The sequence below is a fragment of the Perna viridis genome, chromosome 9 (assembly GCF_037379345.1).
Source record: "Perna viridis isolate PV_CMFRI_1.1 ecotype Kerala chromosome 9, ASM3737934v1, whole genome shotgun sequence".
In the NCBI taxonomy this organism is placed as follows: Eukaryota; Metazoa; Mollusca; class Bivalvia; order Mytilida; family Mytilidae; genus Perna; species Perna viridis.
This window is the reverse complement of record NC_142453.1, coordinates 32,401,087-32,545,265: the sequence shown is the minus strand read 5'-3', so window position 1 is coordinate 32,545,265 and position 144,179 is coordinate 32,401,087. Positions and strand designations below refer to the sequence as shown.

Below are 144,179 nucleotides of genomic sequence, written 5' to 3'. Positions count from 1 at the left end.
TTGCCAGACTGACAGACAGGAGGTCGGATTGACAGACAATGGGCAAACCTAACTTTCCCATCATGAAAGTCACGGGAAGAGACTAATAAAGCCTTCAGGATATTCCTCATTAGCTTCTAAATTAATATTTAAGTTTCACAATATGAACTTTCATAATTAAAGTACTATTTTTACAGTAACATTAATGAGACATGCAATTGAAGCTTTAATTATCACAATATCAAGAAAAAAATGGGTCAAAGACAGAAATGGCTGAGTTGCCGTAAGCAGTAAGTAGAAGTGTGACAGACCTGAAATCGCATCGTAGGAAATGGGACCCAACACTGAAGTAACGTACCAAATATCTCACGGCTGTGACTTATAGTTGTTGTTTTTCTCTACCCGCCAACGCCTGACCGAAATTCAACATTCTATAAGCTGATTTGCACAATTGCAAATGGCCATAATTGATCACCATAATAATATGATCTACATCTTACAATTACAGGATTAAAAGCCAAACTATTATTTTCACAATAATAAAGAAAGAAAAAGAAATTCTAAAATTAAAACTTCATAACATACCTTCAACATTATACCATTTAGCTCCATTAGTGATACCATCCTTGAAGTATTCATTACTTGATGATGGACAGGGATGACCAGAATGCATGGTAGAATGAGCCTGAAAATTAAAAAAAAAAACAGTGTACCTGATGCTTCTGCACAAATGTCTGTCAAACCACATATTTTGGTTTGAACTGAAAATAAAATTTTTCTTTATAGATTTCATTCAACAACATCTTGAATTTATACTTAGAATAAAAGAATACAAGTTTTAAAGTGGCTATAGACAACTTCAAAACTAAATATGTCAAGGAAAAGGGGAGCTACATGTAGTAGGTAATACAGGGCTTTTTCTACCTTTTTCCAAATAAGGCACCTGCCAATTTTTATCAATTGGGAAAAAAACGAACACATAAAATTATGTTTAAACTCATTGAATTACGGAAGATAAAGGTGAAAGATGTTCTGAAATAAAATAGGCTGCCATAAAAAGTTGTAAATTGAAGAAAAGACACGTCTTTCCCCACTCTTAAAATTGATCTCCAAAAACTGTGACAATAACGATTTGCAGACTAATCAATAAAATATGACTTTCATTCTACCAACGGGCGATTTAAAAACTGACAACTTTCATATTGCTTGCTTCAGTTTGGAAATTCATGATTAATTTTGGGGAAAAAAAGACACTTTTTTGTCAATGGCAATAGGGTCGTTAATTGTTAAACCTGTAAATTGAGGGTAGAAAAAGCGCTGTAATATAACAAAAAAACATAAAAAAGGTAAAAGGCAATTTAGATATTCAAAAAATTTCTGACCAACAGGTTTACAACAGGGGAAAAGCAATAAAAAGTGTTTAAAGAGTTAATTTTAGGTTAATAAAGCTACTACACATGTGTCAATTCAACAGCTTACACCTAATCAAGAAAACACTGACACAACAACTTGTTTACATTAAACACACATGTAATTGGTAGAATCAATTTCATAATTTAAACATCTAGTAATTTTTTTTTTGAAATTCTGAAATTAGTTATGAGTTGTATGAATATGGAAGAAAGACATTTTAAGCTTTTATGTCATTTGTTATTTGAGCTCAGTTAAATGGAATTAACAATCAATGAACAAAATTTTTAAATATAAACAGCAAAAAAATGCACTGGACAGAACATTACAATATGGAAAGTATTTTAAAACATGCCCATCAAACATATTACAAAGATAACCTGTAAATTTCAGAAATTTCAATTTCATAATTTACCAGTGAGTAAGCCTCTGATACTTGGATAAATATAGCATCATCAGCTGATTTGCTGTAGGTAGTTGTGCCTGCTTTGGTGTCATCGAATGGATAGTTAGCTACCAGAGATCCACCATGTAAATTTGCAGACAAAACAAAAGGGATAGACTTGATCCACTCTATAACTGCATTTGTTTCTGGTTCTTGGTGGTCATTTATGTTTGTCACTTTGAACTGGTCTGGAAAGTTACGATTCAGATCTATATGGTGGGCATTGGTTCTACCACGATATCCCATTCTGTCTCCTGCAAGGATTGATAGAATAAATTACTAAACTGCTCGTTTAAAAGTCTCAAGACAATTGATTAAGGTTGATGAATAGACCTACAAAATACAAATGAGGATTTACAATGTAGACAATACACTAAACAATAGAGATTTCAATGTACATGAGAGTTACCCTGTAGATAACGACAGAGATTTCAATGTACATGAGAGTTACCCTGCAGATAACGACACAGATTTCAATGTACATGAGAGTTACCCTGTAGATAACGACACAGATTTCAATGTACATGAGAGTTACCCTGTAGATAACGACACAGATTTCAATGTACATGAGAGTTACCCTGTAGATAATGACACAGATTTCAATGTACATGAGAGTTACCCTGTAGAAAACAACACAAATTGAAGTATGATGGATAGAATACCATACAAACTAAGAATTCTATAGCTTACTTTTCTTATTAACTAGCAGTCTTTATAGAGGTCAGACAAAGCTATAAGGTGATTCATGAATGTCAAAAAAAAAAACATTAAATTCACTTTCATTTCTTATTTACAAGCACTGCAGACCACATAACAAGTCCTAGTTCTTCACCTAATTGTAGCATTTTTGACATTAAAATAATAGATATAGTTTGCATATGAAATAGGCACAATGCAAAAGTTATTGTTCTTGACTTGGTTGATACATACATATATAGATTGAAAAGCAACATTTGTTTGGGTTGTTTCTCATCAATGTCACCCTTACAATGGTAGCATCTGATTTTTATAAGAACTGATACTTAAGTACATGTAGCAGTCTTTCTAAAAATCAGACAGGAGGTGATTCATACATGTCAAAAACCCACCAAATTCAGTTTCATTTCTTATTCAGAAATCAGTTACAGATCATATGACCAGTCTTGGTTTGTAATTCAGTTTATGCACTTTTGAGATAAAAAATGATATAAATTGTACATGAAATTGGCACTTTGCAAGAGTTATTTTTCTTAATTTGGTTTTAGTATGAGATGAATGTACGATTTCTAAAAAGTGCAGATCTGAATGGAGAAATGATTATCATTATGTGAAAGTATAGCATAAGTAGACTGAAACAGCATCGTCTGTTTGGTGGGTTTTTCTTAACCATGAATTACTTTACCATTGGCAGTTTCTGAATTTTATGTGGAATGGTACTTAAAATCTGTATATTCTACTTTCAAATAAACACAAAAACAATCACATAAATTAAAATGTATGTAGGAAGTTAATGGGAATTTAAATGTGATATTTCAAATAATTAATTATTGTCTTATCTTTCCTCACAAAATGGCACTTACTAGTATCAAGTTGTTTAGGTACTTTGAAGCACCACTTCAAATGATAATACAAGTAAAGCATAAGCACAATATCCAAGTCCCCCTTTTATTTTGCAAAAATACCATTAACAAAAACTACATGTATAAATTCAAAATCAGACAGCATCTTTCCATTTAGATGTTAACAGTCTACAGTAAGTTGGTTGAAAATACAACAATATGTTTAGAACTACTATACAATGTGGGGAAGACTGATTAAAAGACAGTCAAACAATTGTTTACTATAATATGCCCATAAAAAGACCTACCCTCTTCAGCAATCTCATACCCATCTGGGTTCATGGTTGGCATGATATGAATTCTGGTGAAATCAACCATCAGTGATGTGAAGTGGTTGTGTCCATAATTCTCACACAGTAACTGGATCAGGTTAATCAATACTTCCCGACCAACTATTTCATTTCCGTGCATGTTTCCGATGTATTTGAATTCTGGCTCTCCTTCAAAGGAAAAAAATAATATGTTGTTATTTCACACAAGAAAATGGTGCAGAAGGAAATTAAAAAAAAATAAAGAAAATAAAAACACTTTTTTGTCTTCTCAAACAGATACTGTAAAAACAATAATTTTTGCTGTTGCTAATTTTTGCAGATTCTGTCAAATGAACATATTCGTGGGCATCAATTTCCAAGGTTTCAGAAAATGATTAGTATTATAAAGTATTAAAAAATCCATTTTGCAGGTATTATTTTTTGCGGTTTGCGAAAAATAACATGTTTACAATACTTCTACAAAAGAACTTTCGCCATTGTTTATATTAGATGCATTTATTATTTGTATACAATATACGATAAAAACATAAAAATAAAAATGGTTAAAATGTAGACTTTAAATTTAATTTGTTAAATTAATAGAATAAAGAAAATGTTGTGATATGTTTTTCATTTTAAGAACATGTACATGTATAACTGACTTTTTTATATTACCTGGTTCATGTTTGCCTGGATTATCAGATATTTCAATGGTCCAGAGTTCTCTCCCTTGGACAGATTTTCCAATAGAATATAATCTGGTGATTTTAGGAAATCTTTGAGAGATATTTTTCATGAAACTTTCCAGCTCATTGTAATTATGATGTTTGAAAACAGTAGGTTCTATAAATGTCTGTTTTTCTCTATGTGCAGGATCACGTAGTTTATTGATATGAGCTATGAGTACTTCCAATGTGTTTGGTTCTGTTGGCACTGCGTCTTTAGATTCTTCTTTATTTTTTTCAAGGTCACTACTTTTAAGGTCAAAGTTTACTTCAATTGCTGGTCCATCTGTAATTTCTACATCTTTGCTTTCAGCAGTATAGCTAATACAGATAAAATAGAACAAAATATCAATGTAAATTCATAAATCATTGTGTGCATTTGTTAACTGCAATTTTTCTAAATTTAAGTCGAAAACGAAACGTCAATTTTGGTAATTAGGAGGAAAAAATCCCAGCTTTTGCACGAAAAATCCATTATGTGAGTTTTGATGACTGCAAATTTGATTCAGATGTACTCTAAGCTATAATTAAAACAAGGCAATAATCTGAATTTACAGTACCAAATGGTCACATGATACTCTGAAAGTACTATTGTTCATGGGATACCAATTTTCATGGTTTTCGTGGGAAGGCAAATCCACAAATTATGGTTCCCATCGAATAGGAGATTTCTATTGATGTGTATGCTGAAAACCACACAACCATGAATTCAAGAATCCACAAACTTGTTTTTCTTCCATAATCCACGAAAGTAGTTTCACAGTATAGCTCTAAGCATATATAACAACTTTATGTGTTTTTATTATTTTACAACAAAATCTGCATATAAATGATGATTGGGGGTTTTTACGGTCTTGACTATCCTTATGGATCTCACACAACCATCCCTTATGGGATTCTGTTAGTAATGCCGGTTAATAGTAGAAGGTAGCCGAGCCCAGCCTTCAGGATACTCGACCGAAGAACTCAGGTTATGTCCTACTAGTGGCAGGGCTGCTGTGTTGACACTCTGGCCTACTCCCAGATCCCACATGGGTACGAAAGCATTTCCCCTCTCTAACTTTTTGGAAATATGTCAACTTGTAGAGTGAAATGCATATAAATGGCCTATAAATTGTATTTAAATACTGCTTCTATTTAGCAATCAATGAAATACTCTGATTTACTACACTGCATGTGACCCTTGTTTACTTTTTCATATATGTACATGTACAAGCTAAGTTACAAAATGGGTGTTATTTTTGTTACTAACCATCCAGAAAAAAGGTACATTTTTGCAGAGGATGCTCAAAATGTTGGTCACACAATAAGGATGCTCAATAAGTATATGTATGTCACACAGAAAATTGTGACATCATATCTTATATCCAAAATAATACTACATGTGATGGGAATTCTTGGAGGATTAACATGGAAGGAACAAGTTTCTCACTTGTTAAATCATGGTATTCTTTGGCATTCATGATCATTTTTTGGTTATTCTAATTAATTATCCTTTTATTCTTACCCTGGTGCTACTGCTGATAAAACATATTTTCCTGGTACCAAAAGTCGCCAGAAATCACCAAAGGATGCAGTAGTGACATTGTGACTTATGCCTTTCACCATAATTACAGCTTCAGGGATGCCTTTCTTCGTGGTGGCATCATGAACAAATCCTTTTACCCCTTTATGTACCTAAAACAGATCAAATAAAATACAATGTACAACAACAATAAAGATCTATTTCACTGTATGGGTTCCTTGAAATACAAATGTTTACTGGTACATGAACATGTATAACAAAAGAAATACAACTTACTATCTACAATTACATGTTTTAATAATGATAGACAAAAAAATTCTTAAAAGGATAAAACTGTAAAACTTTGGTGATTAAATTTATGATGTACTGGTAGAGTCTATTCAGGATAAAACCTAAGGGTTGGTACAAAAGGTATTGGGACAGTGAAGTTGCCCATGCAGTTACTACAAGTATTCCAGGTTATTATAGTGTTCTGGTTTGAAGTCTTATTTTGGTATATTTGGCACTTTAAGTGTCAGTCCCTGTAAGAATCAGGCAATGGGCGAAACATGATATGAATAAAAAAACATCATTTTGATAGTGTAATTTGACTACCGGTATTTGCACCATCAGAATCAAGGAAAGAAGACAATACTGTCCATATTATGTTGGTGCATGGATTTATAATTTAATTGAAATGCAATGAAAATGAACATTTCAAGGACAGATAACTGTCAAAACCCCATTTTTCTAACATTTATTGAAAATTTTCTGAGCAAAGCCAGTTATGCAGAAATAAAAGAATTGTCTTTCCAAATAGAGAAAGTATCCTTGAGTGATATTACATTGTCAGATAGGTGGGGTTTTGACATGCATGTTTCTGATTTTTCTCGTTCCACCTAATTCTTACAAACACTTACACTCAATTTAAGTTAGAATGTACTAAATGTCTTGTTAAGAATGTACAACAGAGAAAAACCTAAATAGCCTGTACCATGACGGTAACATGAGTAAGCATTATAATATTTTACATTCATAAGAAAAATATTGAGTTGTAAAAAAAAATCTGAAAAAAAGGTACTGGTTGCCTCTGAGCTTATAACCATAAGGACTGCTAAAATAAGTAAGTAGGCTGTATGACATGTCAGTTTGGTTTTGAGATATTTAAAGTGTAGTATCAACACATTATTTGTAATACATGAATGTTTTTATGCACAATCAAACAAAACTTACACATGTCATTATTATACAACAGTAAAAAGTCAATGAAAACAGTAACAAAAATTGAATGGAAATCTATTTATCAATTATTCTTTGAATACATTATGTACATAAACCTGGAAAACTTGCCAACTAATTGTTGTTACCTTACACAGGATAAAATGCAACATGCATGTACATGTAGATGTTTTGGTTTGTTTAAGACCAACATGGAAAGGTTTAAAAAAAAAAAAAATTAAGCAACACTACAGCTAAGAATCATGCAAAATGTAATTCATGGGTGAAAAGCCTACATATTTTTATTTTTGATATTTTGTTTGAATTGCCACAGTGAACAGAAATTAACAATCGGTTTTTCATATAACCCTTGTTCTTAGGAGATAAAATTATGTAGAATGCACAGTAGATTTCAAAATTAAGGGAGATAACTCTGTAAATGACACTCAAATACAATAGAATCTATTGGGTTTTTAATGTTGATAATTTCCTAAGAGCAGGCAGATTGTAATGAATAGTTACACATTTCATAATATAGACCTACATGTATGAAACAACTTATTTTCAAAAATAAAAATATTTTTAAAAGTCTTTTTGGGGTGTATCACATTTTTTTCAGATATTGCACGATTCTTACAAAGACAGCTTCTTAATTAGTTCAAGAAAAGCATGCAGGTACATGTAATAGTAAGTTTTCCAAAAGACTTTATACAAACTGTATACCGAAAGAAAATGGGTCTATTATGATTTTTGGAAATATATGTTTTCATGTACAAAAAAACGAAAAACACATAAAATTGAATATGTACAAAACCTATATGAATATTTCAATATTGATCCTATAAAACAATAGATAACAGAACAACACAAGAACAAATGTCCCCACCCTGTAAGTGGACAATAATTAGAAAGTTAAACCAGTTTCCATAAGAAATAAAACTAGAAAAACTGAGAACTGTTCACTTAATTGATACCCCCACTCCCCCATTTGATAAAACGCACATTTTTACATCCAAACAGATTCTGAGGAGAGATGCACAATTGGAATATTAAATGAAGATTCTGTAAAGGTTTCATTAATTTCCAGACCTGTGCAGGTCTGAGTCTCAAAAGAATAGGCCTGCAGCAGCGCTAAGCTTGTCGTAAAAGGCGACTAAATAGTGCTCAGAACCTTAGCCGGGAGGTAGGGCGCTCTGCCCAGGTCGTGGAATGGGGTACCCCTGGTATGTTACATGCTGAGGTTGTCAGGCTATAATACGGAAAACCTGACCGCAAACCATAGTGGTGCACCGTGTTGGGAAAAATGCCACATTCCTCACACGTTAAAAAAAACCCTACTGTGGTATTCTCCCGGAGTAAGAACCATAGGGCTCTGCCACAGGTGGCTAAATTGCTCGACCATACCCACCTCTCCCTGTTTCCAGTGGCAATCAAAATTAGTCGACCCCATTGTCCATGTGTCCCATCCCTTTTTTCATTTCATCATCATTTCATGTTCATTTTATCATTCACTTCATGTTCATCCCCTGAATATAGCTGAAATATTGCTGCTCGGGCGTTAAACCCCAACAAACAAACATTAATTTCCATCAGTGGTGTAGAAGGAGCAATGGGTTAGAGAAGTGTACCCTTCTTCATATCCATAAATATGATTAATATACAAATGTAAATATGGAGACGTGTTATGATTGCTAACGAGATAGTTATCCAGAAAGTTAAGCAATGAACATTAAACTTCTTAGAGTGCCTAAACAGTTGTCATATGACAGTAACCACTGCTTTATTTCATATTTATTGATATAACAGTGTGCTTTATAAAGAAAAAATCTGCAAAATATAGACTTCTAACATAAAAATAACAGGTATGCTGAATTTCATATTTTATTTTATTTATGGGTTAGAGATGTGTACCTTTATCTCCATATTCATGTAATATGACTAATATAAAAATAGTCCATCTCAAGATTTGCATAAATTGTAATTAAAATGGAGATTTATTAAATGTACAAAATCCTCTCTGTACTCTACTACTACATCAAACTTGTCATTGAGAGGTCACTTATTGACGACAAAGACTACTACAAACTTCATCAAGGATTTTAATTAGAAATTATTTTGAAGAGACTGTATAAAAATCCTTGCCCTCATATACATTTTTGTACATGTACAATTGTTTGTTTGTTGGGGTTTAACGTCCGAGCAGCAATATTTCAGCTATATTCAGACGATGAACATGAAATGAAAAAAAGGGATGGGACACAAGGATAATAGGGTCGACAAATTTTGATTGTCACTGGAAAAAGGGGGGATGGGTAAGGTCGGGCAATTTAGCCTCCTGTGGCGGAGCGCAAAGGTTCCTACTCCTATCGAATACCACAGAAGGGTTCTTTAACGTGCGTGGAACGTGGCATCTTTCCCAACACGGTGCACCACTATGGTTTGCGGTCAGGTTTTCCGTATTATAGCCTGACAACCCCCAGCATGTATCACGCCAGGGGTACCCCATTCCACCACCTGGGGCACACATCCCAGTTGCTCTGTGGGCAGAGCGCCTAGCCTCCGGCTAGGTTTCTGAGCACTATTTAGTCGCCTTATACGACAAGCTTAGCGCTGCTGCAGGCCTATTCTTTTAACACCCGGACCTGCACGGGGCTGTACATGTACAAAAAATAAATATAGATTATTTCCCAAAGTCACAATTTTCATGCTCTTTTTTCCCCAAATGCATGTGCCCAGGCCCTTTCCCCACAACAGTAAGAAAGTCACTGTTTTTAAGACTAGATTTTTACCTCTTCCATATACGACATCAAAGACTGTTTGTTGTTATCCCATTCTATACTCAGCCGACTGACATCAGGATATTTACAACATGACAGCTCTACTGTGATCTCAAAACAGTTACTATGCAGATAATTATAGTCTTCCATGCCACCTAAGATATAATAAATACAAAGTACATGTAAGCTACACATACATTCATTTACAATAGTTTTGTTACTAAAATTTATTTTAAAAAGTATACCTACACATGTACATATAGTAAACAAATTTGTAAACTGTATTACAAATGTAACCTTAAGGACAATTAAACTAATGTGTCAAATTAAAGGGTCAAAGGTCAAGGACTTTCTTATATGTATAACTTTGTTCCAAAATCCATTTTTTTCAAAACAGTCTGGAATCTGGTAAATGTTTGTATCTTGCAGATTATATAATTGTACAATGTATGTTGACACATGGCAGGTTTATATTGTAATAGGCATAGGGTATGCTTATTCATTCATTTTAATGGACTGGTTAATTTGTGAGACATTCAGGTAGGGGATACCTGCTAGTGTATCACAGGTCTACATTTTTACTTTCAATGACTTAAATCACTATATAATGAATAGTCGAAGACAAACAATTTTATCTTTCCTTATCTACCTCTTTAAAAATAACAATATTTTAGCAAAAAATGTTGGAAGTATCATAAATTCCATAACTTGTCTGTAAAGTTTACATGTGACGACATTTCGACTTTAAATAGGTATTTTCAAATAGGTCAAGAAATATTGATTTTTGAATTATTTGTAACGCTGAAAGTTCAAAGCCAATATTATTAATTGTAAAGGCTGATGAAATTAAAGCAGTTCCATTATTAACTTTGATCAAATGAAGAATCTTCCATATGTGAACTACTTTTGTGTAAGCATGTTTTGTGCAGCATTTCATGCTGTCAATTTAGGCCATCCTATAAAAATGTTGGTTTGCTGTTCACTGATTTACAATTTATGATTTGAGTAGGCACATTAGCAGGTACATGTAGGTAAATTTTTCTTCTTCTGAAAAATGCCAAAAGTGAAACCAATTTGCTAAATATAGAACCAAAACAATTGTCTTGGAAAGGATGAAAAAAAAATTGAGACCAGTAGGTGCATGTACATGTAGGTTTTAAATGAGTAGGTAGATAACCAGCAAACCAACAGTTTTAAGGTTGGCCTTACCAGAAACTACGACCATTATTACATGTACATGTATTTACTTACATGTAAAATGTACATTAAAGCAAATGAAGTGGAATAAACTCTTGATGATTACAGAAGTTAATGGGTAACAAGATGGTCAAATTTTATGGCCATATCTACAAAGTTTAATTGCCAGACCAGATGCCCCCCACAAATGGAAATATCACAACTTGACACAAGGTAATGGTACATGTACATGTATATACATGTAGTACCATGACTGACCACTGACATAATAGTACACCAGTCTAAGAGTGGTAGCCTTTAACATTATTTTTTTTCTTAAGATTCCTTACAAACTCTTTTTGAAATCTACCATTTAAAATTTCAGAAATTGGGAATATCAATTTGGATAAAAAATTTGTGGGTTACCACTAGCACAGTGGTGTACCACCTTGTCAATGATTAGTCATGGACCATGATGGTACACTGTAGGTCTCTTTCTGTACTGTAACTATAACATAACATTCATGTACATGTAAATGTATCTTTTATTACCAAACAGATGTAACTACAGTAAAATAAATTGGCAATACATTTGTAGCTGCTTCAACTAGAGTGTCTTCATTACTAAGAAAAAATACAGTCAATGTGTATCACCAAAACCTAAAAATTTTAATACTTCCCAGTCTTCTCTCCAGCTAGAGTGAAAAATTTGGTTCTGGTGATATCAAATTTCAGGCATATAAAAAGTACATGTACATATAAAAAATGTTTCACCTTCAACAAGTTTTGAAGAACAAATCTGACAAGACCTTTCTGATCTAGGTACATTTTTGCACATTAAACACAACACATTTGTATGCTAGAAAAGCAGTCAATTTCAAGTTGAAGTTATGAATCTACCAACTGATTTTCTTTGAACAAAGTTTTAACACAAGTTAAATAGCTGAAAGGACCCTTAATATTTAGATACATGTAAGTAAACAGTTTTCTGTCTACATGTACATGTATATTGGCTATAAGTATATATATATGTGTGTGTGTGTACAAATATGTGAGTATATGTACATGTACATGTACAATACTAGTAGATTAAAAAAATTTAAACAGTGAACATTATTGTGCAATACATGCAATGTACATTTTGTACATGTATACATGGCATACAACATATTGAACACGACTGATACATGTTATACACATTACTGAACATGTACGTGTCATATTGTGGTAACTAAAAATACTGTATAGGATGTTTAAAACAACAAACCTGGGACATCGTACCAATCAGCTCCATTCGTAATGCCCTCCTTAAAACTATCACCACACTGCCCGGGTTGATGCATGGTCAAATGATTTCTGGAGTACACCCTTGCAAGATGCTTAAACATTTCATCATCTGGAGCAGGACTGTAGATGTCTTTGTGTTTTGATGAATCATCAAAGGGGTAACTTGCCACAACACTGCCTCCATGAAGATTCGACGATAAAACAAATTTATTGCTCTCAATCCAGTCAATAATTGCCTTTGTTTCAGGCTCTATCTTAGGATTATGTGCTCGAAACTGATCTGGGAAGTTTCTGTTAAGATCCACGGAGTGATGGTTTGGGCGACCTACTACACCAGTACAATCCCCCATCCGAGCTGCTTCAAATCCATCAGGATTCATGGTTGGCATGATATAGATGTTTGTATCATTAATTAGCTTTGTAACTCTATTGTCTTTCCCATAATTTTCTAATAAATACTGAATGAGATAGATAAGTATTTCTCTTCCCACTGCTTCATTCCCGTGCATATTCCCAACATATTTAAACATGGGTTCTCCTGGTTCAACCTCATTGATGTTGTCAGTAATCTGTATGGCTAAGAGGTCTCTATCCTGAACACTTTTTCCAATCGAATGCACTTTGGCAAGATTAGGATATTTTGATTCCATATCTGAGAGAAATTTCTTAAGTTCGTCATAGTGGTGGTAATGCGAAGTGTCTGGTTTGAATGAGGACAAAGAATCGTCAGCAAAGACTATTATAAAATGCAACACACAAAGACACAAAAAGTACAGCAAATTTTTGCGGGACATTTTCCATCTGTAAGTTATACTATCGCCGTTGTTTACGTGCACGTCAACCAAGCCGGATGTTCGGAACCGGATGTTTCCGTGAATTCAAAGCGCAGGATCGACGAAGAAATAGACCGAAATGTAAACAATAACAAACAACACGTGCACGTACACAGCACATGATTCGCACGTCTTCTTCGAGAGACTAGGGAGATGGGGACAGAAATCTTGTTTTATGTTCCGAACTTAATAGGTTGTAATAAAGAATAATGCGACGGAGTTCGAAATTTAAAGAAAGAAATAAATGTTTTCTTGTTAGGAAGATGAATATTACGTAATCTATAATGGACTCACTGATAATTTTAGTTGATCCCGGATCATAATGTTGATGTATGGAATATTAACATTATCTTTTTTATTCTACTGAAAAGCTGTAGATAAAGACATAACTAAAACTTGTCAATTTATTTTTTTGCACAATTTGTTACAAATTATACAAAATAGAGATGTACAAAAATAACCTAAATATACATAAATACCTCCCCATGATAGATTGCACTGATGTCTAAAGAGCGCTGTTACAATGTAATATTATTCAACTGTAATTCTACATGTATAAATTCTATGCTCAATAACTATTAAAATACTTATAAATTTATTCAACTGTCTGCATTAAAGTTAAATTGCAGTTAAATTGCGTAGCCGCAGTGTCATACCTTTACAACAATTAACTATTTTTACTATATACATGTACATGTGTAGTACTGTATTCACTGAATACTAGAAAAAACAGAGGATGTTTACCCCACCGATGCACCTGGTTGATGTTCCCAGTTTTTACCAGTAACTTTTGTTTCTTCGAGTGTGTAACATTGGGAATTTCATGTTCTTTGTGTCTATTTTTCTTTTCCAGTCATTATCCTTTGATTTTCATCTTTTAATGTTCAAATCATTGTTCCCTTGAGTCAAAGAAAGTGACTAATCGGGAAGAAGATTTCTATTAAGGAATCCCCTGTTTTTGGATTTTTCAAAAATCTAAAACTAAAAAATGTGGGAAAAAATGAACAAGTGATAGCATGGACTCATTGGAAGAACTCCCCCTTTTAGACCAATAACCTACGTTTTGTAACTTTCTTGTATGAAGGAATATAATTCTAATATCTTGTAATTAAGATGTAACTACATTTGTATTACTCTTGTTAACTTGTGTTTAAATAATAGGCATTGCTTGACAGATCCAGGAGCACAACCCAGGGGTTCTGGGTTTGCAACCATGTTGGTACTGATTTGAATTTTGTCTATTGTAGCTTTTCTTCCTGTTACCCATACAATAGGTCTGCAACTAAGTTTGTGATAAGTATTTAACATGTAGCTGTTGTTTCCTCTCACAGACAGAATATTTAAAAATAGTGTGCTTCATTTGCAACACTAGTGGATTTAGCTCAGTTGATAGAGCATCAGCTGACCGTGTCAGAGATCTTAGGTTCAATTTCCAGCTGGTACTATTAAGAATTTTGTTAGGAGCATCATTCTCTGCTGTTACAACCATATAGCTTCTTCATATTGTCATTTGATGTTACTCCCTTTGTTCCTTTACAGAAGACAGACTTGAAAGTAATATTTAACATTATACATTCATATTTTTTAGGATACCTAAGAATATTTTTGTTGCTATGTGGTCTCGTTCAGTTTGACAACCCAGTCTGGTTTCTTTCATGCTATGGAATTTCAACATTATTAGATGGTAACTTTCGATTTGTATACATTTTTTTTTTATTACTGAACAGTTAGTGATTTTTTGTTTTGTTTTGAGATTAATCAGAACTTACACAGCCTTTCTTGTTTGCATATTTTCTTAAGTGTAATCTAAAAGGCCAAGCATTGTTAATGGAAGCCTGACTTACATTAAACAGTTACTGAGATGATTACAAATGAGTAAAAGAACAAAACCATATGATTACAAAAATCAAAAAAGCTTTGAAATAGCTAAGTTAAAGAGAAAATTAAAGATGGTAATCACTGCCACAATGAAACCCTGAATTAGGCCTGAAGTGGCTGTAAAAAAATTAAGTGTCGATCTCTGTAAGAATCAGGCAGTGTGTGAAACATAGTATGAAAAACCCGCCCATTTTGAAAGCTTAATTTGACTATTTGCACCATCAGAATCAAGGAAGGAAAAAAAAATGTCGATATCATTTTAGTAAAATGAATTATAATTTTATTGAAATGCACTGAAAATGAACATTTCAAGGGCAAATATCTCTTAAAAGTCTCATTTTCCTAACATTCTACCTAAATAATTCTGAGCAAATCCAGTGATGAAGAGATCAAATAATGGTCTTTTCAAATTGAGAAAGCATCCTTGAGTGAAATTATATTGTCAGATGAGTTGGGTTTTGGCATGCATGTTTCTGATTTTTCCCATTTTGCCTGATTCTTACAACAACTTACATTTAAATGTTATTTGTGGTTGGATTAGACAGGTTATCTGTTAAAAAGTGTTATGTTTTGTGTTATTAGTAATTTCAAATTAATTTATTGATTTGATATATTTTCCAGGTTTTGATGGGTATTTTGCCAGGAAGTTGAACCAGTGTTCAGTGTTTGGAGCATGGGTAATTATTTTTTTTACTGAAAAACAAATCAAGAGGTACCAGTCAGGCAAACTTAAAGACAAAAATAGACCAATTTTATTGAAGACTGCCCAAATGTTCTGCAAACAAATTTAGAATTTAGAAATTGTATCGTTATTTAGTACAGTAAATCTTAGTTCCATCCTGCAAATATCTGAATTTGCAGGACCAAGGTTTGAACTTTCAAGAAAACTTGGTTAGCAGGTGTATAAACATATCCAAATACCTAATGTGAAGGTCAAAGCAGAGTAAACAGCGAGTCTGACAGGAACAAAGGTCCACATATAATAAAAAAAAGAATACAGTGTAAGGCATCAACCATTTTGTTAGCAGGGGCTGAGATCTTTTTGAGAGAAAAAATAAATGTTCTAAATTTTAGGGAAAAAAACAAATGTTTTTCACTCATCTGATTATCCAGTTTAATCTACACTTTCCCCAATTACTTAAAAGCCAGACTTTCAAATGAAAATATTGATTTCAGTTGCTGCTGAAACAAAAAATTTGTACTTACACAAAAAAAAAATTCTTATGCGACATCAAACCCACCCCCTATTAGGATAAAAATGGCCAGTGCTTAAATAAGCAACTATTGACTTAAACAGATTCCCAAATGATGGACTGTGTGCACTGTCTTGGAATGTAATTTAAAAAAAGACAATGTTAGATTGTTCATATGTTTATGGTAATGATGCTTTGACAAACATGGATTAAAATTTATTCTCATGATGAAGAAACCTAAGACCGGATGGCATGAGGCATTGTAGTATCATCATAACTGCTAACTTTATTAGATTTTATCTAAATGTAAGTTAGAAAATTACATTTCAATAAAAAAGAACTTCCCACATGCAGCTTATTTACAACTTATACATGTACCTGAATCTTCCTAATTTTAAAACTAGTTTATTCAAATTCCTTTTCATCTGATATAAAAAATTCTTCTGTAATTTTCGCTTCAATTGTTATGCACCAAATTAATTTTCATGTTGAATGAATTTGGTTTTTTTTGCTTTTTTAGCTAGATGTAGTCATTGATAATATAAGCAGAGGATTCTTATGGTGTTTCCTCTATAAAGTAAGTATGTACTTTTGCACATGTCGAAAAAGTTATCTCATGAAAACTCATTTTTCAAGCAGTTATCCCCCTTATGTCCACATTCTTAAAAAAAATCATAATTCTAATCAAAGAGACAACAACCCTAAAACCAGTAAAAAAACCAGTTGGGATGAGAAACATCTGTCTTCAGCTTGTTTCTGAAACAACAAGTATACTGCTTCAGCATAACATCAATTCATACATCTCAAATTTTACTATAGTATTTTAAAGCATGATTTTGGCACACATATTTTAGTGTACAACTGTCTGTCCATCCATGCATCCTCCATAACTCAAAAACACTCAGTTGGTTTTTAATATTTTTATAGCAAATCATAATGATATCAATGTTATACCTTGAAATACTTATGGATAAAACTCCCCTGTTGCAGGTCCAGGGATGTAGGGGGTTGGCACACAACTTTTTCTGACCGCCCCCTTCTTTTTCAAAATGTCAGGATCCACCCCTGCTCCCTTTTGTTTCTTTTTGTTTTTTAATTCATTTTAGACTTTAAAAGCCATGAAAAGGGATATAATGTGCATATGCATCTGTTATTTTTTCAGTGGGGATATGCTGTTATAATGGTAGAGTGGTTGACATTTGTGTGTACACACAAAAGAGGGGCCAACTGGAAAATACCAGATGACAGTTTCCCACTGATTTGTAAACTTGTTATGCAAAAAGGTATGGTTGCCAAATTGTGGTAGTAGATACGGTTATTAATGAAAAATTTGAATGTTTGAATTGATAGTCAACATAAAAGAAAACACTTTAACACAACTAAAGAAAATGATCTGTCACTTTGGCATCAACTGCTTCTCCCAAAAACATAAAGCAACTGATTTTTATAGAAACTTTCCTCATTTGTCTACCTCGGACTTGACTTTTTATGAGCAACTCGGCGGGTGTTTCTAGAAAAACAGAGGACGCTTACCCTACCGGTGCACCTGGTCCATGCTCCCAGTTTTTAGTGGAGTCCGAGTTGCTCATTTGCTTTTGCTACTTTGTATGTTTGATTTTAGTTACTTTATGTTCTTTGTTGTGTATGTCTGTTTTCCATGTCTGTTCTTTGTCCCAGGATAACATTCTTTTGATTACTGCTATAACCTTGGTTCCCTTGATTACTCTTTTGCATTTCAGAGTATCCTATAAGTTATTATTTTTCATAACTACTGATGAGAAATAATTAAATGTGTGTTAATGGCAACCAGTACACTTACCCAATACATTTTCCTGTCCATTAGAAAACTTTGGCATTGTTGCTTCTTTTGGTATGGAGTTTTCATATCAGCGTGTATGCTATACCAGACCCTGTCAAAGCTACATGTATGCAGATTTTTTGTACTATGCCAAACTTTTTACAAATAACCCATTGGAATAAGGTCATGAAGTCATTAATTATGGTGTGGCCATCTCCACCATGTGAACAGATTTTTTGTACTATGCCAAAATTTTTACAAATAACCAATTGGAATAAGGTCACGAAGTCGAATGTTCCCTGTGTAAAAATTTTCATAATTCACACTGAAATAAATTCTGTAATTTCACTCTGAGACTTACCCCGCAAAAAACATCGTAACACGAAAACCAATCAGCTGTTCACAAAACTTAAAATTTATGTTGAAAATAGCAATGAATAATGGAGGAAATCTGTATGATACGTAAGATAATCAATTGGTTAACATAAATAACCAAAATATGATCACTCGTGTTAAGAATGCATTAAGATTTAACTCTTGTGTGGAACAAGATTGGCACATTTGTTAAATCTAGGCATTCATTGGCGCTCGTGATCATATTTTGGTTAATCACTTTTTCCAATTTTAAGATTATCCTATTAAGTACCATTCTGTCTAAGAATCAGGCCATGAGTGGCACATCATTTTTCTTAATTTGGTCTTTTTTTGCATCAAACATATTCAAACACATCTAGAAAACAACTGAACAGCAATTTGAATTTATCCTGAAGCATTGGTGATGTAGATTTTTTTTTACTGCTTGTATAAGGAAAAAGTTGGTGAAAATTTTCCCGCCATTTTTCCATAGTGCATTTCAACTAAATCTGACTATTTAACATCTTAAAAGGCAAACTTTACAAACTTTTTGATAGTAATTTCTTGAGGTTATGAGGTATAAATGCTTAGATAATGTAATTAAAATCTCTGTGTATTTTTCTTCAAGTGCATCACTTTATACACATTTAGCCTAATTCTTAGACGGAAAAGTACATAACATTTTTGTTGTGTTCACTGTATTTATGTGTACATTTTTTGCAGGTTTTAAGACACCACTAGGTATAATAGCTTTAAGTGGAGTACATGTTTTACCAATGTGGTTGTATGCTTGTGAAAGTCTATTTCTCACCAATATTGGCCTTGACCTTTGGTTACAGTACTCAGGGACATTACTGCTTGTAATTGGCAGGTCATTAGCATTCCGAGTAGAGGTAATTTAGTAATTAGGTTATAGTTTAGTGTTTAAATGGGCTAGCTTCTACCTTTCTTTCAATAATTGTTTACTGCATGTTCAACACTTTTTTCAATGTTTAACAGTTGGGTAGATATGTAAGTTCTGTTTTAGAAAATGAATTAGTAAATCATCAATCAATATCAATGATTTAAACTTTTTTTATTACTGAATCAGCTTATTGAACCAGTATGAATCCCTATTTCTTTGGAAAATTGTGTGAATTTTGTGTAAAACTTGGGAAAAATAAGTGTGAAGACTGGAAACCAACCTTTATAAAATGAATTTCAAGATAGAAACACTCCCCCCACTCCTGACCTTCTATTTCTTTCTATGACCTATATATTTCCTGGATTTTTGCTGCCAATTTTAAATTTCAAACTAAAGGTATAAGTGTTGATTAAAATAGAAAAGAAAATCAGTGTTTCTTTCTGAAGGAGGGGGGCTGGCAGTTTTGGTAAATTGAACTGCTATTTTGTATGTCATCATTGAATCTGTCTTATGTTGTAGATCATTATATAATCAATTTCAGGGACTTTGATTGAAAATTTGATTTATTTGATTTTTGTATCCTAATTTAAGTGTCAGTCTGTGTAAGAATCAGGCAGTGGATGAAACACAGTATGGAAAAAAAACACAATTTGACTATTTGCACAATCAAAATCAAGGAAAAAAGACATGATTTTCCACATCATTTTGGTAAATTAAGTTATAATTTTATTGAAATGCACTGAAAATGAACATTTCAAAGGCAGATAAATATGTCAAAAACCTCATTTTTCTAACATTCCATTGAAAAATTTCTGAGCAAATCCAGTGATGCAGAGATCAAATAGTGGTCTTTGTAAATGGAGAAAACATCTTTGATTGAAATTATATTGTCAGAACAGTCTATTTTGACATGTATGTTTCTGACTTACACTTAACATGACAACTTTATATGCAGTATATGATTTTTACAGAACTTTACTGTCTTTAAAAACTTTCTATTGTTTTTTTCAGTTATTTTTCATCATGACCCATATTAGGACCATGTTGGATGAGGCTACTTCAGACTGAAAGCTGCTAGATCCTGAAATTAAGAAGGGTTTTCCCCATTAAAATCTGTTGCTAGGCAACCAAAGATTTTCATAAACAAGAAAAAATTGTCACGTTGGAGGGCTACCTTGCCTTTTAATATGGAATATATGAAGATATTTGAAGAGGTGGCCAAAAACGGCCCTTATTGTACGTTGTCATTTGAACATAACACAAAACACAATCAACTACTAAGAATTTTTTTGGCATATTACACATGCTGTAAATGGGTTTTTACCTCTATAGTCCTGATGTGTAGAAACAAAGTTTACTCCTTTTTTATAAGAACATTGTATTTCATTAGAACAGGTATCAAGGGTATCTTTACCTTTTTTATTTTGAAAAATAAATCTTCCTGGTTATCCAAGGTTTACTTAAAAAGGCTGTGTAATTCATGTGGGACTTCCAAATGTGAAGTATATATACCAAACTTTTCCATTTTGAATTTTATTATATTTTTAAATAAAAATAAGTCTTTACTTTTGAAGATTATTGATATATATTACTAATAAAAATGTATTCTTCCAAATTGGAACGTAAATCTGCTAAGTATTAAGTAATTTACTATTAAATTTACAGGGTTGGGGCTGATTACTTTCAAATGTAATCAATTTCATCAGGACTGCATGGGATAAAAATGTAATTGATTACATCATGATTACTCATAATTTCAAATATAATCAATTACTCCAGGACTACAATATACATGGGATAAAAATGTAATTGATTACATGATGATTACTCATAATTTCAAGTGTAATCAAATACATATGATTACTTCAGATATTTCCAAGCATGAATAAAAAAAGTAAATTTACTTTCTTGGTACAGGTAATGTAATGACATGTTAAGCAAAATAATTCATATAATTTTAAACAGAAGAAATAATTCATATGCTATATATTCAATTTAATTAAATATTAATTTATAAATAAAGACAAAATGTTGTATATTCACCAATTGTTTCACATTTTTTTATGTCAACATTAAATGTCTCTATTTGCTGTGGTAAATAAGTAGCAGAAAACAAGACAAAAGGGAATAGATATTTAATTGGAGCAGAACACCACCATTATCTATTACATAAAATGTATAAAAGTCAGTCTAAAGTGTTAAGTTTGATAAATAATGTCAAAAAGGGGATAAACTACTTAATAGTCTATTTTTATAAAACAACTTTCTGGGTAATGTAATAAAAAATAATCATGATTACACCACTTTCACTCAGTACTTGATTAAACATGATTACATGTATTCATAAATCACAAGGATTACTGATTACATGTGATTACTCATGAAAGTGTAATCGATTTGGTTGATTGTGATAAGTGATTACAATTACCCTATCCCTGCTTAATATCTTCATTTTTTATGCTTTTTATTGAATTTTATGTTTGTACATAAACCAGTTGATGAAGCATAAACTACCATTAAGTTCATTATATCACAAAAATTTGAACAATCCTTCATGAAACCAGATTAAATGGAAGAGTGAAACAGTAAAAATTCTTTTTAATTTTAATTAGTTTTTTTTAAAAATCAAACAAACTTTGAAATAGATACCATATATAAAAGAACCATAACAGTGTTTACAAATGAATGTAGCTGATTTTAATCCAAGTATCTATTGGTTATATCCTGATTAAGTTTTATTTGTTGATGCATGTGTATAATGTTCTCTGTGATAAAAGTCAGTAGGTTTTTATTTATATAGCCACAATTATAGTGGTGATTTGTGATATTTTCTATATTAATTTACAAATCTTTTTATTTTTATTTTTCAAAGATTATTAGGAGTAAAATGTACCCCTGCCCCCTAACAAAAGAAGAAAGGTGTCTGTTTAAAATGATGTAACTTGAAATAAATCAAATTCAAGATCTGGACAATCAAGCTACAAATTGAAATGTGTGGAGATTTAAGTCTGTGGATTTCTCTCAGAAATTGGTGTGGAACATCAGAAAAAAACAAAAGATCAAGTTGCTTTGTCCTTTATAAATATTTTGTGCATGTTAAGTCCATTAATATGATACCCCATACATTATTTACATTGCACTGAATGAGAACTTAGTTTTCTTTGTTTACAGAAATTACATTTAGAATGCTCAAACTACTGCACAGTTATACATTACAGGGTAAAATGTCAGAAAATTAGCAAGGGTAGTGGCATAGACAGGACCAAGCAGTCTGGAAGCCTTTCATGGCAAATAAAAGGGGAGGGATTTATTTTAGTTGGTTTCTATTGCAAACATGTTGGATCCTTGGCTACTTGAAATAAATTGCAGCTATGCCACTGAAGGGTATACTTAAAAATCAATCTATATTGTTCAGTGAACATGTACTAGTATTATATTTAATTTATAGATTTTTTTCAGCTGTTTAAGTATTTTTAATTTCTTGTTTATGGTTTGTTGTTTTTGTTACTTAAAAATCAATCTATATTGTTCAGTGAACATGTACTAGTATTATATTTAATTTTAATCATTGCAATTACAGAGTTGTATTCTAGAACAGAATAGATTTTTTTCAGCTGTTTAAGTATTTTTAATTTCTTGTTTATGGTTTGTTGTTTTTGTTACTTGATCAATCATTGCAATTAGAGAGTTGTATTCTGGAATAGTCTTTGGTTTTATTGCTTCAAGTTTGTTCAACATGTATATAGTACCAATAGTATTAGAAATTTATAATGGGAATCATTTAAGAAATGAAATTATTTTAAGAAATCCATTTGATTTTTTGTGTTATAGAATGATGCTTGAAAAAAGGGGGATGTACAGAATGAGCTGCAGGGCAAGATAATAAGGCAGGATGCTAATTGGGGTTTATATTTTTATGTTGAGGGGGGTGATTCCATACTATCTCTCCCTATAAAAAATCAAATAGTTGTTCCCCAAGTAAAAAATACAATTCTTTATTAGGTGGATGGTACTCTTTCAAAACAGTGAACTTGTAGTAACCCAAGATCGATTTAAAAATCAGGGACCGCAAAGCAAATACTATAAGTAGCTTATATATATATATATACATATGTATGCAGAATTTATGAGATTAGTATTTGTTCTTAATAATTCCTAAACTTTTGATTTTTAGTGATATATGTGATTGTTGTATTTGTTTATACAATGTTTTTAAATATTTATATTACAATTAAATAAAGATATACTATTTTTTAAAAAAAAAACTTGCTTGTGACTTGTATATCAGTAGAAAACATAAATGCTAAGAACAGATATTTTTTATACAGGAGTTATTACTTATTTCCCTTTATGAGTCAGGTGAGCAAATCTAGCTTCAACCAATGAACTTTAAGAAGTAAAAAAGTGCACAATTTGTGTTATGTCACTGCACCTGTTTTAGCAGAGATTCACGCCTTCTTTATTTGTAAATAAAGAAGTTCACAGTAATTTACTATGTAAGAGTTCTGTCTGTGATGACCCCCTTTAATGAAGTGTAGGTGCCGCACTGCAAGGTAGTAAACTTCATATGATATTTTCATAGCTATAAGTGTGTCCGAGCGATAAAGTTAACTTTTTTGTTTTTCCGACACAGTCGGAATAGTTTCGCTTTTTATCCTTTGACCTTTAAGACGCTCTTCCATGGAACCGCAAGTCACCTGATCGCAATTCTGTTTTCCAATTGGCAAAATACTGATAACTTAGTTGAGTTTGAAAAAAGTGTATTGTAAATTAAAATTGAGTACCATTTGTAATTTCCTGAATGTAAAGTAGAAAATTATAAGAAAAACAAATTTTACTGCGTCGACTATCTGTATTTTTAAAGATAGTACTTGGTTTTTTTTTAAAGGGGTGGGCAAATTTTTAGAGTTGTGAAAACTACATATATTAAGGAATGAATTGTAAAATTAAGCTTTCATAGAATAAAACTGTGTAACTAAAATATTCATTATAATACTTGATACAATGTACCACATTGTTACATACCACAAGGGCCAGCCAGACTGGGTTAGACCTGAATCATACATACCACCAGGGCCAGCCAGACTGGGTTAGACCTGAATCATAAATAGGTATGGTAAGTCAAGTGGACAAAAATGCCTATTTATAAATATTCATAAATAATTATAAACATTTGTGATTCAATTATATTTATAATACATTTATTAATATCCATTCGTCTGAATATAGCTGAAATATTGCTGCTCAGACGTTAAACCCCAACAAACATTAATATCCATAAATCATTTATAAATATTTATAATTGAATTATAAATATTTATAAATCCAAGATGATTATAAATGTTTATAATTTATTTATAGATATTTATAATTCAATTATAAAATATTTATAAATAGACATTTTTGTCCACTTTGATTGATTGAGTTATAATTTATAATTCATTTATAAATATTTATGATTGCCATATTTATTAATATTTATAATTGAATTATAAATATTAATAAATGATTTATAAATATTTATAATTGAATTATAAATATCTATAATTATTTATAAATATTAATAAATAGGCATTTTTGTCCACTTTGGCTTGCCATAAAAGTGGGCATATACCGAAAAGTGTAACCTGTACCCAAACACTCTTTTGTGGATTTCTTCATTATACCGTGATACTTCCAGTTGATTATTTGTATACATTTACAAAATGATATGATGGCTAAGCTAGAATCAATGATTTTCAAATTGTTTTTCGAAAATTTTATTTTTATTCAATTTTCAGATTTCATAAGTACCGATCTGTGTAAGAATGCACTATACAGTTACATTAAGGCGCACTGTTTTGCACACCAAGTTACCCCTGCATTTATACATAGACAGATGTAATATATGTAGTGGTAAACAGGTGTAATTTAAAGGAAGAATGGTATCCGGAACGTTTCAGTCCCCTGCCGTATTAGGTTCTCTCCTCAGCATCAGATGGCCGATTTTCAAAATACCTTATCTCGCACGAACTTTTGGAACTAAAATTGTGAGAGAATGAATTTAAAAGGGTCTTATTATTTTTAACCTTTTTCCACCTAGTCCATGCATGCTTTCATCCTGTGGTAGTGTCTAAGTGCCTGATATTTTATAAAACATAGTAATTGGCTGTTAGTTTGGAAAGGCACCCCGATTTGAACTACAACTCAGTAATATTTTTTTCAGTATGTTACCATGGCTACTGGATTTTATAACAATAAACACTAAATTACTTAATAATGACTTAAACCTCCACACACCAAGGATTTCAAAAATATGCACTTTTTTATGACAAAACACTAGAATTTTATGTGCGGACTGCCTCAAAACAGCTTTATTGCTACAAAATGAGACAAAATTTTCAGAAATGACCTAACTGTATTGTACTACCTAAGCCATTTGGCAAAATTCCCGGACCCAAAATCAAGTACGGTATGGAATTCAAACTCCGATATTTAATTTTTAAATCAATATCAAATCTTTCAAAACTTATCCAAAGTCTTAAAGTGAAGTTTTAACCTCTGGATGTATTCAGAAGAACGCAAAATTCCAACTAGAAAAGGAGAAATATTCAATTATTAGTTTTGTACTGTAACTTCCGGATACACATTTCGGGACATTTAAAAACATATTAAGGCTAAAAACCACTAATTCCACTTTCCATAGGCTTCTATGCTAATTTCACAATATTCAATGGCTTCTCTGGACTTTACCTTAACTTTAACCTGCAGAGGACTATATATCAGCATGATTCTACATATGTCAGCTCACAATCCTCAGAATGGCATGTGGGGTTAGCAGACTTGCAGTGCAGTACTGGTCACCGGAAGTGAAGGGTCTATAAATAGCATGGGAAATCCCAGTGTTTTCACAAGATAGGGGTATATTTAAAAATCATTATGGAGATTAGGCTTCACATCACAAGAAGCAAAATGCACCTATAAAATGTACAGAAATGTTTTTCCTTTCAGAAACTGTTTAAATTTTTTAAATAAGATGAGAACTTTTTTCACAGCACTATGAGGAACAGGGGTAATTTCTGCGTAGGACTATTTTTGCGTACGTTCCAAATGCTCATTGGTTGAATTGGTGGTCTGTAACCTAAAGAGTCACTTTTTGTCTTAGAAAAAATAAATAACTATACAGGTATCTTCCTACACACATACTGAATGCATTTGCAAAGTTTCAGTGAAATGTGACAAGCACTTTTTTAAATATTTGATTTTTAAATATAGGGTAACCAAGTTGTGCGAGCAAAAAAGTGACAATATTCTACCATACTTAAATGTATTAAATATTTGCAAAGAACTTTTTCTGACTTTTCAAATAAAAAATATCAATCACAACTTGTTTTTTAACAATATTAATGAAGAAATAGTTTTAAAAGTAATCATTTTCTGAGAAATTGGTCTATTTTTAAAAAATTATTTCTGACATGCCTCCCCCTTTTTCTTGATCACATGTCAAAAATCCTAAATCTTTAAATTTTCACAAAAGGTGATATATTTGGCTTTAAATTTGTAAATACAGTGTTTTCACATTAAAACATGACCAGTAAAGGGCACCTAAAGCAAAAAAAGTACTCAATAATGGATTTTCCATGTTGCCATAGGGGAATGCTGATATGGCCTTAACCGCAGTAATGAAAGTGAGTTTTTCCTCATTTCTAACCTAATTTTTGCTCAAATCTACACAAAACTTGATTTCAAGTGCTTATTACCACCATATTTAGGTAAATATAGCCCTCAAAGTTTAATATTTGATATTTTTACTAAATTTTCTACACTTTTTACAAGATAGGACATAAAAATCAGCCAAAAAGACCAATTTTCAATAATTTGGACCTATAACTTAAAAAAATGCATATTTTGAAGGATTTTTGTAGTGTATTCCTCTCATGGCAAAGTTAACAAGATCTTCAAGTAGTTTAAAGCTATTTCAAAAAACTTTTCATTTTGCCATGGCTTCAACTTAAGGCTAAAAACCACTAATTCCACTTTCCATAGGCTTCTATGCTAATTTCACAATATTCAATGGCTTCTCTGGACTTTACCTTAACTTTAACCTGCAGAGGACTATATATCAGCATGATTCTACATATGTCAGCTCACAATCCTCAGAATGGCATGTGGGGTTAGCAGACTTGCAGTGCAGTACTGGTCACCGGAAGTGAAGGGTCTATAAATAGCATGGGAAATCCCAGTGTTTTCACAAGATAGGGGTATATTTAAAAATCATTATGGAGATTAGGCTTCACATCACAAGAAGCAAAATGCACCTATAAAATGTACAGAAATGTTTTTCCTTTCAGAAACTGTTTAAATTTTTTAAATAAGATGAGAACTTTTTTCACAGCACTATGAGGAACAGGGGTAATTTCTGCGTAGGACTATTTTTGCGTACGTTCCAAATGCTCATTGGTTGAATTGGTGGTCTGTAACCTAAAATCGACGGAAGGGTATAAAATGCATGTAACCTGTACCCATGCCAACTTTTCTCCGTACCCAAATAATGTTTTGCTAAGTAAACATGTTCATTCATACGGTATGTTAAGAACTGAAAAAAATGCATGAAATGTGAAAAGGTCCGTTTCAATTCATTCCTAATCAAGAAAATGATGTACTCCAGCAGTGCTAAAGGTTGTCTGGCAAGCTATTTTCTGACTCGGTGCCATCCTACTTGGGGTATGGAAGAACGGAATTCCAACCTCTTACGTTGTAGGAGTAGAAAATGATGCATATTTTTCTAATATTATTTGTTTGATTGTTTTTCTGAATTCAAAAGGTCAAAAATGTGTAACCGGAAGTTACCGTACCAAACTAATTATTGTGTACTTCTCACTTTCCTGTTCGAATTTTACGTTTCGTTAAGAGGTTAAAACTTCACCTTAAGACTTTGGATAAAATTATGAAAGATTTGATAATGTTTAAAAAAAGAAGTGATTGAGTTTAAATTCCGTACCGTACCTAGCGTCAATCTCTGTACCAGCAGAGAATAAGATATAATCCAGAATGAAAGTCTCATAAACAGAGACTTGCGCGATTTTATTTCTCGTCAAAGAAAATTTTGATATTATTATGATATTCTAATGTCAAATACGCATTAAAATTGTACAGATAACAAAAAATACTGATCTTTGATTTTGGGTACAGAAATTTCGGGTTACAAATTGTAGACCTTTTGAAAAAAGAAAATCATTTTTTTTTTTTTTTTGGAAAAACATTTAAAATCATTAATTTTACCCTAGCCATTATGTCATTTTGTAAATGAGTACCAACTTTCGACTGGAAATATCAAGTAATAATGAAGAAATTGGCAAAATAGTATTTGGGTACGGGGAAAAGTTGGTACGGGTACTGGGTTACACATTTTAGACCATACCAAAATCGACTGACTTTGAAAATATCATGTTTTCAAAAAGTTTCAACTTCAATTGATTTAAAACATCATTAAGAACTATAGGACCAAGTTTCAGTATAAATGTCCTAATGATAGAAAAATCGGTGATAGAATGATTTGGGTACATGGAAATTGGTACAGGTACGGGTACGGGTTACACGTTTCGGGGTGTACCCATGAAGAGGGTGGTAAAGGCACGCGCTCATTTGTTTTTTAGGTTTCAAAAGAGTAATCAAGGGAACCAAGGTTATAGCGGTAATCAAAAGAATGTAATCCAGGGACAAAGACCAGACATGGAAAACTGACATACACAACAAAGAAAATAAAGTAACTAAAATCATACATACAAAGTAACAAAAGCAAATGAGCAACTCGGACTCCACTAAAAACTGGAGTTCTATAGCGCGATTCAAAAAGTCTGCGTAGTTTCGACAAGCTCTGGCATAACGTCTGAGTTGTGATATGAACACTCCTTACACAGGTGCTGAAGGGATGTTGCCACAGATGAAAGGAAAGTTGACAATTCTGAATGAAAAGTCATCACGTTTGTCGTAAAGTTTGGTCAATAGTTTTCCTTTACCTTCGATTTCTAAGTGTAGGTCAAGATATGAGGCTGACTTAACAGTGTCTGCAGCATCCTTTATCTTAAGTTCTTTGGGGTAGATGTAATGCTATTATATTCAGATAATAGTCTTGAACTGATTGTCTACAGAAGATCTTTCGATCCACAGGATCCACATTGAATTAATACCACTATGGGAGTAACAAGTGTTGTGGTAGGACTGCAGACCCTCTTTGACACTTGTGAGTATAGAAGAAAGTTTTGAAAGAGGTTTGGTGTTACATTTTGCAGATCCAGCTATGAAACGTTGTTTGTATGGTTTCTTGTGGAGTTTAGGAATCCAGTACATAGACGATAAATTACAATCATCGTCCTTGGTAGAGAGACCAAAAGAGGATAGCACAGATTTATGGTTATCCACAATCTTCTCTTTCGGAGAGTGTGGTAGCAGTATAGGTCTTATCACTGCTATTATTTTCTGCGTCTACCTCTGATAATAAACATTGGATGTAAAATGTTTTGCAGACAATGTTGTTTTGGGCTTTGTCTGCTGGTACGACAGCATAGTTTTCATGGTAGAAAATGTTTTTGCTACATCGGGGTCTTTGAAACTGATGTAGCCTTTGCACTCATTGACCTACTTAAAACTTTCATTCGTTTCAAAATTGAAGACCTCACGGCCTTTAACCACTCTGACAGAGAATCAATGTCTTCTTGTTCTCGTTTTATCCATTTTCTTGCATAGTCCTTGACGGCATCCATAAGGACTTTAAAACAATAGAATCGGTAAAAGTTGGGATCTCTTTGAAATTGTACAAGGATCCAATTAGTCATAGAAAGGTTTTCGCGGAATTGTGAAAAGGGTCAGAAGCAAATACTGCTACCATTATCTCATTTTTGCCAAAATTTTACACATAATTGGCAAAATTTTGCAACCCCCAAAACCCGCCGCTGACAAGATCTAAGAAAAGCAGAGGAAGTTTACTCTACAAGTCCATCTATACCATGTTCAGTTTTTGTAAGTGACGATATACACTTTCTTTTTGAGTTATTTGTTTATGCTTATCGTGTTATGCAGTCTTTTGACCTTTGAAATACAATGCTTCCTTCTATTGAATGCCTTTAAACTACAAGGGAACATAAGTAGTCATAAGCATATAATGTTAATTTATTTCATCATTTTAGTTTCAAAATTAATTTATTGTTTTAACTTTGACAGCAATTTTTGTGGCAGACTTCGTTTGCCTTTTTTTTTCTGGTCGACATCTAATTGTTTCATGCACAGCAGTATGCTCCAGCTTTGAATTATTTATCTGGTATTATTATTAAATGACTTCAAATTGATATTGGGAACAAGTCCCTGTTATTCAAGGGAAGCTATGAGTTAACATATTTCAACAAAATGCGAATCATAGTAACATAAATTTAGATACAACTTATATTTAACAAATTAAAGAGAAATTTGTGAAAGTCTATGTTGTATAGTAACAAAGTCTTCCATTGTTCAGTTTTTATAGAAAATATTTTTTTTTCAATTCAACCCAAAAAAACAATAACGCTATAGCTGTCGACATTCTTTTGCTTCACATGGTCTTTTTTCTACAGATTTTCCTGTGCATTGGGTGGGCATTTGACAAAACCTCCATCTTGACTGTGTGCCTACACCACATTCCGCATTACAAGGACTCCATTGACCCCATTCCGAAAAACCTGCAAAGAAAAATTCACAGATACTTGTAGACAAGACCCAAATGGAGCCTCTTGATGCCACAGACACCCCTCCCCGTTGTGGCCTTGGCAATAGATTTTGTTTTAGGTCTTACATACCAGAAAACCCAGATGGATAGAAAACACAGTTTGACGGTAACTTGGAATGACTTAAATCACAGAGGCATGAGAATAAAACTGAAAAATACAAAATTTGTTGACCAGATAAAAAACCCGAGTGGCATCAAACGGCTCCATTATTGATTGGGTATGTCTGCAAACTGTATCTGTGTGAAATCTGAGTGTTTAAGAGAAGAAAGCAACCGCTTTGGCATTCAAAGGATGGGCAAGTTCAAATACGAAACTATAAAAACTGAGTAAAGCTCACCAAATGATATCCCGCTTCTACCTTTGTCAGATATGACCATAGGGTCAACATATATAAAGTCGTACGAAACCTGAAGTTGATGCTGCTGCAGGAAAGGCATACATCTTTTGTTAAAATATCAAGTAGTTACGAAATTAAGAAAATACAGAGAAAACTAACAAAGAAGACGAATGGACACCATGATCACTACATATAAAACGGGGTACAATAAAAGAGAGAAAGCTTTCATAGTGAAAGAAAACCCAAGACCAAGTAACCATTGGCCTTATAATAAAAAGGTTTAGATGTAAAATAAGGACAAATATGATAAAAATAATGGAAAAATTACCTGAGCTTACCTCTCTCATCAAATTCAAAACTCAGAACTCAGTAAGAATAAAGCACTGCAGACTGAATATTGTACTAACATTACAATCGGTTCCAGTCAGTGCCTATTAGGCTTAGTTGTTCCAATATGTACCTACATATACATACCCTTATTTTTATTGATCGAGCTGCCAGTGTGTTTACCAAATATTGCGTCAATCGACGAATCCCCGCCTTGGTGAATTTCTTCTGATAAATTTCGAAGCATGGCTTCCGCTTCGGAAAGTTTACTATCCAAAATGAGTTTAATGGTAAGATAGGTCTTCCACTTCAGTGAACCAGAAGGAACGTATTTGAGATTATAAGTTTCCATGGCTAATAGTTCAAGTGCTTTATTATAACTATTTATATCCCCGCTTCGTAGTAGCTTTATAATTTTGCCAAGTCTATCAGATACCGATTTCATAGGTAGAGAACCCTTATGAAGTGAGTTCCGTAAATTAGATAAGATAGGACCTTGGAATATTGATCCGCCACTCTGTGTGCCATGGTTCAGTGGCAGCTGGATTTCTGGCATATGAACTTCAGGTTGAAACCCATAGCTTTGTGATTGCATTTGTGGACTGTTTTGTAAAGAGTACAGCATTCCCTTTACCGGCATAGGCATGATTGCGGGATAGTTACCGCTTTGCGGACTCATTGGTAATGTGTATTGCATTCCGTTCATCGGGTACTGAGGTGGATAATAATTACCACCTTGTTGACCTAGTGGAAACTGGGACTGTCCACTTGGTGTCATCATCTGAGGTGGATAGTTTTCACTTTGTGAATTACTAGGTAAAGGATACTGCATACCGGTCATTGGAACTTGCTGTCCATTTATGCTATTTACGCTCTGCTCTGTGTTTTGTTTCTGGACAATTCTAGAAGAGGAAACATCTAATATTTTAGCTATGGCGCTCAATAGGTCTGAAATTGTTTTTGCTGTTACAGCCAAGTTTCCAGTTTTCGGTGCTGGTGTTGTATCATTTCCAACATGCTCACTAGCATTCGGGTGGATTTCTGGAAGTTTTTCATCCAACAATGGAGGTAGTTTATAATTATGCCTTAATTTCGACAAAATATTCTTTAAAGATTTGAGATCTTTAATAGCATGCTTCTCATCACGCCTTTCATTTTTGATGTCTTTTGTTATCTTGTGCACAACTTTTTTATATTTAGGATTTGGGTGTAGTTTAGCATATTTAATAACTTTGTGTAGTAAATCTTTGCTTTTGCCTTCTTTTGCCTTCATGTTGAGTAATCTATAAAGTTCTTCTATTGCCTTTTTGTAAACATTAAGTTTGTTAGCACCTTCGAAAGATGGATTATTTGCATGATGGTGTGTTTTGGATTCTTCGAAAGATGGGTTGTTTGCATGATGGTGTGTTTTGGATTCTTCGAAATATGGATTCTTTTCATGATGGTGTGTATTGGATTCTTCTAAAGGTGGGGTTTTTGCATGATGGTGTGTTTTGGATTCTTCGAAAGGTCGGGTTTTTGCATGATGGTGTGTTTTCACTTCTCTTTTGATCACATTTGCCTATTAAATGGAGAAAATACAATGACAAACTAAGTGTCGTTTTACAATTTTACAGTATGATGTGGAAGGACTTGCACAAAATGAGAAATATGAAAAACATGCACTCAGTAAAAACTACAAAATGTGAAAAAAAAACACACACAGGAAAATAATGTTTGTTGACAAAATTCAAGTAAACTTGAACTCTAGTAGTATAATGTTTGTTGACAAAACTCAAGTAAACTTGAACTCTAGTAGTATAATGTTTGTTGACAAAACTCAAGTAAACTTGAACTCTAGTAGTAAGAAATAAGTGTTAATGGTATCAGAACATTGTTTTTTTTTTCTTTAAATAAGATACCATCGATCATTTTAGTTCTATACTAGAAACGTTTGTTTGTTTGTTTGTTGGGGTTTAACGTCCGAGCAGTAATATTTCAGCTATATTCACACAATGGACATGAAATGGATGATAAAATGAACATGAAATGATAAAAAAAAAGGATGGGTCACAAGGATAATAGGGTCGACAAATTTTGATTGCCACTAGAAAAAGGGGGGATGGGTAAGGTCGGGCAATTTAGCCTCCTGTGGCGGAGCGCAAAGGTTCCTACTCCTATCGAATACCACAGCAGGGTTCTTTAACGTGTGAGGAACGTGGCACCTTTCCCAACACGGTGCACCACTATGGTTTGCGGTCAGGTTTTCCGTATTATAGCCTGACAACCCCAGCATGTAACATGTCAGGGGTACCCCATTCCACCACCTGGGGCACACATCCCAGTTGCTCTGTGGGCAGAGCGCCTAGCCCCCGGCTAGGTTTCTGAGCCTATTTAGTCGCCTTTTACGACAAGCTTAGCGCTACTGCAGGCCTATTCTTTTGACACCCGGACCTGCACGGGGCATATACTAGAACGAGAAAAGAACATGATTAAATCCCCACTTTAGTGGGAAGTCAAGTAAACGCGCCTCCTAGAACTGAAATTTCTGTACGAAATTCTATGAAACTTTGGCAGTAGGTATGACACAATATGTAGTTGTGCATGTTACCAGTAATTCATTATCCACTGAGTTTAATGGATAGCGTTTTCGATATGACCAACTGTGATGGTATCGGGTAAGACAGTAGGGAATCGAAGTACAGATACACTCACACCAAGTATAATATTAGGTATGTCATAAGTCTAATGGAATGTGGGCACTCCACCATCTTACTTGCTAGTGCATTATACTATATAGACATACAACATGCACATCTAGGATCAACATAGGATGCAGATGAAAGGATATATATACATATATATGTATACAAAATCCACGTGATCAAGCTTAAAAAAGCTAGGTCACTACAACTAATTTGAATATTTAAAGATGCCAACACAGGATTTGAAACATGTTTTTATGACACAACTTCAGATATTTAAATGAATTGATTCCACATTACTTAGTTATGTGCCTTAATTTTCAAGTTTGAACTGGCTGTACCAAATACTTCAGCAAAAAAACAAGAATAGAAATTGCATAAAGCATAATAGGAATCTTCAGGGACCCGGCGATCCAGCGATTTTAAAATAGAGGGGTTAAGAAAAAGGGGTACTCCAGGTTAATATTTGTTTATTTTTTGCCAAAATTTTGCACAACATCCAATTTAACCAAATTTACTAAAAAGGAGTACAACAGATTTTCTTTTGCCAAGTTTAAATTCTGAAAATATTTCTGAGAATTTGTTCTGTACAACAGAAAAAGATCTGCAGTAAGAAAGTTATGATATTCTGAAAAATAAGATTTTAAAGATTTTTCCGAAAATTTATACATTCTGAAATTCAAACCGATTATAAAAGGTAAGTAAGTATACAATGAGTTGCGAGTTAGCCCTACACTGAGTTCTGAGAAAGACCTAAGAGATTTAGTTTTTACCATCTGGACAACCATTTGAAACAATTTGTAAGGAGACACTTCAATTGTAAATATAGCTAAAACTACTAACGAAAACGGAAAAGACACATTATGAACTCAGCGACTAAACCCTTAAGGTTGCATTATACAGATGAGACTGAGGTGCACGGTTTCGTACACAAAACTGACTTGGTCTAATATTGTAAAACTTAAAAATAAAAGGTAAAACTTGGTGGATACATTGATTGTGGGTAGTAGAGCATTCATACATGAATAAATGCAATACTTGTGAAGGTAATGAGGTGTAAAATGCACCCTTTAAGCTATCCGGAAAGATTCATGTCCTCGCCGGATTGGGTTCTCTACCCAACACCAACTGACTGTTTTTCAAAATTGCGAAATTTCGCACTAACTTCATGAATTAAAATTATAAACAAATGAGCAGAAAAAGATACACTTTTTATTTGTTATTTTATTATGATAATACCATGCCCGCTTATTTTTCTGGCAGTTTTAAAGAAAAACCTGTTTTATTTTGACAATTAATTTTGGGAAGGCATCCAAAATTTGTCATGAAAACTAATATATATTGTTATTATGTTACCATGGCTACAGATTTTCATGACTAAATAGAAAAGAATATCTTACTTTTTTCATGGATCCCCATAATGTAAGATTTTGTAAAATATATAATTTTTACAGGAAAAAAATGTTGGATTTGTTTGTTTAATATAATATTATCATTATTATAGTATAATATAGCTTGTTGACAAATTGTCTATAAATATAAAGTTATCTGCAGTGACCTATATCTATATAGTAGAACCTAAACCCAACATATATACCTCACGTCTTTTTCTGCACTTTACACCGATTACGCACAATGGTTGAGTATTCTTTAATTCCTGGGATTCATGAACTACCGTGTCTAGTGGATCATCAATGTCATTTTCCAACCCAGTAATGGAGATTTTTTGCTTAGCTGTTGATAATTTAAACCATATAGAAGTATAAAAGTTAAAAAAAAATTGGAATTACAAAGATGTTATTCGAGGTAGATCATATCTAACAGGGGCGGCTCCAGGATTTTAGGTTAGGGGGCGTAAAGAGAATCAAATGCCGAGCGAAGCGATGCATACTTAGTTTTTTTTGCGGGGGAAGGGGGAGGGAGTAGATTATGCAAAACATAAAAAATAGATTTTAAAAACCTTTTAATTTCCCAATTTTTGTTTCCCAATTTTAGGGGGGTGAACGTCCCTCCCAACCCCTATGAATCCGTCACCATCTGAATATGTTTTTGTCTTGATATTATTCTATTTTTATTTCAAAGATGAGTCACTGACTATTGGATGGACATACTTTAGAATTTTAATTGAAAAAAAAAACATTGGTTATATACCTAACTTGACTTCGAGATACTGGTAACTGATTCTTAATGTTTGGCGATATTGTACCACAAGCTATTGAAAAAATTATCTTTCGAAATCTTGAAAAATGGGAAAAGATAATACTTATCTGATGTTCTTTCATATTTTAAAAGAAAAGAAAACTCGGGTCACCAAACATTTTTTCTTGTCATAAAAAAAAAACAACACAAATTTCCCAATACATTTTAAGGGGGCATTTTCTGGCAAATAAATTATTTGTAAACTAACCATATATATATCCGCAAAACATCTCTTAAAATAGATTGAAAAGTAAATTAGCAGTATTTGAGCATTGGAAATACAGATTTCTACATTAATCTATACGACCACTAAAAAGGATTTCCATGTTACATTTAAAGTATGATTTACCTAACAATCAGAAGATCAATGGATCGGATTTTACTTAAAGGGGATATTTCAGCCGGTAGTTGAAAAAAGAAGATTAACATTTTAAGAAGTAAATATTTTGCGGCTATTTAGAGGTAGTTTATAGAATTTCAAACCACCACATGAAAATTTCTACGTACCTTTATTTTATAGCTATATGTAGGTATGTGTTCACAAGATTAAAACAAGAATAATTCGGGCAAAAATAGTCTTGTTTCCTGCTACCAACAAGAAAAAAGCATGGGTAGGTAGGGAAATTATTTTATTTTTTTAAAACATATTACATTTACGTAATTGGGAAACATTATAGATTTTAAGGGTGCTTGAACAAAAATTGCCATAAATGTTTAGGGTAGGGAAAAATCGGGTTAGGTAGGGTAGCAGAATACAGACCTATTATTCTTTTGACCTCACATCAAACTTGAACGATAATATGTCGTACCGGTGTCACCATCATATATTTGTAAGCCCATGGCATTTTTAATATATGCATATATCAATTGTACATGTGCTGGACAGAAACTTTACTAAAACAATTCACAAAAGTATAAGAAAAGGTAATTTTATAATTAAAAGGGGCACGGTGCCTTATTTAACATGCATGCACTGCCTTTTTTTCAGCATATATTAGGTAGTTATATCTATCTTGTAAGAATACAACGATGAAACAAGTCTGTTTTTGCCACTTCTTCGTCTTGACAATAATTTGGGTGGGGTCTTTAAAATTGCAAAAAAATAATAAAATATCATGCTGGCCAATAGGTGTTTTTTCTGTTTTGACATTTAATTGGGTTTGTTACAGTTTTTATCATAAATATATAATATACACATTTTTTGCTGGTGAATCTGCTGGGTAGATGCTAACTGATATTTTGAAAAAAGAAAAAAATGTACCAACCCAGTACTTCGATAAATACTGAACGGTCAAATATGTGTAAAATCTTCATTATTTCTACATTTTAAAAACACTTTGCTTGTAAAATTTAGAATAATATTAGCTTAATATTTCTTAAATTGCAGTTTATCAAAGAGGGTAGTGCCTGATCCATTACATTAAGTGAAAAATGACCCGGTTCATCATGCTAAAAATGCACACAAAAAAATCCATCTCAATGAAAGGAGGTGCACATCTTCAACATGTATAGTCACTGTGAAAAGTTTAATATTTAATGATCCTATATTTTAAGTGTTACAGATTATCCCGTTTACAAGTACTGGAGCGTGGTCGATGGACGGAGTCCAGCGGCTATTTTACTTGCTATAACCGTTAGTGATGCATGTAACAATCTTATTAAAAATGCATTTGTTAGTTATGTTATAAAAACAAAACCCGATGAAGAGCAAATAATCGTAAGGAATTTGGAATATGTAGTGTTTTTAAAAACGATGTGTCTTGGCTTCTAACGCAATTCAAGTCTTGAAAAAAATCGTAAATTTTGAGCACCTGAAGTTATTGGGTTCGCTTACCTGTATTTTCCGATTTAGTATCAGTATCGCTATCTTCACCCTAAAATACAGATGCCCTTCATTACTTAGATGCCAGGGAACGCCCAACCCTCCGATTTGGTTGTATTGGTCAGAGTCTCATTTGGCATTTTTTATTTTGACTACTATGACTTTACCCAATGGCATGATCACTATTTTTCGGTACGTTTTTCCCATGGCGACCAGAAAATAACTGCATGTTTTTAAGATGACTTTGTCTTTCTTCTTACACAGGGTTTCTGTCCCTATCATTTTTTTCAAGGAGCAATTTTATTTCGTCATGCTTCTTCACTGATAGTTTTCTTCGGGAACAAGTCTTAAAGTTTACTTTTAGTTTCAGCAGGTATTAGTAGCCATTGATGTTGAGAATTAGCCTTATGCATGGTCATGCAAATATTTCATTTTCGGTGAAATTTTCTGCTTAATTGTTACCTGTTAGAATGGAAAACGCTTTTTAAAGATAAGAATTAACTTATATCTTCAGTGAAGGAAAAAAAACTGTTAGTGCCAAATTTTTATGTTTGATCCGATTTTGAAGATGGTGCATGCAACTGGTGTATGTTATAATACCGGTAATAGAGCTTCACTAAAACGTAAGTGTCCACCACTCCAAACTGTGTTCAATCAGGTTCAAGTAAAGTGGTAATTGATAGATCACTAGTAACATAGGCGACAGTTTTCACTTCGTCTTTGCAGACAAGAAAACAAATTTGGGATGCCGGTCCTGGTTTTTTCTGCATCATTATACAGAAGACGAACTTCGGCAATGACAAAACTTGTGCACTTTAAATCTTAATTTGTGTACGAAAAAAAAATGCCTGGACATTGTCTTACCAAAAGAGAAGGGAGCATGGTATTTATAATATGAGATATATCTAATTGTAATATAAATGTAATTGTTGTCCTGCTATGTAAGCAAGATTTCAGCTTTCAGGAGACCAGAAGTCATTGCTACATTTTGTCTTGTTTTGATTTTATATTAACAAACAAATCCTTTACGGATTATGCAAAAAAAAAATCAGTTTTAAGATGGCTTACTAAAGCAAAATCATACATTTTATTCCCTTGCCGACAAGTCGCACTGTATTATCGAAAAGAGCTTTAAAACTAAAATGTTTCACACACAACTCAACTATACCCACTGTACCTGTACATATCTATTCTGTGATGTTGTATGTTTGTCTTATAAAATGGTCAGGGCTTGTTTAGAACCATGAACATGTAACTATTGTCTTACCTTTATCAGCAGAATGCTACTAAAGATGAAAAACAGCAAGGTAAAATCCCCGCACAGTCTCTGAAATATTAAATAACTTAAGTAATAAAGCAAGTCTGAATAAGTGGGGCACAGAGTGTTCCCTTGGCCTTGAACAACTTCTTATCACACAGTATGAGTAAATTTCAAAACTACTGATGCTTAGCCAGTATGTAAAACATAATTCATCTGAATGAAGTTGATGTGTTTACTCTCTTCAAATTTCCCTTGAATAATTATTGCTTAGATTTTTTTCAGCTATCTATGTCATTTGCATATAGGGTGGTAACATATTCTAATATTCCCTTATTTTTATGTCAGACCATGCCATTGGATTCAGAGATATAAATAATTCTGATACACAATTATAACCCATTTGCTTAAAACTTAAACACATAATTAATATCTACCGGATTTGATGAAATCACTGTTGTCTTGTAACAGCTTACCATGAAGCATAACTCCCACTTGTAAATTCAGTGATTTTCCAAGTTAAGTATTAATTAAATATCTTAAGACTTAGTCCATGTAGGATATTCAGAGAAAAAAGAGTGCATTAGCAAAAATAATAGTAAATTATTAGTCCCATAATTATGACAAAAACTGTTGTTTTGTTAATTGCAGAGGTAGAAATAAAAAAAAAGAAATATTTAAACCTAGAACGGCTTTTAAACAGTAAGCACAAGGAACAATTCTCTCTCCTGGAGCTCTGATGTAAAATCTTGTATTCCAGCAATTTCCTGAAACCTAATTTTGTGATCTAGCAAACAATATCAGATAAGTTTTTTTTTTCTCAAAAATTCATTAAAAAAGTATGATTTTTATTTTGTGATGAGATACTTTACCATTGTTTTTTTTAAACTCCGAAAAAACAGGTCTTACAAACAAAAATGGCCAGTCATAAGTGAGATAATTACGGAAGCCTATTGGGGACAAGGTTTTTCTTTTTTTTAATTTGTTATATCATGTTACTTATTTGATATATCAAATTAATTATTTGTTGTATCAAATTAAATATTTGTTATATCAAATTAAATATTTGTTATATCAATTAAAAACTTGTTATACCAAATTATCAATTTGTTATATCAATTATAAACTTGTTATACCAAATTATTAATTTGTTATATCAAATTATCAACTATAAATTAAAAGCTGGTTGTCATTCAACTCCATTTTCTGGAAGTTCAAGGGAAACAAAATTGTGAAATTTTTTTTCTTATGTTAATTTCCCTAGACTTGATAATCTGCTTTCAAAGTTGGTCCCTAGTTACAGTACACACTAATACTGTAACAAATGTGCACTGCACCACGATCTTATTTTATCAATGCTATGATACGACAAGAACATTGAAACACATTACCGTAGTATAATGGGTAAAATAAAAAGCATTCCTTTCCCTGTGACTGATTTCACGATTTTGGCTTCGCACCAACACTGTCAGCACAATCGCAATGACGTATGAATTTGATTAAAAAAATGTAGAGAAATAGCGTATTCAAAGATTTAGGGATGGTAGTCTATATATGTAATAAAAAAATCCCTAGATCTTTAAAAATACAAATTTCTTTATTGTATACATTTTTTTTATAAATTCATACGACTGTGAACAGTCAGTGGTGTCAGTGACTGAATATGTTTTGATGACTACAAAAATGCCAAGAATTAAGGTGTGTTCTTGGACTTCTAAACGCGAGGTTCGTCCCACGGGTGATACATTAATTTTACTCGATGCATAAAGCCCAGTGATGTTTATATTTTCTCAAAGTTTACCATTTTCTTAAAGGTACGTTCTTCATACTGCAACCAACCGGAAGTATTGATGAATGACGTCGACACGCGTGAAATAACTACATACCGAAAACAAAACGTCAAAGATTATAAAACAAGAAGGAATTCGAAACTTGTCAAATTCCGCTCGGAGCCCTCACAAACTTATTCATGTATAAAAAAAAATAATGTTTACTCTTGTGCATTAGAAAAGACATTTACCCAATTGCTTTGGATCCAGGATAGAATAATTTGGTATTTTGGGTTTGTGTCTCCTCGGAAAATTTTGTCATGTTAATTTTTTGCAAATTTCCGAGAGAGACTTTTTTTATCATGATTTGGAAATTCTTTTCGTTTTTGACGTTCATTGATTTCGGTTTTTATTCTGTATCTCGGTTCTTTTCAGTTCCACACTGTACAGTGACAGTCTATGATTGTATGAAGACTAATAAAGAAGAATGAACTAACATGACTTCTTCTGTCAATTTAGTTATTTTGATTTTGCAAATGAATAAAAAATATGAAGGAGTAATCAAGGGAACCAAGGTTATAGCGGTAATCAAAGAATGTAATCCAGGGACAAAGACCAGACATGGAAAACAGACATACACAACAAAGAACATAAAGTAACTAAAATCATACATACAAAGTAACAAAAGCAAATGAGCAACTCGGACTCCACTAAAAACTGGGAGCATGGACCAGGTGCACCGGTAGGGTAAGCGTCGTCTGCTTTTCTAGAAACACCCGCCGAGTTGCTCATAAACAGTCAATTCCTGGGTAGACAAACGAGGAAAGGAAAACTATGACCCCTTGAATAAATCAGTTTTCATGGTGCAGAAGGATACACCATAACGATCCACGAGTTCATGATAACAACCATAAAACTTCTGTAGGGATAACTTCAAATTTGTAGCAACAAACCCTGTTCCAGCAGCCTATATGTTAGAGTTCTAGCGCGATACAAAAAGTCTGTGATATGAACACTCCATACGCAGGTGCTGAAGGGATGTTGCCATAGATGAAAGGAAAGTTGACAATTTTATACGTTTACATATGTGTATGATAAGTACTTTAGTTTAGTTTATAAATTTGATTTTACAACTTAAGAATACAAAAATTCCCATTTTGCCTTAACACTTTTTTCCCTATCACAGCTAAGGCGAAATGGGAACACACCCTTTTCCGTTACGAGAGGGGTACACTTTTCTTTTCCGTTAAGCCCTCATAAACCACTCGATGAACTTTAATGAGACTTTCACAGAATCTTATTACATATTCCCATTGTGCACCTTTTATTTTAGATTTTGATCCAAATCACTAGAGGTCAAAAAGACATGTAATCAAATTATGGCAAGCCCAAGTGGAGAAAAATTTCTATTTATGAATATTTATAAATAATTATAAAATTAGCATTCATAATTCAATAATATCAATTTTCATAATTCATTTTTTTAATATTCATAATATTCTTCATAATTCATTTACAGTGGAACTTCGTTAAGTCAAAGTCGAAGGGACCATGCAAAAATGTTCGAGTTATCTAAGGTTCGAGTAATCCGAGGTCGTGAATAGACCGGAAATACTATAGTAGTTTGGTCAATTATCATTTGTTGTGCTTGTACATGTGCATGTACTACAATTTGCAGGGTACTTTGTAATGTCTTGCGTTTCATATTTTTTTCGTGTTGTATATTACGTTTGAAATACTGAACGGCACCGAGAATTTTAGTGAAATTTCCTTTTTTATTTTTTGTACATTGAAAACGTCATGAGTTCATAACATGCTTCTTTGTATGACTCACGATCGGGAGTACTCCTGCAGTGCTAGGGGTTGTCTGGCAAGCCATTTTTTACATCCTAATAGCATCTGACATGTTGAAAGCCACCGCTAAACATGCGTTTTAAAATATTTTAACTCTTTTTTTTTTTACATATATGAATTTAACCTACAGAATAAAATAAAGGTATAAAAATCATTTTTTTTTTTTTTTTGTTTTTTTTTGTTAAATACCTAGAAAACATTTGTGTTGAAAGCAGTTATCAAAATGACCAGCCATTTTGAATTTTAGAATTAGGTCACTAATTTTACAGAATACAATACATTTTTGACAAAACGAACTTAAAGTTGGTACAGGCAATTCGTTGGTTGATTTAATATGTTCGTTTCGCAAATTTTAAAATCCGTAATTTACACACTCAAAAAGCTTAAAACCAAATGTGAAGTTCATTCAAACTGCCTTTATAAAAGGATTTCCAGGATTGCTGGATTTTCTAATCAGGTAAGTCATTTGTTTTTCTTCAGTTCATTCACCTTCTCCCGTTTTATGGTAAAGAAACAGTGTAAAATATTTAAATGGTAAATATTTTACTATAATTCTGCCGATTCCAAAGAACGTCGGAACGAGCGGTATGCAATATTGCGCTCGGAAGTAAGAGGATGCTGTATGGAGGAAACGGAATTCCAACCTCTTACATTGTAGGAGTAAATCAGGAGTATCGTCAAACCATGTGTTCTAAACTACTACGATAAAATTTCAAATTCACCAGCTAAACAAATGTAGTCGTTGAAATACACTTATTATCGTCTGATGTTTAATTAAATAGTCAGGTACCATTACAATTTATCTGTATTTTTAAAAAAAATAGTTTATCAAAATATCAAAATTCCGACATCACTGCTAGTACTAGTGTGAATTCCGATGTGTCATTAATAAATTAGTTTCTTTTCTGTATGGTTACGCGCAATTATGAATTAATTAAATACACAAATTAAGCCATAAAGTGTGTTAAATTAATTTCGAAAACCACGCTAATCGTTGTTAAAACACACTTCGATCATGGCTTATAATAAAGCAGTCAGTTTTCCGACTAATTAGTTGACCTCGAGACATCAGGGTTAATTTACCTCGTAAAATAACTTCGTTAAGATATTCATAATTCAATTATTAATATTCATAATTCATTTATCAATATTCATAATTCATTTATTAATATTCATAATTCATTTACATGTAATAATATTTATATATTAATTATAAAAAAAATATAAAGTTGATGTGATTTATAAATACTCATAATTGAATTTTGAATATTTATAAACCCAAGACAGATATAAATATTTATAATTCATTTATTAATATTCAATTAGAAATATTTAAGTTTATAGATCACACCACCTTTATTAATATCTATAAATGAATTAATATTTTAAATATTTATAATTGAATCGTAAATAGTTTTAATTGAATTATGAATATTTATAATTATTTATAAATATTTTTCGAGACAATACAAGACCGGACAACTTTACTGATAAACTCAGACACAATAGGTGTACAAGAGGACACTACCATAGCATCCAAATCACACAACAACACATACAATAATTACAAAACATAAAAATAATACACAACACAGTATCAAGATATAAAGTATCTAATAGAAGAAAGGTTGGTTTTCACAGCAATTCAACAAGATTTCTAATAAATGATGCCAAATTAATGTACAGTTCTCTATGACAAAGTTCAAGAAGCCTTTTAACTTATACTTCTGGAGATATATAGTATAATATTTTCGTAAATATTTATTTCGAATTTCTTTTATACTTTCATGCTGACACGAAAAGAAATAATGGAATTCATTTCCGATTCCCTGCCCACAAAGATGTCACATTCTCTGATCTTTTTGGTATCTAAGACCATTTACCTGTTTCAAACTGTATTTTTAAATTAGAACATCTCAGTTCGGCGAGATAGTACTCTATAATAACTCCAAGTAGTTAAACCTCATCGTCACAGCTAATTTCAGTTACGTTTAAATCGAATGTAGCGTTTCATTTATGTGGTTTGTTTCCGATGGCAATCGCTTGAAATTTGTCTGGGTTAAAGAAAACCAAGACACCAGCGAGCTACAGTGTACCTCCAGTGATTTAATGGCCATTTTAAAAGAAAAACTTCATGCAGACTGATAGTTGTCAGCATAAATGAAAAAAATTCACAGTGTTTGACAGAGAAAGACATCATTCAAAAATGTAGTAAATAACACAGGTCCAGGAATAGATTCTTATGGAACATCTTTAAAACTTTCTTCTAACAGTGGGGAGGAAAATTGACCTAGTTTTACTCATCGATTTACTCATTAATGAACATTCTAATATATTAAAAGCTAAGTAACTAAGACCATAATAATTTAGTTTTAATAATGCTATATTATACAGTTATTAAATGGGTTGGATGCAATAGACCAGAATATTTGTCCTGAGGTACTGAGAATGATCAAGTGTTCCATTGCCTGAGGCCAACGGCCGAGTGCAATAGAACACTTGATCATTCTCAGTACCAAAGGACAAATGTTCTGGACTATTGCATCCAACCCATTTAATAACTGTTTTATTACCTAATTTGTCTATGAGATATAATAAAGAATGGAAATGGGGAATATGTCAAAGAGACAACCATTCGACCAGGAATAGGAAATTAACCGCTCCATGTTTACGAATTGGCAGACGAGAGTCACATCTACATTTTTACACACGAGTTTTTTTTTTTGTGTGTAAATTCCAATTCAATGAAGGCTTAAAAAAAGTTCAACCAATTAAAAGGCTTAGATAAAGGTCATTATGGAGTCAGTGCAATAGACTCCTCAAGGAGACTATTGCACCGTGCAATAGTACATCGACAGTGCAATAGATCGCCCTGTCCTGAATAAATTTTGAAAATAGAGAAAAATATGTGTATATCTAATAAACAAGATAAAACCTTATAATTAGGTAATAACGTGTTAATACAGTCAAAAGCTTTTCTTAGATCCGTAAGGATTTGTTTTTGTCCAAAGCTTTCTTTCAATTTTGACAAATGCGTAAAAGTGTGGCCTGGTATGAAAGCGGTAGAAAAAAAGTCAAACACTTATGAAGATGTCCAGAGAGCTGTTTTTCTGTGTTATATAACAAATGATTTGGTCAGTGTTAAAATTTGGGTGAAATATTACATACACCTAGCTGTTACCTTTTTAGCTCAACTGGTCCAAATGGCCATGTGAGGTATGGCCATCACACGGCGTCCGTCGTTTCCGTCGTGAACATTTTTTTTCCATTTTGTTCTGCTATGACACTGCTTGACCAATTCGAAGCAAACTTGATATGAATATTACTTAGGGTATTCTGCATATAATTGGTACTGGTATTTTGATCCGTGGAAAAACGTCTACCGATACTAAAAATAAAACATATCAATAAGGATCAGACAGAAGTTGTTCGCATGTATCTCCAAAATCGTTAGCTACAGAATCGAGTTTGGCAGTGTGCATAGATTTGGAAATTGAGCTCATCCGGGCAAAAGGGGCGACCGAAGCAAATCATAGCTAATTTCCATAATGAGTTAGCCGGCGTTCTTTCTAACACATATCGCCTGAAAAAAAAGATTTATGGTGTAAATCAACAATATCCGGAAGCAATGCAGCAAGCTCGGAGAAGTTTGCACCCAGTATTGAAAGAAAAAAACGCGCACACGGTTGTAATGTTAGGCTCGTACGTGACATTCTCTACGTCGATGGTCATGTATACCGCGAAGAACAAGACAGATTTACAGATTTTATTATAAACTCAGACAGTACAGGACTGTAACAAGAGGCAGTTAACTATAACACACAATACTATGGTGAACATGACAGAAGTGTAACAAACATATATACAAGTAATATTCTAACACAATCAATAAAAAGTACTGGCTACAATATATGTGTAAGGTATAATCGATATGCTCAGGGGAGAATTGAGTTCAGTAATGTCGATTTAAGTAAAAAGTTTACCAATGTTGTCTGTAAATAAGGCAATGTTGTTTAGAACGGTAACATTACATAACGACAGCATGCCTTGCATCTTCGACAGAGATAGATTCTCGTGGTAGTAGGTCGGTATAAGTTTCACACGCAGTTGGTGTACAAAGTCGTCTGTACATACAAATAGATAGTAAACTCATCGCCAACCAATCTATCAAATAAAGATGACAGAAACGCTCCACACGAGGAATGTTATTCCATCGTCCAGTTTCTATAGGAAATCGTATATTGCTACAACGAAATTTCGCATAACTCTGACGTCTTTTTCTTTAACTTCTTTAAGTAATTTTCTAACTTGGTTCTAACTATAGAACTGACCCTTTGAATTATTCAACATATTAGAATACCAACTCTGTATAAATTGATCTTTTAAAATGTTGTATACATGATTTTATCTCAATTGATTTCAGTGAACACTGACCGTCCCAAATATAACTCAGACCTGCGTCATCTAAAATTGATTTAATAAAATCGATCCATTTTGACCTCAAAAGATTTGTTGAGTGCATTTTGAAAAGTAATTGATACATAATACCTGATAGTTTTGATTGATTTGTGAGCAGTTTTGATCAGAAGCACAGCATTCTAATCTTAACCTTTATTGCCAGCGGGTAGGCACCTGACACCCCCCCCCACACACACACACATAAACAATATAATTCGCTGTTCCGGTGTGTACCCAAAGCACTCTTTCCAAAAACTGTAAATATATCTTTTCTAAAACCTGTAAATCCTCAAATCCCCACCCTTCACAAGAATAAAGTTATATGGGTAAAACAAGGGAATCAAACAAAGTTAACTGAAGATCTGCAGGGATTGGAATATTACGCAATTTTGTATATAAGGCAAACAGAGCCTTCTGTGCCTGCGCTGCTAACTTATTTTTTTGGAACAGTGTATTTTCCATTATAATTAAACATAATACCTAAATAAGAGTAGGAATCTACAATTTCAACTACCGATCCAAACAGTTTGAACTCATAATTACGTTTTGACTTTCTCTATGTAAATATAACAGTTTTAGTTTTATCAACATTAATACCAAGACGCCATTCATTAAAATAATGTTCAAAAACTCTCAAAACAATCTGAAGGTCATCTGGCGTTTCAGCTAAAAGGGTTGTATCATCAGCATAAAATAATACGAAAATCATTATGTATGTTCTAAGCATATCTTTACATTTATCATTAATATCCTGCAGCCCATTTACATTATTATGAACAAAATATATTTCTAGGTCTGACAAAAAAAAAAATACTAAACAAAAAAGGAAACAAATTCTCACCTTGTCGTACTCCAATATCACAAGAAAAAAGTCTAGATACATCACCTCCCAATTTTACACACGATTTAATGTTGCGAGACATGTTATATACCACATTTAATGTTTTACCAGAAACATTATTTTTAACCAGCTTTTGCCATAACCCAAGCCTCCAAACAGTGTCGAAGGCCTTTTTAAAGTCGACAAATGTACAAAAAAGTTTCTTCCACATAACCAGATAGATCTCTATCAATGCATGTAAGCAGAAAATGTTATCTGTGGTAGCATATCCCTTTTTCTAATCCCGGCCTGACTGTCAGGAATCAAAGAATATAAATTAGTATATTCAGATAATCTGTTATTTAATACAGACGTAAGGACTTTTCCAATAGAAGACACTAATGTTATTCCTCTGTATGCAGCTGGGTTCGTAGGATCCCCCTTATTTTTGTAAATAGGAATGATAATTCCCCCGGTCTAAACTTCCGGTATGGTGCCAGCATTCAACTAGGTTAAAGAGCTTTACATAAATAGGCAAAAGTGAATCAATAGTGGACTTACGGTATTCGTTGGCGACATTATCGCAACCCTATGCCATTCCGTTCTTTAAAGATTTGACAGCTCGCACAATCCCGTCAGCGGTAATTTCAGAATATCATTAACCACTTCATCATCACTATCGGGTATGAATCCTTGTTCATGCACACGAACTCCTACCAGACCACAACATTTTGCGGACAACAGAACACCGGATGAATGCCTAGGTCAGAAACGTCGGAGGGTTTCTACACCCAGACAATCATAGAAATCCCAATGGGATACTGAACAGAAGAATAAGCCAAATGAACTTTTTAGTAGTAAAAACATAATTTCTGTCTCTAAACGGATAAATTACAAAAAAAAATGACATACCATGAATTTATAGAATTGGTATTAAGTAACAGTCTTTGTAAGAATCATGCAAAATCTGAAATATGTGATGCACCTAAAAAAAAGGCTACATATTTTTATTTTTGCAATTAAGTTGTTTTATGGGTCTATACTATGAAACGTGTAATTATTCATTCCAATCTGCCTGCTCTTAGGAGATAATCAACATTGAAAATCCAATAGATTCTATTATATTTCAGTGTCATTTACAGAGTTATCTCCCTCAATTTTGAAATCTACAGTGCATTCTATATAATCTCCTAAGAGAACCGGTTATATGAAAAACCACATGTTAATTTCTGTTTACTATGACATTTCAAACAAAATATCAAAAATAAAAATATGTAGGCTTTTTACTCATGAATCACATTTTGCATGATCCTTAGCTGGAGTACTACTTAAAATTTGATTTTATATGTTTAACTGAATGTAAAACTAATGATTTTTTATATTATTGATATACCGGGGTACAAAGGTAAAAACAGAAAAAAAAACAAATGCAAGAGTTAAATCAGGTGGTATTGCCTTTGGTTACAAACATGTTTAGGACAAATACGTCCAACCCATTGAAATGAAGAGTAAATTTATTGCTCTTTGAACTCCGACCAAGACATTCTGAATTAAATGACGATATAGGTCAAGAATTTTCAGAAACAGAAACATGAAAATGTATCAAAGGTCTTAATAACTCTAATGCCTGTGGTGATGATTTGATTGTCAATGAATATATTAAAAGAATTTTGATGCCTTTATATGTTATAAACTCTTCAACTGAATTTTTTTTATTCTGAAGTTGTCCCTAGGGCATGCATGGCTGATAGACAATATTATTATTATTATTACGACGTCTTCATGCTATTTGGTTACTTTCTAAAATTTTCTCATCAGAAACCACTGGACAGAAGGTAGTGAAAATTGATATGATTGTTCCTTATAGGTGCATTGCTCTAGGAAGTTTTATCCAAGAAAAGAAAATGGCCGCTAAAATTTACCAAAAAAAAAAAATTAATAGAATGTTGCTTATCAAGCCAGGTGAGCTATATATATGTATAGTTAACATTTATTTTGCTAAAAGATTCATCTACAGGGCATGGGGTGACTTAGTCTTTTATATATTTGCATCTCCAATGTTTTTGCGACTTTTACAAAAACACTATTATGGATTTCACCGATCTCTTTTTGATTAGTGGTATTTTTTTTTCTTTGGAGGATTATATTCTTTTAGTTGAATTAACTCTGTTGGTCAGAAATGCCTTTCAGTCAGTGGCCAGAAATCTTTATACGTTATCTAATAAACTTATAAGCTTCGTGAATTATTTACAATAATTTGAAAAAAAAAACAAATAAAAAACATGATACTGCACATTCAATACAGTTTAGTTTCGCTTTACAATAAGCTCGACATTGAAAATATGAAGCACTGTAGTACGTAAAACTTCTTAGCTCTTCAGTACTTTGATATTAATGTAAACATAAATATTCATCCGCGACGGTTCCCGAAAGTTCAACAAAATAGTTCATTGATAACTCGCATTTTAATTAGCAACACATTTAAAAAAATCATATTGACATGTCAGACAAACAATACGATAGCCAAATTGTTTGCTGTTCTATTAAAGAAAATGAAATAGAAGGATATAAGTGTAAACCGAACACAAGAAGGGGAACTACTTTTGTGTATTCGATGTGGATGCTACAGGTTGCAGGAATGTCCATCAGAATGTTTTGAATCGCGTTTCTTTGGGCCAACAGTGTTTACTCTTGATTTGTTAAAATGTAGCACATTGATCAATGAAATGTATAAAATGTCTTGGAAGAGGAAATCTGTGTATTTGATCGCGTGGTCCCTCTTTCTGGGTAAGTTGCTGTGACTGATTATGAATGACAGGTGCTTGATCAACAAGCAGATTTTAAAAGGGGTTCATTATCATGTGATCACTTTAGGTTTTCCTGGGTATATTGTGATTTATTTTTTTTTTCTTTCAAAAATTATATTGGAGAAGTAGTTTAAACATATTTTGCTTTTCAATTTCTTTTACATTGTGTTATTAGAAAAAAGGGGGTTTCATACTGTATGACTTGGCTGTACAGTTATTCGCAATAATCATCATGATATTGTAAATTAAACTTTATGACTTTATCTGGATCTGTGCTGTGTTATAAGGGGGAAATACAATTTACAAAAAAGTTTTGAAAAAAAATTGAAAAAAAAAAATCATTTTTATAAACTGTTCACACCTTGTAGTTAGATACATGTAGGTTTCACATTCAGTTCAATTTTTTGACTTGTGGATGTATTTATAGTAATCAAAATATTGGACCTCAACACCATGATAAAAGAAAAATAAGAAAAAGTAACTCTGTTTATAAGCATACATTTATAATAATTAGACTTCTCTGAAATTCTAGTATCCTGAGAAATTCAATATACATGTACATGTAGCATGGACATGTATCTATATTGTACATTGAGATCTCCATTCTCAGTTTTTCTAGAATATGTAAAGACCATTAGTTCAGTGATTGGGATCAAAACATTGAGAATGGGCCATTTTTAATTATATTCCATACTTCTATCAGCCATTATTTCATTAACAATCTAATATTTAATTTTTACTGCTGGAATGTGATAAATGATAGTTGCCCCCTTTAATATCTATTTCTGCTACTTGCATGTACACAGCCTTTTTCTTGATCTTGTTTACCCCTATAAGATTAATGACTTTAATTACATGTACAAGTCAAAGGTACAGTGTATTGTACATGTACATTGTACTCCTGTACATACATGTATATGTAAATTTTTGTACATGTACTTTTATTCAAAATTTCCAAATTAAAAAAAAATGCACATTTTCTGGATCAAAACTATCACTGGTTAAATGCAGATTAATCTATGATATGTATCAGTTATCAAGTATCCTTTATTTTGGCGATGAAGAATATATGTATATATTGAAGTGAATTTCATAATTATATATTACTGATAGAAGAATTTCCGTATCGTAGGTTTTTCTTACGCTGTTGATGTTACTATTAATAACCCAGAAGATGGTTTCTTCTTGAAGCCAATATATGACAAACATAAACCATGGGACCCTGCCGTGGAAGAGGAAAATTTTGTTGTCACACAAACATCTGATAAACTCACTTTTCATGCATCCAGTGGACCTTTTGATGATTATAAAACAATTAGTGGTAATGATGCTCAAGATATAGCTTCATATTTGCAGCGAGATAGTAACACAAATAGTTACTTTGTTTTTGATCGAATGGATATAAGTGCTCATTTGGTGAACAAAAAACTGTCGCCAAAATGGCCAAAACTTCAAGTATTAATTCATGCTAGCCCACATAATTATGAAAACAGTAAATATAGATACTCAGCTAGTATGAACTCACGAACAATTTGTGGTCACGTCTTTGTTAAAAATGGCAACGAGGAATTATCATCAATTTGTGTCATAGGGAATAGTGAAAAAGCATGTGTTGCAAGTATGACTTTACCGCTTAGCTTTTGGCATTCGAATAGCTCGACAGATGTAGTTTACGCTGTCTCCTTATCCAATCAAAATCAGGAATGTGCTAGTGCATCTAACTCTATCAAAGTTCCTGATCGACCATTACAGTCCAGGAATGATGAGACTATCAGCCAAAGAAAGTTAATTTTAAGTGTATTCCTAACGAACCCTGGAAGTCAGTATGATATTAGACAAGATGAACAAATTCTGATTCATGTACCTACAGAAGTTTTCGACCCTAAAACCGTCTTTGAAGTTCCTGTAAAGCTGGAAGCTAATTCTTCTGTACAAGTGTTTGTTATGAGGTAAGATAATGATACATGTACATGTACATATTGTATATAAATTAAGTTTTAAACTAACGCATGTAAAAAATTATGGTACATTGTAATTTGTAAAAATTAAAAAAAATTTTTGGTGTGATTTGGTCTAAAAGATTTAAAAGCAAAGTGGATCCCCTCCACAATAAATTAATTTATTCCAGTTCTATAATGAAATTTTTTACATGTTCATATACATTTTGTGTATTTACAGTTACATGTAGTGTATACATGAGTTTTGTACATGTACAATGTACATGTTCCTTTGTAGATACATTTACATGTACATTGCACATTTTGTATAGAACTCCGGTCTACCTCTTTTGAATTGAGTTTTATTGAGTGTTATTATGTACATTATACATGTACATTGTGTACATGTATACATTATAATGTATTTTGTTGTCATCCTATGCTAGGGGACTAGCTCAACCATGCAGTATATTTTGCACCTGTCCAATGTTAGAGTACATGTATGTTGTCATTGTAAATGAGTGATTTGGAATTAAATGTCCTGGATATAACGTGATGCCCATTTTGCCAAATCTAGATACATTTTCATATTGGGACAGTCTACCCCATTGATATTGTCTCATGTGGGAGATTTTTACATGAAAGCAAAAATTTCATGTGAAAATTAAATTACATGTATTTAGTATGTTTTTCTCTATACATACAATGTACATATTGTATATATACATTGTACACATACAAATGTACTACAAGTACATTTGTACATGCACATACATATATTTAGCTCTTTTTATAGAATTGCTCAAATTGTGTTGCATGTAAAATATGTATATGAACAGATACAAACAAACACCATGCACATGCACATCTTGATCTTGTACATTTTTAAATGTATCTTCAATGTGCAGGTATATTTTTTTAATGTTGATAAAAGTTTTAAAATATTTGATGAAGTACATTGTACAAATGTACATGTACATGTTTGGTTTAGTGCAGGAATGAGAAAAGACCCAAACTTCAAACTGAAATGGTGTACAATTTCTATGTGTAACATATTCTGTGTAAATGTACCTGTTATACGCTCTAAAGGTCAAATCAATTTGTCAAGTGATATCTTTTAAAAGATATGTCGTTGTTTGAACACTTTTCTGTATATCCTTTTAAGGCTTTTAAAAAGTAAATAGATTTTGAACACTGCGAGATCAAAGTGTTTTTAACCACAACGGAAGACCATTAAAGTATGTTTGATGTACTGTGGCTCTTTGAATTGGTGAGAATACAAGAATTGTAAGAAAGTAATGTCAGTAAAGTTACGTAATGTCTTTTACACAAGGCCAAACTGAAATATTTTTGTGTTTCTGTTAAAATGCGAATTGCATTTATTTTCCCTATTAAAATAGAATTTCAAAAAGGTTTTTTTTTTACATTTGTACTTGTATCTGAAATCATTGTACATATGTATGTACATGTACATGTTGTACATTATCTTTTATTCATTTGAACATGTAGTACAAAATCGGAAGTTAACAAAAATTAGTGGTTTTTTTTGGTAGTCCCTTCCATACATTTTTTTTGTATCTTACTTGTTCATGAAACAATTTAAGACTTTTTTTGAAAGAAACACACAGTTTGTTTACTACAGCCTTGTACATCTTAATAGTTGTAATAATGTTCTCAAAAGATTTGAAATTTATTGTTTGGTCATGGATATTTGGTGATATCAAACATTGGTAGGATTTATTGGAAACTGACTTGAATGAAGTGTTAATTTCTCTTTCTGATTTATACATGCAGTTAAAAAATAGAATTTACTCTCGTGATGTGTTCATGTTAAGTCCATAATCATATGTACACGTACATTGTACAAGTACAGTACCTGTACTGCTGTACTACTGCACATGTGAATCATGTATCTCAGTGCCACAAGAGTATTTTACAAACTGACCTTGCAGATTGAAGTATTATAATATTTTGGTTTTAACCTGATACTTGTACATTTTTACTTGTATAAAATGAATGTGTTTCAGATTTTAAATGACATGTACATTGTACGTGTATCAGATTTTTGGGTAAATTGGTAAGGGAAAATGTGTGCTTCCATTTCCTAGCAGAAAACGGCCCTCAGCAAAATTAAAAGCTTAAACATGTCTACAAATAAGTACACAAAGGCTTTGTCTTTTCAATAACTGTACATACAATTTACACGTAGTTCTGTGCTTGACTCTAACAAAAATGATTTCGGCTAGTCCAAGTGAAAAATACATTATGTAGATAAAAAATGTTGGAATTTTGTTATTTAGATTAGCAGATGAAAAATGTTTTGGTACAGTCTGTACATTTACATGTATATTTGTACATGTACAAAATGTATCAAATATTTGTGTTGTTGTGGTACATGTACTGTACATTGTGTATGTTATGTAAATGCTCATAGTTATAATAAGCTTTTACAGAAAATGCATATGCAGCATTTCTTGAATATTACAGATGCCGAGTAAGAGATGGGTTGCTTATTACCGGAGCCATAGCAAAAGCTGATGGACCTTGGCAGATCCATGTTGATATCAATGAGAGACAGAAAATTGGCAGTGTCACAGCATTTGTCAGAGATACTGGATCATATCATGTCTCCAGTCGGTAAGTTAAAATGATCTACGGACTTATTAATACATTTGTCAATACATAGATGTTAGACACTCACCATTTTCTGGTAATACATGTACATGTAAATCCAGGTAGAAAAATGATATTCAGTACATGTATATATTTGTTATACATTTGTATGAGCAAGTACATGTAATACAAAATAATAGTCCTGTTTTCAACAGTTGATGGACAAAGCTTCAAGGCTTGTGAACTTGTTGACCCTTGTGTAGTGTACATGTCCAATTTGAAGCAAACAGTAATATGCAGGCAAAAGAAAAGTGTCATTTCTTTTTCTTAGGGTTATATTACAGTCCTGGGCTGTGTACAGTTAACTAATATTTCACATAATCACAAGTGAAAATTGTGTTCTAGATGAGCTGACCAAGGTGACTGAATCTTCTAATGGAAATTCATGTAATTGGAAACTATACTTGACATGTGAAGGGTCACCATGTGAACTCTGTGAAATCATTTTGACAACTGTCTATAAGGTTGTTTTTTCCCCTCCCCCTTTTGTGCAAGGTAGTGATTTTTTTGTTTTGAAAAAGGTTGAGTGTTTATATTTAGGTGTGTATACTTGTACATGTGTCTGTACAAGACAAATTTTACATGTACGTTGTATTTCATGCTTATTGTATTGTGTGAAATCAGCAAATCAGTACACTGTGGATTGTCTCAGTTAAAATTTAAAAAATACTGCAGAAATATTGTTTTCTGTATTTGTTAATCGCAAAGGGTACAGTGTATATTGTATTTACACAGTGTACATCAGGTGCATGTACTTTTACAAGGGGTTAAAATTAACTTTCAAGATTGGAAGATCCTGGAGTTACTAATATTTATAATCAATGGTCCACTTGAAGAAAATAAGAAGTCCTCAATAAAGTATCGATATGAAAGGTTGAAAGTTCAGGACCTTCATGTAGGTAATTGATATTTCAAAAGTTAAGGGTCTTTGTATGTACAATGTACATTAACTTGGCTGATGGACGTACTTGTACGAAAGTACAATGTATGTACAGTGTTCATTTACTTTGCATGTGGACGTACTTGTACATAGTAAGATCTATCAGTTATCTTTAGTGTGACTAATGTAGTCATCACTGAGGTTAAAGGTCACTGTACTAAATTACATTGTTGTTACTACTTTCTCATTTACAATTCTAATATCTTGATGGTTTTTCTTATAAATGTGACCAGCCAGGTGAAAATATCCAAAAAACTTTGTGTTTACTGTATAATAACATCAGTCATTTTAGCAGGATTGTATTTACTTTACATACAAAGGTATTTTTCATGAAAATTTATTACCAAGGCTAATTCATAAAACTTCACAATGTTACAAGTTTAAATGGAAATGACGAATTACAAACCAAAGAAGTTATAATGGAAAGGCTATTCACAAGTACAATTTTTTCTAAGCGTAGGGCTAAAGAAGAAATATTTTTCTCATTTACCCATTGCTAGCGATATTTAGGCATGATTTTCATTGCAAGCAACAGAACACATACTGTAAATAAAACTTATAACAAATAAAAGCCATGTACATCACTAGGACAGACTCCAAGATGGCCATGGATTTTTCTAGCATTCAGGAGGGTCCTGTAAGAAAGTTATATCAAAATCATGCAATATTTCCAATTTACTTTACCTCTCTAATTTTGTCTTCCACATGGCAAATTTGTTGATAATTATCTTTTCCCCCAAATGCCTGAATAAGGCATTTCCCAAAATACCCAGATAAATCCCTGATCACTCATGAAACTTTCAAGAAGAAATGCTCTTTCCAGAATGTACAGTACTTATACAACTGTACTTTAATGTCATTTACATTTACACTGTACCAAGGTTCAGAGTTCTATACATATCGAACATTTGAGACATTTCGAGTCTAGATCTGCATGAAAATCTATTTATTTCTGTTATCAAATCACCTTACAAATTTTCTAAATTATCAGATCAATGAGAAACTTCCTCATTCTGTGACTCCTGGAACACTTTTTTCTACCCAAATCCTTATCAACCCAAATCATTAAAAGAATCAATTGACAAGAAGTCATTCTTCGATCTGGCTTGAAATAAGTTTTTCTTGTCTCCTACCATAGAATGAAACGGCCTAGCGAGAATTATTAGGAGATTGCCAGAGAAGATAGATCAATACAAAGAACTACTGTTATAATTCTCTCATTTACTCCACAAATCTTCTAATGAAAATCCAATATGCTGATATGACATCTGAGAGTTAGTGGTTAGTTCATTACTCTGCCTTCATGGCTCATTTGTGACTTGTGGAGCTCACCTGATGACAACTGGAGGTATAACAATAATGGTTCTGATTCATTCATTTTAAAGGACAATCCCCTAAAAAATAACATTTTGAAAATGGGTTGCACCAATAAATTTGTATGTACAATAGTTAAATGAATTTTTAACTGAAATAAAGATGATTGGGTATGCTACTATCAAACTGTTCAATAATTCACAGTGTACATCTACCAATAGTATTTAGTAGCTACATTTGTACTATCAAACTGTTCAATAATTCACAGTGTACATCTACCAATAGTATTTAGTAGCTACATTTGTACTTTTATTTGTTTTGAGTGTTTAGAGTTAAGTTTCCAAACTCAGTTTTACTATAGACAGTATAATTAGTAGTGGCAGCTTTTAACATTTGCATGATGTACACATACATTATTTATATACATGTAGGATTTAAGGCATGATGACTTGTTTACTTCAGAATGCTCTGTTAGCTGACATTGTTGCTGCCATGAGCAGGTGCAAAAAGATATCTATATATACATGTACAATGTACATATTGTATCATTGTTGTATATTCAAAGTTTATTGAATCTAGTCTAGAAACACATGACATTAAAATGAATTGTACAAATTAAATGTACAAACTAAATGGAACTGATATTCAGATAAGAAATACAAAATACACTGTGTAAAAAATGTATGCATGTTTTTTTTTCATGCACATACAGTGTACATGTACATTGTACATGTATATACACAATGTACATTAACATGTAGTGCAGGTACACTACAGTATCATCAACCAGTTTCTTACACATGTATTCATTGTACAATATGTATGAGAACATAAAGATTACGTTTGTATAAATGTTGTACACTGGGATGTTATTACATGTACCTATTACATTGCACAACTCCAGTGGTTGTCCAGGAAGGTGTTCTTACAGTTTTTATTTGGTCAAAATAGACCTTAATGTCTTATTTGTATTCAGTCAATATGAAGTATAGAATGGATTTCCTGATGGATTTTCCTTCCATTTCCAGGATTTATTTCTGGATAAAACAGACTTAATGAGTATGTTGACATTCTCAATCCTTGTATTTGTATCTTAAAATGAATTTTATTGAATCATTTGTCTTTGAAAAATCATTTCAATAGAATCTAATCTAATGTCTGCAGTTAGTCTCGGTTTAGCAGAGTCAATTTACTTGATTAAGTGTTAGTCTATTTAAGAATCAGGCAGTTGGTGAAACAGGGTATATAAAAAAAAACATTTGAACATTAAATTTGACTTTTTGCACCATCAAGATCAAGGAAAAAAGACAAGATTTTCCATGTCATAATGGTAAATTGAGTTATAATTTCATTGACATGCACTGAAAATGAGCATTTGAAAGAAAGATAACAATGTCAAAAACCTTTTATTTAGAAAGTTTTTTGAGCAAATCCAGTGATGAAGGGATCGAGTAATGGTTTAGTCAACTTCAAGTATAGAATCATTCTTTAATGAAATTATATTGTCGGATCGGTAGGTTTTTGACATGAATGTTTGTGATTTTTCCTTTTTTGCCTAATTCTTACAAACATCTACACTTAAAAAGGTTGAATTGACAGTTGCATTGTTGTATCTTGGTAGATAATGTAGAACCTGTTAAAACTGGACCCTTTTTGGACTTTAGAATTGATTCAGTTTAGACAGATGTTTGAATACAGAGGTTCAAAATACATTTAAACTATAAAAAAACATGTGGTTTAGACAGGTATCTGATCATTCAGGGTGGGGTTTCCATTGCAGGCTATATGTTTGATCAGGATCAGAGATTTTTCCTCTGAATACAGGCTATTTCCTCAAGACAATTATTTCAAAATCATGCAATAATCCCAGCTACATAAAATATATTTATGGTTCCCAAATTTGTTTACTTTTTTCACAAATCCAACAAAAGTGTACACTTTTGAAAAAGAGTAACAAAACCACTAAGGGTGTATTTGGTAATAGGTACTTTGTTATGTAAGTGTATCTTAAACTGACAATATCAGTCTATCCCTAACATTACATGTAAGTGGTTAAAGAAAAAAAAACCAGTGATTTTTACCCCACATTTTCAGACGTCAAGTACATGTGTATGTAAATAAATAACTCTTTCCTAGAAAAGAGAAAATAAAGGTTCCTCAAGATACATTAGTCAAGTAAACAGTTCTGCCAACTCCCATACAATATTACGACTAGTTTTGGCAAAATTCCCTTAATTCTATTGCTTTCCTCTTACGTCTTTGATAATAATAGTCATGGGTTAAAATTAGCTTCCAAGAACATGCATGATAAAAGGTAAAAAATAATAATAGTCATGGGTTAAAATTAGCTTCCAAGAACATGCATGATAAAAGGTAAAAAATTAAACCCAAAGGTTCACCCAGGGAGAAAAATGTCCTTTATAAATCATTTTAATAAGTGATGGAGGATCAGAAACCTGGATGACTTATGTTATGAAGGTAACTTCAGAGGGAGGACAGAACATTGGCCTTTCATCTGAAAAGTTAATAAATGAACTATTCATTATTTAAAGATAAATCTAGTCATCCATTCTAGCTAATTAGTTATCTGTAAGGAATAGCTTTGTTTATTCCTAATTTATCATACTATGATGCCTAATTGTATTAAAATAAACTTCCTTTCATTGGTTTGAGATGTTTTAGTTATCAAGTGTAAGGGAAATATCAAGATGTGTTGCATGGTTGTCTATGATTCTTTATGTATTGATTTTAGTAATTAGTAATGTTGATGAATTGCCAGGTTCATTGATTTCTTTGAGTAAAATATATTCTATATTCCCATGATAGTGAAGAAAAAGATGGCAGGTGCTTTCATCTTGAAATCTCATTAGTTTTCCAGGAACCCTTTTAATACAGATTGTGTAATTCAGAGAAAACAACACCCCCATCCAATTCAATCATTACCATCCACAAAATTATACATGTACCGTCACTTAAGGAGTGGGTGGTATATATTTGTATTTGAATCACCTTATATGTCCATCATTTCTTTTGTCCCTCCAAATCTCATTGCAATTACCTTGACTCGCTATGAGCAGACTGACTTCAAGTTTGGTATGTGACTTTATATAGATGGGCATTGGTTGTTGTCCAATATCAACTTCTTGCTTTTGGGACTTACTCATTTTTGCTGCCACTTGAAAGTATTTTAAATCTGGTACATTATTTATGTACATGTATGTGGGTTAGATTTACAGTGTAAATATTTATATACATGTACATCTACATTTTGTATATATATTGTAATGATTTTGGTTGCTGATATCAACTTCCTGTTTCATTGGACTTTTTTCCATTTTTCACTATATGAAGGGAGGTGGGGTATATATGTACCTAAAAAATAGCATGACATGATGACAACACATGCAGCAATGGCACTTATTTACTGAATTATCTCATTTAGATTTTAATACCTTTATTAAACCCTTGCCATTGAAGTATAAAAGGATTGTATGTGTTTACTAGTTGTTACCTCAAGTATTTTTGTGAACCCTCAGAAATCAACAATGAATTTTGACCAAACTTTGTACATATTTAGTACCAGTTCCTAAGAAAATTTTGAACTGTTTTAATTTTCAAGGTCATAAGTTACGGTTGCAATGTCAAATTTGGACACTTGAGTGGGAAAATTTTGAGTTCACCTGATTCAGCTGTGCTGTTATGATTGCTTGGTTTCTTGATACAGAAGTGATAATTGGGAAAGCCTATTGAAGCATTGGCCAGGGTATTTAAATAATTTCCAATCCCTGGGTTTTTCCTGAATTCAGACAACATGTACATAAAAAGTACCATATTTCTGTGATAACTGTACAAAAAGATTGATTAAAATGTTTTGCTTTGAAATTCTAGATAATTTTCTACCAGCTATTATTCCAATACATGTACATGTAGACCTAAAGACCTGCTATGACTAGGTGATAATTAATTTTGCTTGTTTTGTCTGGCAGTTATGTCAATATTCATTAAGTATTTAAAGACCTAGTCTGAGATCAAGGTTTCCCACTCTGCTGATTCCATAGGTCTGGGTGGGTATTGTTATGGAACTGTTTGTTTACTTCATTCCTTACTTCAAAATGAAGATTTGAAAGTAAATAAATATAAATAGCTTATTATATCTCATGGAAACAAAGTGTTATATATAGGAATCACCCTGTCGGTATGCCTGTCTGTCTGTCCTCATTTGTTGTTAACTCAACTCCTCCAAAACTGTTTAACGGATTGAAATGAAACTTAAAAGGCTTCAAAGGAGGATGTGTGTGAGTGCAAATAAATCATTTTTTTTTATTAAAGCAGGGAAAGATAATTCTGCTTTAAGTATTAAACTCCATGTAATGTTCTCTAGAGGCAGGAGATGATCAGTCTTTGTGGTTACTCAATATTTTTAGCTTAATGTTATAAATTTAGATACATTTATGCATTAATAAAAAAAAGGATTAGTCAAAATGTATTTCTGAAATAAAATGTTTTCACATTTTATCTTGAATTATTAAAGCCTTTCATGCCTTTATGTACATGTATGAATCCATGTCTTTTTGAAGTTCCTTTATACATGTATAAAGTTGATTTTGTATAACTTCGACAAATTTCAACAGCTTTCCAGGGTAGGAAACTCACTCAAATCCTAGGCAGTTTTTAATACAATTTTTCAATATATTTACTATATGGCTATATAGATTTTTGCTAAAATTAGCCAGCCCTGTCAAAAAATAGCCAGTCATGGGCTAGTGGGCTGGCTACTATTTCTAACTTTGAGCTTTCCTGAACATGAAGAATTTTTCCCAGGGCATGCATCAAACAAGCATATTTTGTCTAGATACTTGAACTTGGACATTAAATTTTTATACATTTGTATACAAAAGATCGTGGGGTTTGTTATGACCCGAAACATACATTTATTTTATTTTTACTAAATGTGAGGCTTTTGATCTTTCCATTCAGACTATTTTATGATACAGAATAAATGTTAAAGATTATAAAATTTCTTCATTCCACATGTGCCAAAAGTGAGATCTTTGTTAATTACTGTATTAATTAGAAATGCTGTTTCCTGTGTTAACTTATCCTGTACCAGTTTTCTTCTGTGAAATTCGATCGAAGAAAGATGCAAATGTGTAACACTACATATACATGTACATACATTTACACTGTACAGTCGAACTCATCTTCCTAGTGACCTTCTTAGTGAAAGATGAATCCTGGTCACATTAGACAGGTGGTCTTTTATACATAGATCAAGATAGTCAGAAAGCAGTACATATGGTGATTTTAATCAGTCTTATAAAACAGGTTATAGTTGAATGCAGGTAATCGGTACAGGTAATCGGGGTTTGACACTAACAGTAGTCCTGTGCCTACATTTGTAACATATTTGAGAGAGGACTACCTTGAAATTTTAATGGGAGTCCTTTGGGCTTAAAATTTTAATAGTCCTAAGGACAGGACAGCAAAATAATTTTGAGGACTACCAAAAGTCCCTATTGTGAAAAGTTAGTGCCCAACCCAGGTAATGGTGAAAAAAGGAATAACTATATACTATGCAAGGAAGATCAGTCTTTCTCTGTAGTCAGAAATTATTTTGTGATTTGATTTTCTTGTTTTGGGCTATTATTAAAAAAAAACACCGGCCTAAATTGAGAAATTAAATTTCAGTGGATATGCATATCCCTTGAAAAGAAACTTTTGATATTCATGGATGTGCATTACTCTTATAATGACCTGTATTTGATACTGAATTTTGTTAAGATAGTGTCCATTTCACCTAGGTTGGTCATTTGTCATTCAGTCCCTAAGTGTGTATAGAAAAAGATGAACAATCAGGTTTTAATGGCTAATAATTGATAGTGTTTGTTGATGTGTTTTCTTTTAATTTAAATCTTAGTTTCTTTGTTGAGCAAGATTTGATTGCCAAATGTTGTATAGATGGAGATTTAATGGACCCCAAACATCCAGGGTTATACAGATCAAGGAAATTCAAATTGTGTATGTTGTTATATAGCTAACCTAAGGCCACATCAAGTTAATTTGTAGATTCTCATCCACCAGCAACTGAAAATATGGGGTGGTTGGGATGATTATATTTTTTATTTTTCCAAGATTTGTGAAATCTTATTCCCACTGACGATTTCGTTGAAGAACTCCCAGAAATGTGTACTTTAGGTAATGTTTGTCACTTTGTGCCATACCAAGGCTTTATTTCTCTAATTTCCCTTAGAATGTGACTAACAATGAAAACCATCCTGAGATCTGCCGAAAATTATCAAGATATTCTGTAAACATACACCTCATTACTCATTTTTTTTACTGGAAGTCTATTGTATTGTGTATAAATAGAGTCATGATGGATTCGGACGTAAAAGAAATACGGAAATTTGAACCACCGTAAAAAAATAAAAAATAAAAAAAATTGGGGTGGGCCCTTTTGAGTATAGGCTGGTGGGGATGAGAATCTACAAATTAACTTGATGTGGCCTAAAGGCAGTAATTTATTTATGTTCATAGTCAAGACCAAGCAGCTTCTTAAATTACAATGCATTATGTTACATTTAGAATGACTAACTTAGTTGGACAAGTCAGTTGAAACAAAATTAAGGATGACTTTTATTTTAACTTACTTCAGATTCAGAAGTTATTGCAAAAGTCTGCTAAGTTATTTAGTATCAGTCTTTCTTAAAACCAGACAGAAGGTGATTTATGTCAAAAACCCACTGAAATTGCATTTATTTCTTGTTCAGAGATAGTGACTGATCACATAAACAGTCTTTATTTTCCTTGAAAGATGAACATTTTTTTTACAGTTTTCAGCCAATATCTTTGAAACTAAAAGAGAGAAACTTTCTATCGCTGAAATGATCCTAATGATTGTCCTACCAAAGTCTTCTTGAGTCAAAATCGTTGGACAACTTGTCAAATTTATTGCCTTTGAAAGACAAACTTTAATTATGTGAGCGATTCAGGCTTCTGGGAGCCTCTTGTTTATTTTGTTGTTGCGCTTTTATTATAAAAAATATATAGATTGTTTTGGCTTGTTTTGGTTGGTTTTAGTGGGAGTTGAGTATCTGATTTTTTTTAAAAAGTGCAGGTCTGAATGCAGAAAGGATTATTGTTATGTGAAAGTATAGCATATGTAGACTGAAACAGCACAGATTGGTTGTTTTTTTCTTAACCATGAATCACTTTAACATTGCCAGTGTCTGAATTTTATATGGACTGGTATTTGAAATTGAGAATTTCTGAAGTGGGATTTCTCACCTTTAAAATAGTTCAATACTTTTAACAGTATTATAAACAACTAAATCAAAGTGATTTTAGAATGCACACATTAAGTTTCACACAGATACATGACAAATATACAAATAGTTTCTGTTTTTGTTTTAACAATCAATTATTTAAATGTCTAACCCATTTGGATTTTTTTTCTCATGAAAGTGGCATTCCAAATAAACAAAAGTAATGTTTTTGATTTTTTTACTTGAAAAATGCAGACTTTTGTTGGGAGTTGAAAACTAAAATAAAATTTTTGTCAACAATTGCACACTTTAATTTACAATATTGAAATGCTTGATGTGTGCCATTATATAGTAAAATTTTAAAAAATGTTCAAATAATAACAATACATGTAATAAAAAGCAACAGATGTCTTGCATTTAATTCTTTTTGTTTAATATTTTAGGATTCAAGATATTTTCAAGTGGCAATTGGAAGTTGAGTCTGGTAGTACCAACAGTAACACTGGCAGAGTGGTATGGAGCATTGAGTATGAGAGGACGTCCAAACAGGAAATGTATATCTCTCAGGAATCACGGATTGTGTCCCACATCAATATAAGGTCTCAGAAACAAGACCATCTAGTGCCAGTTGTCAAGGTATTAACATGTTCATGCCCCACATAAATATAAGGTCTCAGAAACAAGACCATCTAGTGCCAGTTGTCAAGGTTTCAATATAAGGTCTCAGAAACAAGACCATCTAGTGCCAGTTGTCAAGGTTTTAACATGTTCATGTCCCAAATCAATATAAGGTCTCAGAAACAAGACCATCTAGTGCCAGTTGTCAAGGTTTTAACATGTTCATGTCCCAAATCAATATAAGGTCTCAGAAACAAGACCATCTAGTGCCAGTTGTCAAGGTTTTAACATGTTCATGTCCCACATCAATATAAGGTCTCAGAAACAAGACCATCTAGTGCCAGTTGTCAAGGTTTTAACATGTTCATGTCCCACATCAATATAAGATCTCAGAAACATGACCATTATACTACCAGTTGTTAAAGTTTAAACATGTTAACAGTTTGCATTCCATATCAATATACATGTATCAGTAACTAGTGCATTTGATGTCAGTTGTTAGTACATATTCCAGTATTAGTGAATCTCAATATCTGTGTTGTTTGCAGTGTTCATTAGGAACATACAATATATTATATTTATCATGTTGATCAATATATTTATCTTTCATCATGTGTGTGAAACTTTTCCTGTCAACTACACTAACATACATGTACATGTAACTTTGTGGGTATTTCAGAACACAATATGTGCCTTTTTTTCCCCTAGAATTGCACATACATTTGGTCCAGTTGAAATGTTTCTTGATGTAAGTAGAACTCCAGCTAAAGATCATGCAAAATGTGATTCATGGGTAAAAAGCCTACCTATTTTTATTTTTGATATTTTGTTTGAAATGTCATAGTAAACAGAAATTAACATATGGTTTTTCATATAACCTGTACTCTTAGGAGATAAAAATTAAATAGAATGCACTGTAGATTTCATAATAAGGGAGATAACTCTGTAAATGACCCTGAAATACAATATAATCTACTGGATTGTCAATGTTGATTATCTCCTAAGAGTAGGCAAATATGAATGAATAATTACACATTTCATAGTATAGACCCATAAAACAACTTAATTACAAAAATAAAAATATGTAGCCTTTTTTGGGGTGTATCACATTTTTCAGATTTTGCATGATTCTTGCAGCTACTTAAATTGTTTCCTGATTGCTGCTTCCCAACTGAACACATAGTTTTTATATCCCAAGAAGTGGCATGGTATTATGTTGTTGAGTTATTAGAAATACAGGTTCAGCTCAATTTTCAACAAAATCCCAAAATGTTGTTTACGAGTTTGGTCATTTTGAACATTTTGCCATCCTTCCTTTTTTACTTCTGTGTGGCTGGTATCACTTAATGAACCATTAATGCTGTTTTATTATAGAATAAGTTTTTGTATCATCCAGAACATTATTGGACAAAAAAATGTTCGTATGTCTGACCTGATACATATTTGTATGGGCAAAGTCATTGGATTAATGTACCTGTTGAGTTTGTAAGAGCAGCACTTACAATAAAGTGAATACACCACCAATATTATTCAATTGAAATTTTACATGAATTTCAATGTTCATGTCTTAAACATGTGATTTGTGTGACTTTCATGTGAAATTCTCATTAAACTCACATTACGGGTGGAATGTTGTGAACTTCAGGGTAAAGTTATATTCCTTGATTATGGTGAAGACCTAGTGATCCTACTTTTTTTGAGTATGGTATTATTTTTCTCTTAATAGCAAAGTTTATGAAAATGTTATAATATTTTATCAAAAATAACTATTCTGAGTCAGAATATCTGATAATCTTTCTCAGCTTTGTATTAGTTTTCTGCTCATCAAGAGGATGTTTTAAACATGTTATTATGATCTCTTAACTACAAAAAGACACATGTTAGGGGTAATGTTTACATTTTATTGACTGGAGCTGCATGGGTATATTATAGAGCTGTTCATAAAGATAAGCGAGTCCTTGAGAAGCTGAGAGCTAATGTACCTTAACTAAACATAGTTAACAGTTCTATATCAACAAAAAATCAATTGAGAAGGACAAGAACAAGATGATGTTAAACCTGACTAGTTAGGTGGTAATTAGGTTATTCCTTCCTCCATGTATAGCAGTATTTATCAGTGTTAGATGACACTCCAGGTCTCCTGTGGTATGCTAATGAGACAGTGATATGTGTATCAACACAAACAGTCTGTCTTTTTAACATTGATTTGATTAGACAACGTAGGAATTAACGGTTTTGATGGATAATGAATGTCTTCAAGTAACAGTTTTTAACTATCCTATCTGTCTTCTATAGAGGTTGTACTGAAGTCCTCTTACTTGTCTAAGACTGATTTTAATGCCTTATAAATCGATGTAATAAGGTAGTTTAAGCCTGTTAATTAGTTAAAAACTGACACCTTAATAGTTTTGAAAAAAAAAACAGAATGATTCTGGTTCATTTACAGTTACTTTAGACCAGAACACTTTTCATTTACCTTAAACAAAACTGTTGGAGGAATGACTCACTTTTACAAAATGGGAGGGGTAGCAAAAAGGCGAGATATTAGGAATGACCAATCTTTAGAGTCTGGGATAGGGGCAGAGAAACAGGAAAAGTTTATGGGCTAGGAGGGTCAACTGTGCACCCATTCTCATCAAATTCATTATGATTTTCAGGTACTATTATGCCTCCCATTTAGGAGTCAATTTGTCACCAAAGATTTTTCTCTGATTCTTTACACTGCAAGCCTATATTTTTATTTCACAGTTTCAAAAAGATTTTATTTTTGTGATTCTATTGTTTGAAAGGCTTAGTCATCTTGGGATATATATAAAGACGCTAAACTTTTATGATCATCACCATGCTGCTCAACTTTTTCATGATATCAAGAAAGTTGTGGTCACACTTAAGGTCTATGAGAAAAATGCCAAATATGTACCCCTACCCCACCGAAAAATTGCTTGAGTTAAAATATATTTCAGCGTTCAAAACGGCAAGAGTATGTATGCTTCAGTAAAAATTGTTTACTCAGTATTTCTTTTTGGTATTGTCACAGTTATTGGTTTGGCAAGTATTTTTGATAAAAAAAAAAGTCCTTGTGTTTTTGTTGTTGTTGTTGTTTTTTTTTGTTTGTTTGCAATTTTCATAGTTAGAAATTCCACACAATACTTTAAAGGGAAAAAGACAAAATATTTGGTAAACAGTGTATATATTGAATGAGTGTAAGTACCACAAGAGGGTTATGTAATTGATATCATGCAACTGTTCAAGGTTTTACACTTGTTTAAAGTGAAACACTGTAAAGTTTGAATTTGATATCTGTGTTTTATTGGGCAAGGATATCAAATACCAGCATGAGTTATAACTACTGGTAGGTCAGGAAGGCAATTATCTACTTCTTATGAATGAATGGCCTATTATATGGTTATGAAGAAAGCATTTCCTCTTGTTATAGAGATAATCTGAAGCCACTTATAAAAAGGTGTTAGAAAGTCATGTTACGGCCTTGCACTGTAATATTGTTATGAAAATGTCATGCTAAACATTTTTATCTTCCTCATATGATGGGAAAAAAGGTTAAGAAAAATGTTGATGAGAAACAATATAAGGGTTTATTAATACCGGTAGGTTTTATCAGAAACTACAAAATGTTTAGAATAAGTAAAAAGTGTTGAAAATTTAGGCAAATTTTGTTATAGTTTTTTGTTAAAGGGCATAAATTATATTTGTAGTCATGTCATTTTTTTACATTAGGGTGGAGTCAGGTGGTAGATTATGCGAGTTTTTTTTCAAAATCAATTACTGAAGTATAATTTTTAGCACTCTAGTTTTAAGCCATAAAAAGTTCTGATCTGTATTGAAAAATATACTACTGCGAAAACAGGTTTTTTATGGGGCCTAATATCAGTGAATTATAAATTCCAGTGTTGATATGCACTTTTGTATAAAAATCCTGGAATGTATGAGGTGCACAAACATGAACATGTATAGGCAATTATAGGCAATTATAGGCATCAAATAATTTTTTCCTACCATCGAATCATACAGTGGTACATGATGATAATATCAAAATGATAAAGCACAATAGCTACAAAACAGGTATTTTCACACAAATTGTAAAATAAGAAATGGACTAACTTAAATGCCATCATAAGATATTTTAAATGTTTATTCTGGTCAGTGTCACCAGTGTTCGAAGTTTTTGTTAGGTCATGTGACCAGTGAGAAATTATTTATATACAATGTATATATTTGGTCACTTTACAGGCAGGGTTTTTTTGCAGCAACAGGTATACCAGCATTTCTACCACATTTGCCAGCTTTACTCATGTAATTAACTTCACTTATATATCCCTTGTGTTTTGAACAGGTGAATGAAGTACTTAATTTAGCCATGTTGACAGGCGTTAAACAGATCTACCCATTATTCATATACCTGGTGTCCGAAGAGGGGTCAGTCTCTGATGTCACATACAACACTGCTTGCCACTCTGTTGAGGAGAACATTATGAAGGTATGTACTGGGTCTATAGATCTTTCCATTTTTTATATATCTGGCATTGGGAGAGGGGTCATTCTTTGGGAAATGGCCCTTTGCAAGTTGAGACAACCAGTATAGGCCTAGGTCATGCATACTCGTTCTCTAACCCATGAAAGATAAGTTGATCTTTAATCTTCACTCAAGTAAGAACCTGTTAGTCTCAGACTTCATGACCAACACCAACTGTCACTCTGTGAAGGAGGACAAATCATCATCTGATGACAGTTTAAGTTTGTGAACTTTTAGCTTGGTCTAAATACTGGAACGGATTGACATAAAATTCAGTCACCGAATTTAATGCTACAAGCAATGCATTGTTATAAAACATTATATGAACACTTAAGAGAGAGAAATGAAAACCCTATACTTTTCCATAGTTTTTCATCTTTAGTAACCTTACAAAGAATTCCAGGCTAAAAACACATACTTATTGTGAAACATTTAAATTAACAAAACAGAGATTTAGGGAATACCACACAAGGATAAAATTTCTAACGCAAAATATGGAGGGCACTGTCAAGCTTTTAATATGGAGAGTACTCACACTAAATCAGAAGGTTTAAGTAGCCTGTATTCAAAATAAAATAAAATTTAGCAATACAATTCTTTTTCATACTCTAATAATTCTCAATAATGTTTTTATGTGATCTGATTTGTTCACTGTGTGATCATTTTCCTTTCCTTTTTTCGTCTTCTCCATTCAAGACATTTTATGAGCAACTCCACAGGTGTTTCTATTAAAGCATAAGACACTTACCCTACCAGTGCACCTGGTCCCAGCTCCCAGATTTTAGTGGAGTCTGGGTTGCTTGTTTACTTTAGTTACTTTGTACATGTAATTTAGATTATTTGATGTTCTTGGTTGTGTGTGTCTGTTTTCTTGTCTAGTTATTATTCTTTAATTAAATTCTTTTGTTTACCAATCCAATCCTGGTTCACTTTATTTCCATTTCATGTTAGTAGATATTTCTGTTTCTCCTTATCTAGGTAGCCACAAACTGCTCGTACCTATATTTAGAGGGTACTGAGAGGAGAGGATCACATAACGTAACCATTATTACCAAGTCCGGACGGCACACAGCTTTCATCCACCTATCAGTCTGGATACCCATGATTCCCCTAGAAATTAGCCTTTCTGATGATAAACTCAGTCTGATCCGTGGATGGAAAGTTGCTTCCACGAGAGGAAAGAATAAAAGGCAAATAATTTAGAAACATTTAAAACCAAAAGAATTTTTACATAACTTTTAATTGGTGTTCCTATTATTTGTTTGTAGGTGCAAATAAGAAATCTAGTTTAATGTGTGCAATGTAAACAAGGATGCTGGAAATGTCCATTGATCAAAGTCCAATTAAACTCCACATATGGTCACTGTCTTTCCTTTATGCCCAAAAAATAATAGTCTTATTTCCTGCTACCAGCTGGAAAAAAATGGGGTAGGTAGGTTGGAAAATTATTTTATTTTTTAAAAATATTTTACATTAGTTAATGTGGTTACAATCTATTCTTTAATAGTGCTTGATCCAAAATGGCCTTAAAATATTAAGAGCACATAAATTTAGAGTAGGTAGGGTGGCAGGAAACAGTCATATTGTTTTTTGGGGGCCTAATATTTTCAACACAGAGATAGACTCCCAATGAAAGACGGTTTTATCAGCCCAATTTGAAAATTTTCTAACAAACTCAAAAAGATGAAAACTGAATTTAAAACAACTTATTACTAATTTTGAATTTGTTTTTTTTTTATTCTGATAGATTTAGTGAATTGTGGAATAGAAAGAATGCCATTTTCTTTTTTTATGTAAAAAGTGTTACTTTTACTAGTAACAACAAGTTGCTGTTCAGTAAGGTATATTTTTGGGTAGATATTGTTTAAATTTAAAGTAAATTTTTAATCTCTGTTTGTCACAGATCAAGAAACAAACGTTTGGTAGATCTTGGTATGCTGACTCATCCAAGTGTTTACCTTCGAGATAGTGGTAAAAAATTCAAAGGTTGTCATCTTCGTTACCAGCAAGCAATGCTTGAAATCTATGGAGTGTTTTTCATTGCAACATCAACTGGAATAGATTACTACAAGGGCAAGAAAGCTGCCTTGAAACTTACGGATCTCTTGCGGAATCGTCTGAGAGTATCAGATCCTAGAATAGCCCAACTGAAAGATGGTGTTATACAAGGTGTAGGGCCTGGATTTACTGAACTTCAGGTACACTTTAAATTATTTTGTTGCCAGAGTAATAATAAAACTGTCATTTCTGCTAGAAAGTATTGAAAGGGAGATAATTCAACTCCATTTATTTAAAACTGATGTTAAGTTATAACTTAAACTTACAGGTAATTTTGTGGGATTTAGTAATTTTTATTTTGAATGAATCTATTAAAGTTATCCTGTAAATGTCTATGTCTTTGATTTTAACTGTAAATAAACAATGTAATTTTTTCAGGTTTTGTCTCCAAATGGTCACAGTATAGCAATATCTGAGATACATGTAGGTAGTGATAAAGTCTCACTGACAAGACTGGTCATCAATGTGGTTACCGGGGTAACAATTGATATACTGGGTTCCACTGAAGTTCCAGGTGCCCTTCTTCTTAAAGCTCACATAGATAGCCAGTTTAGGACAGAGTACCAGGTATAGCATATACATTGATATATAACTCTGAACTCAGGAATTATCCATGATATTAAAATTTCAATTGAAGTCTGCTGATGAAGTATATTAGATATGGTAGAACTACACAAGCAGGAATGGTACATGGAATTGACTTCTTATGAAATATATGTAAAATAAGTGGATAAATTCATTTAAAGTGCAGCAGAATTCGTTTAATCAAAAGGAATTTAACTCTTGTAAGATTGCTGGTTAATTACTACAATTCTTTTGGGCTCGCTGTAATACTGGTAATTGTTTCTTCCCACCTTTGAAATAATGTAATTGTTCATATTTTTGTGTTGTACTTATTTTCACAAATTTCGCAGTTATATACTATCTGCCAAAATAAGTATACACGAAAGAGAATTTCTGCCATTATTCTTGAAGCAAAAACTAGGATCTTGGAGAAAATAGACATCAAAAATATTTTCATAGACCAATAATCACAATATAAGTACCTGTAAAAAAAAGTACAATAACAGTATTATAAACCAACTTTCAATGATACTAATTCATGGTTCAGTATACCGGTTAAGTTTCGCAGGTATATATTTTCCTATATATTTTTTTCTGATTTTTTTTCCTTGCAAAATTAACAAAAATAAGTTTTATAACAGTAGCTTTTGATTTATTGTTAGCGAAGAGTCACAACATTTCTTATTTATGTCTATTGTTTGTTTGTTTGTAGGAGGGTATTATTGATATAGCTCTCGAATTTTCTGACGAGACAAGAATTCCATTGAAGCATGTCAACCGTGATGATTACAATTTGGCGGTATCTACATCCTATCGCCATCTTGTTGGATTAGTGCCAAAAGAAAGCAAGCCTTATCAGCCGAAGATTGTAGCCATCAAGGAAGGAAGAGGTGAACTGTTTAAAATAGAGTTCCGTTTGGGGAAGAAATGTCACAAGAAGAAAACACTACCTCTTCAGACTGATATTGTCATTATAAATGCTGACTTTTCTCTGCCTAATACAGTCAACAATGATCAGTATCTAGCTGATTGGCCGGACCATGACAACCAGCCCAGTGAGAGACGGGAACACAAACGCCCAGATAAACCTCATTATAGTTTCAAATCTCCACAAGATGACAAGACATATAAAGATAGAAATAAGTATGGCAAAAAGGGTGCACCTGAATCGCAGGTCTATGGCATAGGCATTGATCTGAATGAAAATCTGAAACAAATGGCACAATCATCCAAAAATATGGCTTTCGCTTCTAATGATGGGCCTGACAAGAAACCTGCAGAAAACCCAGGCCTTTCTCCTCTGGAAATAGGAATGTATGTGCTGCTAGCAGTATTTGGTGTTGTTTTTACTGTGTTCTTTGCTATTGTTTTGATGTACAGACATAAGAAAAAGCAAGCTACAAACAAAAATAAAGGGGGTACAGTAGCACAAGCCAACGACTGGGTGTGGATAGGTAGTGCTACTTTGGAAAGAAATGCCATAAACACTGAGTGTTCACAAACTCTTATGTCACCCAATGACTTCAATGGAAATCGCCCAACAACCTCGGCACAAGTAGATAGTGGTGTTCATTCTGCCCAAAGCAGCAACAGAAGTAGTTTTGTTTCTACTATAAAGGGGTCAGAATGTAGTATCAGAATAACTGCTAACCCACTGCCTGAAGAGCTACCTAATGACAACAATAATACAAACCAGGATCCAGAGTGGGATTATGAAGCTATGGGTATGACCTATGACCAGCTGGCAGATTATTTTGATAATCTGAAAGAATCAACTGCCTGAGTTGTGATTTGATTTATACTACCAGTTATGATTTTTAGACTGGTATTTCATATGTATTAATAACTTTTGTATTCATCATCACTTTTAGAAGTACCTCCATTTCAGAAATCCATCATATTCATTTGATAAGGCTAAATTGAAGAAATTGCTTTTTCTGGGGACACTTTGTCACGAAAAGAAAAATTGAAATTCCTCTGATGTTCAAACAGGTCCTATATATTATTAGGTTATCAAATATATTAGATACAGTCTCATTGAAAATTCTGAACTTTAAATGAAAATGGAAGAAAATGTTCATAATTAAATTAGAAAGACAGTACCTGATAATTACAGCATGGCTCCCAGAAAACAGCATTTTTTAAAATATTGCTTCATACATATGTATGTCTTCATATGTTTTCCTAATTACATATATATTATTTTTTGTTAACTTCCTTAGGGCTTACATTTGTCATGGCAACAGGTTTTGCCAAAACAGGTGTTCTAATGAGTTACTTCCTCCATTAATGTGTTCAACTTAATGAGCTGCTTACATTGATTTTTTTCAGTGATACTGTTTATTTTTGTAATTTGGAAAGTTTAGTTTGTTTTACTAACACAAGCATTTCACAGAATTCTGAGGTTGAAGCTTTTGGATACTTTTCCATTTCTCCTTCGCTTTTATTTGTTATTCCCCACTATTAAATCACAAAATTACTAGTTTTTGTGCTTGCCAATTTGTTAAGAAATAGCCTAATTATGTAGTATAGTACATATAGATGTTATGTATGCCATTCTTGTTTATTTTTGACATGTTACAAATACCAACTTGTATTTATTACCTGTATTCGAGTTATCTCCCTTCTGAAAGAGTTATCTTACTTACTTCTGATTGTTTACCAAAAATTCAATGATATTGATAATGCCAGTCTTCATCTTATTTGTTCTTGTAATTTAGACTCTAAGTTTACTTGATTGAAATATCTGTAGTTCCTATGTATTTTGTCACGATTAATGAAAATTCTGCCAAATATACATGAAAGTCAACTTGATAAAGAATTTTAGCAATATATCTTAAACCAATGTTGAATAAGTATAAAATATGACCAGTAGCATAAATTTATAGTCCACTATCTTTTAAGAACTTGGTATTTTTGTATGTGTGGAAGATGACTAGAATGTGTTTCAAAAAAGCTGTTCTCTCCAGTATAGAGGTTTATTCCTACAACAGTTTTGTAATTATTTTTTTTTCATTTAGAATTAATGAAATTAAAAGTCACTGATTTTGTTACGCATTATACTGTTATAGATCTGATTAGTTGAGTGCATTTTGTGATCTGTTTGTCTTTTGATACCTTGTCTCTTCCAGTTGTTTTTTTCTCCCATGAAGTTATTGGCTAATTTATTGAAGCAACAGGAATCTGCTTTACATTATAACAACTTCTTATATGCAAATTAAACCATTATGTATGTGCCATATTTTTGAAAAAGAACTCTAAATTTTAGGTTGTAATGGATTTTTCTTGTTGTGTCATTTACAATGTACAAAATAAAATCTACTTAAAATAAACATGGAAGGTTGATTTCCAATGACAAATAGACATCTGACCTTTTGATTCTTAGACCATTTGTTGTACTATTTTGCAGTTTTAATGAATTAATATACAAAGGATTAGGGATACTAACTGGTAAGATTTGCCAGGAATTATGGATTTCAAGATAAGTCTTAACATTCTGATATAAAAGGTTTATACGTATTTTGATATTACATCTAGACTTTGCCTCTACCACACCAGTAGGCTTGTCATATCTAGACAATGTTTATTCCAAAATCTTTTTTATCACAATTTCAACATTTTATTTCAAGATCTTATCGAATCAGCACATTGGTCTAATTTTCCTTTTAAATCAAGAATTTTAGACTAGAAGGGGCATATTTCATTAGTAAGTGTACCTGATCCTTATCCTGAACCCACCTTTTTTAATCAAGAATTTCAGACTAGAAGGGGCATATTTCATTAGTAAGTGTACCTGATCCTTATCCTGAACCCACCTTTTTAAATCAAGAATTTCAGACTAGAAGGGGCATATTTCATTAGTAAGTGTACCTGATCCTTATCCTGAACCCACCTGATTACTATTTTGTATGAATTAGCATTTTTCTGATTGTGTCATTGTTTAAGATTTTTTTTAGCATAAATTGAACTTGACCAGTTCAGTCCCTTTGGTGCATTTCAAATATTTTTGACTAAGTTATTGTTATTTATTAGATTTTTGTAATACTCAAGTTGTACATAGCTTTTAGTACATGTATATTGTACATATAGTGTGTACAAATATTTATCTCCCTTGAGTGTTTTGTACCACTGTTGATGCAGTGTGAAGTACATGTAATCCATATGATGTGTCAAAATTGTCATGTTAATTCTGTCACTGTGTCACATAATTTAAGCTAATGCTTGACATGCTTAAGTCAATACAACACTTGTTCTCTAAGCCCACCTTTTTATTTGCATAAAATCAATCAAATTTCTGAACTTCAAACTTTTTTTATTCAATTTACGATGAAAGGTTCTTGAAATTCTTCCTATTTTATATGCTCTTCAAACATTTTCCTTGTTCTGCAAATAGTTTTCATTGCAATAAATTTTGAACCAAGTTATGATAGTGTTGAAAAAACTTAAGCCCTGTATCTTGGATTATAATGTTGTTTTTCTTTCCCTGTAGAGGTTTTAAAGTAATACACACTTACCTGTGTAATAGCTGCAATTAACAATTGAACTTTTCCATTTAAGAAGAACTGTTTTTGTTTTTGGTTGATAATGAGAAAAAAGGTTTTTGAATAAGTGTAACTGTATCCATACAAAAAATTGAATTGTATTTTAAGTAAGAATAATCCACATTGTTCTGGTCAGATAAATATGTGTACAAAGTAATTTTAAGTTGAACAAAATTTATTGTCATGATATTGACACCATGACCTCTAATATCAGTTTCATAATTGTTTGTGTGTATCTTGTTACATTAGTTAAGTCAAATTTGAAAAATTGTATAATTACAATTAAGCAAAGAAAAGAATATTTTTCACCATAACTTGTTTTGATCAGTGGGTGTATTAGGGACAAAAACACATTTTTTGCAGCATTTATTTGTTTATGTTGACCATTGCTTAGCTTTAGTGCTGCTTGCCATTAAAAAAACAAGTACTCTTAAAAATAGCGAAAAAATGAGATTTCACTAGTCTCAGTTTTGCCTCACATGCCTTTGTAAAAAGCCTTATTCAATTTTAAAAAAAATCTTGACCCACATTTGGGTGAAAAATGCCAGTAAATCAGTAATAGTTACTGTTTGTCATTCTAATGTAACATGAACACTGATGCTCTAATATATAATACTATTTAACTTATTTTAACAATGCATTTACCTTGGACTTTCAAGTTTTGATAAAACAATCCCAAGTTTTATGAAGAGCATCCCCCTTATTTTTCCAAGATCTTTCAACTAAGTGGAAATCTTTTCAAGTTTTTTTTGCTATGTAGCTATTCAACTGCAGACACATGAAGTATACTGTAGTCCAGCTCCAGACAGCCAAATATACAAAATATATATTGTACCTGACAGTTAATATTTTAAATAAATACTTTTAATTCTATTGGTCAACATTTGACCAATCAAATGGTATAATCAATGTTTGACTTTTCTTCCCATGTAATCACTGTTGTAGCTCTTTTATTTATATGTATTTATTATGTGCTATTGTTTACTTTAGGTACTTGTTGAATAATACAATAAATTGTTATTTTATAAAATATTTTTGTTCTGTTCATTGAGCTTTAACAAGTATGATGTAGAGTTGAGAGAAACAAAAATTATAAGGCTCTGTGAAACAATTCTCTCAACAGTGTGTTATAAATAAGCACATTATATTTGGGAAGTAATGGCACATAAGAAAATTTAGGCTGAATGTAAGCTAATTTATCTTTTTTCATCATCTGTCCTTTACAACTACTAGATAGTCTTCTAACAATCCATTCTGGGAGAATTAAAGTAGCCAGACAGAAATGGCCAGTAATGTAAGGACAGGCTATCTAGTTCTGATGTACAAACAACAATCATGATAGGCTAGTATTCCATTTGGTGCTCAAAAGTATTTATAGAATATTAATCTAAGATCTTGCAGGCAGAATATTTTCACACATTGCACTTAACCCAGCTACTAAGAGTTATGCTGAACCTTCAACATTAAACCATTTATTTATTATTTTATCCTACAACATAAGAGGTATGTTGAACTCTATTTCCTCATACTCCAACCTCTTACATACCAGTATCCATATAACCTTGAACAAATTTGTGGTGACTTCAAACACATCAAATCCTAGAGGTTGGGATGGCACCAAGGTAGAAAATAGCTGGCCAGACAACCTGTATCATTGCTGGAGTAATAATCATTCTTTTTATAATTAATCCTGGTATTTACTAAAACAGGAAAAGAAGATGAACCTTCTTTCTTCCTCAACTACAGAACTAAATTCTATACTTATCCAAACAAAACAAAATTGTTTGTACTGTTTACCGGAAACAAAACTCCAGAAACTATTACTAGTATTCTTTTGATTGAAGCTGCTAACTCTGCAATCAACTGTTGCAGGAGAAACAAGGATGAACTGTTATTTAGATTCTCTTAACACAATACACAGTAAAGTAATTGAAAAGTCTAGAGATACTGTGTTCAAATTTGGAGTAGGTGTTGTTCTTCAGTCAAAAAAAATGTCATCTTTCCTTGTGCTATAGCAGATTTGTACAGTAGAACCAGGTCCAGAAGTCCATGGATCGAAACCTAGCTCTGCTACCATGAAGAACACTCCAATGTAACTCAAATACATTTAATGAAGACTCCAGCTACCCCTGGAGACATGAGACATATATAACATATATACACAAGTATAACAGTATTCCATGATGTACCTACAGCCTTGGTTCACCATTATAAGGCCGAACTGCCATTTCGTGGATATTTTCTGCTCAATTTCTTTTTATAAACCAAGAAAGTGTATATTGCTTGGCTAAGATGGATACATAACAGTTGTTCAACAAAGAGGATTGCAATGTAAAAATCAGGCAATCTATGATGTGAATGGCACAGGGTAAATTTTATCCCTCTGAATTTATTGTTTCAATGTACAAGTTGACAATGGATGACTCAGAAAATGGTTTTAAAGTTCATTAACAAAGCAACCAAATTTTACACAAAAAGAAAGAGTTATCTCCCTTTTTAAATTATTTCTCTTTAATCGTTGACGTTAATCGAAAACAAACTTTCAACTTTGAGAAAGGATGCACTTGTGGTATGAAATTGATGAATGTTTTTTTTAAAACAAAATTTGTCATGTACCACCCACTGCCTGATGTTTGTATGGACTCCCTATTAAGTCCTCTTGATAAGATATTATCCTTTTGCAATACTGATAGGCTTGTCAGCACCTATTGGTATATATTTTGGGTAATTTATTATTTTTTTCTAACATGTTTTGTTTAAATTTGAGATATTTTATAAAAACCGTATACATGAATGAGGATAAAACCTATCGAACATCAAAGGAGTTATCTCAAATGATTCATTGACATTTAGCTGTTTTAAGGAGGTGTATTTCGTTTCGTAAAATAAGACTGCGTAGGTTTGATCAATTTGTGTGAATTAAAATTGTTTTCAATATATTTCCTAATGTTTTAGTACCACTAAAGGTAAAAAAAAGCGTGGATCCTACATAGCTTTAAAGCGGATGTATCCCATCCATCCTAAACTATAATATACATATACCGCATCAAAATAAAAATACCGAGTGTCAATAATGGGACAATTCAAGTACGTCAAAATCTATGGCCTGAACTAGAAAACAGGAAACAAAGTCGATCTACATACACAATGTAGCGAACCGAATAAAACAGATTACATATAAAAAAAATGAAAGAACTTAAGGCACTAGCAATAAGAACTCCCACAAAAAAGGTGCTCCGGAAGTGTAAACACGTCCTGCTCCGCCAGCGACACCCGTCATAGTTAAAGTGATAATCCGGAAGTAGTCCAGCAACTATAATTGATGAATAACTATCACAAGGTTTTATGACCACAATATACTTATTTGGCTTACCAATCGACTTTTGAGCTAGCGGAAAATCAAATTATGGTCTAAAATTTTGTTCAACTTCTTATACTAAGCAGATTACACCACAAGAAGCAGGAGTTATCTATGGAAGGACCTCTGTCAACGACCCACTTTTTGTTCTGCTTGATTGGACAGGATGGCAACATAATATCCATCAGCATATAATTGAAAGGTTTTTAAAGTAATGATGCCCATGGTATTAATGGGAGCAGATCGACATCACATATACATGTATCGATGGTCCTGCTTATTATGAATCTTTATGATTCTTTGTTCGTTCAAACCCAAAGCAAACTTATAGGCAAACCGTGTAAATATACAGGCATGTGTCCAGTGGTAACACCAAAGTCTAGGTGAATGGTGTATGACTTAAACTCATTTCAGGAGCATTTAATGTTAGTACTATTTATTGGAATTACTCACATCATCAAGTTATCATTTATTCACTCGGTTGGCCCCTGTCGCATCTACAACGCCAGAAAGCTACCGTCAGTACACAATCCGCTCCTTTTGTTCCTATCACCTCCTACCTTTTCACCAATATCGCGATATATGCGTAGTGGAGGTAGACCACAGCATTCCTGGATCTCTCTTGTAAAAGTGCATCAGTAAATTGGGTGTCATAGTGACACACACTACCTACTAGTTTTGGACCAAGTTCATCCCTATCTAGATAACTTAAAGCTTGTCCTTTCAATAGTGGGCGTTGGGTTCAATAAACGTTTACTATCAGATTTGCATTGGGTATAATTTAAAACCCTTTCCCATAAACATGTTTTGTACGGCTGTCCTCCGTATCTAATTTATATTACATAATAACACGTAACGGCTCTGCGACAATTTACTTTTTTGGCTAAACTTGTATACCTGTTTAATATCAGAAAACCCCTGAACCCTGACACAATCGCAAACCAGTCGGATTATAAATCAAATACGTTCGCATCACAAGAAATAAATAGATCTAGCCACAAATTTATGCACGGATATCGCTCCTTGTTTGCATCAGTAATTCGATATAAAGGAGATAGTGACCCTTAAAAGTAAAGTTTCTCAAATATAGTGTTTATTGAGATAAAACTAGACGTTCGGTGGTGTATATATCATCAGCCCACGGGAAGGATGGAGAAAATGAAATCGTTGATTTGCATGATTTCTATATTCGTAAGTATTTCTTAAAGTTTTTATATTGTACAAGATTTTTTTTCAACCTAAATAAAGGTTTGTGAAATGAAGCGTTCATGGTAAAAATGTACTAATAAAAATAAAAGTTATTGAATGACCATTCTAAATCTCGATTTGCGCAACCATAGCCGGATCGAAGGAGGAAGTAGGGGAAGGGATGCATAAGGGCTGGTAGAAAAGTTTGGTTGATCATATAGAAAAAAAACTGGAAATCACCGAAGCGACTTTCCTTAGGCCAATGCCCTAGGCCTCATTTCCGGAATTTCTGGATCCGTCACTGACATTGTGATTCTGAACATTCGAAGTTTGAATGATTATTCCGACGGAGTCGGTATAGTTTCGCTTTTTACCGTTTGACCATAAGGACGCTCTTCTATGGAAACCCAAGTCACCTGATCGCAATTCTGTTGCCAGATTCACAAAATACTGATAACTTAGTGGCGTCGAAAACTTGAAATGGCGTTCAAAAACTGTATCGAAAATTTGAATTGCGTGCCATTCGTTATTTTCTTGAAAAAAAATGTAGAAACTTAGAAGTTAAATTTTACTGCGTCGGGTATCCTTTTTACTCGGAAGTCATGTGACTTCTGAGTTTTAAAACCATCTGATGTCAATCAAAAGGACTTCCGGTTAATAACCGCCTTAAAAATACTTCCTCCGGAAAAGAGATCTGGCGGATGAATTATAAAATCAACAAAAACTGCTGTGAATTGTAAATTTTGTTTTGTTTTGTTTGTTTGTTTGTTTTTTTTTTGGAACATATTTACATCCAGTTGACTAAGTCAACACCCAGGAAACCTTATATTTTCACATATGATAAACTATGTAAAAACGAATGTATTTACTAAATATGATAATGTTTTTTTCGGTGTGGACATAATTTATACAAAAACATGACCGTAAAGTAACCAAAAAGTGTAACATTGACAGAATATCGGAATGTTGGTAAACTTGTCCTTTTAGCGCAGCAATTATACTATGATTTAGCTGTATTTTAGGGCAAGTAGAGCCTATCCTATTTCTCCTTTGGTCGATGATGTGGAAGTTTAATTAGCCAATGTTCCCAATTTTAAACTACTACACGACTGTGCCTAGGCCAAGAAATTCAAATTTGACCTTTTGCATTCTTGCGATTATTAAATAAATAACAGTTCATTCTCTAATATGCCAAAACAAATCTTTTTTATTTAGACCCTTCATAAAAATTGGAAGCAACTGCACATAGTTATCTTGCTCCCATATTTTATCGAAAAAAATGGCGATACGTAGTTCCTGTGAAGTGTCGAGTTTGGTGATTGATGTTTAGAGAACTTAAAAGGTCATTTTTTCACCTCTTCAATTTTCATATGTTTGTTTAGTTTTAAAGGCTATCTATCCATTGAGCGAAAACATGTACTTCTATATAAATACCAGCACATAAGGAATTTATTCTTGACCGCATTTAAACTCGTTTCAGTCTTACTCCGTTTGTGTTTGGAATTAAAATTGAGAGCAGTCAACTTAAGAATGAATACGAAATTCGAAAAAAACTGGATACAAAACAAAGAAACCATTGACAAAAAAGAAAAATATATATTTGAACTTGAAAAGGACACGCAGAAAACAAAATGCAAAAGAGCAACACGGGCTGCATAAAAAAAACTAATAATGCATGATCCCCAACCATTCGGTAATATTCTCAACTGTCGTGGAACCACTCACTGGTTGCTTTTGTAAAAATGAAAATTCTTCCTATTTAACATATCAACATACGTAGATAAATATATCCTGTCTGTAATACAATTAGCCCGTGAGATGTTCTCCTTTTACCAACTACAGAGAATCATACGAAAACTTGAAAGCTTCTCTTCAGTGTCTGAGGTTCCTCTGTCTTGTAACAGTGGCGGATCCGGGAGGGGGCAGGGGCCCCGACCCCCCCTTTAGAAAATTGCAATTTTTGAAAATTGTTGAGAAATTGTTCGATACCCTCAGAATGCAGGATTTGAGGTTTAATATTCCAAAATTTTTCCAAACCCCCTAGCAAATTCGGATCACTTCGTGATCATCAACATTGATCCTGTCAAGAATTTTTTTGGGGCCCCTTTACCTATAACTCTGGATCCGCCGCTGTGTACTCTCAGTGGTGTTGGATAAGAATAAACATAACCACCTTTTATAGAATGGCATTTACAGTACATTAGGTAAAATTTATAACGACAACGGCTGAAATATGAATGATGGATTGAAGTTGCACATCGTCTAAGCAGGTTCCATAACTCAAGATTTAAGCTTATCACCCTGTTCATCCGGGGAAAAATGTAGTTTTAGGAGAACTGGACTTCATTTAAACGATAACCATGTCATTCATTGCTCATGTTCTCACTTTGAGTAAAGATACATGCGTTTTCAAATTCATACCAAATGCAAGGTTTAATTGTAGATTGTAAAAATCATATTTTGTGACTTCTATTATTTCAGAAGGAGTTGATATTAGATGCATGTCAAACATTGTGTATTTTGACAATTAAAAAATCGCATTCATGTAATGCGTAATAGGTTCAAGTTTCTTGGATCACATGAAAGTCTAAAAAATAGATGTATAACCTGGGTTCCCTTGATTACTCTATTATACACTTATAGACAGCATCTGAATTCCAATTCAATTCGTCATAAAATTAAAATATTTCACATCTATATTACACGTTTTTTATGCAGAAAATACGAGACTTTGATATAAATGTCAGTTTTGACATTCCGCCCAAGTCATTATAGGGTCGATTGCGTTAAGGTAAGTCCAGACTATGATATAAAAACCCCGTATACGGTGAAGTATTGGATTTTATATGCGTCGTTAAACTTAAAAGGGTTTGGTGTAACAATGCGACGTATTAGTGTCGAAAATGTCTACGAGCCGTGAAAGTCCTCCGTATTTCTTTCAATAAAATGATATGAATTTAAATGTCTATAGATATGTTATTTCTAGGGGGCCATTATATGTTAATTAAAAAGGAAACAACGCGTGCACCAAGTTCAACATCTGGTTGAAAAGATGATTAAGTTTGTCAAGACTTGCACGTATTTCTTGATTAAGCGCTAAAAAATATGATTCTCCCCCATTACTTTGCAAGACAGGTTTTCGAATTAAAATATCGATTTCAGTTATTGCTACAATATGAACGAAAATTTTTTCCAAAGTCATTAAAAGCCAAGATAATTTAAGAAAAATAACCATACCACCGATCGCAAAAGGTATGTTTTTTACACCTCTGCCACACTCAGTACTTAACCACGCTTCGTAATGCAAATTAGTACAGTACTAAGAATGCTCTTTCCACATTCTGTACTTGTAAAGCAGAGCCTATCAGCTTGTGGCGTGGATCAGGAAGCAGTTTTCGGTCTGAGGAAAAACATTATATCATTGGTGAATTCACTAAATGAAATAATATCATGCATTTGACCTAAAACCGCGTATGATTTGTGTATAGTTTTATCAAACTATCCTTACATACACTGTATCCCAAAGATTAATTGTAGCGGTACAGAACTCGACGAGCACAACGACTTCGAAAATCATACTATCATGCATTTGGCTTAAAGCTACATTAGGTGCCAAATTTGTTCAGTTTTGATTCTACTGAAATTTTGCTGATTCAACGAAATATGTTTGTAGTAATGCAATTGAAGCAATAAATGGAGATAATATCTACAGAATATTATGAAAACAACGTTTTTTTAATCAGAAAAGATCGATAGCTCTAATCAAATTATTTTTCGCCATTACTTCCGAAGACTGCCGACAGGACATTCACCAGGGTTAAAAATACTTTAACTTTGGTTAAAAAAAATAATAACGGCTACACAGGTAAGCACGTGTCTTTTTTTTCCATTTCATTTCATCTATTTCTTGATTAGTTTTCAAATAAATAATGACCATATTTAAGCCACATTATATCACAATACGTTATATTCGAAGCTTTTTCCTTTACGGCATGAGTCCGTCGGTCTTCTTAGACGTTGAATAACCACTTTCGGTTTGCAATCAGATTTGTTATTAAAATAGCAACCCTTACAGCACATGCGCGGATTAAAGTCACAGAAGTCACATGCATACGAATTTTTTTAGGTCGATTTTTTGTCTTGCAAGACATTAAATATATAGACACCTATTTCATGTATTTAATGCATTTTATTTGTGGATATCAAATGAAATTATACAGGAAAAGTACAATTTAGTAGAAATAATTCAAAGTAAAGATATCTTTCAACAGAAAAAAAAAAACAACGAATATGACAGCTAATGCTTCAACAGCGCGTATTATTTGTGTATAGTTTTTGTTAAACCGTCCTCACATACACGGAATCATCAAGATTAATTGTAACGGGGTGATTAAAACGGTCTAGAACTCACCGAGCACATCGACTTCGAAAACCGATGCCTGTCAGCGAAATAGAATTGAACTTTGACCTCTGTTTACATTCATTCTATGTTGTCTAGTTCAATAACAATATATGTTTTCTCGTAAAAATAGAAAGAACTGTAACGGAATAGAATCGCACCCAAGCTTGATGCCTATCTAGGCATAATTGTCGGTGCTTAACGTAATTTTCATATGAATTGGTAGTGACAGAATTCAAGTGAAATTCACATTCAATCCTTCACAAGAACTTTCACATGAATTTATGTTAAAAGTGATCATACGTATTTAACGTGAAACTCGATTAGCATGAATTTAACGTGACCATGTGCTTGTGTGTACTTATGAATAAATATATCTATTCATTTTGTATCTACCCACGGTTGATATGATTCAGACCTGGACATGTTCAAGACCACCTTTTTTTATCATGTATGGCACTAATTCTTTTCTTCAAAGCCTTTGTCCATATGGATAGAATGATTCTTTTGTGACTTGAGGTGTTTAATCCTGAACCTTTCACCATTTTCAGTACCCATATATTTAATTTCATTCAGGTAGAAAAAATTCTTTTAGTAGGCGTCTTATACTGGTGTAACTTGTTTATATCTGCTTAAGAACAACCCGTCAAATATTTATTTTTCTTCTAAAATGCTAAAAATGTATTTGTAAAGGAAATGATAAATTTTCTTCCCAGCAGACTATGAATTGATATATTTAAGAGATGAACGAATGAATTTTATCATATTCGAATCCATTTGCATATTTTAAGATATTTTCCCACGTGTTCAACCGGTGGTAAAAACTAATTTGGACAAGAAACAAACATTTTCAAGTTACGAAATAAAAATGTCAAGGAAAAAGAATGTAAACTGAATAACCTAGCCATCCTGACCTTACGTAAGACGGGAAACGGTATTGTCGTTAAACAGACATCAAAATTGAAGGATTTAATAAGTTTAAATGTGAAGTAAACAAAACACAAACCATATTTGCATTGTTAAACCTAGGTCGATCGAACTTTTATAGCTTAAAATAATAACCAATATTTTTATCAAACTTAATGTTCTCCGTACCATCGTGATGCATTGGATCTTATCTGAAAATTGATAATGATACGCTGCTTGGATGTCCGATTGTTGTCAGGAGGACCTTTATATAATCTTATACTATCATTCAACATTAACAGATAAAAAAGATTAATCACAGAGTACCAACGTAAATACTCTGAAGACAGTATTTTATATTCACATATTTTTGCACTCGTCGTCATTTTGATATAGACAGTGAACAATCCTCGAGTACCTAAATTGCATCTTTCGAAATGAGATCGAAAATTTCATTTCAAAAGATCAAACGCTTCTTGGGATCTAGCATTTTTTATATCTTGCGAAACCGGTTACAGATGCAAGGGTTTAAAACACGGTTATGTTACTATGAGTAAAAGCCGTTTCTTATAAATTTACTGTCGCAACCACTACAGGCTCTGGCATAATCAATTTAAGCAAATGATTAATAATGAGCAATTTCAACCTCCTTAGTCACCTAAATCAGTCTTTGGATTCTATATTATAATTAAAATTTAAGCATGATTATTTATGGAATGACTATTATATTTTTTTTTGGTCTATGAAGAAATAACCTCAATGACGTGGTGCGCACTAAATAACCTGCGTCAGATATAAAAAAAACAAAAACAAAAACAAACCCATGTCCTAGTTCGTACTCCCAGTGTATGGTGAAGTCTGGGTTGCTCAATTACTTTTAATTTGTTTGGGTATTTTTTTTTCAGTCTCTGTATTTTGTTAGTTGCTTCTGTCTTTTTTCTATGCCGATCCATCCCTTCATTCGTATGGGACATACTTAACAGTAGATCGGAATCGATAGAGAGAACACCACTTTGCTATTAAACTCGGTTTCCGCTAAATGGATGTTCTGTTCCAAGATTAGGTGATTTTGTAAATCAGAGTTATCATCAAGAACTTGGGATAAAGGACACCACAGTCACTGGGAGGCACGTCTCATATCTTGACCTACTATTAGAGATTGATGAAGGAGGAACACTCTTAACTAGACTATACGACATACGCGATGACTTCAAGGACTATAAAATAGTTAGTAATATAAAGTCCCTCCTGTTTCATCCTATCAAAATATCAATGTTCCCTTTGTCTGGAGGAATATTCCATCAGCATCTGGATATTGAGTATAGAATCGTAAGTTATGCTAGAGCCTACAGAACGTACACGGCTTATTTCACCTTACATCACCTCCTAACAAATAAGCTATTGAAACAAGTTTACTTAGAGGTATCTCTTCAAAACTTTACAATCGACACCATAAACTTGTTGATCGTTATTGGGTAGCCATCTTCGCCATGAGAAAAAGTTTGTTAACAATGTCGTAGTTGCCCTCTTTTGTTTTAACCTGTTTTTGACATCTCAAGAGAAACTCGGCAGGTGTTTCAAATGCAGTGGACGCTTACAACACGGTTGCAACTTTTCCCTTCTCCTTATTCTTTAGTTTCTACATGTTTGTGTATTATTACAGTTGATTAGTGCTATTTATGATGTTCTGACAGCTTTCTTGGTCTAGACTCTGTGCTCGGATTATAAATATCCTTTCTGTTTTTTTAATTATAATCTGTTGCCTTTACTGTCCTTGTGCCTTATCTATTGACTTTTGTTATGGAATTTTAATTTCGCTTTAACCGCGGTTGCCCATGATATTTAACTGTCATAAATATACTTTATTAATTCATAATGCTCCGGAGTAGTACTGGTTTTATATAATCAATCTCAAAATAGCAGTTTAAAAAGAAAACCGCTTTATACAACCAATTTCAACCTAAATGTTTCTATTAATTAAGTACACGTATACAAGCTACTCCAAACCAGTCAATATGCACCCATACACTTAATGTCTAATATCATAATTTATGTATATCATACGAGTAAGCAGTCTAGAGTTACTTTTTATAGGTTATTTTTTCATATGCCATCTTCTGTCTGGTCTTCAAACATAACGAAGTGAATGAGAATGTGAGCGCTATACAATGAGCGAGAAAAAGTATAGCAATTTTAAGGGCTTTTAAAAAGAAGAATTAGTGGCATTGATGTCAATCTACGCTTTTAGAACTTACATCAATGTTATGTAAATTTATCATGTTTATTTTTTTTCGTAAACATTTGACTTAACATTATTAATATTCTAAAGCAAGCCAACATTATATGTGTAACGCTCGTGCATTTTAAATGCAACAACTGTGCAATAAAACCTTTAAATAGCTGACGTGTCTATTAAACTTTAATTGATCAAAAAAGTTCATTTTATTGAAATTTGGATTTCGTGGTTTTCATTTTTTTTTTGCCACTTTATTTGTGAATATCTGACAGAATATTTTATAGAACTTTAAACATGCAATGAGAATAAATCCCACCGACTTATCATATCCACATAATAGCGATCTTTTCTAGAATTTTGACTACACAAAATACTTTTTAACCCAAACTCCTTTCAATATGTCGGCACAGTAAATATTGAACATGATCTTCTTTGTAATGATTCGTTACGGTAAACATGAACGAAAAAAAATGATCGTGCATTTCTTTTCTCTTTCACACAGGGTCTTTTTTTTCGACGCAGTCGGTAAAGTTTCGCTTTTTACCCTTTCACCTTAAAGCTTTAAAGACACTCTTCCATGCATATGGAATCGTAAGTCACCTGATCGCAATTCTGTTTCACGGTTGGTAAAATACTGATTACTTGGTGGCGTTCGAATGCCATGTGTTATTTCCCGAATAAAATGTAGAAAATTATAAGTAAAAGGAGCAAATTTTACTGCGTCTGCTATCTTTATTTTTTAAGATAGTACTTGTTTATATATATATGCGCAAGGTTTATGGAATGTTGTATCTTGATGAACACATATTTAGCTCAAGATGTGTATATATTGTTTGTTGATGTCTGTATGTATGTATGTTATATTTATTATGTGCATTATTTAGAACACAACGTAAGTTGGTATGTTTTCTAATTTTACAATAAAATATGTTCAAACTAAACAGTTAGTCTGCCTGCTAGATTTGACTTCTGCAACTGAAAATGTATTACCTCCTGCCTCACTCTTACTTAAATTGACATTTTTCATACGCCATTTAAAATGGTTTGCAATTTTCCTTTACAGGTGTCTACAAATACTGTCTCGGGTGAGTTGTATATAAAACTATAAATCACTTAATAAAAAAATAAATGTTGTAACTCCTCATTCAAGGACGATAAAAAAGCTCAGGATTGTATAATATTTAAATTGTCTATTTTAACGTTGAACAAGATTGCTTCGTGTAGCCATTTGCACAAAAACATCCGTCTCATTGCTTTCGTAAAAGTTTTCTATATTAATAGCGTGAGATATTATCAAAGAGTGCACAGGAACCACCTTCAAAATATAAAAAAAGTTTGTCTCAGAGGTATTACGTCCAAAAATATACTTGTAGAAGTCGCATTTGGTCAAGGACAAAACGCTCGAGCACTTTGAAAAGCATAAAAGCCGTTGAAAACATACACTGTGACCGTAGGTACACATATTATTATTTACTTGATCGGTATGAACAATGCAAACATAATTTCACAAAGTTCATTTTTGTTTAATGAGTAGAATGTTGTATTTGAACAAACTATTGACATTCCAAAGGGAACAAGTTGTGCCGAATTATCGCTGAACTTACCAGAAAGACCTTGTTGAGTAGGATGAATTCTCTTTTTGCTTTTTATTTCCGAGTTTTATTTTGATATTAACTAATTACTGATCAAGTACGTTTCGATGACACAGCCTTTCCATTGTATCCGACTGTATTAGCTTTTTTTTTTACTTTTAATATAAATTCAATGTAGTCTCAAGTTATCATTTCACGTTTACAATTTTCTCTAAATTAACATTTGATATCAGATGTATCAACTTGACTTAACTTATAGGAACCATTTCTTATCCATGGGTTTCACACGTTGTATTCAAATTTATGCTAACATAATTAAAGATTGCTCATTTTTTAAACACAGGTAAGACCATCTGCAATAAACCTGCAGACATAGCCTTCGTGATAGATACGTCTAGCAGTGTATACATTGAAGATTATAAAAACCACCTGATTCCATTTGTCTCTGGTGTGGTGGATCAGTTGGATGTTGGCCAGGGACCTAAACAAAGCCGAATATCTGCAGTAACTTTTAGTAATAAAGTCAAAATTCAGTTTAACTTCGATCAGTTCTCCACAAAACAACAAGTATTGGACGCGATTAAAGAGATAAAGCATGACGCAGGAGACGCTACTCGCACTTATCTTGGTCTCAAAGAAACAAGGCTTAAACTCTTTAATTCTACAAAAGAAGACAGATCAGAGGTTAAAAATGTAGTGATCGTACTTACAGATGGCGTTACAAATGCTGGAGATTACGACTACTTCGAAGAAGGTGACAAAGCAGAAACACAGAAAGAGGCAGCACTGCTGAAAGATGAATTGGACGCCATCGTGTTTGCTATAGGAATAGGAAATGCAAACAAAGAAGAGTTGAATGGCATTGCAAGTGATCCGGATGAAAAATTTGTCATTCAGAAGAGTGGATTCGAACAACTAAATACGGACAATGTCAAAGATGAACTGGTAGACAGAACTTGTGAAGGTAATTTTATTATTTACAATCTCTACAGGGTCAGGTTGTAGTATTTGAACACATTTTGGTGTATCAAAAATATGATTCTTCATATAAATTTGACAGACTGTCAAATTTTGATACCGAGATCATAAAAAAGAGAAAAATACAAATCTCGATGAAACTAATTTATTTTGCGTCAGCCATAATCATGCTACACGACGATTTCGAAGAATGTTTTTGATTTACCCACTGTTTATATTTTTCAGCTGTTGATCCAAATCCACAAGAAACCCCAGGTAAGATGGTAGGTGCTTGAAAGTCTTTTACAAATACGTATTAGAATATTCAAAGCAAAATCTGACGATATAAGGTGAAAAATTAACTGTTACTTCGTAACCCTTACTATCTTTCCTTTCAGTATATATACAAAGAACAAGAAATAAGAGGCTTCATCGTACAAGACAGTGACCTTTTTATATAATATCTTTATTCTCATCATCGTGATGACAGGTACAGAGATGACATGACAACATGTTTACATTATTTAGAAATTAACATAACTGAACAAACGAGGTGGCCAGGAGGCTCAACACATTTTTTTTGTAATTCAGACACATTTACATAGTTAAAAACATTATATCGTTGTTCCCCTCCCCAAAAAAATGGTACACTTAGATACAAATGTATAGTACTTGGTAGAGATTCCGCATACTTGGTAAGAAATAATTCCAAATCATCTTCCAAATATACCGAAGAAGATTTTTAAAAAATGCTGGAGTTGATAATCGACAACATATTTTTCCAGTGTGGTGGACGCGTTTTTCAACAAACGGTCGGCATTCCAACGGGAACAAAGTTTGCTCCTCTACTTTCTGACCTATTCCTTCTCTCTTATGACGCTGACTTTATAGCTGATTTGATCCGAAAGAAAGAATATCATTTAGCTTGATCCTTTACTCTCAGTTTCCGCTATATAGATGACATATTATCTTTAACCAATCCTAATTTCAGGGATTTGATACATCGCATCTACCCCTAGGAACTTGGGATAAAGGATACTGCATACACTGTGAAGTCGGTCTCATATCTTGACCTACACTTAGAAATCGATGGTAAAGGAAAACTATTGACCAAACTTTACGACAAACGTGATGACTTTTCATTCAGAATTGTTAACTTTCCTTCAGCACCCGCGTATGGAGTGTTCATATCACAACTCTTACGTTATACCAGAGCTTGCCGAAAATATGCAGACGTTTTGTATCGCACTAGAATTCTAACAAATAGTTTTATGGTCCCGTGAAAACTGGTTTGTTCAACATGTCATAGTTTTCCTTTCCTCTTTCGTCCACCCAGACTTGTCTTATTATGAGCAACTCGGCGGGTATTTCTAAAAAAGCAGAGGACGCTGACCCTACCGATGCACCTCGTCAAATTTTAAAATTTTCCCGAACTTTTTCCTTACATAAGCAGTCAAAAAATATGTCACCAATGCTTCAAGATAAATTTAAATAGCTTTTCAGTTGACAAAGAATTTACTGAAAAATTAAACGGGCTTTTAAGCGATTGTTATAGATACATTTTAAATGAGGTATTCTGATGTATATGTTCATTATGATTGGCATGTGTCATGATTAGGAATTTAGAATTATCATTTATTTATTATGTGAAACGCTTACATATGGATATATATATGTCAGCATGGCCACGGCCAAAAGGTAAATAAAAAACTCCGATGTTGGATCATTAAGTCTACTTACTCCTCCATGAGCGAACTTTACATCTGTATCATTGGAACCAAATACTTGAACTAAATAAAAATAATTAAATAAACCCCACATTTCTGAAATATAAAAACCAACTTAATCCAGCATGGAGATATTCTGCCATGTACAATGCAAGTAGCCTTATTGCTTTAGGGGATTCGGATTTTGAGCTACTGCAAATTTCAGTTAATAATCCATGAGTAAATAATAAATTAAAGAAAAAAAAACAACCTTACAAACACACAAAGAAAGAACCAAAGAAACAGTCAGATTCTAAAAACAACAAACCTAGACTTTCAATACTAGTATCATAAAAACATATATGAAATCCGTCACATTCGGATTATGTTTGTTTGACAAATGAATATCTTGTTTCTATGACGTTGTTATTTTCAGATTGCTTCAACTTAAAGGCTGATATATTTTTCGCTCTGGATGGTTCCTCTAGTATTAAAACTTACGAAAACTTTCAAAAAGAGCTGACATTTGTAAAAGAGGTTGTCGATCAAATAAAAATAGGACCAAACGAAGCTCAGGTGGGCGTTTTGAGATTTAGCACTTCTGCGAGCATGCAGTTTTACCTGGATGATTACCATGATAAGGTGAATTTAATGAAGGCTATTGGTGGCATTAAATGGAATGGCGGCGATACTTATACCAACAAAGCGATACGTATGGCACAGGAAGAAGGATTGAAAAGGGGAGCTAGACAAAATGTGCCCAAAATATTGGTGGTAATTACTGATGGCCAGTCTTCAAGACCAGACTTAACAGATAAAGAATTACAAAACCTGGATAACAATATTATAAAGTTTGCAATTGGTAAGCTGCTTAGCGTTAGTTTACGAGAAGGTTGAAAATGCAATACATTCTTTCAACTAAAAAAAATTTCACTGTCTTTCTATGCGTATTTTATTATTTAATATTTCTTGTTTCCCGTACAAACATCAACTCATCAATTTGAAGTAGTGCTTTTTTGATTATTGGTAGAGTATCGATTTTCGTCTATTTTCTTTAACAGAATAACGCATATCTATATCAATTATTGCTAGATAGAACAGAAGATGCCTAATTGGAATGTCGATGTCATTGATATATCCAATCTGGTTAATGGTCAACCACTCATGTTTCTTTTTAGGAGTCGGTCCTGAAAGAAATAACTTCAAAGATGAACTGATGAAGATGGCGTCGTCGGCTGATCACATGTTTGATGTTGAAAATCTCGATAAACTTGTAAATATCAGGAAAGAATTCGTAGAGACATTATGCGAAGGTATATTACGTTGCATCAAACAAATCTTATCATATTGTGTCGTAAATCACCTGTTGAAATGTATGCATCCACTTGTTGCAGATATATGCAGACTGAAAATACTATTCAAAGTTCGGTTTTTGACTTTTTTTTATAACTCATGAATATATACTTTTTGATGGTATGAGTGTATACAAAACAGGAAGATAACATTTAGAGAAGAAGTTACATATTAAATTAAAGTACAAATCATTCACATCCGCAGCCCATTATCAGCATATACATAAATGATCGTTTTAATGAGTTAATATTTTATACACATCAATATTTCGAGATTCTCCAACTATTTGTCATTAAATATGGAGTTACGGTCTAGGCTTTCGACACATACACCTTAGAAGTATATCCCGAGTTCAAGTAATCAAGTTTTGTTTCACACAAATGAGTTGAATACAATTTCTCGTAACTTACCTCTTCAACTAATGATAGTAGAGATGTTTTTAATTATCCTTTTATTTTCAGATGGCAGTAATATTATTGACAATGAAAGTAAGTATAACATAAAAGTATATTTTAAAAATGGTTTAACACTCCCATTTATCCCTACTGACCATTATACATACACCAGGTAACCATTCCTCATACAATCTATTTCCAGTGTTCTAACTAACTGATAGCCATTCTCCTACATAAAAGGGTAAATTCGCTATTTAAAAGCTTCACACTCCTATCACAGTCAGTGTTAAACCCCACTCTCGTATGCCAATATGTACAGTTCACAGAAACAGTCTGGCAGATTAGTAACGAGTAGTGTTCATGCCTTGTGAGTTTTTTCACATCCTGTATAGCAGTTATAGGCGTGTGGAGGAGATTACCCAAACTCAATCTATCATTTTCTCCTTACACCATCTTCCAATTCACGTTAATTTATGCTTCTTATATTAATAATGTAATATATCTAATCGTTCCCTAAACATTACCTACTTTGCATACACAAAATACGAACTCCCCGTAATTTATCTACCCCAGAGTCCATTGTTTCCCATACACTTTCTTCCCTATTCCCTTTTCACCATACACCCTCTCCCCCATTTCCACACAACATCTCCCTCATTACCCATACATCATCTTTCCCATTTGCACACATCACCACCTTCATGACCCATAAACCATCTACCCCATTTCCACAAAACACCTCCTTCATGATCCATACATCATAACCCCATTTCCACATAACACATCCTTCATGACCCATACATCATCTATCAAGTTTACACATAACACATCCTTCATGACCCATGCACCATCTACCCCATTTCCACACAACATCTCCTTCATGGCCCATAAACCCTCTGCCCCATTTCCACAAAACATCTTCCTCATTACCCATACATCATCTGACCCATTTCCACATAATATCTCCCTCATTACCCATATACCATCTATCCCGTTTACACACAACATCTAGATCATGACCCATAAACCATCTACCCCATTTCCACACACCATCTCCTTCTTTACCCATACACCATCTACCCCATTTCCACAGAATATCTCCTTTATGACCCATACACCATAACCCCATTTCCACACAACATCTCATTTATGACTCATACACCATCTACCCCATTCCCACATAACATCTCCTTTATGACCCATACACCATCTACCCCATTTGCACACATCTCCTTTATGACCCATAAACTATCTACCCCATTTACACACAACATCTCCTTCATGACCCATACACCAACTACCCTATTTCCACACAACATCTCCTTCATGACCCATAAACCATCTAACCCATTTCCACACAACATCTTCCTCATTACTCGTACACAATCTACTCCATTTCCACTGAACATTGTTTTACTTAGCTGATTAGAAGAAACCTATATTCAGCAATTCAAAAATTCCTTTCTTCATTTTAAAATAACTATTTCAATTAAAACACATGTAGAAGGCGATATTTTTAAGTAGCAGTCGTTTTAAAAAATCAGACCGGAGGTGATTCACGAAAAACAAAAATCATCGAATTCACTTTTATTGTTTTAATTCAGAAACAGATACAGACCACAATGTCAGTCATAATTTGTCATTTAGTTCCTGCATTTTCAAAATAAGTATTGTATAGATTGTTCATGAAATTGACATTTTAATTTAAAAAATATGCATAGTTTTCTCTAAAATACAGATCTGAATTCAGGCAGGACTATCAGTACGTAAAACATAGCAAATACAACATATGTAGTCCGGAAATATTATTTGTTTGATCCCTATACACTGCATCACCTCTACTATAGACAGTATCTGACTTTCATATGAACTGGTACTAAAGGAGGTAGACCTAGGGTAAGGGATATAATTCTTGAAATCAGTGATATGTTTGCATCATATTCAATTTCACCAAAGCCTATCAAGCTTTCATATGAAACAGAATGAAATTTACCAAGTTACTTTGATTCTTACATGAGATTGGTGTAAAATGCTGAATACAAACGTTCCAAGGACTTGTAAGAGTTGTGTCCCTTACCCTAGTTCTACCTTCTTAAGAGATGAGTTGCAATTCTATTGAGCATAAGTTTGCATGATTTCTTGGCTAGCAACTAAGTTTTAATAAAAAAATATTTTTAAAATATATTTTTCATTACGCGCTTTTGTAATTGTATATTGACCAGATAAAATTTATTTATTTATTTATTTATTTTTTAGAGCCACAAGGAACTGAAGGTAAAGTATTTTGATATGAACTTTAAACGATTTCGTACATAGGATATGGTGATAAACTGAAATTAAATGACAGAACCAAATTCCCATTGATATAAATCAAAATGGCCAATTGCTAATCAATTTAAAAAAAATTGTGTTGTCTTTTAAAGCCGGACTACGTTTCTGAGTAATGAAATTTAATTCTACACAAATTTAAAATAAGATCCTTGATAAGTTGAATAAACATACAAACTCAAAAGAGTAAAAATAAATTACAATTTCCCTTTTTAAAATACCAAATCACATATATTGCAAATTTTGATATGCTGTACACTGACGTGTTTCAAGGAGTAACCTCTCAGCAGCAGAATTAGAATCAATTACATGAATATAGGAAGATCTAAATCCAAAAATTAATGATTTATAAGAAATAATGATTCAATTGCATTAGGGTGTTAACAATGTTCTGTTTATTACAGAGTGTAAAGAAACGAAGGCAGACATACTGTTTTTAATCGACGGTTCAACAAGTATTAACAACTACGATACTTTTCAGAAAGAACTTCAGTTCATCGCGGATTTGGTCGATACGATGAGTGTTGGAGATCAGTTGACCAGAATTGCAGTCGTACAATTCGCCTCTGTGCCAAAGATTGAATTCAAATTCGGCGTTCATAAGACAAAAGCTGACGTACGTTCAGCCATTCTAAATATAAATTGGATGACGGGCAATACATTTCTACATACGGCCTTGGATACGGCCGTTAATCAAGTCATGAAGCCTGAATATCTTCGGAAAGACGTGCCTCATATCATTGTACTCTTGTCAGATGGCGTCTCTACCAACCCAAGCAAAACTAAAGAAAAAGTTGAAGAAATTAAAGCATCACGCGATGATTTGATAATTTTTGGAATAGGTAGGGACCCATTTATGTCATTTCTCTGACTTAAAAGATAACAATTAGATAAACAAAATCAATGTATCGTTTGATTAAATAAGGAGATTTTAAACAAATTCATCATTTACATAAAAAAATTTAAAAAAAAAACACTCCACATTTTTATCATATTTATTGTAACTTCTTTCTGTTAAGAATGCTGCCTTGTGCGGTTGTGTTGAGTTTGTTTCCTTAAGCTGTTAATTATGATCCCTGGTAATTTTCTATACAGACTTATCTTTATACAAGTCTATGCGACAATACAGAGTAACACACCCAGTGAAAATTGGATAAGACTTTGAAGAAAATTAATAACCTCTTGTTGTGGAATATCGATTTATTCTTTGTAATATAATACTTTTCTTTGTTTCAAAAACATTTCTGCCATAGATGGATCATCTAATGGTCTCACTAATGCATACTTTTTATTTCGCTTGGGAACTACTTAATACTCAACTTATATCTAAACTTGTTCTTGCTATTTTTGAGTTTGCCCTCCATTTCCATCAGATAAATGCCTGTATAGTGCCACTGCGGTTGTTCCTAACTTTCCGGTTTTTTCCTTGATCTTGCTATTTGTTAAACGGCCTTGCCTTTTTTACTTGACCTTTTTTCTATTGTATTTGTTCGGTAATTTTGTAATTATCATCTATTTAGTGTGGATGTAAAGTTTCTAATTAATTCAATTTCTTGGTTTTAGGTTCGACCATTTTCCTGCGCCTTCTGATTGTTCTCCAGTTTAATCGAGCTTTTACTGTCGCAGCCTTTATCTTGTTCTTATTTAATATTTATAATTTTTGATTTCTTATTATTTGAGTTTTATAGCAATTTACCAGTTGTTAGAAAATGAAACGTTTTGCTAGGAAATCTTACTTGAATGCGCATTGAAGGGTACACAAGTTTCTCATTCAATTAAAGGAATTGGCAGGTATAGAGATATGCAGGAACTGAGAACAGTCGTATCAGATCCAGTCGAATCCCATGCTTTTGAAGTAGAGTCTCAGGATGGTCTTTCTAAAATTAGGAGCACATTTGTAGTACAGTTATGCCAAGGTAATCTATATATATTTTTTTGTAATGGGAAACACAGTTTTCTAAACTACCATTTACAAATTATTTACTAGTATTTAAAAAAATATCTCAATTTTAATACGGATGCAAGATGGTGAAAATTGTACGTCATTTTTAGTTTGCCTGGCCATAGGCATAGATCTGACAAGATAAAAGTGTTCAGCATGATGAGATATATCCCATGTCAAATTTTCTTAACCTGTTACGCCATGTTGGGTTATTTCCCTTTTTCGACGTTTTTTTTTGTGTGGAATTTTCAATTTTCTCCTTTTTTGTGTTGGAGGTCGAATCGTAGAGATTCAAAAAATAAACAGAATTAAAAATAACAAAGCATTACGTGCTAGCTACCAATATTTTAGCAGAGGCATACAGAATATCTAGCTGTCCCTCCATCATTATATAGCTGCCGCTAAATAGGTTCTTGCTCGTCATTGTTTTAAAAATGCTTTCTAGGAGAAGTTCACTGCTACGTATATTTCAAATAAATGATAGACATATATATAAAAACAATACACATCTCAGTCTGAATTGTTTTTTTTCATAATTCTTTTAAGTATAGATGCGTGTTTTCATAATATAACTATTTTTTTTTCCTACGTTTTGCATTAATACGCGAATGTTTCGCGTTTTTTTTCGCGTAAGTGTCTCTTTATTTTGCGAAAAATATTCTTTTAGTCTATGAAAATGTGCTCAATGGGCTTTCGTAATTAATTGCGTCAATAGTCAATAGTTAATACAAGGAAGTTCAACACGATTCAATTTTTAATCATATATGGCTTTTATAGTCTTGTTTAGATATCATATATAATTTAAAATCTAGTTTTATTTTTTCTGCACTTCAGCTGACCAAGATGCTGAAAAAGGTTAGTATAGAACAACTTAAGTTCACATTTTTGTAAGAATCTGGCAAATATAGGAAAAATCAGAAACATGCATGTCGTAACCCCACCAAACTGACAATATAAAATCATTTAAGGGTGCTTTCTCTATTTGAAAATACTATAATTTGATCTCCGTTTTACTGGATTTGCTCAATTTTTCAGTAGAATGTTAGACAGAGTTATCTGCTCTTGAAATGTTCTTTATTAGTGCATGTTATTGAAATTATAACTCAATTAACCAACATGATATGGAATATATTTTCTTTATTCCTTGATTCTGATCGTGCAAATAGTGAAATTAAAATTTCAAAACGGTGTTTTTTATTTTTAATATCATTTTTCTTCCACTGCTTGATTCTTACAGAGACTAACACTTCATTCATACTGCGATGTACATTTTGATGCACTGCTTAACATGATATAACATGGTCTACGACTTTTCGTGGCGACTCTACTTGAGCCTTTCTAAGGTTGCCCTTTACATTTTCTATATGTAGAGGAACATAAAAATACACCTTTATGTGATTAAGCATTGATATATTTAAAACACGTTTTTGCCTTTCGACAGTTTGAGTATGGCACTAGCTCTGCTTTAAAGAATTAGCAAATGTAGTAATAAAGCAGTTAAACTACAAAAATTTAGTAATTTCATTTAAGTAGCACTCTACATTAGAATAATGCAAAATGTGATTCATGGTTGAAAAGCCTACATATTTTTATTTTTGATATTTTGTTTAAAATGTCATAGTTAATGAAGAAGAGATGAAAATGATATATATATTGTACTGTTGAATTCAAAATTAAGGGAGATAACTCTGTAAATGACACTAAAATACAATAGAAACTATTGGAATTGCCATGTAGATTATCCCCTAAGAGCAGACAGAATAGAATGAATAAATATACATTTCATTATATAGACCTATAAAGCAACTTAATAACAAAATTAAAAATGTGTAGCATTTTTTTAGGTGGATCACATTTTATAGACTTTACATGGTTCTTACAAAGACTGCTACTTAATTACAAAAAGTATTAGAAATACAAGAATCCTGAAGACACGTTAAATGTGAAAAATCACTCAAAAGCCAAGGCTATTAAGCTTCGGAGTTAACATTGCAACATTGTTTTACTAATTAGTAGTTCTAAAATTAAGCACATTAACACTTACACCCAAACAAAAAATCATTTGACAAAACAACACGGACCAATATAGACTGCGAATCACGTTGATTTCTTCCATATACATTACGAATCACGTTAAATTCTTCCAGCCCGTCTTAAATCAATCAACATTCTTTGTTAATGATATTTTTTGGTTACTGCTGTTTTAATCAGTTAAGAAAGACTAGCTAACCTTAATAAAGAGATCACATCGTAAAGTTTGGTTTTACGTGATTTAGATATTTCATAATTTTACGTTAAATTTGTTTATTTTGAAAGATTAATTGATATCAAATCAAACAGTGCACCCATCTGATTCTTTAAAATTGATTTTTTGTTGATTTTACAAAAAAACTATAAAGATTCACATTAGACTGTTATGAAAACTATCGAACGTGAAAAGGGTTATTGGTTTTAAGGCATTTAAGTAAATGATTATTATTAAAAGTCGAAGAACTATTTGAAAATTTTTAAAAGCGACACACAATATATCCTCTTAATGTATGTATTTCACAATGTTTTTGGACTTCTAAAAGCAGTCTATAACTGTTGTTAACGTCAATTAAATTTTTAATTTTCGAGTTATTGTATACATAAACAAATGAAAGAGTAATCAAGGGAATCAAGGTTATAGCGGTAATCAAAAAGTAATGAAGGGAACCAAGGTTATAGCGGTAATCAAAAGAATGTAATTCTGGGACAAAGACCAGACATGGAAAACAGACAAAGAAAGAACACAAAGTAACCAAAATCATACATACAAAGCAACAAAAGCAAATGAGCAACTTGAACTCCACTAAAAACTGGGGGCATGGACCAGGTGCACCGGTAGGTTTTCTGGGTACAAATCTAATAGTTATAACATCTATTTTCTCTATAGTATGTTTCCAAAAGGAAGCTGACATTATTTTTGTTGCTGATGCCTCAACAAGTATAGGATATACAGATTTTGAAAAGCTGAAGACATTTTTAGTGGACGTGACACAAAGCTTCACAGTTGGACCAGACGCAATACAGATAGGGTTGATAACATTTGCAAATACATCTAAGACGGAATTCAGATTGCTGGATTCTACGTAAGTATTTTTTTATTTGTTAAACGGGCAAACCTTTTTACATAATGCTCATGACTTTCATATGTCTGTTGGAATCAAAATATCGTTTGTATATTTTTATCAAACACATACTGTGTTCATGATGATAGTAAATTTCACTTGGCCTTCACGAGAAAGAAGAAATTAATTTTCCAGGGGAGTAAACGATTAAAATAAATTTTGAATGAACTTTTCTTGTCTTTGTAGATTTATTCGTTCTTACTATGAACATATAATATAAAGTGGGGTCATCAACTTATGGAAAGAGATCAGTAAATAGAAAACCCAAGACCAAACTGTTATTGAACGTTTCGAATCGTCAATTTTCTATTCATTTATATTATGTGTTAAACTGTTGTTATAATTTTAACAACTTGCTATTTTAAAAACCTTTGGCAAAACGCTGGGGTGTTTTATCTGTGATAACATATCTTTTATAGCTAATTTCAAATGCTTTTTTCCTTAATTTTAATAAGGGTTTTCAATTGTACATGTAATAAACTTTTACAAGGTGCACGACTGTTTAATTTCGAATATTGTGTCATTATGTCATTTTCAAATATCTGTCTATATTGTGTCTGTGACTGCTTGAAAATCACTATTTACACTGATTTTAAAAAAAGGGAGAAAAGGCTTTGTCACAAAGCGAACCTAGGATTATACTGTAGTAAACAAATACAAGGAAGATATTGACCTCCAAAATATTTTATATATTTTAGTTCGTTTCTAGTTTCAAAGGTATTTCAACAGCATCGCAATACGGTGTATTATCAAAATAATGCTGATCACCAGCAAGTCATCTCTACTGTATTATTTCATCATGTGTCTTTAAACATTGAAATCAACAGGTCAAATGACGCCGTAAACACAAGAATTAAAGGCATTAAATGGACTACCGGCAGTACATACACACATCTTGCACTAGAAGAGGTACTGAAAACAGGCTTTACGAACTCAGCAGGTGCCCGTGGAGATGTCCCTCATATTGTAATAGTTGTTACTGATGGTTGGTCAATAAAACCTCACATAACTAATGAAGTGGCTGCTAAAATCAAGGAAGAAAATGCGGTTATCTTCACCATCGGTAAGACTGAACACGAAAGAGGTGTATCTTTCTTGTTGTGTACTGTAGACCCATGGTATATGAAGGAGTCTGCATATCGACAAAGGATTATTTAGTTAATCTTGAAAATCAATATTGAATTTACAAGTCCGATGTGTATTAATAATAAAATGTTGAAATGTTCAAACGACATCTTTTACAAAAGTTTTTGAAAAAAATGTTATAATATTTGTAATGCATTTATATATGAATTATGTTGTAGGCATTGGAAAGTACATTGATAAGACGGAACTTGAAGCTGTAGCATCGGAACCTATTAGTCGACATGTTTTCATGGTGCATGAATTTAATGCTTTGAAAACCATCCAGAATTCCGTAGCTTTTCGTGCATGCACTGGTAAGTCGACATCAAATTAAAGTTAAATTTATAGTTAGCACTCATTTGTATTTAAGTTGCCGTCTGTCTTCATAAATATCAGGCAGAAGCGATTCATGCACGTCCCACATAAATTCAGTTTTATTTCGTATTCAGAAACATTTAGAGTTCTCATCACAAAACATAGATTTTATGCTCTTTTAAGATAAAAATGTTATTGACGTACAAGAAATTAACGATTTGTAAAAGTTATCGTTCTTAGTTTGCTTTGATTTTGTTGATTTTAATGGGAGATAAATGCATGGTTTTATAAAAAATACAGATCTGAATACTGAAAAGACTGTTGTTTTTTTAACAATGTAGCATCTAAAAACCAAAAATGAACATTTTTCGGTGGGTTATTCTATACCATGTATCACTTCTATTATAGGCATTGTCTGAATTTTATATGGAGTGGTATTTAAATATAAGGATAAAACGGCTATGTTTTACCTGCCTTATCCCTTTTTAAGTCTGAAATACATGAGTTACTTTCGAGACTCGAAAACTAACGAAATAAATTTTCAACAAAGTTACAATTAGAACAATACTATTTTTCTATATTTGAGTCGGTCGTTCGTGTACCGAGCTACTTCAGTAAATATTTTCTGACACTTTTATTGGACATATTGTGGTGATATGAATCCCAAACCATATCTGCTTAATACCAAATACCACTGATGTTAATTTTGAAAATCCATTAGAACCACATGAATAGGAAGATCTTGTCGAAGAATAAATTGCATACCTACGAAATGCACTCGAAACAAAAGACATATAGCATCGCAGCGATTTTCTTTGACTTGGCTCATATATATTGCTATGACCTTGAACATAGAACTGGAAAAGAGTAAATTTAAAACTGTATTATTGTTTTATAAGGAGAAAAATAAGGGTGTTTCATTGTTGCCTTTGGAAAAATTGTACCGTTCTACCCAAAGACCTTAATAATAGTCTACTTTGAGTACGTCTCGTTCTTTTCACTAACGCCAAAAAAAAAAAAAAAAAAATCAACACTAAGGTAGTCTATATTTGTAAATTCCAGTGGAGGCACCTAAGGAAGAGACAAGAAAAACGATTGAGGGATCTTTTGCTTGGTTAAAAGACCAGAAGTCTAGAATCGGCAAACCAACGAACAGTGAGAATTTAGCTCAGGAAATACGACGATTGGATAACATGCGTTCATCCATGAGTAATAGAAGAAATCTTATTAACAAGAAAAATGAGCAAGAGAGGATGGAGAGAATCAGAAAGGAGGAAGAAAGAGAAGAATTGTTGACCGTCCTTGAGAAGTTGTTGAATGATCAAAGGTAATTATAGCTAACATACTAAATTATAATTATTCATTTTACTCAGAAAAATCTTACTTTGTGATTTTACTCAACACCCTGTGTCTTTTGTCAAGTTTTCAAATTCATGAGATCAAATTCTCATTGACCACAATTTGCGTTCTTAAAGTAACAATTGATAAATTTCAATCTGCTTTTCATGTAATATCGGAACCTAGTGTTCTTAATTTGTTTACAATTCTGGAACTAGCAGGAATAAGTCCTAGAACAGAACTACATGTACTTGGGATATGACTCTCAGAAACAATTCTAAAATGCAAATATAAATTTACATCTATTGCGGGAAATGTGTACATCAAGGTTCTACGGATCATTTCAAAATTAATTTTGTTTATAACATTCGATTCATTACTCGCCATTAAAGGAAGAGTAATCAAGGGAACCAAGATTCTAGCGGAAATCAAAAGTATGTATTCCAGGGACAAAGATCAGACATTGAAAACAGACATACACAACAAGGAACATAAGAAAACCAAATTAATACATACAAAGTAACAAAAGTAAATGAGTAGCTCGAACTCCACTTAAAAGTGGGGGTATGAACCAGGTGCACTGGTAGGGTAACAGTCCTCTGCTTTTCTGGAAACACCCGTCGAGTTGCTCATAAAAAGTCAAGTCCAGGGCAGATGAAAGATCAAAGAAAAATTATGACACGTTGATTAAATCAGTTTACTTGGTGCAGTTGGATACATCGTAACGATCCACGAGTTGACGACCATAAAACTTCAGTTGTGATGACTTCAATCTTGTAGCAACATAACCTTGTTACAGAAGCCAAAATCGTAAGAAGTCTAGCGCGATACAAGAAGTCTGCGTAGTTACGGTAAGCTCTGGCATGATGGAGTTTTCGTATGAAATAGGATATGGGATATGAAACCTCCATACGCAGATGCCGAAGGGATGTGGCTATAGATGAAAGGAAAGTTGATAATACGGAATGAAAAGTCATCGCGTTTGTCATATAGCTTGGTCAATTGTTTTCCTTTACTATCGATCTCTAAGCGTGCCAGATACTAGGCTAAGTATTCTTTCTATGGCCTAAATACGGATGATTCATTTTAAATACCTTTCAGATCAAGAAAATAGAATCTAGAAAAATGAAATCCTGACATCCTAAAAAAGCAGTCCTCCATCCACGAAGACCTGTGTGATATTTAGTTAACTTTTGTTTTCCTAAAAGTGTTTGACACAAACCAGAACCATGTTTTTTTTATTTAAAATATTGTAATTTTCTATGTAGTAGTGTAAGCTCTATTTTTTGTGAAGTGATTTTCATGTTAATATATTCTAAACGAATGTTGATTTATAAAATAAATGATTTTTAGATTTCTACACATACACACAAATATATATATATATATATATATATATTTCTTAAAAATTTACAATGCTTGTTAATTATATCGTCTTTTATATGTATTTATATATCTTTAGCTTATACATATCATTTTGCATATTGTACCTTTTTACTTTTATAAAAGTTGTGTATTTCTTAAAATAAATAGGTTTTTATATCATATTATACGTTTTTTTCCCACATGATTTGAGGCTTTAACGGAGCCAGTTGTACTCAAATAACAGACTGTTGATAATGCACTACTGATATCTCGACCAATGGGTATATGCTAAATTTCCTTCAACACTGGCACATGCCTCGGCGTTTAAAGTTCAAACAATCACTTCCTAAATGTATACGTCATTTCCGACAAATCGATTTTTGCCATGCATATTTAATAGCATAAAAAGTCGCTGATGCTTAGTCCCTTTCATTCCAATGCTCTTCTTTCTAGATATAAAGCTTAAGGTAGCAAATGCGCCTTGTCGGACTTTGATAATCTCATTTTCTCTGGGTCGAATGCACTGCTGGAAGAATTCTGAGGAATTTCGGTTATATATATATATAGATAGATAGAAAGGTCTGAAAAATTCCCAACGATGTTAGAACTGTCAAATTTGCGATGCAAATTTTTGGTCGTTCCCTCCGCGGGACTCGAACTCGTACCGATGTGACATCTATGGCAACACCGCCTGCACAAAGTCCAGCGCCCTAGACCACCAGATTAATCCTACGAGGAGGAATGACCCGTCACAGCGGTACGTATATATATATATATATATATATATATATATATATATATATATATATATATATATATATATATAAGGTAGGCATGGAAGGGTCTGAAAAAAATCAAATTTTTGGTCGTTCCCTCCGCGGGACTCGAACTCGTACCCCTGCGACATCTATGGCAACACCGCCTACACCGTGTTCTCATATAGGAGGAAGTATCACACGGTTAACGAAGCTATATTTTTATATAGCCTAGTTGACCGAGTGGTCTCAGCGTCGGACTTAGTGTAGGCGGTTTTGCCATAGATGTCAGAGAAAAGAAGCGGTTAGAATCCCGCTGAGGGTGCAACCAAATCTGCATCGATTCAAGAGTTGGGGTGTAGCTGCTACATCAGTTTTCAAGGACCCTGATGTAGCTTGTTTGTTTGTTTGGGTTTAACGTCCGAGCAGAAATATTTCAGCTATATTCAGACGATAAACATGAAATTGATGATAAAATGAACATGAAATGATGAATGGAAAAAGGAGTGGGACACAAGGACAATGGGGTCGACAAATTTTGAATGCCACTAGAAATAGGGAGAGGTGGGTAGGGTCGGGCAATTTAGCCTCCTGGGGCGGAGCCCTATGGTTCCTACTCCGGGAGAATACCACAGTAGGGTTCTTTAACGTGCGAGGAACGTGGCATCTTTCCCAACACGGCGCACCACAGTATGGTTTGCGGTCAGGTTTTCCGTATTATAGCCTGACAACCCCAGCATGTAACACGCCAGGGGTACCCCATTCCACCACCTGGGGCACACATCCCAGTTGCTCTGTGGGCAGAGCGCCCTAGCCCCCGGCTAGGGTTCTGAGCACTATTTAGTCGCCTTTTACGACAAGCTTAGCGCTGCTGCAGGCCTATTCTTTTAACTCCCGGACCTGCACAGGGTAGCAAAAACATTGTCTACTATACATGACAAATGTGTTGTACCAGCAGACAAAGCCCAAAACAACATTGTTTTTGTCTGCAAAACGTTTTACATCCAATGTTTATTATTAGAGGTAGACGTAGAAAATAATAGCAGTGATAAGACCTATACTGCTACCACACTCTCCAAAGAAGATATTGTGGAATACCATAAATCTGTGCTATCCTCTTTTGGTCTCTCTACCAGGGACGATGACTGTGATTTACCGTCTATGTTACTGGATTCTTAAACTCAACAAGAATCCATACAAACAACGTTACATAGCTGGATCTGCAAAATGTACCACCAAACCTCTTTCAAAACTTTTAACTTCTGTATTCACAGCTGTAAAAGAGGGTTTGCAGTCCTACCGCAACACTTGTTATTCCCGTAGTGGTATTAATTCAATGTGGATCCTGAAAAATTCGAAAGATCTATTAAGGACAATCAGTTTATGACTATTATCAGAATATAATAGCATTAAAACCTATAATTTTTCAACACTGTATACTTCTATTCCACATACTCGGTTAAAATCTCGAATTAAAAACATTATACATCGTTGTTTTCAAAAAATGATGGTACATCTAGATACAAATATATAGTTCTTGGTAGAGATTCCTCATACTTTGCAAGAAATAATTCGAAATCAACTTCCAGATTTTTCAATGTGTCATAGTTTTCCTTTCCTCTGTCCGCAAGTCATCGTCTGAATATAGCTGAAATATTGCTGCTCGGACGTTAAACCCCAACAAACAAACAAACAAACCTTTCCTCTTTTGTCAACCCCTGACTTGACTTATTATGAACAAGTCGGTGGGTGTTTCTAGGAAAGAGGGCGCTTACCCTACCGGTGCAACTGGTCAATGCTTGGTTCCCTTGATTACTCTTAGATTTGTATTCTTTCCTGTATACACTAAACCAGATTGGTCTCTTTCAAAACATGCATATCAAATGAAGTGTGTAAACTGTAAGCACCAATTCTTTCATTCAGTACAGTGGTGTTCCTATATCTGTCTTCATATGAATGGCGTGTCTGCGACGTTCTTTATACATGTATCAAGGAGTTAAATATAATGTTCCTTGCACGTATGTAGAATGTAAATGGCTAAAAAATATTCTGACGGAAATAATGAAAATTGTCGACGATTGTGCAAGTGCAGAGGCGCTGTTTCATTATACGTCAGTGGATACGAATTTATCTATTTATTTAATAATAATTTGGAAATTATTGGCTGTGTCGAGATGCATTAAGCTTTTCCAGGATAAAGTCTAACATTCTGCTCACCGAATGAGACTTCGCCAATAGCAATGGTTGGGTCTAAAATGTGTAACCCGTACCAACTTTTCCCTGTACCCAAATGATATTTTGCTAAAATATTCATTCTTACGGTATGTTAAGATGTGCGAAAGTCCGTTTCCATTCATTTCTAGTCAAGAAAGTTAAGTTTATTTTTCTAATATTTTTTTGTTTGATAGATTCTCTGTTTACAGAAGGTCTAAAATGTGTAACCGGATGTTATCGTAGAAAACTCAAATTGACAATTTCTCACTTGCTTGTTCGAATTTTACGTTTTACTGATAACATTAAGAGGTTAAAACTTCACTAAAAAGACTTCGGATACAGTTTTGAAAGATTTGAAATTGTTTTAAAAAAGAAGTGATCGAGTTTGAATTCCGTACTGCACCTAGCGTCAATCCCCGAATCAGGCACCTAACGTCAATCCCCGTATCAGCAAAGAATGGATAAAAGCTTGTCCATGATGAAAAAGAAATTCTCATAAACAGTCTTACTTTAATTCATCGCAAATAAAAATTTTGATAATATGATAATGTTCTAAGATCATGTTTGCATAAAAACTACAGACAATATACAGTAAAATATTGGACTTTGATTTTGGGTACAGGAATTTCGGGTTACACATTTTAAACCTTTTGAAAGCAGAAAATCGAATAAAATTATTTTTTGAAAAAATGAAAAAAAAAAAAAACAAACACAAACAAACAAACAAAAATAAACAAAAAAAAACCCAAAACAAAACAAAACAATAAGGCTAGCCTAAATGATGTCACTTTGAAAATATGTATTAAGTTTGCGCTGGAAATTTCTAGTAATAAAGAAGAAATTTGCAAAACATCATTTGGGTACAGGGAAAAGTTGGTACGAGTACGGGTTTCACATTTTAGACCAAACCCACAGCAAAATGGCAGTGCACCGTAAACAAAGAATGAGCTCCGTCCATTATACAAGACACCACACATAAATCAACATTTTATTAGTTTAGTATTAAAGTACATAAATGAAAAAAAAGACATGAAAAGTGTTAAACAATTGAATCAGAGCCAGCAGGATTCTTGAAATAAGTGTATAACAACACATTAAACATACATAAAGTAGCTGTCTTTGTAAGAATCATGCAAAATCTGAAAAATGTGATACACCCCAAAAAAGGCTAAATATTTTTATTTTTGTAATTAAGTTGTTTTATGGGTCTATACTATGAATTATTCATTCAAATCTGCCTGCTCTTAGGAGATAATCGACATTGAAAATCCAATAGATTCTGTTGTATTTGAGCGTCATTTACAGTTATCTCCCTTCATTTTGAAATCTGCAGTGCCTTCTATACAATTTTTATCGCCTAAGAGCACGGGTTATATGAAAAACCACATGTTAATTTCTGTTTACTATGGCATTTCAAACAAAATCTCAAAAATAAAAATATGTAGGCTTTTTACCCATGAATCACATTTTGCATGATCCTTAGATGGAGTGCTATTTAAAGTGTAAAGAACAAGAATTATACAAGTAGTAATTAGAAAAGACAAGTGGCTTTTGTCAGTATAGACTATTAGGATCACTGGTCAATATACAGAACCTTTTTAATATTATGTAATGGTCCTTTAACAATATTAAATTTGAAAGAAACAAATAAAAAAAACTTAGTGGGCACGCTTACTTACCTCACATCCCCAAAGAGATTCTCAGAAGTCAGATTAAGGTTTAACTCCAACTAAATTTGACAGATCAAATTGCCAGATAATATGCACATTTACCAAATGTGTCCTTACTTGTATACATACCAAGTTTCATGAATTTTGTTCAGTAGTTTGATAGCATTGCCATGTCATGTACTTTGATAAATAATTTCAACAGTAAATAACTTCAACAAAATTTCAAAGTTCGTGAAATTTCACTTAATACTTTCGCAAAATCTAAAAATGTTTTTTGAAACCTGTTTACAACAGTCATATTCTTCTTTATTGAACCCTTTTTGACTGGTCAAGACAGGTATTCAGTTTATCCAAATATACTAATATTAAAAGACTTCAAAAACTCTGAAATGCAATATTTATGGCTCCAGTCAAAATTTTACCTTTTTATATTCAGGTGTTCATTTTAAAAGGAAAAAAAAACACAATCAAAATAGGTTGCATTCTGACTTATCAATATCCAAAAAAGAATGAGGAAGGTTGCAGGGTCAGAAGAAATCTGGACAATTAATGGCTACAGGGAGGGATCCAGAAATTTTGAAAAGGGGAGTTCCAAAAACAAAAGAGGTTTCAGGCTATTATTTGCTCATTCTGGCCAAAATTTTGTGCAAAATAAACACTTTTTCAAACAAAAGGAGTGAGTTCTTACCCCCATACCCTACTACATCCACCTCTGGGCTACTTGTATACAGCAAAAAGGAACCAAAACAGTGAAACTTTGACATATAATAACAAAAAAAGTACCAGCTTTACAATATAAATCATACCACTATTGTAAATATAATATAATTTTGAAATTTAATACACTATATATGTAAAATACAAACATGGACAATACACATACATGTATGCACATGTATGTAAATATCATGTGTAACAGGTATAGGAAAATTTGTACCTTTCAGATTTTACAACTGAGAGTAAGGTTTAAATTTTATACATGTACAAGCATACCCAATATTGGTACATACATGTACATGTAAATATGGTATAATTAACAATTGCAATATTTTGTGTTTTTTTTATTCAGCAAAACTTCAATGAACTGCTACATGTACATACCAGACTTTTTTTTTTTTTTATCAATTTTCTTATTGTTAGGAAAAATAACAGAAAACAAAACAGTGTAAAAATATAAGCACTACTACTTGTTCTGTTGCAAAGTTTTTTTTATAATATTCAAGCATCACAAAAAAATTTCAAATTTTCAAATTTAAAACATTGAATTTTATGTAAGAAGATTATCATATTAGCATACAGAGGAAAAACTATTTAATTTTAGCACAACTGTTCAAATATTCAGTCAAAACACTATATGATACTTCATATATATTTATTTGTCAATCTGTTTTCTGGCCAAATTACCACAAAAATGTTAAAATTACCATCTGAGAAAATTCTTTAGTGTGCATGAAGTTATTAATTTCAATGGCTTTTATAGAAGTTACCACTGAAGTTACAAATATTCTCAGTTTGAGTATTTTTTAAAGTTTAGTGGCACCCAGGCCAGATCTATACCTGTATTTCTTCACCTATCAGTGGAAATCTGATCAAAATTTAATTACTGTTACCATTTCTCTCTTTATAGTAAATGATATACATACATTATAGAAAAAAACACATAACAAATGCACATATCTATAACCTAAATATAAAACAGCAAATACTTTCCAAGATCACCAAAAGGTCTTCAACAAGTGTAAGCACACATTGTAAATTTACTTTTAGTTTTATTCAGAGAGTAATCAAGGGAACCAAGGTTATAGCGGTAATCAAAAGAATGTAATCCAGGGACAAAGACCAGACATGGAAAACAGACATACCGTTAAAAGTTATGATAAATGAATTAAAGAATGACATAAGCATATACATTGTAGAGCAAAATCTACCATTGGGGGAATGTGATTATCAAGCAAATTTTGCATTATACATATGGCAAGAAAATCCCAATGAGTGAGTAAGAGAGATCCTTGTATAATTATGTCCCCTAAATATTGTGTAATGCATTCATTACGTCATCGGCTCTTCTTTTATAGTTACGTTTCCTAATGATTCATTATTTTCAGGAACAACAGGTAAATCTAAACCTAAGGAATGTTTATTTTGCCACTCTTCATAATCACAAGGTGGCTCAGTCTTTATCACAATGTTTGGGTCATAATCACCATGGAAATCTGACGAAGTTTCTATGAACTCACTTTCAATTTGATCATCGTTTATCAGAGCTGACGTCCTAGGACTTGTAGTTTTAAGAGATACACCATAGTCGGCAGAAGTTAAAAATTTATCACTAGAGGTACCAGATAGAAACTGGTTTGTGTCCAACCTACCTGATTCAACGTTTTCCACTACAGCATAGAGAGGTTCAGATTTAATGGTGATGTCATTATCGGATACACCATTGTTTGTATCATCACTGATATCTGAGTTGAAGGAACTTGTTTTCACAAACATGTGACAAGAGGAAACAGTTTTCTCTTTTGCATTGTTCAACACATGAACTACAGAACCTTGAACAGGTGGTGTATAAGTTGGGGGACTTTTAACAAGGTGACCCAAACTTACCACGGTAGGCTTTCTTCCTGAACTTGAATTAATAACATGGTCTTGATCTTTCCCCATGAGTTTTGCTCCTATATCATTGTTGATACCAACATCATTGAACAGTTCTTCATTCTTTTGCATAATGTCTCGTAACTTTTCTGAAAGCTTCTTCGGAGGATTAAAAATAACCTTTTTAGTTCGTAAAGGAAGTGTTCTAGTGGTTTGGTCAACAGTAATTTTCTTTTCATCTGCAGCAGATGTAACAGGAAGGGGAGCTGACTCCTTCTTTGGTACAATCATTTTTAGGTAAGGTTTCATCAGTACTTGTGCCCTGTTAAACTTTAATGATCCACATAACAGGAAAAAACTGTCAGCACAGTCGATCGGAACAAGAATTTCTCTGGTATACACATAACGTACTAAAGTTTCCAATACTGGATATGAGTATAACGGGAAGTTAATTATTGTGTAAGCATTATTTTTATTATTTTTTTCACTTTGTAACAAAATTTCCTTCAGAAAAGGGCTTTCACTAGCAAGAAATACAACTTTGTGGGCAAAAATGGCGCAGTTGTCTTTACCACTTAGCAATAAGTCACATGACACACCCTGTCGCTGTAGCTGGTACAGGTTAAGACCAAGTGATTGTACATTTACAGTATCTTTCAAAGTTAATAACATCTCCTTTTCAAAAGAATCAATTGATGGTGAACTGAAAATAATAAAAAAATAAAATACTTATGAACTGGAAACTGAATCCAACGTCTTTAAAAAAATTTCTTAAAATGTCTTGTATACATGTATCTTAATATATCCCTGCATACTGATTAACTTATAATTGAGGATTCAACTGATCCAATAAGTAACTAAGTCCCTTAAGGGAATATTTAACTTTCACTTTAACTAAATTTTTCATTAGATGAACTCTAGAAATATAACTCTTAAAGCTGCATTAGCTGTCATTTTCATAAATTTTTGTTTCTGTTGAATATACCTTAAATTTTGAATTATTTCTACTAAATTGTACTTTTCCTGTATAACTTCATTTGATATTCAAAAATAAAATACATGAAATACATGAAATATGTGTCTATATATTTATTGTCTTACAAGACAAAAAATGAGCCTAGAAAAATCCGTATGAATGTGACTTCTTGTGACCTTAATTCGCGCATGTGCTGTAAAGGTCGCCTCTCTAATAACAAATCTGACTGCAAAGCGAAATTGGTTATTCAACGTTAAGGGAGAATGACAGACTCAAGCAGTAAAAGAAGAAAGTTCGAATATAACGCAAACATCCTTTTGAAATTTAGCTATTGTGACATAATGTGGCTCAAATGTGGTCATTATTCATTTGAAAACTAATCAAGATATAGATGAAATGAAATGAAAACAAGACACATGCTTACCTGTGTATCCCTTATTGTTATTTTTTTTACAAAGGTTAAAGTATTTTGAACCTAGGTGAATGTCCTGTCGACGATCTTTGGAAGTAATGGCGAAAAATAATTAGATTAGAGCTAATGATCTTCCCTGATTTAAAAAACGTTGTTTTCACAATATTCTGTAGATATTATCTACATTTATTGCTTCAACTGCATTACTACAAACTTATTTCATTGAATCAGCAAAATTCAGTAGAATCAGAACTGAACAAATTTGGCAGCTAATGCAGCTTTAAAAAATTGATGTACATGTAAATTTCCAAGTGTATATTTTGAACATGAACCTTAAGACTTAAAGTTCAAAGAACAATCTTACTGTAAATTTGATTGATTAAGACTTTGACATCACTCTAAAAGATACTAAAGATGCTTACACATATACTTTTGGCTTTTCATAATTCCCGTCATCTAATTTTTTGTCAGTTTCCGTCTTTGTAACCTGCAGTTCAAATATAATCACTGTATAATCAGAATTTTAAAGAGAAGTGGAGTTGATTCCAAAATTGGCTTATGAAGGCGTTCTTTTTAAATGGTTTTCATAGCCATCATAAAATTAGAAGAAATATGTATTTGTGACAAAAAGATGCCACATGCCACGAGTAGTTAACAGGAAGTGGACGTGTTAAACAATGAAATCAGCACAGTCATATGGTAAATGGTATAATCTACATGTATATATGTAATCATGATTATGTTCTAAATATACCAAATTCAAATCTTACCATACATGTAGATAGTTTCCAAATTTAAACATATGAAGACTTCCTCGTAAGAAAAAAGATGTTATTTAATACATCTTCCTAAAAAATAAAAACCCACTTAATCATTTCTTTTAAATTAAGTTGTATGGAAAACAGGAAATAGATAAGCAAGGAACCTGGAAAGGGCAGATCAATAAACATAATACATGCACCTATGCAATTCTTCTAATAGAAGCTAAGAAATCTTTTACAGAAAAGTGTAATTGATGGAAGGATGGATAGACTGACAAACTGACAAGGTGATTGCAATATAGGTAGAACAAAATGGTTAGGTCATTTTTGAAAATTTGGTCTCATTTTGTTGAAAAAAGCTGTTTTGAGGCAGACCACACAGAAATTTCAAGTGTTTTGACACAATAAAGCGCATATTTTTATAATCCTTGGTGTGTGGAGGTCAAGTCATTTATGAGTAATTTAGTGGTAATTGTTGTAAAATCCAGTAGCCATGGTAACATACTGAAAAAAAATATTACTGAATTTTAGTACAAATCACGGGGGCCTTTCCAAAACTATCAGCCAAATACTATATTTTATAAAATATCAGACACTACCACATGATGAAAGCATGCATGGAGTAGGTACAAAAAGGGAAAAAATAATAAGACCTTTTTTGATTCCTTCTCTTGCAATTTAAGTTCAAAAAGTTTGTGCGAAATAAGATATTTTGAAAATCAGCCATCTGATGCTGAGGAGAGAACCTAATATGGCAGGGGACTGAAACGTTCCAGATAGCATTCTTCATTTAAATTACACCTGTTTACCATTACATGTATTACATCTGTCTATGTATAAATGCTTAACTACATTTAAACAATATATCCACAAAATTTTAACTTTTAATTATAAGTTTTACAAAATTTGACAGGGGTAACTTGGTGTGTGAAACAGTGCACCTTGATAACATGGTACAATTCATCCAAAACAAATTTCAAACTATTGCAATGCATGACTTTCATATTTTTGCAGATAAAAATTTGTGGCATGAGACACATACATTTAACCTGTTTTACCCCTTAACTCCATCAATTTCCCACGACTACAGGGTGTTCTAAAAGCTTTAAAATGAACATGACTAACTTGCCTCCCCTGATAAAGATAAGAACTAAATACAAGGCACAAGAAGTAAGAATGAAAAATAGAATGACAAAGACTCATCACCAGTATACATTTTAAAAAAATTTCAGAAGATATCAATCTGCAAATTATTTCTCAATGAGTTAAAAAACAGAGGTCATTGCATACAAGATAAATTTGCATTACTGTCTGTGAAATATAATTCAATTAAAAATTTTTGTTTACAAAGATAAATGTTTCCCCATTTTCCAAAGTTCAAAGGGTTTTAACTACTGCAAAGCTCAGTGAGTCATGAATTCCTTACAATAGTGTGGGCACACAAACAGGCAGACAGACAGATGGACAGGGCAAAAACAAGATGTCTCCCTACCAAAGAAGAGATAATGAATCATAATTAATTATTTTTTTCTTGGGAATGAAAAGGATAGGAATAATTTCTAGTACATGTTAAACAATAAGGAAAAAATACAACAAATATTTTGATTTATATTATTTGAAGTTTCATACCACTTTAGTCTGATTAGTATTTTTTCAGTGGTTAAAGGTTGATTACTCAAATTGGTATTTTTCGGAAGGCTATGCTACATACATGTACCTGCTCAGTTTCTGCAAGACTCTGGTATGATTTGATTTCTGGGTGAAAGTCTGGTGTTACACCATTATCAACTTGACCATAGCTGAGTTTTGGTTGGATCGGTGTTGTTTGCAATGTTGGTTTAAACTCTACAATGATACTGCCAGGGTTCTCTTGTTTAATGCCAGAGACATCAACCACCGGGTCTGGTATCCCAATGTCATTTGGCTCTTTAGTCTTTTTTTCAATGACTTTATTCCTATTTTTTTCTTCTCTCTCTTGCTTTTCTTTGACAAAATACTAAATTAAAAAATTACATGAGAAAAATGTACAAAATTATTTGATATAAACCAGCATACAAGTATATGTTCACAATATGAACTAGAAATACTGTGAGCAAAGCTCACTTGCTGATACCCCCACTTTCCTCCTCAGACACCACATAGAAAACCCTAAGGGGGTTCAGATGGAAAAAAAAATAATATGCAGTGCACAATATGGTAAAAAATGTGTGAAAATTTCATCAAATAAATTCAGCAGTTTGAGAAGGGTTGCTGATTAGAACTTGTGACCTGAAAATAGACAGATGCACAGTATGATCACTATATATGTACAGTGTATATCTCCCACTATTCAAGCAGGGGGTATACATGTAATTATAAGATTGAATATGGTAAAGATTAAAGCAGCTTATAAACAGCTTGCAGTCTATCTTTAAAGCCTAAACTGCCTACAATTCTAACCATATAGATTTAGTTAGATTTCATAGCAGTAAAAAATGTATGGATCCATCTCTATGTCAGGATAAGGCCTCAGAAAACTGTCTATTCATAAACTATTGCAATGATTTTATTGTCATGTAAAATGTGACAAACTTAAAATTGCAAACTTAAAAAAATTGCATTATGTTTTTTTCAATATTGCTGATGGAGTATTTTCCTGTTTAGGCCATAATAATAATAAACATCCTAGATTACTGTCCCCGCCTGACCCATTTTTTACAGCAGCGCTGATTTTTTAAAATTATTTTCAAAGTGTGTTTTGAAAAATAATATCCAATTCCTTTAAAATTCCTTTTCTTGTCCTGACCTAATTTATAATAATCGTCATTTAGTAACTTCCAGTTTGTAAATCATAGTTTTTTGCTGCTATTTCTTTCAAAAATTGTTCCAAATTGATGAAAATTGGTATAGGTGTTGCAGTTCAGGTACATGACTCTGATAAAGCTTTCTCGACATGTTTGTGCTGATCACCAAGCACACATAGATGATGATAACACCAACACACAATGTGACAGTTACTATGTACTGAAGGAAAATAAAAGATAAAAAGTAAAATTTGTCCATCCCCTAGCCATTTTTTTTTTCAAAACAGTTGGATGAGAATCTAGGGATTTTTTTTATTATGGCCTTATAACAGATAAATAAAAAAAAAAATAAAGCACTGTCAGACAATGTGAGTGACACTATTAAACTCATTACAGGTAATTATTAACTCTTTTACACAGACACGAGGCTCCTCTCCACACGTTATCTATTACAATATTTTTTATTATGTACCCCGCAACTTACCCTACAGTGTTTCACATGATTCTCGATACCATCTAGCGGCAATGATTTCCCACAGATCTGACAAACTCCATATGAAGAACCACCTTCCTTTTCATACACAAGATTTTTGTCTATATCAATGTCCATGTCTTTAGGGCGTGCATACAGGTTACCATCTCCTGGTTTAAGGCTGAATAGTTTTTTAACATCCAAGTTTTCAATATGAAATAGATGACGGGTTTTTCCCTGCGTACACACAAAATCAAATCCTCCTACCAGAACAAGCTGAGGAAACTCTCTGAAATAAAAAAAAATATTACAAATACCTTTAAAACAACAATAAATTAAAAAAAAAATGAAAAAAAAAACATTGAATCAACAAAAATGTCTACAGCTACATTCCAATATCTTCTAAGGGAAAGTCTAAAATTTAAAATTTTCTCAGTATCACTATGACAACTGACTTGTTTACAGCTGGGTTTCAGTGAGGCTAATTAGAGGGTTGATAATAATAGGATAATTAATTGGAAAGAGTGTATAACCAAAATATGATCACGAGTGACAAAGAATGCCTAGATTTAACGACTTCTTGGCACAAGTGATCATATTTTGGTTACTCACGATAACCAATTGATTATCCTATTTATAATATAGATTTAATTCCATTTTTCATTGTTATTTTCAACACAAATTAAAAATTTTCTGAACGGAGTATTGATTTTTGTGGTGTGACGTTTTGGTGGGAGAAAGCACGATAGTGAAATTACCTAATTTATTTCACAGCGTGAATTATCGATAAAAATTACACTGGGAACAATCGGTAAATCATTGCTATCTACATAATAACATGTTATCTGCTCTCTTAAAGTATCGTTGCTCTTGAAACAGAAAATTATAGATTATTACATTGCACTTAATATCAACACTAGACTTCCACATGAAGCCTGAGACCTCTGCTCATGGGCTGACATGGGTCTTGGGTTATTGCAAGGGGCAATACGGAACAATGAAATGTCAAACTTTTTTTACTACATATTTGAATCATTATGAAATGACTCTAGATGAATATTTCAAGTCATATCTGCCTGTATTTTTTTTTTCATTTGTAAACAAATTATTTAATTCATAATCAGAACTTTACTTCTTTTCATGAAGTTTCCATTAACAATGGGCTGATATCTATGCTGTTCCCATTGACCAATGGCCAATAACCAGTTGCTTGATTGCAAAATGAAGCAAAAGAGACTATATCAATTCCAAGTATGAGATAACATACAAAAAAGAATAATTATGTCACATAGTCAAAATGGGCGTTATTACGATTAAATATGTTATTTTACCTTAGAATAGCAACTCTAACTTCTTCTTCCGAACCCTCTTCAGGAAACTCAACCACTTTATCACCAAGACCATTGGCTGCCAGGTTCCTCTTCTCAACAAAAGTTGGAGCAACTGCAGCATTCTTCCTTGCCAGGGCACAAATCACTTTTTTTAGTACTACAATTATAAAAATAATTTCTAACCAATTTGCTAAGACATGTTTGACTCATTTTTAGACAAAGTTGTTGATACTTTTTTAAGAGTAAAAGAGGAGATTGATCTGATATTTTTTAAATCATATTATTTTACTTCAAGTGTTGAACATATATATTTTATACTTTATATGTCTAATAAACATTTAGGATTTCATGTCTTTAAAATGATCTAAACTAGACTAATACACATATTACTGTTTTCAGAAAGTGCCTTTTTACAATCAGGCTTTATGTGCTAAGGTGCCCTTTTTGGTTCCAGCACCCTGCCCTTTTTAAATCCTAGCTAGAACACTGCTATTACCTACTGTTAACTCACAAACTGTTGAGATTACAGTGGATGCAGGTTTACATTTAGATTAAACAATGTGGTATTTATATGTAGGTTCAAAATTGTCAACCAAGTTTTGTTCATTCAATTAAAGGATATCTATAAAAGTCCTAGAATCAAATATCGAATCTTAAAAATTAAGATTTTTCATAGAAGAGGGTTCCCTGCGTTAGAATTGGAAAAAAAATGTGCATGATCAGGACAAAAATGAGCAAATGATAATATGCATGGGGAACTCACTTTTTATAAACTTCCAGATGGAGACCCCCTTTTCAAACACTTTTTGGATCAACCCCTGGGTTCACAAAATTCAATTGTTCTTGCTTGCTTGATGTTTTTTATCATCAGCTTGCTTCACAGTGTTGTAAACAATATCAAAGATTAGCAATGACTACAACATGTATGCTACAAAAAACGAATGCCATACTAACTATGATATTGTCAATAAAAACACACAATGTTGTTTAAAACTTCTTGACAGACATTTCTTCAAATGTTTCTTGTATTATTTCTCAAAATAGGAATATAAATATTGTACCAGACTAAAATGTAGCTACAGTACACATTTTGTATGTACACAGAATGTTTTGCTTCTGTGTGTTTTGAGAGGGTACCACCACCCTAATGTTTTTTTATGGATTTTATATGTGCCTTGCCCTTTTCTGTCAGTGTTTTTTTTAATTGATTTGAATGCTTGCATGATGTGCCTTCTAATTACCCTCTTACATGCTGATGTGCAATTTTGTACCTGAACTATTTTGCTCTCTCCAAACGTTGCTATGAACACCATACATGTACTTGACATTAGTTCAAGCCTATTTTTGATTTAACAATATTTTTTTTCAGTCATTCTTTTATCAAGGCAAAGTTGTCTTTCTTTTTATTCATTACGAGTTTCTCAATTTATATAAAAAAAAACAAACATCAGTACTTACAATTGTTATGCACAACCAAAAAGAATTTTATAATTCCTAACAAGAAATTCCATTGTAATTCTGTCATTTCTGTTGCTAAGTGCATTTTGCTGATATTGTGTATTTTTTAATTTCTATGTTGACAAAATGTAATTTCTCACAAATTTAAAAATAAACAATTATTTAGTAAGAATGATAACCTTCAGAAGAATTTTTGACACAAAATAAGGTAATAAATCTTTCTTTTTGTCAAACTACCAACAATCATAAATTGTCTTGGTAACAAAAAATGTACATGTATTAATAAAGATTAGGCAGCCCACTATTACCTGAATCCATTTGTATTCAATTCTTTTAAATCTGGCTACTTTTTACTTTTACTTAATTAGTTTTTTATGTACAGTGAATTAAACCACATGACCTTCGCATTATTCTTCTATTTTAATAATGGTGTTACAGTTATAAAAATATTTATAAGTTAAAAAGTGACAATAAAGCTTCTGTCTTTTAACTTACTCCCTTTTTTTGACTTTATCCAGGAAATTGAATTATTTTGGCCACTATCCAACACTGATCCTGTCAGCTGTTCAGGGTCATTATCTAGAACACTGTAATCGGTAGGATCATATGGTTCAGTGTCAGAACTTGAGCAAGTATCAGAATCTTCACTCTCTTCATACTGTAAAAAAATAAATGATTACTGGTTCACTGACATGGGAAATGACAAACAAATGACAAAAAAAGGAAGAAAAAGCCAAAAAACACAGTTAAACTATAAAATCACTCATCCCTTAAAAAGTTGGAGTATGAAAAACTTATAACAAATATTGAATGACCTTCCAAAAAGAGAATAAATTTATTAAAATGAAGTAATTGTAGAAGGACATACATGTACTATTGTATGTACTTTCAATTTGTTGAGATACATGTACAGGTATTAACCATTTAAAATCTGACGTCAACTAATCTGTTAAACAAAGGTACCTTTTTTCTTTTCCTTGGTCTACCTTTAGGCTTTTTCACACCATTTCTATTTTTGTACATTATCCTATCTCCAACTTCAAACGATGTAAAGATGGTGGGCACAGCATTTTCCTTTAGTCTCAGCTTCTTTTGCTGAAAACCTATGGATACAGCTAGGCTTGGATCTACCACAAACTGGTCATTTTGGAAATGTCTTTCACAAACTCTTGCAAATGAGGTGGGTTCATAATCAATTTTCACTAATTTGATACTGTCTATCCATTGTTTTCTCCTCTCAGAGTCCTTTTCAGAATCAGGGAATTTGAACATGGCAAACCCTTGCCCTGATTTGACTCTACAATTATTTACTGCACAGGCCACCATTCTTGTTGTCAATGTAATCTTTGGTTTATTGAACTGCCTTTTGGGTTATACTTTATGCAAAGGTGGTCCCACTTTCCCCTTTTTAGAAATTTAAAAAAAAAGTTAACTGTTCAAGTAAACTTTGTTCTGTAGGTCAAAGTATCATTTTCAAATCAAGCTACATACAACAGACTGTGGTTCAGTATAAATGATGCTAGATTCAACCTGAAATGTAATATAAAAAAGAGTCATTAAATAACCAAACATAATTTTATCAAGAACTCCATATCCAGTAGTTTACAATATACAATAAGACATATGAAATTTTCTGACAAAACTTGGCTAAACAGGCTGAGAGTTCTACTACACTTATAAGAATCTTGGATACCTGTACATGTATAGGGGATGATCCGTCAATGAGATAACTGAAATGTCATTATTACATGTTTACCTTAAGTCGTTCTCACATGTTTTAATATACATGTAGTTTTGAGGAACATTTTTAATTAATTTCTCTGTCGAACAACTTTCTTTATTGTCTTCTTCTTTACCTAGAATATTAAATTTATTGCATAAATAGTATTTCCATGAGCTGATTGACCTTCAGTACATGATTTTGTTTACAATAAGTCCTGGAAGTAAGTGTGTGCCTCCATAGATAATGGATTATTTGGCAATTACTTAAAATGTAAAACCCTAAGAGCAAGGTCAAATTTCCATATTTTTCTTATGTATGCATAGAATTGGAAGAATATCACTTAAACCCAATATGTTTTCAAAATAAAGTTGAATTGGAACTAAAACATAATTGGAAAACTAAAAGTATTTTATTATAATTTACACATTTTCAACTGTCAATACAGCTGTAGGAGTGGAAAATAGTAATTGAAGTGATTGGTAATTTGTAAAGGGTCTACTGTTTTGTTCATTATTGGTCAAAGAGGCATGACATTCTTTAGAACTTAAGATTTTTAGTGTTCTTCAGCTGCTGTAAACAGGCTTGTGTACGTAGTAAATTTCATAGCCTTAATCAAATTATAATACTGAATTGACTAAAATATGTAATTTGGTATGCTCCAAAATGGTGCTAAATGGAAGAGAAGTCTAAAATGGAAACAGAAAATTACGGACTAGATTCCAGGCATCGATTTCACAAAAAGTCATAAGTGTGAAATTGATCATAAATTATGACGTCACAATGCTATTTTAGGTTGTGACGTCATTACTTACCATTAACTTCACACTTACGACTTTTGGTGAAATTGACGCCTGAAGTATATATGTACTGCATGAACATGTACATATGTATGAGTAGAAAAAATGTTAAGCATGATATCAGAAAGAATGTTTCCAACACATGAATTTTCTTCAAATGTAGCCATATCACAATGAAACATGTAAAGCAAGCTGTAAAAGGCTCCAAAATAAATGAAACGAAAAAACGAAAACTGACCTAATCTATTGAAAAAAAACCATAAAATAGAACAAGTAACTAAATGAATAATTGGATGTATAAACTGATAGTTCTTCAGCAGCATTTCAGGTGCAGGTTTCACTTGTCTCATACTAAACCAACATGATACAGAGCAGATATTAAAATGTACTTGGTATAGCAAAGCATGAGTAGATGGTCAGGCGACTATATTTACTGTAATTAGCATAATACACATGTATGTTTTAAACCATTAATGAAGTATAGTTGATGCAGTACTAGTAAACAAAAATTATATGTCAAAATGTACAAATCATCAAATGTAGCCAATGTACATCATCTACATGTTCAAATGCTACCCAATAATTCCACTTGGAATCTAAGTCAATGCAAATTTAAAAGGAGAATGGTTGTTATTTTTTGTACATCAGCAAGATATAAACCTAAAACATTTTCGAGCAAAAAAGGGAGATTAATTTCTGGTCAGCTTTGTTGTGAATATACACCGGAAGTCACCAAATCGACTGGAAATTAAAAATGAATGACGGAAAATTCCAATTTCCGGTAATTAACCAGTTCCTTATTTCCGTCACCTTTTTGAACTGATTTTTAGGTGTGTTTAATTGTGTAATATTTTTTTTCACAGTAGTCAGATTTTAAAGGGTTAGGCCTAAGGATGTGGTCACGCCAAAGTTCTTTAACCCAGCCGCATTATTCGCTTATCCCAAGTGAGGAATACATGTATGTCTTGTTTCGTTTTCACCTTTAAATTTACAGTGATTGGGATTAATATTTTGAGAATGGCCATTTTTAATAATCTTAAGAATTTCAATGGGCCATTCATTAACATATCTTTGTAAACATTTCTGATTTTAATGGGACATTTTCAGCAGGAATGTGATAAAAAGCGCATGTTCTCTTCAATCCGAATCACTGCTTTAAGTTTATTTTTATGTTACTTGAGTATAAAGGGGCAATTCTTTTTCTGTATCTGTGTATAATGATGTTTTGGAGCCAGCTGTAGTCTGCCCTGTGGAATGAAGGTTTCCTCGTCGTTCATTAAAGACCACTGGGTGGCCTTGGGCTGACATTTTCATCCCGGTGGGGTGGTTGTCTCTTTGACATATACCATACTTATTCCCGTTCACTATTGTAGCAGTGGACACCAAATCTTCTCGCAACAATTTTCAAAGAAACTTTACATGAAAAAATAGTAAGTCTTATAGCAGAAGATATGTAAATAAAAAAGCTAAGATTGAAAGCAGACAGAGCAAAACAAACAAAATGGGAAACACGAGTTAATTGATATGAATTTACTTTATTAATAATCAAAATGTTATTATCGTAACCTTAAATACTAACTAAATGATTGTCCCGTTTTTGAGTTTGTTGTTATTGTTTTTTTTTATATGTAAAAACATTAAAAATATAATTGCGTACCAGTAATCATTAAACTTGTCAGCACATCCTTGCTTCTATTCATGTGTTTTGTTTAAGAAAGCCTAAAAATCGTAACAAAATTTTAGGGGAAACAAACTCATTTTACGTGTATCATTTTAACTTACCTAATCTTACAGACCTAATGAAGTGTTTCACCTGGAATGTTTCAAGAATTAATGCATAGAAACCTAGCTCATCAAATAACATAGTACATGTAATAGTGCCAAAACTTATCACAACGTTTCCCGCGCGTTTCCAAATCTCATTCAGAAACTTCAGATTTATAAGTCTATGTCGTAACTTTTTTCCCTCTGTACTACAAGTTCCTACTCTGTATACTACGTAGTTCACATTTAGCTTAGTTTTTGAGGTAGTATCAATTCAATATACCAGGAATTATGTGCCTGACTGAAATCATAATGAAGAAATTTAAATTGCAATTGTCCACGGAGAAATTTAAATTGCAATTGTCCACGGAAAGTGTACGTGGTGCTTTGTAAAATTCTTTTATTTCACGATACCGTGTCCAACCCAAACGCAGGTTCGCAGGAGCACCGTTTTTTCGAAGTTAGGTTTAATAATTTTTATTCACCTAAGCCATATAATCCGAGGAAATGACCATAATAGAAAAACCGAGAAACCGTAAAACTTGTAGGAGTTAGAGAAACGGTGCTCGTGTATGCATTTACTACTTATCAGAATGCGTCCGTAAACGCATCGTACACGGGACATGGTAGACCGCGTTTCAATCGTGAACGTTGACCTGTCAATGACTCGCTAAGAGGCTAAAAACCACTAATTCAACTTCCCATAGGCTTCTATGCTAATTTCACAATATTCAATGGCTTCTCTGGACTTTACCTTAACTTTAACCTGCAGAGGACTATATATCAGCACGATTCTACATATGTCAGCTCACAATCCTCAGAATGGCATGTGGGGTTAGCAGACTTGCAGTGCAGTACTGGTCACCGGAAGTGAAGTGTCTATAAATAGCATGGGAAATCCCAGTGTTTTCACAAGATAGGGGTATATTTAGAAATCATTATGGAGCTTAGGCTTCACATCACAAGAAGCAAAATGCACCTATAAAATGTACAGAACTGTTTTTCCTTTCAGAAACCGTTCAAATTTTTTAAATGAGATGAGAACTTTTTTCACAGCACTATGAGGAACAGGGGTAATTTCTGCGTAGGACTATTTTTGCGTACGTTCCGAATGCTCATTGGTTGAATTGGTGGTCTGTAACCTAAGATCGATATACTTTCCGGATGTTGTAAAACAAAACCAATTATAGTTCACTTAATTTTGCACTATAAACTAGTGTATATATAACCATTCCAGCCTGTTGGGACTCTCATTCTAAGTCGGTGATGTTTTAACCAGTGGGCGATGATAAAAGTTCTGCGTAAGTTTCCCCGCAAATTTACATTTCCGAGTTTTCTACAGATTTCTTGGGAAAAACAAGTTCTCCTCCAATGCTCTCGGGGATTACAAGATTTCTCCACTCTCGATAGTTATAAATTTTAGACTTAACCCACCCGCTGAAGCTTGTGGGTTTATATATAAAATTTGACTATCTCGAGTGGAGAAATATTGTAATCCCTGGAGACTGAAGGGGAATCTATGTATCTACTCTCCCAGTCTGTTCGGAGAAAATACGTTATCGTAAACTATTATAGGTGAAATATTGCCGATTAAAATAACGACACCCAATTGATAAATAAATTACTCTACTTGTCTAAACTAATTAAACAGGTTGGAATTATCTTAAATCAAACATTCTTTCTGATGCCGGATAAAACTATGTGACTTATTTTTTAACCCTTATTCAAACACCACATTTTTCTTTGCATCTATTTACCATAGAGCTCTGCGCCATAATTTAATTGACAGGAGCTTCGAATGTCTTCTCGGCGACTTTCTGTTTAATAATTAAAATCTTCACCTACCCCAAAACAAAACAAAAAAAAAAAATTATAAAGAAAATTACATTTGTACTTTTAAAATGAATTACCCATAAAATGGAATGGAAATTATAGATTGAATTGAGCTTTTAAGTTTGAATATAGAAGTAAAGTTTTAGGATGTAGAAACATAAAGTTTAAGAAAATTTCAGATCTTAGCCATTCGCTCGTTTCTCAGATTTAAATGTACTATGTCATTATAATGATTTAGTTTAAACATATTTTATTCAATAAAAATACAATTACAATAATTATACAATCAATACAAAATATGACAAGAATTTGGAAACAAGCATAGCCTATATAAAGTCCGTCTCCTTAAAACATGGACATATTGAAGTAACGCAGTACTTTGGCACGATTACAAGTATTTTTGTTTGTTGAAAAATATGCGTTTATATAGAATATGATATATGAAAAGAATGGTACAGAAGATTGAAATGCATTATAGGTACAATGGTTGTATTTAGGCGTTCACAAATCTGTTACTGTCTGTTAAATACTTTTGCACATTTGTAAAAAGCTGTATGTTTTGGTCTATAGTTAGATCACATCTAACCCATGAAGAAAGATATTGGATGTTAATGAAGATGAAAGAACAATAGATTCGTTTCTTGCATGGCTACATAGTTATTACAGAGAAGTAGATAATGTGCTGTCGTTCCGATTGACTGCGTGTACAGTATGGGTTATCTATAAGGTTTCGCGTAAATAAATGCGGATTCAAAGAACTGCTGTCCACACGCAACCTTGCATAGAGGACTTGACTGATTCTACTGCCAATGTAAACATATGCCGGACAATTAACATTTTGAACTTTAATATAATTCTTGAACGTTTCTAATGCCATGTTTTCTAGTATGCCTGTGGCGTTTGATAGTCCTTTTACAAAGTTCAAGATTAACGAATCCCGCGTTACATCATTATGTTAATGTGCATGTGAAACGTCATTGCTTTTTATCTTTGGCATTTGCACGAAGACTTTGTTTTACTTAGACATTTTATGGTCTGTTTTCACTAAATCCTGTTGGACGTGTTTTTACTAATATTTTTGTTTGAGAAAACAAGGTTTGCTTACCAACTGTTCTTGGATTTTGAACTAGCTTACAGGAAAAGCAAGTTCTCTTTCGAGGTAGATCCAACTAATTGTCTTTTGTCCTGTTTGTTAAAGTGTTTGTATTCTGTATCTATCTCAAGAGTTAAAATCCGAATTCGACAGATTTTTATAGTTCGTTTTATTGTATTTTCCCACCACTGTCCAAGGTTAAGGGGAGGGTTGAGCGCTCACAGACATGTTTAACCCAGCCACATACTTTATTTGCCTGTCCCAAGTCAGGAACCTGTAGTCCATGCCTAGTGGCTGTCGCTGCTTTTTTATGTTCATTGCTATTTATTTTAGGTTTTTTTTCTATAGATTAGGTCAATTTTCGTTTCTTCGTTTCATTTATTTTGGAGCCTTTTACAGCTTGCTTTATGGTATTGGTTTTGACCATTATTGAAAACCGTGGGGTGACCTGCTGAAGTTTAATTTTTCGTTGCTTGACATTTGGTGGATGACTGTCTCATTGGCAATCATACCATATCTCATATTTTAACAGTGATTAACCGAAACTCTTCTGTATTTAAATTCATGTTAATACGTTAACTTTATACAGCATTTTCTGTAGTCGTTCTATTTTGAAAAAAAAAGTTTAATCGTAAATTAAGATTCCTTTAAGCCGCTAATTAGCGACTTCTACCGCTCGTAAATTTCATTTGATTTTTATTCAGCAGATTGCGAACAAGCCAATCAATTTCTATATTCAAATAATTCCGCTGTTTATGACAAAAATACATAATTTGCAATATAGGTTAAATGTTTGTATTCTACTTTGATAAAAAAGGAGTATAAGTCTATAAGACAGGTACAGTGTTAACCTGGTCAACATCTGATTTTATACAATGCACCGAATACATAACTATGGAGTTCATTATATTTATATTGACCTCACTTTCGGAGATCGGGGGTGTAAAAGTGTCGGGGGGGGGGGTCTAAATTACACGACGCGGAATGGTAAGGACATTTTTAAAATTTTTTCTCCGTTGCTGGACTAATGGTGATCAGTTACGGACTTGGAAATGGAATGAACGATGACAAAAAAAGCCAACCTGTAAGTCATTACAGTAAATTTTCAAAGAATAATGTTTAGTCAAGTCCTTCATTTGGCATATATTTTATGCCAGAGCTTGCCGAAACTACGCAGACTTTTTGTATCGCGCTACAACTCTAACAAATAGGCTTCTGGAACAGGGTTATGTTGCTACAAGATTGAAGTCATCACTACAGAAGTTTTATGGTCGTTATCATCGTGGATCGTTATGGTGTATCCATCAGCACTATGGAAACTGATTTATTCAACGAGTCATAGTTTTCCTTCCCTCGTTTGTTTACCCCGGACTTGACTTTTTATAAGCAACTCGGCGGGTGTTTCTAGAAAAGCAGAGGACGCTTACCCTACCGGTGCAACTGGTCCATGCTCTCAGTTTTTAGTGGAGTCCGAGTTGCTCATTTAGTTTTGTTACTTTGTATGTATGATTTTAGTTACTTCATGTTCTTTGTTGTGTATGTCTGTTTTCCATGTGTGGTCTTTGTCCCTGAATTACATTCTTTTGATTACTCTATAACCTTGGTTCCCTTGATTACTCTTTTACCAATTATCAAAGATAAGTACATAAGTATTTGAAAAGCATCCACCAATTTATAACTTAACTAATTTAAAAACAAAACGTTTTTTTGGAAGATTTACAACAGAAAAAACAAATGACTCAAAAGAATAAGAATAAGGGTAGACTTAACCTATATATTAGTATTTGTTTGATTTAAGGAAACGCTGAATTTTCTCCGTAAGGGCAGTCACTATTTGTTACTTTCGGTACATGACTTTTTTTGCTGCTATATCGGGGAAACTTAAGGAAAATTAAGATTGTACATATAATAACCGTAGAACTCATATACCGCTTCGCGGTGCTCGCTAATGAATCAATATGTTTTAATATTTGCATTTTCAATTAATTTATTCAGCGGGGAAATTAAAAAGATATGAAAAATTAATATTTGTACATTTGGGGACCAATGTGGAAATACTATTCATGTTGGACACAATTTTTATGGCGGATAAACTAAGTAGTTTTAACACACATTTCTAAAACACCAAGCTCCAAACAGCATTCAGTACTGTATACATGAATTACAAAATTGAGTAAGTTCCAACGGTCATCATTTCTACAATTTTTTAAACACAAATTCCTGACAATATGCACACCCAAACATGGCATTTTAACACCCCATTAAGTTTCGTAACCATTCTGCAAGTCGTTTAGGAGGATCAAATTGCGGTCAACGCATTAGACCAATTTTAGCAGCTCTCATCTCTACAATTTTTGTCCAAACAAAAATTTCCGGCAGTATACACATCTCAGTGTGTGGTTATTTAGACATTATTCCAAATTTGGAAAAGCATTTCTTTCCACAACATCGGCCCTGTAAAGATGAAAATAAATATTCTGGCCTACAGCTTCTGGTAAAAAAAACAAATATCCTTACCTCAGTCCTGATACTTCATACTGTGGAGATTGCGACCTACAAGAACTCGCTTCTGCTGTGACGGACACATTTACACTTGTTCTTCACTCTTTTACTAATCTACACCACATACACACAACGATTCTACCACTGGTTCCAGTTGCCTCTATATACCATGTATGGTTGCAGACACTTGAAGACCGAGGTTATGTTGGTTTGACAGACATGGCCAGATTTTTTATTGACTACGTAACAGAACAATGAGTGGAAGGCTCAGTAAGAATAATCAAGGGAACCAAGGTTATAGCAGTAATCAAAAGAATGCAACCCAGGGACAAAGACCAGACGTGGAAAACTGACACACACAACAAAAAGTAACTAAAATCATACATACTAAGTAACAAAAGCAAATGAGCAACTCGGACTCCACTAAAACTGGGAGCATGGCCAAGTCCGGGGTAGACGAAAGAGGAAAGGAAAACTATGACACGTTGAACAAATCAGTTTTCATTGCGCAGATGGATACACCGTAACGAACCACGAGTTTATGATGACGACAATAAAACTTCTGTAGTGATGACTTCAATCTTGTAACAACATAACCCTGTTCCAGAAGCCTATTTGTTAGAGTTGTAGCGCGATACAAAAAGTCTGCGTACTTTCGGCAAGCTCTGGCATAACGTATGAGTTGTGATATGAACACTCCATACGCAGGTGCTGAAGGGATGTTGCTGCAGATTAAAGGAAAGTTGACAAATCTGAATGAAAAGACATCACGTTTGCGTTAAGTTTGGTCAATAGATTTCTGAGTGTAAGTCAAGGTATGAGGCTGACTTCACAGTGTCTGTAGTATCCTTTATCTCAAGTTCTTTGAGGTAGATGCGATGTATCAAATCCCCGACACTAGGATTTTTAACGATAATTTGTCATCTTTATAGCAGTGTTCTTTCTTTCGGATCAGATATTCTATAAAGTTAGCCTCATAAGAGTGAAGGAATAGGTCAGCAAAAAGAGGAGCTCATTTTGTTCCAATTTGAATGCCAGTCGTTTGTAGAAAAACGCGTTCACCACACCGGACGAATATGTTGTCGATCAAAAAATTCAGCATTTGAAAACATTTTCTTCTGATTTTGGAAGATGTGTTGAAATTTCATTTTTTACAAAAAATAAGGAATCTTCACCAAGAACTTTATATTTGTATCCAGATGTAATTGTTGAAAAATGATAGATTTAAATATATTATATTCTGATAATAATCATGAATTACGGGTCTCCAGAAGATCTTCCGAATTTTTCAGGATACACATTAAATTAAACCACTACGGGAGTAACAAGTGTTGTGGTAGCAATGGAGACCCTTTTTAACCGGATAGTGTAGTGGCAGTGTAGGTCTTATCACTGCTATTGTTTTCTACGGCTACCTCTGATAATAAACATTGGATGTGATACGTTTTGCAGACGTACATTAACTCAATTTATGTCCGTCGAATCCACGATAAGCACCCGAATCTCCAAATACAATACGTTTAACTCTAATTAATGAAAATTATATTATTAATGCCGTGGTTTACCTAAAGAAAATCAGAATTCACTATTCACATTGAATAAATAAATCAACTTACATCTACTTCTGTCGACATTATTGCTCAGTCGCTTACAGAAGAGTTGATCTATAATGTATATTTCCCCCCGGGTTGGAAATTTGGCATTTGTGGTGTAAAATTGGTTAATTTTAATTTCTTGCAATCTAATTTTCGCGATGCTTGAATGAATTTTTTACCTCATTTGGAGGAATCATTCTAGTACTAGAGAGAATAATTCGCGTGCTTTTTTTTAATTTTCTCCACGAAAACAGAATAAATTCGAAAAATGTATAACTACTTGCATGATACTTTTATCACTTATAAGTTAAACAGTGAAGATTTTTGAAAGAAAATGAAATAACACCTTTTGGAAAAACAAGAATTTACAAAATAAGTGTAGCTTATACTTCTATTGACACCCTTCATATTTTCCATTTTGTCATCAATTTAAAGCTTTTTTTATAATTGATATTGTTGGAACAATATTCAATAATGCAGAATAGGAAATGTCCATAAAATAAGCTATACCTACAAAATCTTTAATAGAGAAGATTATTTGAAGAAGATACATATATAAGTACATAAAGAAAACACATTATACACTCCAATAAAAACAACCCCAAAAATAAACAATCAAATAAATAAACAGACAAACAAACAAATAAACAAATTAAAACAAAACAAGTCAGGAGAAATTGGAGTTACCCCGGACTTGACTTTTTATGAGCAACTCGGCGGGTGTTTATAGAAAAGCAGAGGACGCTTACCCTACCGGTGCACCTGGTCCATGCTCTCAGTTTTTAGTGGAGTCCGAGTTGCTCATTTACTTTTGTTAATTTTTATGTATGATTTTAATTACTTTATGTTCTTTGTTGTATATGTCTGTTTTCCATGCCATGTCTTTGTCCTTGGATTACATTCTTTTGATTACCCTATAACCTTGGTTCCCTTGATTACTCTTTCACAAACACCGGTAGTATGGACCATTCCAGTATCAAATGTTATATTCGTAGACAATTATCATTTTAACCTCCTGAATGTGAATATACACCCATTTCTTGCCATCATTTTAATTTTTATTATAATTGCATTTCAATAACAAACAACGTTGTAAGAAAAAGGTGAATACAAGTGAGTTGTAACACGAAGCCAGAATGAAAGTTTAAACATAATAGAAATATAGAAAAATCTATGAAACAAAACTAAATGAAAAACACAAAAAATCGAGGAGAAATCGGACTGTGGCATACACTGTATATATGGACAAGTCCTGTCTCAAATATGATATTCGGAAACAATAGTCATTATAGGCCCTAAAATCGATGTGACCTTTCTTATAATCATTATAATAATTGGTTACATCGCATTTAAATAAAACACAACTTTGAAAGAAACTTGCGAATACAGATGTGTTTAATACAAAGCTAGGCGGGAAGTTTTAATTTCAACTTCCTTGTACTGAATGGTAGTTTGTGTTTGCAAGGCATTACAACTTGTTAAAATGTAAATCAATTCAGTTTCTGTCAAAGGAAAACAGTGAATCAAGGTAAGCGATTTATTGAACCGGTGAATAAAAGATAGAACAACAAATGATTGGCTCAAATTGTGAATAATGTGTCTGAATAGGAATATACAATTTTAAGAGTGCTAATGTTAATGCTTATGCTAAAAAGTACAGAAATAGGAATTTTTTATGGCCAACAAAGTTTGGTGTTATTCAAAATTATTATCTTTGATTCTTTTGAAAGAAATTTTGACATAAAAGCATGTAAAAGTAATCTGAATGTGTATTTTAATAATGGGTTAATGTTCAAGAATTCATATTGTATTTTAATAATTTAGAATTGTATATACGATTTGAAAAAAAATCATACAAATTGAAAATAAAAATTGGGAAACTATTTAGTTCGGTGACAGCTTTTCGAAGATTCTGTAGTATACTGACATCTTGTGTAATTAATTGCAGCAAATTTTCGTGCTGAGTTTCAGTTAAAGCTTGACACATATACTGCAAATACAATTTCAGATGCTACTGATAAATTAAATTTTACCCTTCGTATGCTTTCTCAATTTTATATTGTAAAGCAAATTTAAATAAACATCAAGCTACATGAAGGACTGAAGTATTATACCTGATAAAACCTTACTATCTATTTTAGAGTAATTTTTTGAGGGTTGAACGATCGAAAGACAGTAAGGATGGCAAATAGATCCCTGTCAATACCACTAGAAAGTAAAATAAAGGATATTCAATCAACAAATCTCCAGTCAACAGGTAGAAATTCTAAGTAAACGCATACCATAGAAATGGTAAACTATAATATTTTTTATAAGACATTTCACAAAGATTTAAAGGACGAACATACATACAATGTAATTGCAGTTGAATTATCATGGGACAAGATGTTTCACATTGATGCTCAAATTTTACACTATATGTTTTGATAAAGCTTGTGCCATATATCATAAACAAAATACCCGGATGAGATACAGGACAATAAGGAACATGGTAATGTATAATGAGGAATAGAACATGGGGCATCTTAGATTAGGAAGGGGAATAAATTAGGCTGATTATTTTACTTTTTACCAAATTAACTTAAATAATAAATACTGTAAAATGCAAACTAATAACTAGGAGAAGTTGTTGCATATAAACAGGGAAAAAGCAATGAAGTCTGGACCATGGTGAATTTGGAGGCAAATGGTGATGAATGTGACAAGGGGTGTAGTAAATGGTGGAGAATGGGACGTTTCCCTCATAAAAGACTTGTACATATAATGAGTATCACATAAAATCAACATTTTGATCAGCAATTCCAACACTTAGACCATAAGTTTAGTTCATTGGTAGTTTTCAACCTTTTCAGCATAAAAATAGTTCTATGACGATTGTATGCGTACGGTGAAAACACCCACTCCAGAATGCATTTCTTCTACAAATCTGTTGCTACATTTAAAGAAAAAAAAGATTATTACCCTCAACAACCTTCATTATTAAAAAGTGTTTTGCTGAACATATAACATCTATGTGTATCAATTAGTCATTTCAGATATTGAGGATAATAAGAAGGGACGGTTAGTTGTAGGCATTTGTTTACATACAGGCATATGTCCTGTAATTCGACTGTACATAAAACCCGTACTGTTACAGCTTTATAGTTCTATGAAAATAAACATCACAATTCATGTACAGGCTTATCCCAATCAAATAAAGAAATTTGGATCAAAGAATATCAAACTGAACTACGAGGCAATAAATAATAACAAAGTCCTACATGTAGGAAAAATTTCCAGAATTATAACAATAGCGTCAGAAATAAAGTAATTTTTAAAGGACATACATTTAACACAATTACAACGATATTGATATTAGTTGTGATGCATCAGCATTACGTAGAATCATCAGCAACATAGACAGTTTCCCTGTGTAAGTAAAGGGCAATGCTGATGTGGTACGTAAAAAGTCAATTTTGTACAGACCTTCATGTTTTTTTTCCAACTAGGTTATGCTACGTAAGTATTAATATAGATGAAACAATGAACCATAGACGCGATCATGTTTACATTTGTTAATCTAAAGTTCAATCGATAATTATCACCAAAAAATCTATAAATAGACAAGAGAGAGCCAACTCACAAAAATGTTTACGCTCTGAAGAATTTTCGCTTATTAAAGAGACATTTACACCTGCAAAGATCTTCAAAACATATGCAAATAAGGTACAAGTAAAAATTATTTCTACAGATAAGAAGTCAAATAAGGAACCCATGGGCTCATTGCAATATTGATCTTTGGGACACTTCAAAGTTTTCAACAGCCTTCAATATCATGAACAATATGATAAAATGTCTTACCCTTTGCCCACAGGAGCAAAAGATGACAACAGAAAAACTGCAATGATGGGAACAGAAAGGTACAAATCTACATTCGAAAAGCAATACCCAAGCCATAAAAGCATATTAAAGATCGTCATAGCAAACCACTTTCTAGTTTAGGATTATCCCTGTTGTCGTTTAAGCAATGAAAGATAAAACCATGACACTTTCAGGAACTACCTAACAATGGCTGATTATATCGTGCATAATCTTTAATTGAAAAATGCTCTACTATAACTATATATCAGGAACAAATAATAAGAAAACATACATTTAAAAAAGAATTACAACCTTTAACGCCAATAAAATGTAGAAACGTACCAATTCCTGGTCAAAAGTATCCTCTCCAGGATAGGATAAGACTACATTGTGAACTGAAATTAACGCATTTCACGCACATAAACACAAACTTCCTTTGCGTGACTGTATCTTTTATTCATTGAATGTTGCTACTGCGAAGTATTTATCAAATATGTAAAAGAGTAACCAAGGGAACCAAGGTTATAGCGATAATGAAAAAAATGTAATCCAGGGACAAAACCAGAAATGGAAATCGGCTTCATATGTATCAAGCTTATTTTGACAATGATGCTAATTCATCTTTTGAAGGTGTTGAGGAAACAAGTCATTTTCCTTTGCTTTGTTTCTTGCATTAATATTCTATCAAAATATCTGTCATTGCAAATGATTTTTTTAGAAATCCTTTTAGGATTTACAAAGAAGAACTTGATAATTTATATATTGATGGAGATGAAGGAAGGTATAAGCTTTGCGGATTGGCTTTATGCGTTCTTTTTAGCAATCAGTTGGAAGAAAAATGGTTCGAAAGCAAACATACGGCCTACGATTATAACATGTTTAGAGATTTATCAGATGAATTAGGTATTCATAAAAACATTGGAAAAACAAATTTAAAACAAGAATTAGAAACACTAGTAGGTACATATCTGATGAAAAGTGACGACGTGTGTACAAATTTCTTCATGATAAAGTATTTGATTTTATCGCCTTTTACTTTGGACAGAATATCATAAAGTGCATTTTAGATCATGGGGATGTTGAGCTAGTTCGAGATCGCTTAATACTGTCGGATCTCTTATTGAAAAAGGAGAATATGATCAATATAGTATACCTATACTAGGGGAGGTTACACGTAGATTTATTGATAGGCTAATATGTGACTGGAAACATAGCAAAATCACCCATGTTCTATCAAATCCAAATTTAACGTTAATGTCATTAAGGAAAGAGTTTCTATACCAATTGCAGAAGTTACATGTAAATGAACGAAAAGTAATGGCGGACATGAAGGATACATTTGTTAAGACAATTGATGTTGCTTATGGATATACACCATTGATATTGATGTGTTACTATGGATACGCAGATATGGTTGATTGGGCATTATCATTGCATGCTGATGTAAACTTGTTTAGAGAAGATGGTGGAACTCCAATTATCATGGCCTGTAAAGATGGTCATGGTGACGTTGTATTTTCATTGTTAAAAAGAGGTGCTGATTTGAATATTATATATTGCATGCCAGGAATGACATTTCCAAGTAGTCTCCAAACTCCTAGAGGAAAACTCCAGAAAACAGTATCAGAAAGATTAATTTATCATTTAATTACAATGTATTTGAAATGTAATTGAAAAGTATTTTGAAAAAAAATCGATTTGTTTTTTCAAAAAGAAATCAAATACTTTCAAATACATGTAAATGAGAAGTCCTTCCATTACCAATACTTTGCAATCACTCCCAAAAATGCATTTAATCGAACCGTAATTTCAATTGCCTCAATCTTGATAAAGATGGCAGAATGAACTCATGTTTCACCTGAAATGATTTTGTTTTAAATGACTGAAAATAAATTCATTTTGGAAAAAAAAACTTACAAATGTGTAGTCACTGAAGTCTTATTACCGAAAACTCGAATAATTTTTTTTAAAAAAATTCCTGAAACTGTGTTACGATGTGAAGAAAAGGTCAGTTCTCTGAGAGTCTATTCTTCATCTATCATTAGTACATGTATTAGTACCCTAAAAAAATCGAACTGTTTGATCATAACTCACAGAATGTGTAACATTTCTGTTGTTTTGTTTGTTTATTCAATTCGCCTAGTTTTCGTATTGTTTTAATTCAAATGCTCCATATTAGTCGCCGTTTTAGTGTGTTTCCCAACACGGCGACTAATATGGAGTATTTGAATGACGCCATACTAGAAATTGTAGCAGAACGCTTTTTTTTTAAATCCTTATAAAATAGTTTTGAAAAGTAATTAACACTAGATTTTTTGCTAAAATAAAGAAACTGAATTTATGACTGGTAATGGACCTGTTGAACACATTTTTGACATGAAACGTCTGTTAGATTTGAACCGACCAAGAAAAAAATAATTTATTTTTGTGCATATGTTGACTATCTTTTAACGTTTGTCTTAGTAAGTATTCTGTTATTATTATAACCATAATTCTTACAAAATTATGACGATAGCACATATCTTATATACATGTAGTATTTTATCTGTATGGATATAATATAAAATATTGTGTTTTAATAGATGATTTTAATTTCCCACAACATCTTGTTGTTATTGTAGGAGTTACGTCCCCTGTTACATTGTATTTACAAATATAGTTTCTGTTGTATGTTACATCATATGATATATCATATGTTATTGCATCTAATTCGGTAATATTGTTCCGAAAAATTTGATACTGCACGAACATGTACTAATCATAGTATATGGTAGTCTAGGAAAATATACCTGTTTGTATCGGAATGCAGAAAAATGTAAGTTTGTCAAATTAAATCAAATATATAAGTTGTCATTTCTGTTCTGCATAATTCTTTGTTTCGGCAAATACCGAATTATCACTAATGGGAAAATGCGGATACCACAAAATCCAGGCACACGACATAACCGTGAAAAACAGGAAATAAAACAGATCTACATACACAATGTAGCAAACATTATCAATATAAACACCTACAAAAACCAACAAACAAAAAAAAAAACAAAACAAAACAAAACAAAAACAAAAACAAAACAAAACCAAAAAACCAAAAAAAAAAAACAACAAAAAAAACAAAAAAAAAAAGCCAAAAAAAAAACCAAAAAAAAACGCAAGCACTTAAGCGATATCACTTTATTGAACAAAGTTTCATGATGTAAAAAGAATAACATAAAGCAATATGGTAATGGTGACAATTATCCGATTTGATCATATTAAATGTCGATTATAAAGAAAATCATCGTTACACATAGGATAACGCAACGTTGAACAGTTCATCTTGGTACTGATATCACATAAAAATAAATCAATGCATTAACACTCTTTAACTATCCCCCAAATATACGTCATAGGACCAATGTTATCTCCTATTTCCTATTAAACTCTCAAATGCATACTCATAATTTATAAAAAAAAAGTGAATTAAATTATTTAAATACTTAATGTAAATATAGTTAAATTCAAACGTGTTGTTGATATAAAACCTACCCGTTAAATTAGTTGTCAATACTAAGATCAATCATATCCGTGAACGTGTTCTCTTTTTCCATAATCAGGGTGGGGAAAGTATTCAGATGACCATTCTTTATTGCAATATCTAATGGATATTTTCAGTCTTCTTTATTTATCTTAGATATACTATTGTAACTGTGTCCAGTTTTTGTCGGACTATGTCCAAAGATCTGCATTCACGTGCATATAATTATAGTATCGTCCCGTCTTCATTTGTTATTATGTTCACACCAACTTTATAAGCTAATTAAAAAGAATTTGACAACTTTCCAAACCCAAATTAATAATGGAAAAAGAGCAGATGATGTTGCATGCAATAATAATAAAAAAAACCCAATATATATATATATATATTGACCTCAAGTGCAGAAAATAAACCAAATCATATTATCAACTTCTACAGTACTTGTAGGATGATAACACAGATACGATCCAAAAATAGATTTATTTTGTGAATATAAGCATAACAATATATCCCATTCAAATCTATTAGTCAATATGTTGGGAGGGTCTACCATGCACCCTCACTTATCAAGTTCATGGTGAATTTTAGGTACCTTTATACCTCCTATTGCCGAATCAATTTGTCGCCAAAGAATATTTTCGGATTCTTTTTCAGTACAAGCATTTATTTGTACCCGAAGGGTCAAAAAGCCAATAGTTTTGTGACTCAATTGTTTGAGCGTCTAAACCTGGGATAGCAGATGTGAACAAACCAAATAAATGTAGGTATAATCATATAACCCTATATCTCAGCTTTACAATGATTTCAAGAAAATTGCGGTAAAACTTGCGGTTTCGGGGTGAAATGGAAAAAAATTTCAATGTTGACAATGCTGTACTTTTTGTCAGTAATGTGTGTCTCGTTTAACAACTTTTACAAGAATCATTAGTTACTGTGATAATCACACACCTGGCGTTGGTTTCCCAAAAAGTCGTTACTGTGAAATTGATCGTAAATCATGACGTCACAATGCTATTTTAGTTTATGACGTCATTACTTACGATCAATTTTCTGATAGTTCTTGGTAGAGATTCCCCATACTTTGTGAAAAATAATTCCGAATCATCTTCCAAATATACAGAGGAAGATGTTTACAAAATGCTGGAATTTTTAATGGACAACATATTTGTCCAGTGTGGTGGACGTGTTTTTCAACAAACGGTCGGCATTCCAATGGGAACAAATTGTGCTCTTTTACTTGCTGACCTATTCCTTCACTCTTATGAGGCTGAGTTTATAGCTGATCTGATCAGAAAGAAAGAATATGGTTTGGCTAGATCCTTCAATCTCAGTTTCCGCTACATAGATGACGTATTATCTTGAAACAATCTTAATTTCGGTGACTTGATACATCGCATCTAACCCAAAGAACTTGAGATAAAGGATACTACAGACACTGTGAAGTCACTCTCATATCTTGACCTAATCGATGGTAAAGGAAAACTATTGCCCAAACTTTACGACAAACATGATGACTTTTCATTCAGAATTGCCAACTTTCCTTTCATCTGTGGCAACATCCTTTCAGCACTTGCGTATAGAGTGTTCATATCACAACTCATAAGTTATGCCAGAGCTTGCCGACACTACGCATATTTTTTGTATCACGCTAGAACTCTAACAAATAGGCTTCTGGAACAGGGTTATGTTGCTAAGATTGAAGTCATCACTACAGAAGTTTTATGGTCGTCATCATGATCGTTATGGTGTATCCCCCTGAACCATGAAAACTGATTTATTCACCGGAACTTAGTTTTCCTTTCCTCGTATGTCTACCCCGAACTTGACTCTTTATGAGCAACTCGGCGGGTGTTTCTAGAAAAGCAGAAAAGCAGAGGATGCTTACCCAACCGGTACACCTGGTCCATTCTTCCAGTTTTTGGTGGAGTCCGAATTGCTCATTTGCTTTTGTTACTTTGTATGTATAATTTTAGTTACTTTATGTTCTTTGTTGTGTATGTATGTCTGTTTGCCATGTCTGGTCTTTGTCCCTGGGGTACATTCTTTTGATTACCGCTATAACATTGGTCCCCTTTCATTACCCTACTAAACCGTTTTGTATATCCTGCAGCAACTAAAACATAAAAAACAAATTTATTAAATAGCAATCAATTCATTTCTTCACAATTCGTTAATAATCTTAAACACCGAGGTTTCAGTCCTTGTATATGGTAGAACCTCTCGGTGATGGATTTGAGTACTTTGTATACACAATAAATGTTCGACTAATATGTTGCTATGTATTTGATTATAATACTACTGATGAGAGGTTACTTCTTGAAACAAAAGTACAGCATAGCAAAATTTACAATTTATATGATTGGTATAATTTACCAATAAACAATTAGGAGACAGATAAACAGCATGTTTATACACCAATAATACCATGCAGACTGTAATTTATAACGGTTGACAATTTTTTATGTCAGATATTGGAAAATAGTCGTCATTTATTTGCTAAATTTGTCAGTCAATGATCGGCATTTTTGTCAGTCAATGATCGGCATGTTTGTCAGTCAATGATCGGCATTTTTGTCAGTCAATGATCGGCATTTT

The 144,179-nt window shown here is 32.8% G+C and overlaps 6 protein-coding genes across 10 annotated transcripts in view; 3 read left to right on the top strand and 3 right to left on the bottom strand.

Moving 5' to 3' along the window:
• LOC148607866 (carboxypeptidase D-like) overlaps positions 1 to 13,256 on the bottom strand; it is a 34,141-nt gene extending 20,885 nt beyond the window's left edge. Inside the window, exons 1-7 of the mRNA XM_088544396.1 lie at positions 12,351 to 13,256; positions 9,920 to 10,062; positions 5,916 to 6,085; positions 4,359 to 4,729; positions 3,681 to 3,872; positions 1,805 to 2,088; positions 565 to 664 (exon numbers count right to left, since the gene is read on the bottom strand). Of these exons, the coding sequence (XP_088400522.1) occupies positions 565 to 664; positions 1,805 to 2,088; positions 3,681 to 3,872; positions 4,359 to 4,729; positions 5,916 to 6,085; positions 9,920 to 10,062; positions 12,351 to 13,164 (2,074 nt within the window). The 5' untranslated portion in view covers positions 13,165 to 13,256. The remainder of the gene's footprint in view (positions 1 to 564; positions 665 to 1,804; positions 2,089 to 3,680; positions 3,873 to 4,358; positions 4,730 to 5,915; positions 6,086 to 9,919; positions 10,063 to 12,350) is intronic.
• LOC148607865 (uncharacterized) lies at positions 13,256 to 22,904 on the top strand. The gene is made up of 7 exons (XM_088544398.1): positions 13,256 to 13,396; positions 14,792 to 14,887; positions 15,703 to 15,758; positions 16,795 to 16,851; positions 17,437 to 17,557; positions 19,150 to 19,319; positions 20,342 to 22,904. Exons 1-7 carry the CDS (start codon positions 13,357 to 13,359, stop codon positions 20,396 to 20,398), a joined length of 597 nt encoding a protein of 198 aa, XP_088400524.1. The 5' UTR covers positions 13,256 to 13,356; the 3' UTR covers positions 20,399 to 22,904.
• Positions 22,905 to 30,460: 7,556 nt separating this feature from the next.
• Positions 30,461 to 41,548, bottom strand: LOC148607864 (uncharacterized). Its single transcript, XM_088546058.1, has 6 exons — positions 41,497 to 41,548; positions 39,705 to 39,764; positions 38,450 to 38,489; positions 36,014 to 36,150; positions 31,880 to 33,293; positions 30,461 to 31,020 (listed from the first exon to the last, which is right to left on the bottom strand). The coding sequence occupies exons 1-6, from the start codon at positions 41,497 to 41,499 to the stop codon at positions 30,869 to 30,871; spliced, it is 1,806 nt and encodes a 601-aa protein (XP_088402184.1). The 5' UTR covers positions 41,500 to 41,548; the 3' UTR covers positions 30,461 to 30,868.
• Positions 41,549 to 51,187: 9,639 nt separating this feature from the next.
• On the top strand, positions 51,188 to 78,874 carry LOC148607863 (transmembrane protein 132C-like). Its single transcript, XM_088543713.1, has 9 exons — positions 51,188 to 51,383; positions 52,536 to 53,352; positions 55,828 to 55,977; positions 65,976 to 66,168; positions 70,502 to 70,645; positions 71,660 to 71,871; positions 72,585 to 72,879; positions 73,118 to 73,306; positions 74,016 to 78,874. The coding sequence occupies exons 1-9, from the start codon at positions 51,323 to 51,325 to the stop codon at positions 75,084 to 75,086; spliced, it is 3,132 nt and encodes a 1,043-aa protein (XP_088399839.1). The 5' UTR covers positions 51,188 to 51,322; the 3' UTR covers positions 75,087 to 78,874.
• A 3,129-nt stretch (positions 78,875 to 82,003) lies between these two features.
• On the top strand, positions 82,004 to 107,679 carry LOC148607862 (collagen alpha-6(VI) chain-like). The gene is made up of 16 exons (XM_088544922.1): positions 82,004 to 82,393; positions 90,995 to 91,016; positions 91,867 to 92,487; positions 92,727 to 92,756; positions 94,623 to 95,048; positions 95,365 to 95,499; positions 96,001 to 96,027; positions 98,191 to 98,208; positions 98,667 to 99,104; positions 100,044 to 100,178; positions 101,039 to 101,059; positions 103,122 to 103,317; positions 104,184 to 104,419; positions 104,661 to 104,795; positions 105,859 to 106,123; positions 107,236 to 107,679. Exons 1-16 carry the CDS (start codon positions 82,352 to 82,354, stop codon positions 107,246 to 107,248), a joined length of 2,760 nt encoding a protein of 919 aa, XP_088401048.1. The 5' UTR covers positions 82,004 to 82,351; the 3' UTR covers positions 107,249 to 107,679.
• Positions 107,680 to 111,442: 3,763 nt separating this feature from the next.
• LOC148607861 (uncharacterized) lies at positions 111,443 to 126,186 on the bottom strand. Of its 5 annotated transcripts, none has more exons than XM_088544882.1 (9): positions 126,104 to 126,186; positions 124,680 to 124,779; positions 123,887 to 124,453; positions 123,419 to 123,581; positions 121,466 to 121,622; positions 120,147 to 120,423; positions 118,591 to 118,875; positions 116,541 to 116,605; positions 111,443 to 115,433 (listed from the first exon to the last, which is right to left on the bottom strand). In XM_088544882.1, the coding sequence occupies exons 3-9, from the start codon at positions 124,247 to 124,249 to the stop codon at positions 114,188 to 114,190; spliced, it is 2,556 nt and encodes an 851-aa protein (XP_088401008.1). In that variant the 5' UTR covers positions 124,250 to 124,453; positions 124,680 to 124,779; positions 126,104 to 126,186; the 3' UTR covers positions 111,443 to 114,187. The 5 variants fall into 5 exon arrangements, with proteins under 5 accessions (XP_088401008.1, XP_088401011.1, XP_088401010.1 ...); XM_088544885.1 differs by having other exon boundaries at positions 118,597 to 118,875; XM_088544884.1 differs by lacking the exon at positions 124,680 to 124,779 and having other exon boundaries at positions 126,104 to 126,178.
• Positions 126,187 to 144,179: the final 17,993 nt, after the last annotated feature.

What these genes read in the sequence shown, in the direction of transcription:
- LOC148607865 (XM_088544398.1), top strand. Translation starts at nt 13,357, where the DNA reads ATGGGGACAGAAATCTTGTTTTATGTTCCGAACTTAATAG. An exon ending in AATTTCAACATTATTAGATG is followed by an intron (nt 14,888 to 15,702) that starts GTAACTTTCGAT and finishes TATATTTTCCAG; the next exon opens with GTTTTGATGGGTATTTTGCC. An exon ending in TAAACTTGTTATGCAAAAAG is followed by an intron (nt 17,558 to 19,149) that starts GTATGGTTGCCA and finishes CATTTTTTGCAG; the next exon opens with GTTTTAAGACACCACTAGGT.
- LOC148607864 (XM_088546058.1), bottom strand. An exon ending in GTAGCATTCTGCTGATAAAG is followed by an intron (nt 38,490 to 39,704) that starts GTAAGACAATAG and finishes TCTGTATTTTAG; the next exon opens with GGTGAAGATAGCGATACTGA. An exon ending in TACTAAATCGGAAAATACAG is followed by an intron (nt 36,151 to 38,449) that starts GTAAGCGAACCC and finishes AATTATCAACAG; the next exon opens with CTAAGCAAAAAATCTCCATT.
- LOC148607861 (XM_088544882.1), bottom strand. Translation starts at nt 124,249, where the DNA reads ATGGTGGCCTGTGCAGTAAATAATTGTAGAGTCAAATCAGGGCAAGGG. An exon ending in GATAAAGTCAAAAAAAGGGA is followed by an intron (nt 121,623 to 123,418) that starts GTAAGTTAAAAG and finishes TTATAATTGTAG; the next exon opens with TACTAAAAAAAGTGATTTGT. An exon ending in CAGAAACTGAGCAGGTACAT is followed by an intron (nt 116,606 to 118,590) that starts GTATGTAGCATA and finishes TTTGAACTGCAG; the next exon opens with GTTACAAAGACGGAAACTGA.
- LOC148607862 (XM_088544922.1), top strand. Translation starts at nt 82,352, where the DNA reads ATGGAGAAAATGAAATCGTTGATTTGCATGATTTCTATATTC. An exon ending in AAATCCACAAGAAACCCCAG is followed by an intron (nt 92,757 to 94,622) that starts GTAAGATGGTAG and finishes TGTTATTTTCAG; the next exon opens with ATTGCTTCAACTTAAAGGCT. An exon ending in CGTAGAGACATTATGCGAAG is followed by an intron (nt 95,500 to 96,000) that starts GTATATTACGTT and finishes TTTTATTTTCAG; the next exon opens with ATGGCAGTAATATTATTGAC.
- LOC148607863 (XM_088543713.1), top strand. Translation starts at nt 51,323, where the DNA reads ATGTATAAAATGTCTTGGAAGAGGAAATCTGTGTATTTGATCGCGTGG. An exon ending in TTGAGGAGAACATTATGAAG is followed by an intron (nt 70,646 to 71,659) that starts GTATGTACTGGG and finishes CTCCTTATCTAG; the next exon opens with GTAGCCACAAACTGCTCGTA. An exon ending in AGTTTAGGACAGAGTACCAG is followed by an intron (nt 73,307 to 74,015) that starts GTATAGCATATA and finishes GTTTGTTTGTAG; the next exon opens with GAGGGTATTATTGATATAGC.